Raw genomic sequence first — 122541 nt, forward strand, 5'->3', positions numbered from 1 at the left:
GTACAGACCAAAGTACCTATAAAAATTTAGGCAACACCAGGGTGTGGCTTTCTGGTGAGGGTATGTCCAAGTGTCCTACAATCTCACTATGGACCAGTTACCGTTGCTGCAAGGGAGTTGGGAATGAGAAGCCAAAGACAGAGACTTGAAGAACATGGCCTTCTCAATCACTGCCTGTTCCCATTGCCTTGCCCAACCATCATGTTATCAAATTTTTGCATAAGAGTCAATGTTGCAGTTCCCATTGTGTCTCATTGGAAATGAAGCAGATAGTATCCATGAGCATGCAGGTTCCAGCCACGGCCTTGTCTTAGGGGGCTTTCCTGCGAGCTGTGGTATAGGTCCCTGACATGGTTCAGATCCTGAGTTGCTGTGGTTGTCATGTGGGCCAGCAGCTGCAGCTCTAATCCACCCCTAGCCGGGGAAATTTCACATGCTGCAGGGGTGGCTGTTAAAAAAAAAGGTAATGTTAACTCCTACTATGAGCAAGGTTGTGCAACTTTTGTGAGCTTGAGATCCATTATTATGTTTTTTCTCTGTGAACTGAGCGTTCATATCCTCTGCCCATTGTCCTTTGAATTGTGATCTTTTTGCATTTCCATCTCTAACCCACTTCACATTTGCCCTAGTATTAGAGTTGAGATGTAGATCTGACTTAGTTTTTTCTGGATGGCTACCGTATTGACCCAACATCATATACGAAATAGGCCTCAGTTTCAGATGCCACCTTTACCACATTAAAAATTCACATTATACATGTGTGTGTGTACATATATATATACATATATATATACATGTCTATTTCTTGCTCTCTTTTTTTTTTATTTTTTAGGGCCATGGAAGTTCGTAGGTTAGGGGTGGATTCAGTGCTGCAGCTGCCAGCCGACGCCACAGCCACAGCCACACGGAATCTGAGCCTTCTCTGTGACTTACACCACAGCTCACAGCAATGTCAGATACTTAACGCATTGAGCGAGGCCAGGGATCAAAACTGCATCCTGGAGTTCCCGTCGTGGTGCAGTGGTTAACAAATCCGACTAGGAACCATGAGGTTTGATCCCTGGCCTTGCTCAGTGGGTTAAGGATCCAGTGTTGCTGTGAGCTGTGGTGTAGGTCGCAGACACAGCTTTGATCCCGCGTTACTGTGGCTCTGGCGTAGGGTGGCAGCAACAGCTCCAATTAGACCCCTAGCCTGGGAACATCCATATGCCGTGGGAGTGGCCCTAGAAAAGACCAAACCAAACCAAACAAAAAACTGCATCCTCATGGAAACTAGTCAGGTTCATTACCACTGAGCCGTGATGGGAACTCCTCAACTTCTCTTTTTATTTATTTATTTATTTTTAATATTTTTAGCATATGGAGTTTCCCAGGCTAGGGGTCAAATCGGAGCTGTAGCCGCCAGCTTATGCCACAGCTAACAGCAACACCAGATCCGAGCCACACCTTTGACCTACACCACAGCTCAGGACAACAACACCGGAATCTTAACCCACTTAACGAGGCTAGGGATCGAACCTGGGTCCTCATAGTTAGTAGTCAGATTCATTTTTGCTGAGCCATGACGGGAACTTCCTGTTTTTAAGTTCTTGATTCAACTGATTCTTTGGTATCACACCTACTCTGTGCCTGTTACTGTGTGGGTCCTGTGATCATGACCTTATCCCTGAGGTCATGTCCAAGGGGGATTTACCATGTTTTTTTTTTCTTTTTTTTTTTTTTTTTTTTTGGTCTTTTCTATGGCCGCACCCACGGCATAGGGACACTCCCAGGCTAGGGGTCGAATCAGAGCTGTAGCTGCCAGCCTACACCAGGGCCACAGCAACATGGGATCCGAGCCACGTCTGAGACTTACACCATTGTTCACGGCAACGCTGGATCCTTAACCACTGAGCAAGGCCAGGGATCAAACCTGAAACCTCATGGTTCCTAGTCGGATTTGTTAACCACTGAGCCACGATGGGAACTCCTACCATGCTCTTCTATTCCTCCTTCAGCAGTCACTCAGCCACATCCACTGCTCTTTTCCTGGGGAAGCCTGTGCACAACCGGAGAAGGTCTGTTCATGCCAAGGCTGCCAACTCCAAGTGCTCCTAAGTGTTCTGTACTCAGGCCTCAGAGGGCTGCTGGGTTCCCTGCCAGCTGGGGAGTCCAGGCCTCGCTGAATGTTTTTCATACCCCTGCAGAAGCCCTGCCTTCACCCGAATTTTTACCTGTCCTCTTGGACCGCTTCATCAGGTGCTTTTCATCGCTTGCCAGCTTTCACAACTATTTGAGGAGACTGGAGGGAGATACCATTTTGTTTTCTCTCATCTTCTCTCCCTTCTCTCTGACCCCACCCTTTCCCCCTCAATTCTTCTCTCTCCCCCCTTATCTTTTTTCCTAGTTGGAAAACAAAAGCTTTCACTTTTATCATTAGCAACAGAACTGGGTCAGCCTGTGTGACTTTGCAGTGAGGAAGGGAAATAGTTTTTCCTGGCAACGTGACCAGGGGTGTGCATGGGCCAGCAGAGTGCCGGCCTCCCCCAACCTCCATCTCGCACGTGCTCCGGATCCTGGTGCTACAACCTAGGTATTTGTGTGCTGGAGAGCAAGTTTCCTGTCAGCTAGACTAGATCTGGAAAACTAGTCAGACTCAATCAAGAACTGGGCTTTTCAAAACTTGCCCGCCATTTATGAGTGCCCACTGTGTGCCAGCAAATCCCCACATTTTCTTTTTTGGTCTTTCAAAAGCCCCAAGCAGAAGGCATCACACTCCGTAATTATGCCTGATTTCATTCATTCCAAGATGCACATCTTTTTTCACATCTTTATATCTCAGGAACCAGGATGCATCTTACAATGCAATGCCAGGAGAGCATTGCCACTGTTTACATGGCAGCATGTCCTTTTTTTTCTTTCATTCTTTCTTAGGGATAGATAAAATAATGGTGCCTCTCACGAATGATGGCATCTTAAATTCATGAATTGCTATAATAATAAAAGCCTCTATTTATTTATTTACTTTCTTTCCACAGCGGCACCTGTGGCATATGGGAGTTCCCAGGTCGAACTGGAGCTGTTGCCTATGCCACACCCACAGCAACACCAGATCCAAGCCACATCTGTGAGCTATGCCGGGCCCTTAAGCAACTGAGTAAAGCCAGGGATCAAACCCACATCTTCACAGAGATTGCTACAATGTTGGGTCCTTAACTCACTGAGCCACAGTGAGACCTCCTAAGAGCCTCTGTTTATTGAACGCTATGTGTAACGTGGATTATTTCCTTTAATCATCACACCTTTAGGATGGAGGTGTTATTACTCCTACCCTGCTGGTGAGGAAACTGATCAGAGAGCTAGAGCATCTAGATCACATTTGCACATCTAATAAATAATGCAGCAGGTGTTTCAAGAGATTTACCTGGCCCACGCTTCTAAAGATGCTTTGTTCCTTTTACAACAAAAGATTCTGGGTGTGGAATAATAACGAGCTTTATTTAAAAATGCAAATGTTAAGAGTTCCCATCATGGCTCAGCAGAAAGGAACCCGACTAGTATCCATGAGGACTCGGGTTTGATTCCTGGCCCTGCTCAGTTGGTTAAGGATCCGGGGTTGCTGTGAGCTGCGGTGCAGGCCGCAGATGTGGCTCAGATTTCGAGTTGCTATGGCTGTAGTGTAGGCCTGCAGCTGAAGTTCCAATTCTATCCCTAGCCTGGGAAACTCCATATGCCATGCCTAAAAAGCCAAAAAAAAAAAAAAAAAAAAAAAAAAAAAAAAAAAAAAAGAAAAAGAAAAAGAAAAAAAGAAAGGGAGATGAGAAGAGGGAGGGTATAGTCATGGCAGGTTTATTCTGAAAATCCCATCTCTGGCAGAAGGACTGGCCCAGAGGGTTGGCAACAGTTCCTCAAATTCAACCCAGTCCACCTCCCCCACCCTGAGCATCTCATCATCTGATTCCTGTTCTTTCTAGGGTAAGGAGAAGAGGAAGAGGGAACTCGAGAGAGGAAGAGATAGAAACAAGAACCCACTTCCTCTTTTGCCCGTTTAATTATTGAGACAGTCAAGTGTCTTTCTCTTCCTCTTATAATAGTTATTTTCCACCTAAATATTTGTAGAATCAATTTATAGGAAGATAAATGTGCTGTGAATGGAAATATCCAGTGACAAGCCTCAACTTCATTTTTTGTACCTGGAAACTCTTGCATACCTATTGTTTTGAATGACATCCCTGGGTTCCCGGAGGAGAAGGAACAAGCACCCCTTTTAAAAAGGAGGAAGAAGGGAGTTCCCGTCGTGGCGCAGTGGTTAATGAATCCGGCTAGGAACCATGAGGATTCGGGTTTGGTCCCTGGCCTTGCCCTTTCACCCCAGCTTCCAGCTGGACTCAGGTTCCGCTGCCTCTAGAAAAATTTATATCTGTGGAGAAAGGCATGCATGTGTAGGAGGTAGGCCAATAGTCTATCCAGTCTCTGCCCTTAGAGGCCTTCTTGGGCTTCCCTGGCCACTCCATCTTTTGGAGACCCAGGGAGTTCAGAACAAGTCTCCCCAGAATGTGGCACTTTATTTTTATTTTATTTTAGTTTTAGTTCTTTAGGGCTGTATTCACAGCATATAGAAGTTCCCACGGGCAAGGGGTCGAATCTGAGCTACAGCTGCCAGACTACACCATAGCAACATGGGATCCAAGCCACATCTGTGACCTACACCGCAAGTCACAGCAAAGTTGGATACCTAACCCACTGATCGAGGCCAGTGATCGAACCCACATCCTCACAGATGCTACTCGGGTTTGTTTCTGTTGAGCCACAACAGGAACTCCATGAATATGCCACTTTAGCATGGGGTTATTTGAGATGAAGGCAATGGAGGCCCAAAAGACGAAGAGCTTTTTACCTCCCCTTCAACTGCCTAAAAGATTTAGATAGGGGCTTGGCTCAGAGAGTTATTGTCAGAAATAGCCTTTATCAGGAGTTCCCGTCGTGGCGCAGTGGTTAATGAACCTGACTAGGAACCATGAGGTTGCAAGTTTGATCCCTGCCCTTGCTCAGTGGGTTAAGGATCCGGCATTGCCATGAGCTGTGGTGTAGGTCGCAGACTCGGCTCGGATCTTGCATTGCTGTGGCTGTGGTGTAGGCCGGTGGCTACAGCTCCAATTAGACCCCTAGCCTGGGAACCTCCATATGCCGTGGGTGCGGCCCTAAAAAAAACAAAACAAAAACAAACAAACAAACAAAAAAGAAATAACCTTCATCTAAGACACCAATCTGCAAAGCAGGGAAAACATCTCACTACCAAACATCTGCTCTTCCTATTGTCCTGTGAGTTACCCTCCTTCTCTTCAAAGCCCTGGGCCCTTTCTCATTCCTTAGCTCAGGATGGCATACAAGCCTTAACTGCCCTTGGGTCTCATATTCTTATGGGATCCCTGAACAAATGTAATTAAATTTGTTTTTCTCTTGTTAATCTGTCTTATGTCAATTTGACTTAAATAAATTTTTTTTGGAGTTCCCGTTGTGGCTCAGTAGAAACAACCCCGACTAGTATCCATGAGGATGTGGGTCCAACCCCTGGCCTCGCTCAGTGCGTTTAGGATCCAGTGTTGCTGTGAGCTGTGGTGTAGGTTGCAGATGCAGCTCAGATCCTGCATTGCTGTGGCTGTGGCATAGGCTGGCAGCTGTAGCTCCAATTGGACCCCTAGCCTGGGAACTTCTATATGCCACCAGTGCTGCCCTGAAAAGCAAAAAAAAAAACCAAAAACAAACAAAAAAAAAACCCCACAAAAAACAAAAAACAAACAAAAAACACAATGCTAAGATGGAAAGGTGTCTTCTACCTGCTCAGGTGAGAAGGATACTTTACAGATGTTTTTTAGGAGGCTTGGGAAGAACACCTCCCTCCTTCCCAAGCCAAGGGGGGGATCTGCCCCGTTGCCCTGGTAGTGGCCACATTGTGAGGTGGTTCTGGTTACAAGCCTTGAGGTTGAGGTGAGAGGAGACAGAGGTGGTGAGGCAGTGGCAGCCTTCTGGGTTCTGCCTGCCCCCCACCCCACGCCTGGGGCCTTCTGCCTCTCCCACCATCATGGGCAGTGCTTACCACTGGGAGGCCCGTCGCCGGCAGATGGCTTTGGACTGGAGGAGGTGGCTGATGGCCCAGCAGGAACAGCAGCAGCAAGAGCAGGTGCATGAAAGGGACCAGGTTCACCAGGGTCCTTCCAGGGGTCCACCAGGCAATGGGGAGGGAATAAAGACCCCCTAGAAAGCTGTCTATTATCTAGTGAGTGTTGTTTTGGTGGGGACTGAAGGAAAACAAGGTCCTTTGATGTTCTCTTGGGTGGACCCTGTGTTGTGTGTGTGTGTGTATCAGGGCTACTCAACTTTGCTATTGTCTTAGGCTGAGCCCTCTTGGGAGGTTGGGGGGGGGCGGGTCAGGCTTGGAAGGTGTTTTTTTTTTTTTTTTTTTTTTTTGTGTTTTTAGAGCCACACTCTCGGCATATGAAGGTTCTCAGGCTAGGGGTTCAGTTGGAGCTGTAGCTGCCAACCTACACCAATCTATGCCACAGCCACAGCAACTCAGGATCTGAGCCATGTCTGCGACCTACACCACGGCTCACGGCAACACTGGATCCTTAATTCACTAAGGCCAGGGATTGAACGCGAGTCCTCATGGATACTAGTGGGGTTCATTAACTGATGAGCCATGATGGGAACTCCAAGCTTGGGAGGTTTTAAAACTGTACTGTCCAAAAGCATGGCCTCCAGCCTGTGGCTAGTGAGACTGAGGAACTGAATTTAAAATTTTATAGGAGTTCCCTCGCGGCTCAGTGGTTAACGAATCCGACTAGGAGCAATGAGGTTGCAGGTTCGGTCCCTGGCCTTGCTCAGTGGGTTCCGGCGTTGCCGTGAGCTGTGGTGTAGGTCGCAGACACGGTTCAGATCTCGGGTTGCTGTGGCTCTGGCATAGGCTGGCAGCTACAGCTCCGATTCGACCCCTAGCCTGGGAACCTCCATATGCCATGGGAGCGGCCCAAGAAATGGAAAAAAGACATTGGATCTGAACCCTGGCCTGGGAACTCCATATGCCAAAGAGCAGCCAAAAAAGAACAAAACATTTTTATTTTATTTTATTTTATTTTATTTGTTTTTTAGGGCCACACCTTCAACATACGGAAGTTTCCAGACCAGGGGTCGAATCAGAGCTGCAGCTGCCGGCCTACACCACAGCCACAGCAACACGGGATCCTTAACCCACTGAGCGAACCTGTGTCTTCATGGATCCTAGCCTGGTTTGTTACCTCTGAGCCATGATGGGAACACAAAAAAACCTTTTTTTATATACATTTATTTAAATATAAATTTGAGGAGTTCCCATCGTGGCACAGTGGTTAACGAATCCGACTAGGAACCATGAGGTTGCGGGTTCGGTCCCTGCCCTTGCTCAGTGGGTTAACGATCCGGCGTTGCCGTGAGCTGTGGTGTAGGTTGCAGACGCGGCTCGGATCCCGCGTTGCTGTGCCTCTGGCGTAGGCCGGTGGCTACAGCTCCGATTCAACCCCTAGCCTGGGAACCTCCATATGCCGCGGGAGCGGCCCAAGAAATAGCAACAATAACAACAACAACAACAACAACAAAAAGACAAAAGACAAAATAAATAAATAAATAAATAAATAAATAAATAAATATAAATTTGAAAACAATACTGGAAACATTTTAAGTATTTTTGGAATAACTTGTGTATATGAATCTACTTTTTTGATTGTAAATTATAAGAATTCTAAATATAGATAAAATATGTATATTTGATATATATATGTAATTTGATAAAGAATATAGATAACTTTTTTGGCCATGCCTGCAGCGCACTGAAGTTCCCAAGCCAGGGATTGAAACCGAATCTCAGCTGCAACATACACTGCAGCTTTGGCAATGCCAGATCCTTAACCTGTTGCACTACAGTGGGAACACCTAGACCAAATATTTTTACTCAAAAATGTAGTGTCTAAAGTTAAGATGTGCTGGAGTTCTTTGGTGGCCCAGCAGTTAACGACTTGGCATTGTCACTGCTGCAGCTCAGGTTGGATCCCTGGCCCTGGCCTGGAAACTTCCGCATGCCACTGGTGTAGGCAAAAAAAGAAAAAAAAAAGATGTGCTGTTAATATAAAAGGCACTCCAAGTTTTGACTTAGTACAGAACCAAAGAATATAAGCTACCTCATTAATACTTTCATATTGGTTTTATGTTTTGGATGTATTGGGGTGAATAAAATATATTATTAAAATTAACTTCACCTCTTACTTTGTGATGTGGCTACAAATTGTAAATTACACATGGCCCTCATTATATTTCTGTTGGATAGTGCTGTTTCAAAGCATGTGCAAGAAATTATTCTTTACCCACTGCCACTGCAATCTGTTTTTGTGCACAGCTCTCATGCTGCTATTTCCTGGGCAGGGGTTGTGCCCAGTTCTTGGGTGCTGTGATGGGTGAGGGGAGGTGGCTCAGGATCCAGCCTCAGCCTTGGACTCCGGGGATCAGAGACCCTGCAGCCACCTCCAAGTCTGGGTTGGTTTGCCTTGCTCCCCCCAGTGTCTCTGGCAGGTGGGTGACTGGGTGGGGAGGGAGGAGGATGCCACTTGCAGGGGCTTCTTGCCAGGAAATGAAGAAACTCCAAGAGGAGGAACACAGTTGCAGCAGGGGTCGCAGCCACCCCCCATGCAATCACAGTCTCCTCCCATGCAGATGCAACAGCAGCCACAGCCGCCGCCGCCTCCTCAGCCAAAGCAACAAAACGCCCAAGACCGTCTTATTCAGGGTACCTCCCAGCACATTCTCCAGGATTCCCAAAGGCCCGGTCCCCAGCTTGGCTCAGTGGGGACCCATCAAGCTGGAGGGCAATGCAACCTCTTTAACAAGGACAAATTCTACGAAGGGGTAATGAACCCTCAAGGTCCTGGTAAGTGAGATGCCTGAGAGTGGGAGGTTGTGAAGACAGAGCCCCTTTCCCCCATCCCAGCCCTAGAGTCCAGAATCCATATCTGCCACCCTGCCCTCTGCCTCTCCTTGGCACCCTCTACCCTAGGGCTGCAGAGAAGCCTGCCAGCTTCTGCAGAAGGAAGCTCAGGTGAGGGTGACAGATGGAGCAGGGGTGGTCAGAAGGTGGGATAAGAGCTGTAGTCTTAGCAGGATATCCTGAGCCCTGCAGGGTCTGGAACAGAGTGGCTTCCTCATTGAGAATTTTCAGGGTGGGGCTGGGTCTGTGCTTGGCCCCAGGTAGGGGCCTGCCCCCAGGTACCTGGTAGAGTTCAGCTGTGCCATGGTTCATTCTCAGAAACGGCCAGATGGGTAATGTGTGCTCTGTTTCATCATCAGGTTTCAGCAAAGCATTCCAATCTAGCCCAGATAAACACACCAAGTACCCACGATTCACGGTGAGACAGAACGTAAAAGGCAGATAGATTCTGTCTGCATGTCCGAGTGTGCTTGCTGTGTGTGCAGGTGGAGTCTAGAAAGGCTTCCTTGGCAGGAGTCAAGGGAGGAGACTGAAGTTATTCAGTCACTTTTGGGTGGCCCATTCTTCCATTTCTTGTCCCCATAAAAATGTCTCAGTAGGGCCTGTTGCTCAGCCCTAAGCGTAAGTGAAGGGGCTGACAATCTAGTTGTAAAGATAAAACAGGTGCCAGAGAAGCAAAATCAAGGGGCTGTTTGAAATGCTGATTGGGGTAGAGCCAGTTGAAGGAGGAAGGAAGTCAGACCTGAAGGCAGAGGTTATGACCTCAGTCGGGATTGCCACTCCCTGGTAGCATCTTTCAACCTCGAGCCTCAGCTGCCACATCCAGAAAATGGGAATGATTTTACCTCTTTTTTTGGTTTTGTTTTTTTGTTTTGCTTTTTAGGGCTGATCTGCAGCATAGGAAAGTTCCCAGGCTAGGGGTCGAATCAGAGCTGCAGACACCAGCTTATACCACAGCCACAGCAACAAGGGATCTGAGCCGAAGTCTTCAACCTACATCACAGCTCACGGCAATGCCCGATACTTAACACACTGAGCGAAGCCAGGGATCAAACCCACATCCTTATGGACTCTAGTCGGGTTCGTTAACCGCTGAGCCACGATGGGAACTCCCCACCTCCTTGACAGAGGTGTCACAAGGACTGAATTAAAAGGAAGGGTATCCAAAGCACTTAGAGCCTGGTTTATTGTAGACCATCAAACCCTGGAAGACTCGTGACAAATATACAAAATGGTATAAGCTTTGGAAAGGTTTTTCTGATACAGGTGCAAAGGATGGGTAACCCTACCCTAGCCCTTTTATTTTTTATTTTCTTATGGCCACATCCATGGCATATAGAAGTTTCCTGGCCAGGGATTGAATCCAAGACACAGCTTCGACCTACACCACAGCTGCAGGAATGCTGGATCCTTAACCCCCTGCACCAGGCGGGCAGAGGATTAAACTCATGCTTCGGCAGCAACCCGAGCCACTGCAGTTGGATTAACCCAGTGCACCACAGCAGGGCCCTTTTAAGATGAAGTCTGGGCCACTTAATTTCACTTTGATTCCTCGGGCTTCAAAGGGCTTGATACAATGTTCCCGGGAACTGCTAACTAAGCTGTTTTGCCTCCTGTCTCCCCCTCTTCTCAGTCAACGAATTACATACAGCAGTGGTGATTCAGAGACAGATCCCAAGACCCCAGTGGCCATCAGGAAAAATCCGATGAGCAAGCCCACCTTCTCACCCCCCAGCTACATCTCCACTCCAAGAGCTAACCTTTCTCGATCCACTCTGGCAGAGGAGGCTAGCTGGGAATAAAGTGTAATCTCTTCCTGCAAAGATCAAGAGACTGGTGGGGCTCTGTGAGACTGGAGAGGGAGGGGGCAGGAAGACCCATGAAGGGGCTGGAGAGGGTTTGAGAAGACAGTAGAAGGCAGTTCCATGCTTCTCTAGGCAAAGCCAATGGGAGAACTTGGCCTTGGGGCCCTCAACTCTACGGCTCTACCACTGGCCCTTATTTAGCAATGATAGGTCTGTTGAGGTCTCAGGTTTATGACTCTCACTGGGGCCATCAGTCCCCCCACCCTCCCCGGCTGATGCTTACTGGGATACAGTTGCAGGAGGAGGGGTGGCATCATGCCACAGCAGACCTGGGGCAGCATTAGGAAGAAGTGGCAGGCAGGGACCTTCCCCAAGCCCAGTGTGGGCACTCCGCTGTTAAATGGATGTTCCAGGGATGGAGAGAGGAAAGGGGGGGCTGTAGCCTCAAGCACAGAACACCTGGTCTTGGGAAGAGAGGGCCTTAACCCCCCAAATCCACAGGCCTCTTCCTCCCTGGGTTTCAATCTTTCCATGTAGCAGAGAGAGACAAGAAGCTCCAAAGGCCCCAGGCATCCCACTCACCACTTCCTAAAACTGATGCCTGGGGTTCCCCATCCCTGCCCCCTCTTCGGCCCTTGACTGGTGAGGGGGCTGCTTGCGGTCTTTCATCATAGCATTGTCTTTGGGTGAGACTGAAGGTGCCCCTCGGTGCCTTGATTCCTGAGAGGAGCTGGCGGGAGTGAGGAGGAGGACAGAACAAGGTCATTAAAGTTGGAAGGGACCTCAGAGATACACAACGTGAGAAAGGGAGACAGCAAGCTCCTGAGAGCAAGCTCAGAAGCCAGGGAAGCAGGGCCTGTTACCAAGGGGCTCAGGCTGTGAGATGGGGAGGGTCCATCAGCTCCCTTCCCACTCACAGGAGACTTGTTCTTTTTTTTTTTAAATATCATCAAGTGTAGTTTATTGAATACAATATGAATTCTTTCCATGTGGTGAAATGGCAGAGGCTCCAGCCTGGTCTTCATGGACTCCTGTTGCTCTTGCCCCACTTATGAAAGCAGACGGACAGTACCAGCTGCTTCCTTCCCCTCATTCCCCTGGCTGGCTAATCACCAGGTTCTGTTACCACTTCCCCTCCTTCCTACTTCAAAGTCAGCTTTCCCTGCCACCTAAGCTCATCTCTCGGCCTGTCTGAGTGACAGAAACCACAGCTACCTTGAGTGAGCAAACAGCATTCCTGCTCAGCTAAAGAGTAGGAGCCTGGTGGGAACCTGGGGGCTACCTGAGGCTTAGCTTCACCTGAGGGACAGCAAAGAGGAGAGGGTCCAGACAGTCCCTACTGATATGCAGCTCCATACTGTCCAGGCCTGAAGGAGAGCAGAGACCTGGGGGAGCCTGGGTGGCCTGGGACTGAGCTGGGGGTGCAGCGAAGCCAAGCAGTTTTGCTTCACCTCTGGAGGCTTTCAGGGGCAGAACATCTGGGCCCACGGTTTGACCTGCCTTTGCTCACTCACAGGGGCTCAGGGTTATGGCCTCCTTCAATAAATACCTTTGAAAATGACTCTGGCTTTGCCTCTGTTTTTCCTGTGTAGGCCCAGGGGGTGCCAGGTGCCTCCCTCCCCTCCTACTTTGGTTCCTGCTGTGAAAAAATGAATACAATTGTTTTATGGAGAGGAGAAGCTTTAGCTGGAGAACAGCTCTTGTCTTTCTAGGAACCCAGGAAGGATGCAGAGCCGAAGAGTGTTGACCCATCTTGCTGTCAGATGGGTGGGAGACAAGCTGCCAGGAAAGACGTGGGCCATCACCATCACCTTGTCACGTGACCAAAGCAGGGCAGCATAGGAACGTATCTATGGTTCCCTAACAGGCCCTGGGGACAGCATGGCTGTCCCCCAAGTCATCTTCCCATCACTGAGTGGAGCACCCATGTAGTAAAAGCCAGAAAAAGAAAGCTTTCTTCACATTCAGGCAGGAGGAAGGCCAGCCCCAGAGGAGCTGGGCAACCAAGGTGCTCAGCACAGAAAGGGTGAGTGCCACTCCATGCCTCTAAGGCAGCTCTGAGGAAACATCAGGTCAGACTTTCCTTATGACAGATCAAGGGCAATATCTGGTGCTGGCCTCTAGAAGAACCAGGTTTCTGTTCCTATAGAAATCAGAGGGTGTGTGTGTTTGTGTGTGTGTGTGTGTGTGTGTGTGTGTGTATGACGTTAACTTCCATAGAAAGCTCCCTGTGCTGAGCGTGTATGGGGGAGGGGGTGATAAAACAGGGCTTTTCCTCTGGCAAGGTCACTATAATCCTACTGCAGCCATGGAGCTGTGGGAGATACAGACCAGGCCGGCAGGTGCCTGGAGCTTGAGGACAGCAGACAGGTCACGGTGGGTGAGGGACCAGCAAGTGAGGCACAGACGTGTTTCCCCGGCAGTCCACGTATTCATAATTCTGGAAGACCAGCTGCTCCGAATGGCTCAGGTAGGAATAGGTCAGGGTGCCCCTGGAGAGGAAGCAGCCTTTGGTGCTGGGCCTGGGAGGAAGAGGAAAGCCCTGGCCCAGCTCTGCTCTGTGCGGAGGGCTCACTTCCTCAGGCACTCGGCCCTTCCTTCTGCCCCCAACCCCACCCCCCAAGTCACCTGGGGCAGTTGCCCCACCTGTGTTCTGGGCAGCTCTATGGCTGTCGTATCAGTAGTTCAGAAGCAAGGTGGGCCCTAGAGGAGGGGCTGGACCTGCTGTTGCCAAGAGCCAACAGAGATTCACGGGGTCAGCTTGGAGGATTCTCCTCCCAACGAGGGGGAGCTGGAGTCAGGAGTGGGAGATGGGTTACCAGGGCGCTAAGCCCTACTTACTGGATGTGCAAAAGCACATGGTGGACTTTGATTTTCAACCAAGTGCAGATTTTGCTGAGAGAGACAGAGAAAGAGAGAACATGGGACTGAGTTTCACAGCGAGCAGCCTGTCAGCTCAGAGTAGACCTGCAGTCCCAGCCCCTCACCTCCTGGGCTCCCTTCTATCAGGGGCCCCAAGTGCCACTCCCGCTCCCTCTCCCTCTGCTTAAGGTGAGCACGTCACCCCTGCTGCCATCTCACTCCTCCCACCCCCAGTGGCTTGGCTCAGGCACACGCTGGTCTCTCCCTTGATAGAAAATAGGACATTCATCTTTCTCAGCATGTCTGGCCAAAGAGCTCAAGGTCGTATATTTTAAGGATTAACCACATTCTAGCCTGGTTTTCATTCCAATCCAGGTCCAAACAGGCAGAGGCTGGGGACCCTGAACCCTTGCACATTGCAGCCTTGGCCACAGGAGTGTAGGCCAAATGCTGGCCACAGGCTTTGCTAAGCAATCAGGAAATCTGGTGGGGATTCAAAGCGGGTTTCCAGCCAGGAAAGAGGCGGAGAAGACATCAAGGGCTACTCACTATGTGTTTTCTTCCTGTATCCTGTTGGCTACTGCATAAAATACCTGTCAACCAAATGGGCGTAAGGTGAGCCACCAACTCCAGCTGCCACCTTCCTACCACCACCCGCATCCACACACCTGTGGGCAGGGCTGGCCAGGGAGAAGAAGTCACCTGTTCACTGGCCAAAGGGCCGATGTGGAGGAGGAGGCTGTCGGAGACCTGCCCCACCACGAGGGACAGGTGCAGAACCTCAACAGTCAGCTGAGTCACAGTGATGGGGTAGTAGTTGTTATTGGAGATGTTCAAGATATTCTGGGGAGGGAGACGGGGAAAGGGAGGAGTGAGGATAGCCACCCTTGGAAAGAAGAAGCCAGTTTCAAAACCCCCATCCTGATTGAGCCCCACCCCCAATACGGGCCTCAGCTGCTGAGGCCCCAGTGCTGGGAGCCCCTTGGAAGGGCCCTTAATGGCAAGGGGTCCCCTGACTCAAAATCCAGTCTCACCCTGCAAGGCCCTCTCGTTCAGTCTCTCCCCCCCCCCCCCCGCCGCCGCAGGGCGTCAGGCACACCACCCCCGCTGCACCCTGTGATTTATTGCTCCGGACTTGATTCTGGCCCCTCACAGTCCCAATCCTATACCACGTGGGGGCTCATGATTACTCCTGCTGCTCCCCAGGCTTCTGACACCCTCTGGGCGCCATAAGACCCCTGGCTCCCCATGCCCAGGGTCACAACACTGGACGTGGGCCACCAAGAAGTGTTGCCAGAAAGGTGGGGTGGGAGTTCCCGTTGTGGCGCAGTGGTTAACGAATCCGACTAGGAACCATGAGGTTGGGGGTTCGATCCCTGCCCTTGCTCAGTGGGTTAACGATCCGGCGTTGCCGTGAGCTGTGGTGTAGGTTGCAGACTCGGCTCGGATCCCGCATTGCTGTGGCTCTGGCGTAGGCCAGTGGCTACAGCTCCGATTCAACCCCTAGCCTGGGAACCTCCATATGCCGCGGGAGCGGCCCAAGAAATAGCAACAACAACAACAAAAGACAAAAGACAAAAAGACAAAAATACAAAAAAAAAAAAAAAAAAAAAGAAAGAAAGGTGGGGTGGAGCCCAGGGGCACAGGCACCCACTCACTGTTATGTTGAGACAGATATCAGTCTCCTCAAAGGCCACGGTGGAGGAGTTGAGGCCTGCAGGCTGCATGGCGATAGTCCGGGGAAACAGGAAAAAGGCGATGAGGGAGGAGGTCACCAGGCAGATGAATACTGCCAGGAACACGGAGAGCTTCCTGTGGGAAAGCAGGATCCGGGGGAGGGGGGGAGAAGTCTGGTCACCAAGGAAACTTGGGCTGGGGGCCTTCAGACACGCTTTTCTCTTTCTTGAGAGAAGAGTCTTGTCCAAGGATGTCCCCCTCACAACTGCGTCCTCAGCTCCCCAGATGTGGAGGACCAGCCTAGGCTCAGATGTGGCCAAGAGTGGGTAGAAGCACACGACTGAGAGGCCAGCAGCCTGGCTTCCAGGCCCAGCTCTAGGTACCCACTTAGCCCAGTAACCGTGAAGAGCCTACTGGACCTCCCTAAGCCTCAGTTTCCTTGTCTATAAAGTGGAGACAACTGTACCTACCTCATACAATCTCTTATAGGCTGATGCATGAAAAGGCACTAATCTCTGGTCCTGGAACACAGCAAAGGCTCAGCCAATGCTAGCTATTATCAGTGGAAGAAGTCCACAGGAATTTTGAGAGTTCTGAATTTTATTTTTGCTTTTTAGGGCCGTGCCTGCAACATATGGAGGTTCCCAGGCTAGGGGTCGAATCGGAGCCACAGCTGCCAGCTTACACCACAGGCCACAGCAACGCAGGATCTGAGCTATGTCTGCGACCTACACCACAGCTCATGGCAATGCCAGATCCTTAATCCACTGAGCGAGGCCAGGGATGGAACCCACGACTTCATGTTTCCTAGTCGGATTTGTTTCCACTGTGCCATGACAGGAACTCCTGTGTCGGGTTCCTAACCTGCTAAGCCACAGCAGGAACTCCTGATCATCTAATTCAAAATTGAGGGAGTTCCAGCTGTAGCTCCTATTTGACTCCTAACCTGAGAACTTCATATGATGCAGGTGTGGCCCTAAAACAAAAACAAAAACAATTGAGATTTGTATTAAGGAGAGAGCACCTTGTTAGCATCTTATAAGGGGCACTGCCAGATTCAGATTCTGGTGCAGTGGTGGGGGAAGGATGGGTGGTGGCTCCCAGACAGAAGCTGAGGACCCTGGGAGGAAGTTTCAGGGATCCACGTCAAAAGACCCAGATGACAAATGAGGTCATGGGCCCCCAGTGACACTCAGGGCTGCTTCTGAAATTCTGAAGTGTCCCAGAACAGGGAAGAGAACAAGCAGGTCTGAATTGCCATTGCAAAGGAAGTTCCTAGGAAAAATCGCTTCCTCAAACCCACTGTAGCCAGAGCCACTCCATTTGTCCTGGAAGGACTTGCAGAGCCAAGAGGTCCCCTCTGTCTTCAAAAGGGAGCCATGCTTCTTGGAAGCAGTGAGGCTCAGGGAAAGGATACCAAGTGGCTCAGGTGGCATCTACTATGCCCAGGCTTCTAAAACTAGGAAAATCCTTGGAAACAGGGAGTTAAGACACCTGAGTTTAGTGAGATTCAGGATTTCTTTTTTTTCTTTTTTTTTTTCCCGGTATTTCTGCCTTTCCTAGGGCCGATTCCCATGGCATTTGGAGGTTCGCAGGCTAGGGGTCTAATCAGAGCTATAGCCACCGGCCTATGCCAGAGCCACAGCAACAGGGGAGCTGAGCCACGTCTGCAACCTACACCACAGCTCAAGGCAACGCTGGATTCTTGACCCACTGAGAGAGGCCAGGGATTGAACTTGCAACCTCATGGTTCCTAGTTGGATTCATTAACCACTGTGCCGTGATGGGAACTCCGGCTCAGGATTTCTCGAGGGGAGCCAATGGAGAAAAATTGTGGGGATGGGGGAGAATGGGGGAGCCAAAAAGGAGTAGCCCCCAGGGGCAATGTGTGCGGAGCTGGGGCAGAAGGAGGGGCTTACGTGTGCCTGGGCTTCAGCCTCTGGTCCCCATAGGGGATGAGGGCCACCAGCTGCTTCTCTAGCTCTGTAGAGAGAAAGAGGGTGAGAGGAAGGGCCATGAAGTTTTCATGACAAATGTTTCTTGTGCCAGCCTACCAGAAGCAACCCTCCACCCCAGAGAGCAGGGTGAGAAGCATGTCGCCTCTGCCTCAGGGCAGGACTGGGGGCACTGGTCTGCTGGCAGCTCAGCTTTGCTACCTCTAGAATGGAGGTGAGATTTTCATTAACAGGTGGGAAGAATTTCTGCAAGTCACTACAAATCAAAGAAGCCCTGTTTCTTTGGCGAGATCATTTGTAACTTCCTGAATCCTAAGGCAGTGTTGCTAAAGGACCAGAGAGGCTGGAAACTGACTGGGATTGGGCCAAGGTTGGGGCGGGGGCCCTCAGCAAGTCCAGGAAGGGTTGGCAACTTCCTGGCTAGCCTGAAACTGGGGGACTAGAAGCCAAGAGACCCAACCCTATTAAAGGAGACTCAGAGGAGCCTGGCTCTAGTCAGCTGGCTGCGAAGCGCTTTTCCTGGATCCCAGGCTACTTTCAGAGCTTTGGGCCACTCACCTCGAGGGATCTCCCCACTGCCCTGGCATGTGGGACAAATAACAAAGCTGGCACCAGTGGCCCTTTCACAAGGCACACAGGAACAAAAAACCTTGCTGCTGTTGGTGCTGGAGTAGCTGGCCGACTTCCTGCCGATGGTTGGGTCAGGGGGCAAGATGGACTTGTTCTCATCCTTCTGAGAGCCCAGCTGGGAGAATGTCTCGCCCATTGTTCAGAGGGATTCCTCACTGATGAGAAAAGAACAACGACGTTCAGTTAGCACTGATGTCGGTGTGACTCTGGTATTAGGTTCTTGAGATTGGCAAGGAGCCCCATGGCAATTTCAGCAAACTCAAGCCTAAGGGAGCGAGGGTATAGAGAACCGAGCAGTAAGCACGGCTCTTGGATCAGGAATCTCAATGCACTGCAACTCCTTTCTTTTTTCTTTTTTTCTTTTTTGTCTTTTTGCCATTTCTTGGGCCGCTCCCGCGGCATATGGAGGTTCCCAGGCTAGGGGTCGAATCGGAACTGTAGCCACCAGCCTATGGCAGAGCCACAGCAATGCGGGATCTGAGCCGCGTCTGCAACCTACACCACAGTTCAAGGCAACGCCAGATCCTTAACCCACTGAGCAAGGCCAGGGATGGAACCCACAACCTCATGGTTCTTAGTTGGATTTGTTAACCACTGAGCCACGATGGGAATTCCCACTCCTTTCATTTTTGTAGGAGAATTCAATCTGCCTACAAAAGAGGGAAAAGCAGAGCAGAAGTTATTTCACTTTAAGGGACTTTCATAAGTGAAAGGCAAAGTGCTTATTTTGTTCTGGGAAAGTTGCTGAGCTGTCATTAACTTCAAGGGAAGGAAGTTAGGGCTGGGGGGCAGCAGCCAGGACAGTCCCTCCATCCCCTGTGACAAGATGACTTTGAAGAGGTCTCTAGAGCACCTGGGCAGAAATGCCTGATGTTTCCTAGGCTGGGTTTGAAAGAAAAGCTTCCTTCCATTCCCGAGCCTGGGCAGGCGCTGGCTTAATAGGAAGGTGGGGATTCTTTGAAATAAGAGAAACGGGGCTAGACTGGTCACAGGTGTAGATGAAAACCCTAAAATGGTCCTGAGGAGTTCCTGTCGTGGCACAGTGGTTAACAAATCCGACTAGGAACCATGAGGTTGCGGGTTCGGTCCCTGCCCTTGCTCAGTGGGTTAACGATCCGGCGTTGCCTTGAGCTGTGGTGTAGGTCCCAGACGCGGCTCGGATCCCGCGTTGCTGTGGCTCTGGCGTAGGCCAGTGGCTACAGCTCCGATTCAGCCCCTAGCCTGGGAACCTCCATATGCCGCGGGAGTGGCCCAAGAAATAGCAAAAAGACAAAAAAAAAAAAAAAAAAAAAAAAGGTCCTGGGAGGGAGCATAAACCTCTTCCACTTTATTTTCTGAGGTGGGGTGGGACAGATTGTAGGAAAGTGGGTGATAGTGATGTCAGGGTCAGTCCTTCACTAGGAAGGGTCAAGACTAAAACCAGATTCTTCCCAAAAGACTGGTAGCAGATGAGTGAGCAAGCTGAGCAGCACTCAGACTTTCCAGGCTAAAAGAAATGGTGCCTCACCTGGTTTAGGTCAGAGATCCCCGGCTCATCTCAGCTGCAAGAGAGTGAGACTTCTGCAGTGCCTCTTTGGGGAGGAGGGCCTGTAGGATAGGGTGGCTCCAGGGGCCACTGGCCTCCTTCCAGCAGAGTCCTGGGGGAGCAAATGAGCGGCACTGGAGGAGGTGGAGAGCAGCGACCCTGGCCTTCTCAGGGGGTCCAGCTGCTTCACGCCCTACTCTGGGGCTCCGTCATGGGCCGGGCGATGGGAGAGGGCTGAGACTGGGACTTCGGAGGAGGATTTAAAGTCCCACCCACCCTCTGAGAGGCCGTTAGTAGAGCCTGGTACCCGCGTGTGCCTGTGTGCTGGGCTAGGAGGAGGTACACAAGGGGCCTGGCCCGTTGCCTCCCGAAGGGAGAGAAGGGAAGGAGGGTCCCGGAATGCCTTACCCCCGTGCGACGGCAGTGACACAAACGGCTGCAAAGTGGAATCGAAAGTGCGGGAACCGGGGGCTGGCCGCAAGCTTTGACTCGCAAAACCTTGAGAAGCTCCGCCCCCGCTCCTCCGAGCCGCCCCCCCTCCCTCCCCGGGCCCTCCCCCTCCCTTCCAGGGCCTCTCCTCTCCCAACACAGCCGCCAGAGAATTTCTCAGCTCTTCAAAGGCTAAGCGAGGTCCCGGTTGCTGCTTCCGCAAGGACCAGCCAGTCCAGGAAAGAGTTTCAAAGAACCTTTATTTCACCATTCTTTAACCAGTTATGCACAAATACAATGAGACAGACGACTGGACCCCAGGGCCGTCACGGACCCCTACAGTACGACTCAGATGGTCAAGACAGGTCCCATCCCAAATTAACCCTCCCGCTTCACACCCTGCCGCTCTGCCTCGACCCAGAAGCCGTAAACGGTTTAAATAATAAACAGCCTGGTTGGCTTGCAGTCTGAATCCTGACTGACTTAATAGCATTCAAGCCTTATACTGTAAATAAACATTATGGCTAATGATTAACTTAAACCACCATTCATTATAATACCAACCAGGTTAAATAATACTATTTTTTTTTTTAAACTATCCTCCTCCCTTCCGCTGGGGGTCAGGTTCTTCTTTTTCTGCAAGTAACTTTAATGAATAAAATATTTAGTGTATTTTACCGCTTTACCAACTGTACCCAAGGCCCTCTTCTGCAAACAGAGTGAGGATCTGGACCCCTTTTAGTAAACAAGCTCCTTCCCACTCACTTACCCTGGGATTAAGCCAAAACTTTTTTAGCAAGCTCACCCCCATCCAAGTTTTGTGAAACACCAGCCTCTTTTTCCTCTTCTAGGCACTCTGGGGCTAGATAACTTTGAGCAGATTTCAAACATTCAAGAAGCCATCAGGACTTCCTAGGCCTCACACATACTCATTTGCCTGCCCCTGAACTTTACTGAGAATCACACAGGAGCCTGCCTTTCACGTCTCATGTATCTATCACCCCCACCCGCCCCTACTGTAAATAAGACCTGCCCCCTGACATAAAAGGTAACTGTTAAATTTACTCTTCCTTTTAATAGAGGAGTTTTTTTTTATAGGATTAGCAAAATATTTCACACTACCTAATTTTTTTTCCCTTAAATAAAATAAAATGTATGCAAAATTACTACAATAGACACTGCTCAACAGGTGCTGGTGGGTTAATTAGCATACTCCTCCCTCCTGTCACTGAAGAGACCCAGAAGGTGGATATTCTTAAATGCCATCAGTGGGGTCTTTAAAAAACAACAGTGCCAGTTACTAAGGCTTTCAGGGAAATGACTTTCTCCTTGAGAAGGGAAGAGTAACAAAATTCCTATCACACTCTGGGTGTCATTTTAATACCACCTAGCTATGAGGCTTGGGATAGGTTTGAGAGATTATGAGAATAATTCTTGAAAACGACTTCCAAGGTTAATTTCTTTTAAAAACTGACAACAGATATCCTCATAAAAACATCCACCTTAAGCAAAGAAAAATACTCAACTTCAATACAAGCAGAAAGAAAAATGGTTCTATAGGAAGTTTAAGTTATACTCTTCAGTGTGCTAAAACGGAGAAAGGAGTTTTATCCAAATCAACTGAAAAACGCTCTTCATACAATTCATCCAATGTCTAAAGTGAAACTTTAAGTTCTGGTCTTTGATTTGCTCCAAAAAAATACTGCAGTGCAGGTTTTGTCTTGATAGTTCAATGATGGGCTCTATGTAGATTCATTAGATTAAAAATAAGCAAGGGCCTCTCCCCTACACCCCAACAACAGAATAAAGATCATCTCTGAGCAGCAGGCAAAGTAATTTAATACAAGGTCACTCCTCAGTAGCGGTGGCTGTACCAGTCGTTGTTGTTGACCTGAAGGAGTTCTGTCACAACCTGTAGGATGTTGTAGTTGTGTTTCTTCAGCAGCCTTAGGTTCAGCTGCCTGTCACAGAATCCCATTTCAAAGAGATGGGCCATCAGGGCTGCTGTCTGATCTTCAGAAACTATTGGCTGTGTAGAGTCAAGAAAAGCAGAACAACATTTTCTGTATAATTTGCGTTTATCTTATAAATTCTTATTATCTTAAGTCACACTGATCTTTCCAGAGGTGTTCAAAATACTAGGTAATTAGGTACAAGGCTATGGCACTTCTGTTCACCCGATGATAATGGGATTTCCGAGGGGATGGGAAGAACTGGGAAGTACCCAAAGTACCCCAAACTAGGTGACTAATGAACTGCCCTTTGAATGAGGCCAGATAAAGGGAAAGATGCAAACAAACTCTGGAAAAACCTGTGAAGAAAAAGGTAATCATCATGATGGGGCAAGCAGAAGCAAGAGAAGAGACTGATCCTGGAAGAAAAGGATGGGCAATTTAGTCAGATATGCAGAGGAGCTGGACAAAAAACTGTGGGAAACTATATCCTGGGCACCTTCTTGGCTTTTTTTTTTTTTTTTCTTTTAAATAATAGAATATTTATTTACCTCCTTCTTTGGGCCAAGCCCTGTGGTGAACACATAGTCTCCTTTAATCCTCCTAACACTTAAAACACCCTCTTACCATTTACTTACCAACTGTGTTGAGCACCAATTTTCTTAATGAAAATGAAGACACAGAATACTTAATTTTGCAGGGTTGTTGAGCCCATGAAGAAGAGAAAGTATGCCAATGTGTTGAGCACCGCCTCTGGTACTGCCCTCTTCCACTGTTCCCTTCTTCCCTCTTACTTCAGAATAAATTATCCATCTTCCTTTCCAAGTTAATCCTTCCACATGCACTTTCTTTTTTGTCTTTTTAGGGCCGCACCCACGACATATGGAAGTTCCCAGGCTAGGGGTCAAATCAGAGCTGTAGCTGCTGGCCTGGTTGCTGCACAGCAATAGCAACCCAGGACCGGAGCCACGACTGTGACCTACACCACAGCTCATGGCAATGCTGGATCCTTAACTCACTGAGTGAGACCAGGGACTGAACCCACATCCTCATGGATACTAGTTGGGTTCGTTACCACTGAGCCACAAAGGGCACTCCTTCCACGTGTACTTTGCTTTGTATCTCATTACCTCCCACCACCTCAGAAATATTTTCCCATTGATTATTCATAAATACTAATGTTCTATTAATTATTCCTATCTCATTCTGATTATTAACCTTCTTTGCTACTGACTGGCTCACGCATCTTTAAAAAACAGTCTCCCTCTGCCTCACATGTCTCAGTGTTTGCTCTCTTTTTCCCTTCATACAGTCCAGCTATTTAAAAGTGAGACAGGAGTTCCCGTCGTGGCGCAGTGGTTAACGAATCTGACTAGGAACCATGAGGTTGTGGGTTCGATCCCTGCCCTTGCTCAGTGGGTTAACGATCCGGTGTTGCCGTGAGCTGTGGTGTAGGTTGCAGACGCGGCTTGGATCCTGCGTTGCTGTGGCTCTGGCATAGGCTGGTGGCTACAGCTCCGATTGGACCCCTAGCCTGGGAACCTCCATATGCCGCGGGAGCGGCCCAAGAAATAGCAAAAAGACAAAAAAAAAAAAAAAAAAAAAAAAAGAAAAAAAGTGAGACAGACTTGAAGATCCTGTTGTGGCTCAGTGGTTAGTGAATCTGATTAGCATTCATAAGGATGGGGGTTCGATCCCTGGCCTTGCTCAGTGGGTTAAGGATCTGGCGTTGCCATGAGCTGTGGTGTAGGTTGCAGATGCGGCTCGGATCCTGTGTTGCTGTGGCTGTAGGCCAGTGGCTACAGCTCCAATTGGACCCCTAGCCTGGGAACTTCCATATGCCACAAGTGCAGCCCTAAAAAGACAGAAAAATAAAAATAAAAAAATAAAAATGAGACAGACTTGTACTCTCAAAGTCCTCTCTATCCCTTCACACTTCTCTGCAGGATCTCATGCTGCTGGCTATGTCCTCCTCATTAAAACTCCCTTCCCTAAGCTCCAGCACAGAACCCCCTCCTTCATTTTCCTCTAAATCCCAGTCCTCTCTGCAGGGCCCTTCTTCTTTCCATGATCTTTAGAGGCTGCTTCTAGCTTTACCCATTCTTCCTGGAAAATCATATCTAATCACATGGCTCCTGCTATAACCTGTACACACATGACTTTATTTCCAGGCCAAACCTAAGCCAGAAACTTTTATCCCTGACTTCTTTCTAGCCACTTAATCATCTCCATCCCTTTATTTCTTTGACCTACACTTGGGATTCCCAAATGGATTTCTTTTCGGCTCCTCCAGCCTCTACACTATGGTGGAGTGGAGTGATCCTACTAAGGACAAATCTGATTATGTTAATTACTTTTCTAAAACACTTCAGTGGCTTCCCACTGGCCTTAAAACATCAGGTCTTTTTTCTTTCCTCCTTTAAGTAATATAGCCAATGTCATGCAGCTGGAAGGTGGCAGAGTTGTGTGTTAACCAAAGATTAAACTTAGGAATTCCCACTGGGGCGCAGGTCACAGCTGCGGCTCAGATTCCATTCCTGGCCTGGGGAACTTCCATATGCCATGGGTGTGGCAAAAGAAAATAAATACACTTTTTAAAATTTTAGCCATAATTTTGTGTGGCCAAAAAAAAAAAAAAAAACAAAAAAACACAAAACCTTAAAGCTCATGTTTTCCGTGATGCAACACTACTCTCTCCAACACAGAGAGATGCCATCGTTTTCCCTGGTGACTTGGATTTGGTTCAGGAAAATAAAACATACACTGACCTGTGCAGTGACTGGTGGCCCAGCAAACAAGGCCTTGTATGCGGAGGCAGCAACAGACAAAGCCCCCTTCATCAGTCCTCCAGCAATGCTGTTCCCATGGTGGTGGTGCCTGTGGAGAAAAACCAAATTATCTTCCTAAGGAAACACAAACCATTATCTTCCTATAAGATAATTTGGGCTCTAACCCTGGAAAGAAAAAATTTCCTTGAGGGAAAAAAATCAGATGTAAAAAGATAATGTGGTTATTTCTGTATCAGTATTACAGCTACAAATCTGGGTTTGATATAGGGCACAGCTCTACTGCTACTAGATATGGGCACTGCAGAAAACACAGCACTCCAGTTAGCATGCCAGCTTTCAGCCCCAGCTGAGAATTAATGTGGTCAATTAATGAGGTACTGACAGTCTGTCTGCTCAATTATTTCAGAGGAAACATCGCCCAAAAGAAATGTGATCTTCTGAACATTGTAGGTAGGGAGGAGCCTGCCCTGACACTGCTCTGAGATGACTGGGAACAGAGACACAGGTTTGTCTATTAAAAAGTTACACAAATACACAGTGGGCTTGCCCTTCCCACTCTCTTCCTGGTACTAAGCATGAACTGAATCTGAGCGCAATTCTTCCTGGTCTGGAATTTGAAGACTCTCTTTTTTTGGGGGGGGGTGGGCAATGTCATGCAGAAGTTTCTGGGCCAGGGATCAAACCCATGCCACAGCTGTAATCAGAGCCAAAGCAGTGACAACTCTGGGTCTTTAACCCACTGAGCCAGGAGGGAACTCCTGGAATTTGAAGATTTTTTTTTTAAGGGCTACACCCATGGTATATGGAAGTTCCCAGGCTAGGGGTTGACCAGGAGCTGTAGCTGCTGGCCTATACCACAGCCGCAGTAATGCAGAATCTGAGCCATGTCTGTGACCCACACAACAGCTCACGGCACCACCGGATCCTTAACCCACTGAGACCAGGGATCAAACCCATGTCTTCATGGAAACTAGTCAGGTTCTTAACCTATGAGCCACAATGGGAACTCCCTGAAGACTTATTTTTTTCATTTTTATTTTTCGGTCTTTTGTCTTTTAAGGCTGCACCAGAGGCATATTGAGGTTCCCAGGCTAGGGGCTGAATGAGAGCTGTAGTTGCCGTCCTAAGCCACAGCCACAGGAATGTAGGATCCGAGCCCCATCTGCGACCTACACCACAGCTCAAGGCAATGCCGGATCCTTAACCCACTGAGCAAGGGCAGGGATTGAACCTGCATCCTCGTGGATGCTAGTCAGATTTGTTTCTGCTGAGCCATGATGGAACTCCCTCTGAAGACTCTTAAACATCACTAGCCCTCTGTTTAGTGCTGCTCACAAGCTTCAGAAGAAATAAGAACAAGAAGGAATGATGGCTGTCCTTCTCTGCTCTTGGGAGACGGCACATGCTCTGAGAAGCTCGTTTAAGCAGAAGCAATACTAGGATATCCACCTGCTTCTGAAGAAGAGGCTGCACAAGGTCCAGTTACCTTGAGTGGTCATAGCTCTTCTGTCTGCTGTTTACAAGTCCTGATGAGCCTCTGAGCTCTAAAAGCAAAAGAGCTGTTGGTTAGATGCAGCATCCATAAATGCTTGGTGTTTCCTACCTCACAGCAAGGCTATTTTTAAGGCAGGTGGCATCTGATCACAGTGTTTACAGTTTTGTTTCTTTTTTTTTTTTTTTTTAATATTTCGGAAATTTTGCAGGTGTTTAAGTGATAAGGGAAACTGTCCGGAATGCAAACTATTTATTGAATCAGCAAATGAATTCTATAATACTATCACACTGGTTTGCTAGTTCTCAAGTACTTCTGGGTTTTGTTTTCTGAGGAGGAATGGGAAATGACTCCGAGGATCTACTTGTAACTCCAAGGGGTTATTCCTCTTATTTTGTAGACAAGGAAACACCTTCAGGTGTTATAAGCCTGCTGAACTGCTGCAAGGTCACACAGTGAGAAAAGGTGGAGCTGGGGCTGGAACCTACTGCTCTGGCTCCACAGCCTGTGTCCTTTCCACTATTATAGCACAATGCCGACCTCTATGAGGTCTCGTTTGATAAATATTAAGGTAGAGGACAGAAAAAGTGAGTATGAGGAAAGAAAGAGTCAAAGGGCAAGTTTCTAAAAACTGTCAAGAATCTTAAAGATAGAAAGCCTCTTTATACCTGGTTCCAACTAGAAAGGAGCGTAGAAAAAGCAAAAGCTCAGGTTGGTCATTACCTCCTCTGATCTGGTCAGAGACTGAAGAAACTTCTGGTATGCTGACAGGTAACTCCACTCCTGGGGAACCATGAGGCTGTGCACAGGGAGGAATCCTTGCAGAAAGACACAAATTGAGAGTTAGTTGACAAGGTACCTATGGTAACGGTGGAAAAACAGTAAACACAGCACAGCAGTGCCAAATTCTTTAGAGCGGCTCCTCAGGCTCTGATCCAGGTCTCTTGTCTGAACAGGGCTCATTTCACTTCTCGTTCTCCTCTTCAGCCACTGTCAAACCATAAAGGCTAGCTTCAGTCTGGCCCACTCCCCCCTTACATCAAGTGGTGCCAAGAAAGGGAAATGCCTAGTTCCTTTGGGAGAATGGTTTAAATTATAGTCAAGGCTCCACCATTTTCCATGCTGAAAGAGAGCAATGACACAGAGAGATCCAGTAGAGAATTCAAAATAACTTCTTTCTGGTTTTGTAGTATATTTGTCTCCATAACAGACTAAACTTCCTAATTATACTTGCTTTGGGTTAATATGAGAATCAGTTTTTGCTGTCTTTGCCCCTGAGTCAATAGAACAGGGAGGAGGGTCCAGGGTTGCTTGGCTCTCAATGATCAAAACATAAGTAGATGGATTATACTTAGATAATTAAGATATACTAAGTATTTCTCTAAATCCAGAATCTACAAATACTGGGAAGTACAATTTTATTCATCTAGATTCCACTTTTACTATGGGAAATAGTCTCTTCCCCTGCTGACAAAGAAACAGGTTTTGAGATCAAGTTTATTTCTCTCTCTTTATTCCACCTCTGGAGAACAGCCCAGCAGAACAGGGTGTGGATGGTACCTGGGTAGCTGTGGTGGAGGCCCTACCACTTCTGGGGTTAGGGGCACTGTGTCCAGAGTCTGTGAGGTTGTAAGGATGTCATTGATGCTGTGCCCCTGGGGTTGGTTCTCCCCTCCAGGGGGTCTTTTCCCAGCCTCGACTGGCTCCTGCCCAGCCTCAACCCCAGGCTCGCCTTCAGCCCCTCGCTCCAGGCCTGGCTGTGAGAGTGCAGAACTGTACATGGAGTCCCCCAGGGGGCGGCTCGTGTCAAAGCACTCAGGCAGAATGATGATGTAATCCTCCGAGGAAGCAGAGGACTGACTCTGAACTTCATCTTTAAGCTCATCATTTTCCTCCTCCGCAACAGCTTCTTCCTCAGCAATATGGACGATCTCTTCCCTCTCGTCTCCAAGTGGTCCCTCTTCTGGTGAGGCAAATTTCACTAAAGGATGAAAGTAACCAATTTTAAAGGATAAGGTAAAAGCAGCCCCTGGTGCTACCCTGACTCTACCAAGCATTATGGGTCATGAGCTACAATTATGAAAGCCAGAGGAGAAGAACGAACCAGAGGGCAGGACTGCTGCTGAAACCATAGCCATAGCCATAGTGAAGTCTGAAGCCTACACAAAGCCAGAAAGAACCGCAAGGTCAGCAGAAACATCCAGGCTTCTGGGAACACTATGAATCCTAAAACAAGGAGGCCCTGTGCCCTTTCCTCTTCACCTGATGGTTATATACTGAGATGGGTTCAAATTAAAACTGATATATTTTAAGAGTTCCCATTGTGGTTCTATGGGTTAAGAATACGACTAGTATCCATGAGGATGTGGGTTTGATCCCTGGCTTCACTCAGTGGGTTAAGGATCTAGTATTCTAGCAAGCTGTGGCATAGGTCTAAAATGCAGCTTGGATCTGACGTGACTGTGGTGTAGGCTTGTGGCTGCAGCTTTGATTTAACCCCTAGCCTGGGAAATTCCATATGCTGCAGGTGTGGCCATTAAGAAAAAAAGAAAAAGGGAGTTCCCGTCGTGGTGCAGCGGAAATGAACCCGACTAGGAACCATGAGGTGGTGGGTTCGATCCCTGGCCTCGCTCAGTGGGTTAAGGATCTGGCATTGCCGTGAGTTGTGGTGTAGGTCACAGACACGGCTTGGATCTGGCTTTGCTGTGGCTGTGGTGTAGGCTGGCAGCTACAGCTCCGATTTGACCCCTAGCCTAGGAACCTCCATATGTTGCAGGTGCAGCCCTCAAAATAAAGACAAAAAAAAAAAAAAAAAAAAAAAGGAAAAGGAAAAAGCAAAAGAAAAAAAAACCTGATATATTATCTAACAATGTTATAAAAAAAGAAAATGGTGGTAAGCACTGCAGGACTATATGACCACTTTCCTCTTCTTTGCAAAAGTAATGAGTAGTCATGACAGAAAACTGGCCCAACATAGATGAGGGAAAAAAAAGAAATAAAGAAGTACCTGTAATCTTATCAGAGACAACTACTGTGAACATTTTGGTGTTAAGTCCTTCTATACTTTCTTAATATGCATTTGTACACAAGTGTGTAAAATGCATATATGTGTGTGTGTGTTTATATATTATATAATTTATATGTTTATTTTCAACAAAAGTGAGATATATCATGCTCAAAGGTATAGGTAAAATTTCATTGTAATGAACAAGAGATTTTTCCACATTATTTTCATGTAGAAGAATCTGCGTTTTTGGATAGTAAGTGTTTTTTTTTTTTCAATGCCCATGGAAGTTCCTGGGCCAGAGATCGAACCTGGGTTGCTGCAGTGACAATACCAGATTCTTAGCCCTATGCAACAGAAAAAGGGAACTCCTGGAGGCCCCGTGCCCCTTCCTCTTCACCTGATGGTTATATACTTAAATGAATGATATTGGTTCTAGCTACCTGATATCTAGAAATTTCTGCCATAAAGAAATTATAGCAGAATTTAACCTTGAGAAATTTAGTTTGGTGCTTCTGCCCACTATTTCCTGAAGAAAGGAGACAACTGAGCTCTAATGGGCATGTTGAGAAGCTCTGTCAACTTACAAGAAGACTCTTTACTGCAGAATCCAGGCAGCACAAATGCCTGCTGTTCCTCTGTGGTGTGCAGCTGGAATTCTGCCCCTGGAAAGTGCAGAAATGAGTTATGGTAGCTGCTTTGCTCCTGATGCTATAAATAATGGTCAGGTAGTATATGCAGAAATAATCACGATCTGAACTCTAACAAATATCACTACCTCCATTCTCAGTAAAGAAGAACACGTCTATCTAGCTCAGGTCTGTCGATCACAATACAGGTGCTTGGAGGGGGGAATTGAGGACACTCACTGTGCGGGGACTTCTGTCTACAAGGTGGTTTGTGATCTGGAGCAGCATCCAAGGTAAGGGACCGGATTACTGTCTCGCACACGAACTGGGTCCCACTCAGGTCGTCATCCGCTTCCTCCACTGAAGAAATGTTTTCAGCCTTCTTCTTCACTGACACCGTGGAGTCTGAAAGAGACAGAACTTTGTCTGCACTTGGTGTCTGGAGACTGGGTGAAGTCTCTAGTCATGTACTTGTGCTAAGCCGATGCCAAGGAATAACTGCCATCAGTGCCATATGAAGGTGAGGAGACTTCAAAAAATGAAATCCTACAGAAACCCCATTCACACACCAAGGTATGGTTAGTAGGGGGTATGTGTAACAGGGCGTGGTATGGAAAGGGAGGATGCAAATACTTTACAAATATTTAACCCCTTACCAGGAAGTGCTTTAAATCCCGCCCCTTCACTCTCTTCCTGTATCTGCCCCAAGCCTGGCTTCTCTATTAAAGGACTGTCATGTGGCAGAGGAGACATGCAGGGAGTCATATCTGGAGAATGAAGACAGGAGAACCATCAACCAAGAAAAGCATCACATAAACAACGGTCTGTCCAGAAGCAGCAGCTCATAGGCTTCTGCCTCCTGCAGGGCTAAAATAAACCCAGGTATGCTTCAAGGCCTGTTGTAAAGAATTTCCCTAGACCATAAGGTATACAAGGATCTCAGACAGATCAATCAATGCAGGAAGGATCATAAACAGTTGTTTGGCTTTGGAAGACCATGGCCAAGACACAGAACCATGAATGTAAAGGAACAAAGGGACACAGCTATCTAGAGATAAATGGAGAAGAGGGCCCCTTTATGGTGGGGAAGCCTTGCACCAACTTGCACTGTTGCCTCTGACTTTTGTGCTCGTTAATAAAATAAACAAGGTGGATGAGTGACATTCTTACCAACAGGTGTGTTGTGGGGCACTCTCTCCAACTCTTGGACAATGTTTATATCCAACAGCTCAAAGGACAGCAGGTCCTGGGAGGGAAAAAGAGGGGCAGTTTAGGTTACCTGAAGCACATGCTAGAGCCATGTTTTGTCTTGACGGGACCTGCAGGCCACTGCACTCCACACCATCCTACATTCAACTCTGTTCAAAGACATGCCTCATCTCAGTCAAGTGAAACAAGAAGAGTTAAATGGGAACTAGATGTTCAAATAACCAAATGGCAGGAAACAGAGGAAACACAGTGGGGAGGAAGGTGATCCCATAAGGCAGAAACGAAGAGGCAACTAAAGGGAGGTTGTGGGGAAGCGTAAGATAAGTTCTCAATTCAAAGAGGAAACATTTAGTTTAGAAACTTGCTTCCACTGGTGATCTCCTTACCATTCAGTGCATCTGGCCAGACTAAAGCGGTCATATCTCTAACTTCCTAGACACCACCCGTGGCTATACTACCTTCTCTTCAACAAGGTAAGGACTCTTTCCCCAACACTTTCTGTCCCTTGCCCCTCAAAATGCTCAATCTTCCACCTGGGCAGTCAGAAGGTCCACGGATGGGATGTAGAGCCCCCTCTCGCTGGCAACATTTTTTGCCTTCTGTGGGATGCAGGTTCCTGTTCCTTCTGTCCGCTCAGCTGTTTCACCAGGCTGGATTTCTTCTTTGGCCAGAAGAAAAGCTTCCTGTGGAGAGAAACCATCAGGACAAAGTTTAGGTCCTCAACAGAACTCAAAAGGCAGGGCAGGCTGATGGCTGCCTCCCTAAAAACAAAAGCACTGCATGTTTTAAAAAAAGATTTTTGTGGGGGGTTCTTTTTAGGGCTGCACCTACAGCTTATGGAGGTTCCCAGGCTAGGGGTAGAATTGGAGCTGTAGCCCACTGGCCTAAGCCACAGCTCATGGCAATGCTGGATCCTTAACCCACTGAGCAAGGCCAGGGATCGAACCTGCGTCCTCACGGATGCTAGTCAGATTCATTTCCATCGAGTCATGACAGGAACTCCAAAACTTTTTGTTTTGATATTAATTTTAGACTTATAGAAAGGTTCCAAAAATAGTAGCGTTCACTAATCACCCCCTCACCCTGCTTCCCCTATGGCAACAGCTTAGATTAAGCATAGTAACAATAACCAAAACCAGGACATTAACACTGGGTAAATAAATTTATGCAGAAAACACTCAAAAAAAGTGGCCCTACTAATACAGGGAAGGTGCCTAAAAAAACTGCCCAGTAACCAGGACAAGACTTCATCAGTATTTAGAAAACACATGCAAGGGATGTTGAAGAGAGACTGACTGTTAAGTGGCAGAGCCACCAGCCCAGCAGGTCCACAGACCAGATGCGCCTGCTTTCCTTCATGTGGCAAAGAGGCTGGCCATGCATCACTACGAAGAAATACAAAAGCACTGAAGGATGCCTGAACAAGATCCAAAGGACGCCTAACAAAGCCCCTGAAGACTAGGCCCAATATAAGCACACTGATGGGGAGAAGCCAGCCTTTCCAGAGCTCTGGAAGAACTACCAAATGTGAGTGGCTCTTTGGTTTTTGTCATCCCCTCCGATGCTCACCTCTTGCTGACAGGTGAGACTATCAGCTTTGCTTGAGCTGATCATGCCCTTTTCAACGTCATTAAGGCTCTCTGTGGAGGGGAAAGGATCCACTATGATACTGCACCAGACCCGAGGCCCAAACTGCTGGCCTTTGTGAGAAAGACGCCAGTGGGAAGTGTATGTTCCCTCCAAGGCTGGGGCAATGAACTCCACAGAAACAACTCCCACATGGCCGGCCTTGAGGCAGGGAACCAAAACATCCTTCTTTTCTGCAGAAGCCAAAGTCAGGTTTCCCCACATGAACTTAAGCTGAAAAGAACAGTGACAAGAGAAAGTTAGTTAGCTGAACACCCTGCCACCTCAAATCACTTCATCTTCACATACTGTGGGGGAAAATACCTTTGTGTCTGTACTCCACTTTACATTTCCTGTATTTTTCATCCTCCAGTGCTTGATGAACTTGGTTCCTGGCTGAAGGTGAGTCCCATCAGGCAAATTCTCATCCACAAATGCTGCACTGAGGGTTGGCATAACTGGGGCACAGGGCTGCAAAGGGAGCCTGAATAGAAATTCAGATAATCATTTGCTAATGGCTGTGATGGCTTCTTCTTCTTCTTCTTTTTTTTTTTTTTTTTGGCTTTTTAGGGTGACAGGTGCAGCACATGGAGGTTCCCAGGCTAGGGTGTGAATTGGAGCTGCAGCTGCCGGCCTACGCCACAGCCACAGCAACACAGGATCCAAGCCACGTCTGCAACCTACACCACAGCTGATGGCAATGATGGATCCTTAAACCATTGAGAGAGGCCAGGGATCGAACCCACAACCTCATGGTTCCTAGTCGGGTTCATAACCCGATGAGCCACAATGGGAATTCCTGTGACAGCTTCTGAATACCTAATAATGTTCAAGGGACAGACCGTGACCCTAGAGGATATACTAATGTATTTGCCTTAAAAATAATACTAAGTCAGAAAGAGAAACACCATATGCTATCACTTATATCTGAAATCTAATATACGGCACAAATGAACCTATCTACAGAAAAGAAACAAACTCATGGACTTGGAGAACAGACTTGTGGTTGCCAAGAGGGAGGGAGTGGGATGGACTGGGAGTTTGGGGTTAATACATGTAAACTATTGCATTTGGAGTGGATAAGCAATGAGATCCTGCTGTATAGCACAGGGAACTACATCTAGTCACTTGTGATGAAACATGAGGGAGGATAATGTGAGAAAAAGAACGTGTGTGTGTGTGTGTATATATATATATGCATATGTATGACTGCGTCACTTTGCAGTACAGCAGAAATTGACAGAACACTGTAAACCAACTATAGCAGAAAAAATAAAAATCTTCAAAAGAAAAGAAAAAAAAACACTAATAATTTTTTTTTTCCTGTCTTTTTGCCTTTTTCCCTTTTCTAGGGCCGAACCTGCAGCATATGGTGGTTCCCAGGCTAGGGGTCTAATCGGAGCTGTAGACGCCGGCCTACACCACAGCCACAGCAACTCGGGATCTGAGCCGCGTCTGTGACCTACACCACAGCTCACGGCCACGCCGGATCCTTAACTCACTGAGCAAGGCCAGGGATCGAACCCACAACCTCATGGTTCTTAGTCAGATTCGTTAACCACTGAGCCACGATGGGAACTCCAAAAATATTTTAAAAAGAGGATAGACCTGACTCCTGAGTTAAAAAGCCATGGTAAGGATAAGTAAAAAGGTCCATAAATAAAACAACTAGAGAGTTGGGCTCTTAAAATGTTTACTCCTTTTGCTCCAAATCCATACTGGCTCCAGTGAAGAGAGATCACACCAGCCAGTTCTGAACCTAACTGGTTTCTATCTTTCTGAAGAAGGCAACAAAGCAAGTGTAAAAGATAACTATCAAATCACTCTTTAAGAACATCAGGATCGGAAAATGCAAAGTTTTAAGGGTTTGGGTGCTACGGGCTGCCAATACATAAGACAGAAATTGGCTTTAGTTCCAGTGTGGAGGGCTGGCCCTGGGCTTACATCAGGGTGTTAGACTGCAGCAGGCTCTCAGGTCGGCCTAAAGGAGACTTGGGGCTCTGGAGCCCGTGGATCGAATTCCACAGATGAATCTTCCTGTGGAGTTTAAGCTGCTTTTTAAGTTCCTTGACCTCTGCTTTACGCTGCTTCTTCTCAGCTCGCAACCTTTGCTTTTCTGCCTTAAGAAAGTTCTTGTCAACCTGCTTCTGGAGCCTGTGAGATAACAAATGAAAGTCTTAAAAAAACAAACCTCACAAACAAATCTTGAAGCTCTTTTGAGTCACTTTCGGTCTCCATCAGCTTCTCCTTTAGCTTCTTACTTTTTTGGCAGCGCCCACAGCATGCAGAAGCTCCCAGGCCAGGGTTCGAACTCAAGTCACAGCAGTGACAATGCTAGATCCTTAACTGCTAGGCCACCACGGACCTCCTACTTTAGTTTCTTAATTTCTTTCTATAGTTTTTATTTCCATCTCATTAACTTTGGATAATTACTCCTGTCACTGCACAACAGCTGGAAAGGAGTAGGAACTAAGGAAACTATTTGTAGTTTTGTGATTCACGTGCTGTTATCAAAACCAAGAAGCTAACCAGAGAACAAGCATCCCATGTATGTATGGTTTTACCTGGCTTGTTCCAGAGCAGCAGGAAGACGAGGGGTAGAGAATGGTGAGTGAGAGAAGGGTTCAGAGGAACCCACAACAGGTCTCCTCAGCTTCAGCAGGACATGGTTGGAGTCATGGGCATATGGCCCCGATTCACAATCTTCACAGATATTGTAGGATGGGCAGAGGCTGTGAGGAAAAGAATGGCACAGTGGGAACGACCTGAGGTCAGGAGTTATGAACACAGACTTCCATATTCGCTCTATTACCAGCTAGGTGGTAACCTGAACATGTCACTCATCCATGTCATGTCTCAATCCTCATGAATAAAATGAGGATAACAACACTTAATCTACATCTATTTCTTTTCTCCTTCCTTCCTTTTCCTTCTCCCTCCCTCTTTCTCCCTCTCTTTCTCCTTTCTTCCTTTTTTGTCTTTTTAGGGTTGTGCCTATGGCACATAGAAGTTCCCAGGCTAGGGGTCAAATAGGAGCTGTAGCTGCCGGCCCACACCACAGCCACAGCAACACGGGATCCAAGCCGTGTCTGCGACCTACACCACAGCTTACAGCAACGCCAGATCCTTAATCCACTGAGTGAGGCCAGAGATTGAACCTGCATCCTCATGAGTATTAGTCAGATTCGCTTCTGCTGAGCCATGAAGGGAACTCTGACCTACAGTTATTTCAAAGGACAACCTATGGGAAGAAATAAGCTAAAAAAGCATTTGGAAGAGGGAGACAATTCTTGATGTTCCAATTTTGTTTGGCTCTGTTACTTCAAATCTATATCCAAACACAGCAATGTGAACAGTATAATAACATCAGTTATTTTTCTCTTCCAGGTGAAGACTTATTTCCATTTCAGACGTACTATGGCTGATGCTTAGAGGTAGAATACACACTTTACCTCCCAGAACACTAGAAGGCTAGCTCTAGGGACTGCTAACACTGGTTCATTGCTAAGTCACTGCTTTACCTGCACTGGTAGCGCACTCCAACGATACTCCTTTGGCAACCGCTGCAAGCAATGTGCCAGCTGAACTGGTTTTCTGGCAAAGACAATGTTTCCTCTGAAATAGGCATTGAGACTTCTGAGGGACAGGAACCCGAGGATGGATTCTGGAGGACAAGCTTCTCATGTAAAGTCTGTTCAAGCTTCTCAACAGTTTCTTTTACCACTTGCTCTCTGAACTAGAATACAGAGAAGACAGGGGAAAAACTCTCAGTTCCAAATTAGAAAAAGGCATGAAGATATCAAATGGACCTGAAATCTCACCATCTCTGGTATAACCTAAGAACATAATAGATAATAGCTACTGAATGGACAGAAACATAGCAAAATACAACTAAACTGGCTCCAGGAAAACACCAAGAAACCCTTTGATGAGTAAATTTCTAACTCTTCCTTCTCATACATAGAGATGTGTCCCTTTCCCTTATACCCTGAGAATTAAACTCCCTCTTTTTTCTAGTACATCACTGTAAAAGCTAGGGACTTTCTTTTTTACTTCTTCTTTTTTTTTTTGTCTTTTTGCCTTTCCTAGTGCCGCTCCCACGGCATGTGGAGGTTCCCAGGCTAGGGGTCGAATTGGAGCTGTATACGCTGGCCTCCGCCAGAGCCATAGCAACACGGGATCCAAGCAGCATCTGCGACCTACACTACAGCTCATGGCAACGCTGGATCCTTAATCCACTGAGCAAGGCCAGGGATTGAACCTGCAACCTCATGGTTCCTAGTCGGATTTGTTAACCACTGAGCCACGACAGGAACTCCATTAGGGACTTTCTTGATTGGTCGCTCTAGTTTGGAAATTATTAACTATCCCTCTTCATTCACCTGCACCAGAGGCAGCAGCCATCTGGGTTCAGTTCTCTATTTCTTCCACATTCTACCTGTGCCAATACTGCCGCTAAAGCCCAAGCCAGAGAGCTCACTCACTGTCTCTAGGTAGCTTGTGAACCAGTCCGGGGGCTTGTCTTGAGGCTGGTCTCCATCACATGGAGCAGGTGGAAACTGCTGCAAGGAAATACAATCCAAGATCTTAGAGGTTATTATTATTATATATATTTTTGGCCACGCCCTTGGCATATCAAAGTTCTGTGGCCAGTGGTCAAACTCATGCCACAGCTGTGACTTGAGTCATAGTAGTGACAATGCTGGATCTTAACCTGCTGCACCACCGTGGAACTCTTTTTTCCTGTTTAATTTTCATGAAATGTATTATCTTGAGCTTTATTTTTTTTTCTTTTCTTTTTAGGTTGAACCTGTGGCATATGGAAGTTCCCAGGCTAGGGGCTGAATCAGAGCTACAGCTGCTGCCTTACACTACAGCTCATGGCAATGTCAGATCCTTAACCCACTAACCCACTGAGCGGGGCCAAGGATTGAACCAGAATCCTCATGGATACCAGTCGGGTTGGTTACTGCTGAGCTGCAATGGGAACTTCCTATTTTGAGGTTTCTTTTGTCAAATAAGGAAAATACATGGTTTAAAAAAATGACCATGAAGGAGTACTAAAAAAACCCCAAAGTTTGTTGTCACCCTATTCACGTTCCTCTCCAGAAGTAACCACTATTCTTAGTTTCAAAAAGCCAGAAAGAGATGACTTTTTTTTTTGGTCTTTTGTCTTTCTAGAGCCCCTGCAGCATATGGAGATTCCCAAACTAGGAGTCTAATTGGAGCTACAGCTGCCAGCCTATGCCAGAGCCACAGCAATGCCAGATCCGAGCCTCGCCTGCGACCCACACCACAGCTCATGGCAACGCCGGATCCTTAACCCACTGAGTGAGGCCAGGGATCAAACCCTCAACCTCATGGTTCCTAGTTGGATTCGTTTCCGCTGTGCCATGATGGGAACTCCAGAGATGACTTTTCATCTTTGATGAGCAGATCACATCTTAGACCAGAGACAATGAAACACAGGTAATTGTAGAGACAGGTTCATTCTCTTCATACCTGTGCTATAGGCTCCTCTTGGGTCTTCATGTCTGATCCCAAGATTCTCACCAGTGAAGAATAATGTGCAAGTGGCTTCTTCCCTGTCCTTACAACTGGTCGTTTTTCTGCTCCAACTCGGGGTGGGGCGTCGTCAACAACAGAGTAGCCTTCGTGGACTTGCATCTGCAGCTGGTTTCCCTGCTTAACTGCCATCTGAGAGCATACATTGTGAAATAAAAACAGTGTTGTGTAATTCTCCTTTCCAAATGAAATTTCAGAGACAACTAAACAGGTGTGGTGAAATACGCTGCAAAGTATCAGGACTTGTTTTATTAAGTCAAATGAGTTAATACTCAGCCTGCTGTTTCTTTGTCAAGAATGTTAAGTAGAAGTGGTTTTATTACTAAAAAACAAAAGCAGGTTTTTGGCCACTTTATTAGGTGAGGGGTTTCATTAACTCGGTTATTACTCTTCTGTTTAAGTTTTTTTTGTTTGTTTGGTTTTTTTTTTTGGTCTTTTTGCCATTTCTTGGGCCACTCCTGCGACATATGGAGGTTCCCAGGCTAGGGGTCGAATCGGAGCTGTAGCCGCCGGCCTACGCCACAGCCACAGCAATGCGGGATCCGAGCCTCGTCTGCAACCTACACCACAGCTCACAGCAACGCCGGATCCTTAACCCACTGAGCAAGGGCAGGGACCGAACCTGCAACCTCATGGTTCCTAGTCAGATTCATTAACCACTGAGCCACGAAGGGAATTCCTCTGTTTAATTTTTAAAAATTTTAAGTGTAATTGATATTAGTTCAGATGTACATGATTGGACACTTGCATACACTGTGAAATTATCACTACACAATGTCTAGTTATCACCTATTAACTGGTATTCCTGTAGGACTCCACTTATGGATCCTAATCTCAACTTCCTTCCCCCTTTGTCTTTTTAGGGCCACACCTGTGGTACATGGAAGTTCTTGTGCTGGGGGTGAATCAGAGCTGCAGCTGCCAGCCTACACCACAGCCACAGAAACACAAGATCTGAGTTTTGTTTGTGACCTGCACTGCAATTCGCAGCAACTCGGATTGTTTACCCACTGATCAAGGTCAGAGATCAAACCCACATCCTCATGGATATTGGTTGGGTTCTTAACCTACTGAGCCACAATTAGGAACTCCCCTAATCTCACCTTTTTTTTTTTTTTTTTTTCTGTCTTTTGTTGTTGTTGCTATTTCTTGGGCTGCTCCCGTGGCATATGGAGATTCCCAGGCTAGGGGTTGAATCGGAGCTGTAGCCACCAGCCTACACCAGAGCCACAGCAACGCGGGATCCGAGCTGCATCTGCAACCTAGACCACAGCTCACGGCAACGCCGGATCGTTAACCCACTGAGCAAGGGCAGGGACCGAACCCGCAACATCATGGTTCCTAGTCGGATTCGTTAACCACTGTGCCACGACGGGAACTCCCTAATCTCACCTTTTTAACAGTCAATTCTAGAGCCCAAGAAACTTAATGTCCCATATGTAGCCACCTCTTTTAGAAGAGCATCTTCTTAAGTATCCTACTTTGAAAGCTCAACTTCAAGGAATATCTGTGGTTCAAGAAGAGATTAAGGGTCCAAGCCTATGGGGTTTTAGTTCCTCCCACTTGTTACCCAGTGGCAAGAAGAGATTGGGGTCAAGCCCATGGGGTTTTAGTTCCTCCCACTTGTTACCACTTGTTACCTTTATCTATTTTCACATACCACACTCATAAGATTCCAATTAAAAATAGCATTCCAGGTATCACCTTACACCAGCCAGAATGGCCATCATCCAAAAGTCTACAAACAATAAGTGCTGGAGAGGGTGTGGAGAAAAAGGAACACTAGTACACTGTTGGTGGGATTGTAAATTCGTGCAACCACTGTGGAAAACAGTATGGAGATTCCTCAGAAAACTAAACACAGGAGTTCCCGTCGTGGCGCAGTGGTTAATGAATCCGACTAGGAACCATGAGGTTGCGGGTTCGGTCCCTGCCCTTGCTCAGTGGGTTAACGATCCGGCGTTGCCGTGAGCTGTGGTGTAGGTTGCAGACGCAGCTCGGATCCCGCGTTGCTGTGGCTCTGGTGTAGGCCGGTGGCTACAGCTCCGATTCAACCCCTAGCCTGGGAACCTCCATATGCCGCGGAAGCGGCCCAAGAAATAGCAACAACAACAACAAAAAGACAAAAGACAAAAAAAAACAACAACAAAAAAAAAAAACAAAACAAAAAAAAACTAAACACAAAACTACCGTTTGATCCAGCAATCCCACTCCTGGGCATCTACCCAGAGAAAACCATGACTTGCAAAGACACATGTACTCCAATGTTCACTGCAGCACTATTTACAATAGCAAAAACATGGAAACAACCTAAATGTCCATCGACAGAGGAGTGGATCAAGAAGATGTGGTAACTATACACAATGGACTATTACTCAGCCATCAAAAAGAACGAAATACCTCTTGCTAGAAGAGCAAGGTAGTACTGAATAGGCTTTGTCTGAACAACACTAGCTTTGAGCAGCCTGGGCCAGAAGAATAATGAGCCTAAGAGTAAACTTACAATTCTAAAGAAAATGAAAAGAAATATCTTATCAAAAAGCACATGAAGAGGGGTTCCTTGGTGGCTCAGTAGGTTAAGGAGCCAGCATTGCCACTGCTGTGGCATAGATTCAATCCCTGGCCCAGAAACTTCTGCATGCTGCAAGCATGCCCCCCTCCCCCAAACAAACAAACAGAGACACAGGAAGAATATGAACAGGTACAAACTAAGCATGTTATTAAAAGACTAAGAATAAGGAGGAGATAAGAGAGAAACTGCTCAAAGGCTCTACAAAAAGAAGAAAATGGAAGTGCTCAAGATACTGAGCAAGAAACTAAAAAAGGCCAACCAAATGTAATTTATAAATGGAGTATCTTCTTTAAAAACAAAAACAGGGAGTTCCCGTCGTGGCGCAGTGGTTAACGAATCCGACTAGGAACCATGAGATTGCAGGTTCGATCCCTGCCCTTGCTCAGTGGGTTAACGATCCGGCGCTGCCGTGAGCTGTAGTGTAGGTTGCAGACGCAGCTCGGATCCCATGTTGTTGTGGCTCTGGCATAGGCTGGCGGCTACAGCTCTGATTGGACCCCTAGCCTGGGAACCTCCACATGCCGCAGGAGCGGCCCAAGAAGTGGCAAAAAGACAAAAAAAATTAAAAAATAAAAAACAAAACCAAAATTAAATCAGACACGTCATCCTTAATCAAGGGTGAAACTGGATTGCTACACTACACTGGAATATAAAATGACCAAATATTTTGTTTTTGTAAAAGGAAATTATCTATATATACTCTACATAATTATTTCTTTCTTTTCTTTTTTTTTTTTCCACAGTCACATCTATGGCATATGGAAGTTCCCAGGCCAGAGGTCGAATCAGAGCCACAGCGATAGCATTGGGTCCTTAACCCGTTGAGCTACCACAGAGACTCTGAATTCTCTTTCTTAAAACTAAAGTATAGGTGATTTACATTATTATTTCAGGTGTATAACATAGTGATTTGCATTTTTTAAAGATTACATTCCACTTATTATAAAATACTGGCTAAATGTCCTGTGCTGTAAATATATCCTTATAGCTTATTTTATACCTAATAGTTTGTACCTCTTCATCTACCACCTCTATCTTGTCCCACCTCCCCCAAAGTGGCAAATATTAGTTTGTTTTCTGTATCTGTGAGTTGGTTTCTATTTTATTTACTAGTTTATTTTTTAAATTCCACATACAGTATTTGATGACAACATATAGTATTTGTCGTTCTCTGATTACTTCACTAAGTTACATCCATGTTGTTGCAAATGGCAAAATTTCATTATTTTATGGCTGAGTAGTATTCCATTGTGTGTGTGTGTGTATCACATCTTCTTTACCCATTCATCTGCTTGCTGATGGACACTTAGGTTACTTCCAATCTTGTCTATGTGTAAATAATGCTGCTATGAACACTAGGGCACATGGATCTTTTCAAATTAGTTTTTTTTTTTTTTTTTTTTTTATGGCTGCAGCTGCATCTGTGGCATATGGAAGTTCCCAGGTTAGGGGTTGAATTGGAGTTGCAGCTGAGGTCTATGCCACAACCACAGCAACACCAGACTGGAGCTGCACCTATGACCTATGTCGCAGCTTGCAACAACGCTGGATCCTTAACCCACTGAGGGAGGCAAGGGATTGATCCTGCTTCCTCAAGGACACTATGTCAGGTTCTTAACCTGCTGAGCCACAAGGGGAATGCCCAAATTAGTTTTTGTTTCCTTCAGATGTATACCCAGGAGTGGAACATATGGTAATTGTGTCATATGGTAATTCTATTTTTAGTTTCTTGAAGAACCTCCAAACTGTTTTCCACAGTGGTTGCACCAATTTACATTCCCACCAACAGCATACAAATGTTCCCTTTTCTCCACATCCTGAGCAACATTTATTTATGGTCTTTTTTTTGGTCATGCCCTCAGCAGGCAGAAGTTCCCAGGCCAGGGATCAAACCCATGTCACACCAGCAACAATGCTAGATCGTTAACCCACTAGGCCACCAGAGAAGTCCTTTATGGTCTTTTAGATGATAGCCATTCTGACAGGTGTGAGGTGATTTGTTTCTTACTTATTTGCCTCTGAAGGAAGGCTGGCCTGGAGAACATAAAGAACCTTCTATTGGAGTGACAGGTTCAAATACTTTTTTAACAGGAAATTCAGATGATAATGTTTAGAAAACTTAAAAAATACACACATATATGTGTGTACAGATGTATATACATATATGTGTGTACATACACACACAGACACACACACACACAAGGCCAGCTCACCAGGCAGTTTGCCACCTTCTATTCCAGACCATAAACCAAGAAGCTTTTTATAAAATGCTTGGTAGAGTCTGTGGAAAAAACTGCTCAATAAACAACTGTAATAAAATGTATCAGAATATAAACATGGGATCTTAAGTATTATATAGCAATATATTTTAAAAAGTATAAAAATATCACTTGCTGGGGCAAGACAGACTTACATAAACTCTAGACTCCTGCAATCCAAGATTTACGACTGAATAGATAATCTAACATTGTCTGTGGGAAGGGTAGAAGAATTCTGAAAGTTTTAGAAGACTTTTTTTAGTGAGCTACTATTGCTTCTGAGAACACAGAAAAGCCAGAAGAGATGGACAAAAGTCAAGGGATGTGGGGGACAGCACCTTAGAATAGCTTAAAAGCAAAAAGGAAATAGGAAGACCACATGAAAACTGAGGCAGAGAACACTGGCTAAACTTTTAAAATAAGTGGCATCCATAACAGCAATTTTGACTAAAAACCAGAAAGGGTTAAATCTAGCTCCTAATTACAAAACAAAACAAAGCAAAACTTGCCTTTCCCTCATTAGATCAAAAGTGATTATGGAAAATGGCTTTGTCTGGATTAGAAGTTTATAAAGGATAGTCAGTGAAAGGCCAGCTTAGTACTCCTTAAATAAGTGACCTTGAGGAATCCTCTAATTCACCACTGACAAAAAGATTGTAACTGGATGGTTTATACCTTAAATTCTTCCACATTATAGTTTAACATTCTATAGGGAACAAGATGAAGGAAAGAGATGAAAAGTGTGAACCAGATAGCATCATTCCAGAGTTCTCTGTATTCTGAAATGCCAGGATGATGGCATCCAGATAGGCAATGAGATGCAATGATAACTGGCAAGAATCTTTTTATTAGGAGTACCTATCACTGTGCAGTACACCATATACCAAACTTGTTTGAGTTTTGCTGTGTTTATAGCCATTAGTTCCTCCCCATGGCTAAGAGAATTCAGGCTCAAATTTTAGCCCATAAACGTTTTTTAAGTTCTTTGAAAATAAGATAAAATAATCATTACCTTAAGGGCTTCTTCATACTCTCCTAAAGGACAAAAAATACATACTGTGATATTTTTTCACTAGACCAAAAGATTCTATTAATCACACAGTCATTTCTTACTTTTAAGACTTCTTAGCTTACAATCCTTATACATGAATAGCTACTACCTTTTTTGCTGACAAACTCTCTTCTCATCCTATCGTAAATAGAAGCTACTTACAGATTAGTTCTCCCCGTTTAATCCCTCTCTCTGTGCTACTAGAGCCTTTCAATTATAAAAACTCAATCCAGTTCCTTCACACTAGACTTAGTGAGGCCCAGGACTCAAGGGAGTTCAGGGATAGTGTTAATACTATCATTTCAGCTGGTAAAAAATAAGCTTTTGGGGCTATCCTGGGAACCTACCCTTCAAATATAACATTGTTCCTGTGGGAAGATGCACTCCATGCTCTAAACAACCAACTGTCTTATTCGAGTCAAGGACAAAAGCAATACCAGGAAAACATGTTTTCATGTGTTGAACTGGGAAGCATATTTTCAGAAGATTAGCATCTTAAGTATAAGAGAACCTCTCATTAAAGGTATCCTTTGGGTCCAATCAAGGTATCAACTTGTAGACAAAAAACTGCTATAAAATAAAGATCTGCTATGTAACTAATGCTCATGGGTGAGTGCAACGTCAATTTACTAAACATTAAATTCTACTCTAAAACCAGTACTGCAGCAAGATATGAGTGAAAATGGACATGCCAATGCACATGAACAGATTAAGGCTTTTAAATATAGCTGAACAGGTTCTCCTAGGGACTCACCTTGACTGTTGATGGATACCTGTAAAAGAAAAAAAGCGACATCAGTTGAGCATGCTCAGGTCAGGGGTTCAGCTTTTCCAGTATCATGAACTAGCTAATAATTATTAAGGAATTGTATTGCTTAACTATTCTATCCTTTATTTCAGGTCCATTATGGGACAACATAATATAGTGGTTAGGAGCCTGGGCTCTGGAGCCAGAGGGTATGAAGTGTGTATACCAGAAGGCATGAGTAATACTCTACTCTGCTACTTCTAAACTTCTGTGCTTTTGGTCGAGTTAAACTCTGTGCCTCAGTTTCCTCATGGGTAAAAGAGAGAAGATAACAGTGTGTACATACATAGTATTGTTGTTAGTCTGACATACTTTAACCACCCAGTAAAGGTTTGCCATTATTATTTATTTATTTTTCGGGTCACACCCAGGGCACATGTAAGGTCCCAGGATAGGGGTCAAATAGGAGCTGTAGCTGCAGATCTACACCACAGCCATAGCAATGCCAGATCTGAATGGTGTCTATGACCTACACTACAGCTTGCGGCAATGCTGGGTCCTTAATCCACGAGCAGGGCCAGGGATGGAGCCTGCATCCTTATAGATACTAGCTGGGTTCGTTACCACTAAGCCACAAAGGGAACTCCTGCCATTATTATTTTTATTATTACAAACTAAAGAGCAGCTTGTGATAGAGTTGAACATAAGGTCACTACAGAGTTGTGAAAGTTATCTCTGAGATTTTCTTTCCTTTTTTTTTTTTTTTTTTTTTTTTTTTTAAGCAGAGAGCAGCAAATGGAAATTCCTGGGCCGGGGACTGAACCCACAGCACCTCAGATACAACTGGATCCTTAACCCACTGCGCCATAGCAGGAACTCCTCTCAGATGTTCTTCTTTGGGTTGCTTCCCTCTTTCTCAGCTCCATTTCAGATGCCACATATTGGCTCAGAACATGAAATTATCAAATACATTTAAACCCCTACACAAATGAGATAAACACTAAACTTTTTGAGCTCCATATCCCTCCTGAGAAATAAGATTCTTATGGGAGTTTCCTTGTGGCACAGGGGATCTGGCATTGTCACTGCAGCAGCTTGGACTGCTGCTGTGGTGCAGGTTCAATCCCTGGCCAAAGAACTTCCACATGCCTCAGATGTGGCAAAAAAAAAAAAAAAAAAAAAAAAAAAGAAAAGCAATGTAATAAGATCCCTATTCTGGATACCTGGCCATGGGTACCATTATATACTTTACCTCTTCATTTTCCTCATCCAGGTATTTTATTTGGATAGTGTTCAGATCAAATGAAACTTTTACCTGCAAATGAAATGTACACATTATATGCTCAAGTTATCAAAAAGGAAGGTTGTAATAGAACACTAGAAGTCATAAAATAAAGGATGGACATATTTCACTACATAAAAATTAGTGGGCTACGGTTTAAAAAAAATACATTGTTAAAAAAACCCATAAACAAAGTCAAAAGACAAACAATAGACTGGGGAAAATATCAGCAACTCATGAGAGACAAAGGGTTAGTATCCGCAATATAAAAAAGCAACTGCTAATCATAAGATTCTAACTGGTAAAAGTGAGCCAAAATCTACAGAAATGTCATAGAAGAAGAAATCTGACATGCCTAAAAAATACATGAAAAGATGTTTAACCTTAATGGTAGTCAGAACAACCCAAATTAAAGCAATGAGACGTCATCTCAACAGAATGGCAAGATAATTTTTAAAGCTATAACATCCAGTGTTGTCATAAATTCAGGGCACTGTCACGTGTTTCTGTGGGGTGGTACAACTGTTCTGAAAAGCACATGGCAGTATCAATTAAAATTTAAAGTCACAAGCTTTGCGACCCATTAATCTCACTTTGGGAAACAAGAACAGTGAATAAGTTATACATACAGAGAGATCTCCTATAGTCTATTTTATAGTGGTAAAAGGAAAAAACCAAAAAAACCCTTTGACCTTAAGGACATTATGCTAAGTGAAATATGTCAGACAGAGAACTGCCATATAATCTCACATGTGGAATCTTAAAAACAAACAATTCATAAACGCATTGGTAGTTGCCAGAGGCAGGGAATGGGGAGTGGGTAAAATGGGTAAAGATGGTCAAAGGTACAAACTTCCAGCTATAAAATAAATAAGTCCTGGGGATATAACGTACAGCATGGTGACTAAAGTTAATAATATGTACTGTACTATATACATGAAAGTTGCTAAAAGAACAGATTTTTTTTTTCTTTTTGTCTTTTCTAGGGCTGTACCCGCAGCATAGGGAGGTTCCCAGGCTAGGGGTCGAGTCAGAGCTGTAGCACCAGCCTACACCAGAGCCACAGCAACTCGGGATCCGAGCCACGTCTGCATCCTACATCACAGCTCACGGCAACGCTGGATCCTTAACCCACTGAGCCAGGCCAGGGATCGAACCCACAACCTCATAGTTCCTAATCGGATTCGTTAACCACCACGCCACGACAGGAACTCCAGGAACAGATCTTAAAAGCTGTAATCACAGGAAAGAAAAACTGTAACTGTGTGTGGTGGTAAATGTTAACTAGACTTACTGTGGTGATCATTTTGTAATATATACAAATATAAAATCATTAGGTCGTACACCTCAAATTAAAATGTTATATGTCAATTATATCTCAATTGAAAAAAAAAACCCATAAAAACAACCTTCCAATAAGGGACAGTTAAATTGTGGTAGAACACCACCAACAGTATTGTCCGATATTGTGAACAAGATATTAACTTTAAAAAGAATGGGAGTTCCCGTCGTGGCTCAGTGGTTAACGAATCTGACTGGGAACCATGAGGTTTCGGGTTCGATCCCTGGCCTTGTTCAGTGGGTTAAGGATCTGGCGTTGCCGTGACCTGTGGTGTAGGTGGCAGATGCGGCTCAGATCCTGTCTTGCTGTGGCCCTGGTGTAGGCCAGTGGCTACAGCTCCAATTACACCCCTAGCCTGGGAATCTCCATATGCCATGGGTGCGGCCCTAGAAAAAAACAAAAACAAAAAATTTTAAAAAAATAAAAAATAAAAAATAAATAAAATAAAAAGAATGAGCTTGGGGCCTTACCTATTCCTTGAGAACGGTGTCTATAATACAGGTTGGGTAAAAAAAGCAAACTATAGCAATCCCTATTGTGGCTCAGTGGTAACAAACCTGACTAATATCCATGAGAATTTGGGTTTAATTCCTGGCCTCGCTCAGTGGGTTAAGGATCCAGTGTTGCAGTGAGCTCTGGTGTAGGTTGCAGATGTGGCTCGGATCCCTCATTGCTGTGGCTGTGGCACAGACCAGCAACTGCAGCTCCAATTCAACCCCTAGCCTGCGAACCTCCATATGCTGCATGTACAGCCTTTAAGGAAAAAAAGAAAGAAAGAAAAAAAAAGGAAGCTATAGAATGATGTTAGAGTATGAACCTGGTATGATACCTGTATGAACATGGAAAATATAGAAAGTACATATAAGGCTGTTACCACTGGTTAGAACAGTAGGTAGAGAGAGATTGTTTTCTTTATGTATGTTTGGATTGTTTCATTTCTTACAATGGGCATGTATTACACTTTTATAGTTTAAAATTTACAATGAAGAAAAAAGGCAAGCTGTTAGTTCATTGAACTAGTAGGAAAAGAAAGATAGCTGTGTTTGGTTTTCAGATCATCTGACAAACAGGACCCAACTCTCTGGATAACCATCTGTCCCAGACAGTACAGAGAAACTAAAGAAATATTTCCCGGAAGACAGAGGACTAAATCAGATCATCTTTTGACGTCTCTCCACCATTTCGTTTCCTTTTTGGTTACCATAACATATAACCAGATAAAAGTAGGTTTTTATCGAAGTTTCATTAAATAAACACAGTTACACAGGAAGTAAAACATTCACTACTGCAAATCAAACACATACAGAAGAGTACAAAGGGCAAAACCAAGAGGAGGAAAAGCACTAACAGCAGCACCAAAAGGACTAGATGAGCTGCTGTCTGAACACCTGTGGGAGTTTTTTCTGTTCAACTTTGAGATACTCAGCTTCTGACTTAGCAATAAAAGCAATCGATCGGCTCTTTCAAAACACAAATTATATCCTTGGTGGTTCAAAAACCACAATAACCTATACGCTCTGAAGCAAGAGAACACTCACCTGGGGCCTTGTTAGGGTGGGGCCCACACCAATTCATTCCTCAGACTGTTTCTAAAATTAACAGGTTTTTTAAGTCCTAACTCGCTTTAAAAATAATTTTACTTCTCCTTTCTAAACTTTGCAAAAGGAATTTACTCCCTTTGCTGGGGCACATCTCCTATTTGAATACCAAACCCCTGTCAAAAATAATTTTCCAAAGGGTCCAGAAATGGTAAATATGACTGAATTTATTACAGCTAGGAAGCACTGCTAAAAACAGCTTTGCCTTTGCCTTTGGAAAAAATATCTATGCTTACAGGATGAAGAAACAAAACAAAGTAACACTCACCATAGCTTCCACATCAGCCCAAGTTGTATTTTCTGGATCAGAAACCAGAAAGCTTTGAGTTTCATTTTTAAAAGTCACATTTAGAGTAACCTGTGGTTCCATGCTGTAAGGCTAGAGAGTCTAGGTGAGAGAGAGACAACATACTAGAAAGGATTCTAAGAATTGCATAAACATTCATTCAACAAATACTTTTGAGGAACTAATACAGGCTAGGCTAGGAGGACACAGCAGTAGCTGAGAAGATAATGTTCCTGCTCTTCTGCTATTTACAGTCTTAGTGGGTGTTTTAAAACAAATCTCACTGCTATATGTTTGCAGAGAGAATGTATGTTTTGGCCACATCACAGAAATCATCTAACATTTGTAAAATCCTTTAGGATTTTGTGACTTCATAATGACTGCTTAATTAATATTTACTGTTATATATTTACTAGAAGTAAGATACCAAGATGAATAAGATTAGGTCTCTACCCTTGGGGAATTTACATTCCTAAAATTTGAAAGCGGGATGTTCTACATTTTCTTGGAAAAACAGCCTTTTCCTCAATTGAGCAACTCAGGCTCTCTATTAGATCAATTTTAACAGTTTAGAGGCTGAAACACTAGCCAAGAAACTACACAGGGGTAGTAGCATTCAACACACTTCATCCTTCATGAACTGTGTTTCTTTTTTTTCAGTCTGCTTTTCTTCTTTTATGGAGAATTTCAAGACACATTAAAGTGGAGAATAATGAACATCTAACTACAACAATCAACTCAAAGCTACCCTCAGTCATCCATACCTTTCCATTCCCCCCCCACCCAGTCTGGATTGAATGTAGTCAACTAATGTTTAACAAAACTATAATAATCTAATTTTAAAAATCTAATCATTATGGGAAAATTCAAACCTTTACAAAAGACGAGAGACTAATACACAATGAACTCCTATGGACCCATCAACTACCTTCCATAATTATCATCAACTCAGGGCTAATCTTGTTACAGCAATGCCCTTTCTTACTGGATTATTTTGACAGCCTCATTGCATACATAAAATAATTGAGTATTTACCTCTAAAAGATAAGAAGTTTAGGGAGTTCCCATTGTGGCTCAGTGGAAACAAATCCGACTAGGAACCATGAGGTTTCGGGTTTGATCTCTGGCCTCACTCAGTGGGTTAAGGATCTGGTGTTGCTGTGAGCTGTGGTGTATGTTGCAGATGCAACTCGGATCCCGTGTGGCTGTGGCAAGGCCAGCAGCTACAGCTCGATCGGACCCCTAGCCTGGGAATCTCCATAAGCCACAGGGTGCAGCCCTAAAAAGACCAAAAAAAAGGTAAGAATTTTAAGGATTTTGTTTACTAATGGGTTGTTAGATTGGTTGTTTTTATGACTTTATGAAAAAAATCATTTGTTTAAATCTAAACATAAGAAGTTGCAGTGAAAAGGGCCAGCTTTTAAACATATTCATCAACAAAGCTTGAATAAGCATCTACAAAGAGCCAGGTTATGCTCCAGGCACAGGACATTGGAAAGGAAGAAGATTAAGTCTCAGGAGTTTATATACTGTAACGGGGTGGGATGGGAGGAGCACAGGGGTTTAGGAGAGTTGGGTTCCAGACCCAGTTCTGGCATATTACTAGCCATACAAGTGTGAGCAAGTCATTTAACCTTTGAGCTTCAGCTCTTTAATCTGTAAAATAGGTCTAAGATCTGTGTTTTGCCAACCTCACAATGTAATCACAAGGATCAAATAAAAATGTGTATGCTAGCTCTTTGAAAACGGTACGCAAACGTAAAAGTTACCATGATGATGAATCAGTCTTCAGAACTTAAAACAGTCCTGTTTTCCACAGTATAAGGAACTGCCCTGTGAAACAATACAACTGAGACTGTCATTAAAAATGACCTTGAACTCTCTGATGGATCAGAGTTTTTTTTTAAATCCAAAGACAATCTCCCCCAACCTTTTCTATTCTTTATCTCTACCTAGAGCCAAGTTCACCAACAAAATAGTTTCTAGCACCAATCCTGTTGACATATAGTATTTCATTCATATAAAATGCAATTCTTGGGGTCCTTAAGATTTGGACAGAATTCCTGCCAAGTCCCCAGAATCTTCAGCAAAAAATCAGAGCGATTAAGTGACTGATTCATTCCACCAAAAGTGAATATCCTAAAACACATTCTCACTTTTCAACTTATGAAAAACTCACTCTCACACTTTTGAGAATCCAGAAGGAAACATATTCTTCCCCTTTTCTCAAATTACACAATTGGAAATTAGTTTAGATACTTTGGTGCTCATCCAGCTGGTTGGCGGGGGATGAGGAGAAAACAGGAAGTGGGAGATTCTAGTTTAGCTGGACCACATCCAGGTCTTCATAAAGAGCTGCCTATTTTTGTTTCGCCTTGTATGTGAAAATGCTTTCAGCAAGAGCACTAATCTTGAACTTGTGGAAATATCTAGGCTATGGTTAACACCATCTGTCTCTGTAGTAGGTAAAGTCAGGTAGCTGGGGCTCAGGCCTTCAGCTTTCATTAACTGGAATTATTTCAAGTTCATGCTATTGGCTCACCTTTGCCTGGCACAAAGCTTTTCCTGTCGATTTTTCTGGGATATCAAAAATCTCTTTAATAAGGCTGACCTGGGAAGCTGAGCTTTGATTACTGTCTCCAAATGAGGCCTGTACAAGCTATCCTAGTTAAAACGTGTCACCTGAAAACTGCATGTTCAATAAAAAGATAAAACGGTGCCTTTCCACCGGAGGTCCCTGACCAAGGAGACTTCTTTATGAGTTTCCCCAAAAGTGGGGTGAGGAGGAATGAAGAGACTGTGTGGGTAGTGTCATTTTTTTTTTTTTCCTTGCAGACTTCCTCCTAGTGGTCCAGTTATCATTTCCTATCACTCCATGTCCCCCAGGCAGTGTCACCACCCCCTAAGGACTCTCTTTCCTTTTCTTTGCTTAGGCCTTCTTTGTGCTGGGGAGTCTTGGCGTCCTCCAGCAGAACCCAGGCGTTCTGAACCATGGACCCTTCAACCCTCCGGTGGTATCCGCCTCCTCGGCCCCCTCAAACGGCTCTCCCATCCGGTCACTGAAAAGATCAGCTGCCCCAGACATGGAAAAAGTCGCCCCTCTTCTTTGCAGGACTCCCTCCTTGAACTTCCCCAAGCACCCTCAGGGCGACGTGACACCACCCTAGGCAACCGCAGCTTCTTCCTTACCAGCTTTCCGCCCCCGGGGGGCGCCTGCCGGAGACCAGCGTAGGGACAGTTCACTGCCAGCTCTGCTGCTATCCCTACGGGATAAATCTAACATGGCGGAGAGAGACAGGGCCTAGTCCCCTGTTGCTCTGAGTGTCCAACAAGATGATTGGTTCTTGCCATTTGTCCCTCAAAACCACCACCCGATTGATTGGTCGAAGATGCGCTGGCGGGGGCGGGGCAGGAGCGCCCTGATCCTCACAACAATAACAAACACTGGGGCAAAGGGGCGGAACTACCAGTGCGCAGCCGTGGGCCGGAGCCTGGACACTGGCGGATTTCCTTTTCCCAGGTAAAAGCTGCGCCCGAAGTGTTCCCTTAGGTCACCGACCTTATAAGATGACTTGCTGGAGACTCGCGGGGCTGGATGGGAATTGTAGTCTTCCTAGGACTTGTAGGTTCTTTAGCCTATTCTCCGCTCTCAAGATAGCAAAACACAACGTTCCAATCCATATCTGTTGAGTGCATAAGCGCAGCAGAGCTCTTCAATTTATCAACTGGGTTGTCGTCAGAAGCCTGCCCGCTTCCTCTGTCGGAAGCTCCTCTCCTTAAGACTACAGTTTCCTAGGAACTCTGTGGCCAAGACCTTTCGATGCGCAATGCATGCTGGAAATGGTAGTTTTTTCCCTCCACAATTATTTACCTAAACTGGAGACGTCCATTGTGGAGGAAAGAGTGAGGGTACCGGCCTCTTCCTGTGACTGTTTTAAGCACTTACTCTCGCTTGTTTTCCATACTCACGCAGTGGTTCCGACTCTAGTACAGCAATCATTGTGACGTAATAAGTCGCAACTCCAAGCCTAGAGGTGAGGGGGTGGACGCCTACTGGAAAACTCCGGGAGAATTCGTTGTCTTCCGTCCCTTTCTAATTACGCAACGCGGGGAAAGAATGGATGACCAATCGGGAGCCCCGAGGGACTCGGCTCTTTCAGCTCCGCCCTTCCGTAACCTGTTTAGTTCTCGCATTCTGAAAGGCTCACGCTCCGCGATGGCGTTTCCGTGGCAACAGGAAAGCGCGGGAATTACAGATTAATTGAAACTGCGACTGCGCGGCTTGTGTTTTCAAGACCGAGGACGGTCGGGGGGCTTTTCAGAGAATTGGGCCTCTAGGCCCGGGAATCCCGGGCGCTTTGCCCTGAGTAAAGGTGAGAGAGCCCTGGGGAAGGGAGAGGAGTTTCTGGGGACAGGCGAATAAACAGGTATGGAGAGAGCTGCCGAGCAAGATGGGTGTTATCTGGCAAGGGGCAGGCGGAAGATGGAATCTGAGAAGCCTAAAACGTTGAGTCTGGGGAAATGAAGAGGAGGGGGGAACTTTGTGGGTCGCAGGATCGGGGGGGTGCGCTGAGGATAAGGGAGGGGCAGGGTGTGTTCGAGGGGGGATCTTGGTAGGAACTGGAATGGGTCTTAATGGGGACACCATGGTATAAGTAGACTGTGGGAGAAGGGGATCCTAAGGAAAAAAAGGGGGGCAGTAATTTGGGAAGAGGAGGAGACAGGATTTTATGAGAAGGAGAGCCCTTAAGAACTGGATTCATATGCGTTTCTGAGGAGGAACAAGAAGGAAGTGGAGGGGCGAGCTTCCCTAGGCACAGACGCTGCTGGAATGGATGTGCCTGAAGACGATCTTGAGATGAGTGCAGGCCAGTGGGAAACACTAGGGAAGGGGTGGGGAGCGTTGATTTTGATTTTAAGAGAGAAAAAAGAAAACATTCAGGATGATTGAAGAAGTAGGAGGCTATCACCACTCACCTCCCGGCCCCCCCCCACCCCCCGTGGCTTTCCTTTTCTTGGAGAAAGGAAAAACCGAAACTAAGTGGTTGGAGGCTAGATGTGAAAAAATGGTGAATTTAAATACTCTTATTTACAAAAAAGACAACTTAGAATTTTTTAAAGTAAGGCTTTAGTCATTATTTCAGTGGTTGGCCAGATTTTAAAGCATTCCAATCTTTATTTTTTTAATCACTGATGAACATAGATATGAATGTTGTTTTTTTATTATTTTTTAAATGACTTTTATTTTTTTTCCATTGTATATAGCTGTTTTACAGTGTTCTGTCAATTTTCTACTGTACAGCAAGGTGATCCAGTCACACATACATATATACATTCTTCTTTCTCACATTATCATGCTCCATCATAAGTGACTAGATATAGTTCCCAGTGCTAAACAGCAAGATATTCTTTTAAAATGATTTATTTAATTCATTGGAACAGGAAGAAATGGATTTATCTGTGGATCACATTGAAGAAGTACAAAATGTCCTTAATGCTATGCAGAAAATCTTAGAGTGTCCAATCTGGTAAGTTGAGAGGTTTTTTTTTATTTTTTGTTATCATATATTTTTTTGGCCAATCCCACAGCATGTGGAGGTTTTTTGGCCAAGGATCGAACCTGGACCACAGCAGTGAGCTGCTGTGGTGACAACACTATATCCTTAACCTGCTGTGCCACAAGGGAACTCCAGTCAAGAGTTTATTAATTTGAGGAGTTCCCGTCGTGGCTCAGTGGTTAATGAACCCGACTAGTATCCACTGAGGACACGCGTTCAATCCCTGGCCTTGCTCAGTGGGTTAAGGATCTGGTGTTGCCATGAGCTGTGGTGTAGGTCGCAGAAGCTGTAGCTCTGGGGTAGGTTGGCGGCTGCAGCTCCAATTAGACCCCTAGCCTGGGAACCTCCATATGCCACGGGTGTGGCCCTAGAAGAGACAAAAAGACCAAAAAAAAAAGAGTTTAATTTGAGATCTTCCTTATATAGTTATATCCTATGCAAATGATGAGAATTGACCTAAGATAGTAAGGAGAAAAAATTATAATGTCTTTTAAGATTGAGCTATTAAAGTTACTGCTTTTCTTAATTGAAGAGCTTTAGGAATATGGGAAATTACTCCTTTTTCTCCACTAGGGCTCTCCTCTTCACTCTCTGTTGCCTCAATACACACAGTCCCCTGTCTTGAATGTTCACAGTCTGTCTCAATTGGTTCTACATTGGGGCAGGGTTTTCCTTAAGCGGCATTTGGGCTTTTCCAGCTCTACAACCAGCTTAATCAACTAGAATGGACCTAGTTAATAATGGCAAAATAAAATCACAAATAATTGGTGTCAGTGAGCAGGTAGGTCTTTGAGAGAACCTTTGGCTAAAACTAGCACTGAGTATGTATGTGTGTATATATATGTATATATACATATACCGTATATCTATATATATGCCATGCCCACAGCATGTAGAAGTTAGTTCTTGGGCCAGGGATTGAACAATGCCAGATCTTTAATCTGCTGTGACACAAGGGAATTCCCTAGACCTGTTTGTTTGTTTATTTTTGCTTTTTAGGGCCGCAGGTGCAGCATATAGAAGTTCCCAGGCTAGGGGTTGAATGGGAGCTGCAGCTGCTGGCCTATGCCACAGCCACAGCAACACTGCGTCCAAGACCTACACCACAGCTCATGGCAATGCTAGATCCCTAACCCACTGAGCAAGACCAGGGATTAAACCCCATCCTTATGGACACCAGTTGGGTTTGTCACTGCTGAGCTATAACAGGAACTCCATGTATATTTAAATAAGAACACTGCAAGTCCGTAAAGCCTTTAGCAGGTTTCTCTGACCTCCTCTGTTTGTCTATTTATTTATTTTAAGTTTTTTTATTTTTTCGGAGTTCACTTGTGTTAAGGATCCAGCATTGTCACTGCAGTGGCTTGGGTTGCTGCTGTGGCATGGAATTTGATCCCTGGCCCAGGATCTCACACATACCATGAGCCCAGCCAAAAAATGATTTTTAAAAAAATTTTTTATACAATTTTTAAAGGTTATTTCCATTTTAAGTTATTACAAAACAATGGTTATATTTCCCATGTTGTATAATACATCCTTGTAGCCTAACTTACACCTAATAGTTTGTATTTCCCACCCCCCTACCCCTATATTTCCCCTCCCTGCTCTTAGACTTTTTGAGTAAGGCTTTGTTTTTCTTTATCTGCAAATAAGGAGGGGACTAGACCAAAGTTTTAAAATTTTTATTTTAATTAATTAATTATTTATTTTTAAACATTTTTTTTGGTTGCGCCCATGGCATGTGGAAGTTCCCAGGCCAGGGACTGAATCTGAGCCACAGCTGTAATCTGTGTCGCTGTGCTATTGCAATAACTCCTCAATGGTATCTCTTAAATCTACAAAATAAATTAGAAACCATACCTCTGAAATTCTTTATGAAAATCCAGCAAGGAAATTTAGAGAGATTATTGCCTACACTCTCCCCTCTCATTCTCTTTCTCCCCCCGCCTCCCCGCCAGCTTTTTAGGGCTTCATCCATGGCATATAGAGGTTCCCAGGCTAGGGGTCAAATCAGCTGCAGCTACTGGCCTACGCCAGATCCAAGCCGCATCCGTGACCTACACCACAGCTCAGGGCAACGCCAAATCCCCAACCCGCTGAGTGAGGCCAGGGATGAAACTGAACCCTCATGGATCCTAGTCCGGTTCATTAACTGCTGAGCCACGAAGGGAACTCCCCCTCTTACTCTCTTTACACTGGTCATTCTGGCGTCTTAACTGGTCTTCAGACTTTCGACATATTCTCCTGCCTCTGAACTTTTATGTTTTCTTTTTTTTTTTTTTTTTGTCTTTTTGCTGAACTTTTATGTTTTCTGCTCCCTCTGCCTGGAATGTTCTTCCCTGGTAATTGCATGGCTCACAAATCTTGATTGAAATACCATCTTTCAAAGAGGCAGACAATCCTAATTTAAATCATGGCACTTCACCCCCACCACTCCCCTTGTCCCCCTTTTCTCTATAATTCTTATTTTTTCCCATAACTCTTATTACTCTCTGACAGTCTATGTAATTTACTTATCCTTTTTCTCAACTTGCACAGAACATAAACTCCCAAGGGCAGAGGTTTTTGTTTTGTTTACTTTATATTCCCAGTAGTTAGAACAGTACATGGGACATAGTAGCCATGCAGAAAACATTTGTTGAAGGTATTAACAAACTCAATTGGCTCTTTGATAATTTAGTGGTTTTTAATATGGTGATAGTTGGTGGTATTATTCAAAAAATAAATTGGTAAGTTTCATCTTTCCTTTGTGCTTCATGAAAGTTGTTCATATTTGAACTCAAGTAAATAAGATTAAAGAAAATGCATGTTGTGTTTTCAGAGAGAAACAAGATTTGTAAGTAACCTACCTACCTCTCTCCCGCCCCTCAACATTTCAGCTAAATAAAAACCAGAGCTAAATGAGCTTTACAGCCTAATTTATGAAACATCAGAGCCAGGGAAGCAGGAGCAGGAAGTGACAACTGGAAAAAAAAATTGTTTTTGAAAAAGCATAAAACTTACTCATGATAATTACAAAGAGTGATCAAAAAGTCCTTAATAGTATGCCATTTGGGTCCATTTATTTTACATTCTGTGAGAACCAGTCATGATAATGTAATGCTCTTTCTCTTTCTAGCAGATTAAACCATCGATTAAAAAACTCAGATACATAAAAATTAAAGATGTGAGAATGAAAGTTAATGCTAAATTTTTCTTTTCGGTTAACTGTTGTGTATTTTCCAGCTCCTTATTTATTTGCTTTTTTTTTTTTTATTTGTTTTCTATTAGAAATAGACATAAGTGCCTTTTTTTTTTTTTTTTTTTTTTTTTTTAAATCTTTTTAGGGCCGTACCCACAGCATATGCAAGTTCCCAGGCTAGGGATTGACTCAGAGCTGTAGCTGCTGGCCTACACCACAATGCCAGATCCGAGCCAAGTCTGCAGCTTATACCTCAACTCAGGGCAATGCTGGATCCTTAACCCACAGAGCAAGGCCAGGGATTGAACCTGAGTCCTCATGGATACTAGTCGGGCTCATTAGCACTGAGCTACGACGGGAACACCTAGACATAGGTTTTTAAACTAAAACTGTTCATCCTGGTCATTGTTAAACCTTAAGCTCATTTAAGTAGGAAGTTCTGGGATGGAAATCATACCTGGTTCCCTTTAAAAAAGAATTTTGCCTAGAACCGCACAATTTGCAGTTGTCTTTATACATGATTCCCAATTGTGACGGGAAACAGTGTTGCTTGTGCTTCTTTCTTTCTTTATTTTTTTAAGAGACATACTTGTGGCGTATAGAAATTCCCAGGCTAGGGTGCTGCCAGACTACGCCACAGCCACAGCAATGCTGGATCCGACTGGCATCTGCGACCTACACCACAGCACACAGCAATGCCAGATCGAATCCGCATCCTTATGGATACTACTCAGTTTTGTTACCACTGAGCCACAACAAGAACTCCCATGTTGCTTATACTTAAGAGTAGGTTTCCAGCTTCTTCCAGCTTCTTTAATGTTTCTCAAGCTCAAATCCCTTCTGCTGGTCCTTAAGTCACTATTGGCATTTATTTTTGATAATTGGTAGTTCTAACTTTTTACACATGAATACATAAATTCTTTGACTTTCAGAAGAGTGTGCTAAAATGTGTGTCCCAGTGGGTGGTGGTGGTTTTTCAAACCTAACCTAGCTTCTTTCTCCAATCAGTTATCCATGTTGGAAGCTCAAAATGAAAATACGTAGTAGGCCTAAAATATTCCCTGGTTTGAAAAGTGTTTAAAAAAATTTGAGTCACTTTTTATGGTAAACATTTACTCTCATCAGGACCTAAAAGAAGAACATTTTAATTTTTTTCTTTTCGTTCCCATTCTCTCTTCAAGCTTTTCCTTCAACAGTCATTACCTTTTTACATATTAGAGTTTTCATCTGTTCAAAGTTTGTTTGCAGTATGTTTGTATAGCTTTGTTTTTAATTGCCATACTGAAATATAATTATTTCAGAATTGAGTCAGTGGTGAGAATGAAAGCCATCTGGTATAAGAGTGAAATCCAGTTTCTCTTACTGAGAATTTCTTTTGATATCTAGCCTGTCTGAGGAATATGTGGATTTAGTAACAAATCAGAGTTCTCTTTGTCCAGTTGCTTTTTGTTTTAAAATCACATTCATATACATGTAAGGATAACCTGACCCCCTTGCTGTACAGTGGGGGGAAAAAAATCACATTCAGTCCCAATAGTAATACTAATATTGGTACAGGTCATCTCAGGTTGCAAACATTTTCCCAAGTAGCATTTAATTTTATCCTCACAATAGCCTCAAAAGACTGGTGGAGTGATTGTTAAGAGAAGGAAACTGAGGTTCAAGTAGAGCAATTGGCCTGAGATCACTCTGCTAACAAAGAGAACTGTAGCAGAAACCCAGCCTTCTGACTTACTTTGGTACTTTTCTTTTCATTGCCCTGTGCTGCGTCAGAAGCCCCATGGTTGCAAGAGTTGTGTTACCAAACTTCACAAGGAGACTATTGTCCCCCAGCTTTTCTTGTGATCCTTTTCCAAAAAGTTAAACATTTAATGAATCACATTCCTGCCACACAGGTTACCTGTCTTTCGATGTCCTGCCTGAACTTTACAAAATTCAGTTTCTGAAGCTCTCATTCAGAATAAACATGGAAGACTTAACTAGCTTGTAGGTTCCTCCCTGCTTAGGCTCCCAGCTACCTCTTTGACCTCTTCAACTCGTACCCCCACCCTGATCGTTCCATCCTGGACCCTGGCCCATTCTCTATCCTTCAAAAACCCCGGGCATGGTCCTGCTCAGAGTCTGTTCTCTGCTCCCTCTGCTGGAATGTTCTTCCCCCCAACTCTTACATAGCTTGTTTCTTCACATTGCTCATCTGTTTGCCAGTGTCACCTTCTCAGTGAGGCCTTTCCTGACCACCCTTTATACACCCCTCTCCCAACACCCTCCACTCCCTATCCACTTACCCTGCTTTACTTCTTTGTTTTAGCGCTTATTCCCATATATCTTTGTTCCTCAATCAACTGTCTGCCGCAGCTAGAATGTAAGTTCTGTGAGGTCAGGTTTTGTTTTGTTCACTACTGTATTTCCATCTCCAAGAACAGTGCTAGCGCATAGTAGAGCACAGTAAATACCTGCGGTTTTTTTCTTTTTCTTTCTTTCTTTCTTTTTTTTTTTTTTTTTTTTTTTTTGCTTTTTAGGGCCACATTTGCGGCACATGGAAATTCCCAGGCTAGGGGTGGAATCAGCAACAGCTGCCGACCTACTACATAAGCCATGGCAACACCAGATCCGAGCCTTATTTGCGATCTACACCACAGTTCATGGCAATGCTGAATTCTTAACTCACTGAGTGAGGTCAAGGATTGAACCCGCATCCTTGTGGATACTAGTCGGGCTTGTTACTGCTGAGCCGCAATGGGAAATTCCAATAAATACTTATTATCTTAGTACATGAATTAATCTTGGGAGGGCCTTGAGGTTTTGTGGTTAGACGTAGGGATGGGATTTGGGGTGATGTATTTTCTAAAAATTTTAACATTTTCTAAGGTTTTTTTTGGTCCAGATTTTCTTCAGTTTGTATTTATTACATTGTTCTTACAAAGTAATCACAAACCAAACATTATGTACCTCCTGAAGTGATATAATAAAAATACACAATACCTACCATCTATGAAGTTTTTTCTTTTTTTTTTTTTTTGCGATTTCTTGGGCCACTTCTGAGGCACATGGAGGTTCCCAGGATAGGGGTCTAATTGAGCTGTAGCCACTGGCCTACGCTGCGTCTGCGACCTACCCCACAGCTCATGGCAACGCCAGATCCCTAACCCACTGAGCAAGGCCAGGGATTGAGCCCTCAACCTCATGGTTCCTAGTCAGATTCCTTAACCACTGAGCCATGATGGGAACTCCTATAAAGTTTTCTTGCAAAAAAAAAAAAAAATTGAACCTGATTTTGATTGAGGGCTGTAGGTCTAGTTTACAGGGAATGGATACTAGAGGGACCATCAAACCATATCATAGGGTTATAATCAGCAAAATCCAGAATGTGGGAAATTCTCCTGGTCAAATGACATAGTTTTTAAAATGAGAGAAAGAAGAGGAGAAATGTGTGGGTTAAAAGAGACTTGATGGGGAGTTCCCACTGTGGCTCAGCAAGCTAGTATCCATGAGAATACAGGTTCAATCCCTGGCCTTGATCAGTGGGTTAAGGATCTAGTGTTGCCATGAGCTGTGGTGTAAGTCACAGATACAGCTCAGATCCTGTGTTGCTGTGTCGTAGTCTGGCAGCTGCAGCTCCAATTCGACCCCTAGCCTGGGAACTTCCATATGCCACAGGTGCAGCCCTAAAACGCAAAAAAAGAAAAGACTTGAGACATATCAACTAAATGCAATATGTGGATCTTGTTTGGAACCTGATTTAAATGGATTTAATTATGAAGTTTTTATAGGACACTGATGGAAATTGGAACATTAGTTGTATATTAGGTGTTATTAAGGAGACTTTTTTAGGAGTAATAATGGTTTCATGGTTATACTAAAAGAGATCTTTATCTTTTAAAGATAGGTTCTGAAATGTTTATAGATGAAATATGACAGCTGGGATTTATTTTAAAATAATCTGGGCTTTGGGCGGCTTTTGGTATGGATGAAATAAGATTGGCTCTGAACTTATAATTGTTGAAGTTGTGCGATGGTACGTGGAGTTCTTTTTACTGTTTTATTTGTGTAAATGCTTGAAGCCTTCCATATTAAATTAAAAGTAAAATAGGGAGTTCCCGTCGTGGAGCAGTGGTTAACGAATCCGACTAGGGACCATGAGGTTGCGGGTTCAGTCCCTGCCCTTGCTCAGTGGGTTAATGATCTGGCGTTGCCGTGAGCTGTGGTGTAGGTTGCAGACGTGGCTCGGATCCCGCGTTGCTGTGGCTCTGGCGTAGGCCGGTGGCTACAGCTCCGATTCAACCCCTAGTCTGGGAACCTCCATATGCTGTGGGAGCGGCCCAAGAAATAGCAACAATAACAAAAGACAAAAGACAAAAAAATAAAATAAATAAAATAAAATAAAAGTAAAATAGCAGTCACATGCTAGAATGTACTGTAAGGGAATCCAAAAGAAATACAAGAAGTTTTTATCTTTGTGGAACTTAAAATTTAGTTAGTATATAGGATGTGCACCCACAATGATACCTCAAAGAAAGTATCAGTGAAAACTAATATGAAATAATACCAGCTCACTTTTTAAATGCTGAAGATAATATAGAGTATTGAAAAGAATGATATATTCTGTTTTGATGTCTGAAAGCTCAATAAGTATAAGGATCATGTTCTCTGCTGTATTTTTGGCTCCTAGTATAGCGGGCATTTAAGTTTTTTTTTTTGCTTTGTAGGGCCACACCTGCAGCATACGGAGGTTCCCAGGCTAGGGGTCTAATTGGAGCCATAGCTGCCAGCCTACGCCACAGTCACAGCAATGCCAGATCCCAGCCAATTCTGTGACCTATACCACAGCTAATGGCAACACCGGATCCTTAACTCACTGAGCAAGGCCAGGGATGGAACCCACAAACTCATGGTTCCTAGTCGGATTCTTTTCTACTACGCCATGACGGAAACTCCTTTGTTTTTTTTTGTTTTGTTTTGTTTTTAATAAATATTTATTAAATGAACTTAAAACTTCACTTTCAGTTATAGCAGCTTAAAGTTACAGTTCTTTACTAAGAATAAATTTATTTTTAAATGAATTGTTAAACCTCGTTTATTTTTTTCCCCCTCCCTGTCTAGTCTGGAGTTGATCAAAGAGCCTGTTTCCACAAAGTGTGACCACATATTTTGCAAGTAAGTTTGAATGTTTTATGTGGCTTTTGTGCTTATCCTTCATGACACAGGAAACACCTAGCTTGATTGAAGCTTTAGCTTCTTCACTTATGTGAAGAATCATAAGGTGCTTGTAGCCGTAGTTCCTGGTAAAATATTGGCATATTTATTTAGTGGGATATGAAATTACTTCGAACAACTGTTTGTTTTTTGTGTCCATGAGTGAAAGCAGATTGCAGGCAGTTGTGAAATAAGCAAATTGTGTTTCTGTCATCCCCAGTTTGTCCTTTCTGTTCCTTCTGCTTTCCCTCCTCTAAGGTTCATTGTTGGCCTGCATCATAATCCTAGTGAATATAGGCAAGAATGTCCATTTATATTTAGCCTGAAATTCATTCGTACAATGATTCAAGTTATTTTAAGGATCTTGACCTTTGAAGTGGATATGTTTCCTTCTTTTTTGCTTTTTAGGGGCATACCTGTGGCATATGGAGGTTTCCAGGTTAGGGGTTGAATAGGAGCTACAGCTGCCAGCCTATCCCACAGCTGTAGCAACTTGGGATCCGAGCTGCATCTGCAACCTACACCATAGCTCATGGCAACGCCAGATCCCCAACCCACTGAGTGAGGCCAGGCATCAAACCCGCATCCTCAACAGGGGCTTTTCTCCTTTTCCTGATGTTAAGCTATGACTGAGACTTGCTTTGAATGCCAACTAAATTGTTTTTAAATGTCTTTTCTAATTTTCTAAAAGGCAAGCCACATCCATGGCAATGAGTTTACTAGCTCAAAATGTTACACGATGCAAATTATTTCTCCCTCCTACCTCAAAACCCCTGCCTCCCCCTTCCCTCTCAGAAACAACCACAATTATCAATTTCTTACGTATTCTGTAAGGAATTTTTAAACTTAATGAGTTTGTAACTTGGGTTTTGGAAATGGTTTTCATGGATTTCCTAGAATTATATTGAATTTTAAGTTCAAATGTATTAGAAGCTGTGGGTCTGTGCACTTTTCTGGGAAGTCTCAGTTCATAATTTTCATCAGCTTAGGGTGTTTTTATAACCTAAAAAATGTAAAGAGCCTCTGCATTAAGGATAATGAAGACTGGCTGAAGCTGGAGGGAACCTGTTCCCTTGGGAGGGATAGCCTCAGGGCACAAATCTGCCAGCCGGCCAGACCCTTCCCTCTTCTGAACTTTCCCTTCTTGCCTTTCATCTGTCCCAACAAGGATCCAGGACCCATTTTCACTGTCCATCACCACACTGGCCTAGATCTATTCCCAGAAATTTCCTTCTCATTCCTCAGGCCTTCTCCCTGGTCAGGTGCACAAGCAGCACAGCTTTATGTCTGCTTCGAGAAGTTTTAGTTTTGTGGCCTCTCAAGGAAAGCTTCTCAAACGCTCTGTGATATAGGACCAGTTTCTTCATAAATCAGTACTTTTGTAAAACAAAAATTTTAAGTCCTAGTATTAAAAAAGTTACAGATGGCCAAATAGAATCTTACTGAAATGTACTGTATGCTTTCCTGTCACCTTGAATAATGAATGTACAGTGTTGCAGTGAGTAAAGAGGAGATTAAATTGCGAACATTCAATACTTTGAGAGCTGTGGAAGAAGACAATTACAGGCAGTGGAAATAATATGAGCAAAAGTAAGACAAGGAGAAAGCATATGTTTAGGAAAAGGAAACTAACTTTTCATATTTGTGGAGGAGTTGTATTAGAAGAGGAAGGAGTCCTCAGCGGGGAGATGATATTTGCAAGAGAGAGAATATCCAGGAAGAGGTAAAAGAGATTGGAGATAGAAAATGGATGCAAGAAAGAGAAAGAGTTATTTATAAGCATTAGTGAAGGGGAGTTCTCTTGTGGTGTAGTGGGTTAAGGTTGGGGTATTGTCATGGCAGCCGCTTGGGTTGCTGATGTGGTGCTGTTTTAACCCCTGGCCTAGGAACTTACACATGCTACAGACAAGGCCAAAAAAAAAAAAAATTTTTTTTGGAGTTCCCGTCGTGGTGCAGTGGCTGATGAATCCGACTAGGAACCATAAGGTTTCGGGTTTGATCCCTGGCCTCACTCAGTGGGTTAAGGATCTGGCGTTGCCATGAGCTGTGGTATAGGTTGCAGAGGCGGCTCAGATCCCGAGTTGCTGTGGCTGTGGTGTAGGTTGGCGGCTACAGCTCCGATTTGACCCCTAGCCTGGGAACCTCCATATGCCTCGGGAGCGGCCCTGGAAAAGCCAAAAAGCCAAAAATAAAAATAAAATAAAAAATAAAAAAATTAAACAGTAGCGAAGGAAAAGGAGAGTGGTTTTACAGACAGATTTTTAGGCAGGGAGGGGATAGTTGAGGTAGCCTGAGCTCTGTGACACTGGGGGTGAAGACATTTATTGACATTGAAAGGGTTAAAGTTGGCAACTGGAGGAAAGTAAGAAAAGGCCACAGCAACACCAGATCTGAGCTGAGTCTGTGACCTACACCACAGCTCACAGCAACGCCAAATCCTTAACCCACTGATCGAAGCCAGGAATTGAACCTATGTCCTCACGGATGCTAGTTGGGTTCATTACCACTGAGCCACAACGGGAACTCCAGGGTTTGTTTTTTGTTTTTGTTTTTGTTTTTTAATATATTTAGGAGTTCCTGCTGTGGCACAGTGGGTTAAGGACCTGGCACTACTGCAGCTATGGTACAAGTTGCAGCTGCAGCTCTGTTTTGATCCCTGGCCTGGGAACTTCCATATGCCTTGGGTGCAGCCAAAAAAGTAAGGAAAAAAAAGAAAAAAATTATATTTAGAGCTGTATAATCATCATTGCAATCTAAGTTTAGAACATTTTCATCAACCCAAAAAGAAACCCTCTTCCCATTACTCCCCATTCTCACTTCCTCTTAGGCAATCACAGATCTGCTTTCTGTCTCTATGGACTTTTCTATTCTGGACTTTTCATATAAATGGAGTCGTAGGGAATGTGGCCTTTTATATCTGGCTTCTTTCACTTAGCATAATGTGTTCAAGCTTTTTCCGTGTTGTAGCTTATTTCAATATTTCATTATGGCTGAATAATATTCTGTTGTGTGAATATACCACATTTTGTCTCTTCAGTCATCAGCTGATAGACATTTGGATTACTTCTGCCTTTTGGCTATTATGAATAATCTGCTATGAACATTTGTGTACAGGTTTTATGTGGACTTATGTTTTCATTTCTCCTGAAAAGAATCCTATGAAGTAGAATTACAGACGTATGTGGTAACTTTTGGTTTAACATTTTGAGAAACTACCACTTTTCCAAAGAGACTGCATTTGTTTTGTATTTCCACCAGCAATGAATGAGGATTTCAGTTTTTCTACATCTTCTCCAATACTTATTATTATGTCTTATTTATTTATTTAGCCTTGCCTGTGGCACATCAAAGTTCCTTTACTAGGGATTGAACCCACACCACAGCAGCAACCCACTCTGCTGCAATGACAATGCTGGATCCTTAACCCTCTGTGCCACAAGAGAATGCCAATGTCGTCTTTTTTTGTTTTTTTTGTTTTGTTTTGTTTTGTTTTTTTGTCTTCTTAGGGCAGCATCTGCAGCATATGGAGGTTCCCAGGCTAGGGGTCTAACTGGAGCTGTGGCTGCCGGCCTAGGCCACAGCCACATCAGATCTGAGCCACGTATGTGACCTACACCACAGCTCACGGCAATGCCAGATCCTTAACCCACTGAGCGAGGCCAGGGGTCAAACCCGCAACCTCATGGTTCCTAGTCGGACTCATTAACCACTGCGCCATGATGGGAATGCCTGGCAATGTTGTTTTGATTAAAGCCATTATAGTGGGCATAGAGGAGCATCTCGTTGTGGCTTTGATTTCCATTTTTCTAATGACATTTTTCCTGTGTTTATTGACCATTTGTATAACTCTATTGGAGAAAATGGCTATTCAAATCTTTTGCCCATTTTTTAATTGGGTTATTTCTGTTTTTTATTGAAGTTTAAATGTTTTTCATGTATTCTGGATGCAAGTCCCTAAGATAAATGATTTGCAAATATTTTCTCTCATTCTGTGAATTGTCCTTTCACTTTCTTCTTTTGTCTTTTTCCTTTTCTAGGGCCGCTTCCCACGGCATATGGAGGTTCCCAGGCTAGGGGTCGAATCAGAGCTGTAGCCGCCGGCCTACGCCAGAGCCACAGCAACGCGGGATCCGAGCCGAGTCTGCAACCTACACCACAGCTCACGGCAACGCCGGTTCCTCAACCCACTGAGCAAGGCCAGGGATCGAAACCGCAACCTCATGGTTCCTAGTTGGATTTATTAACCACTAAACCACGAAGGGAACTCCTAGTTGCTTTGCTTTTGCTGTTTATTTATTTAAGAAATCATTGTTTAACCCATGGGCACAAAGATGTGTAGTTTTATTTCTTACATTTAGTTCTGCGATCCATTTTCAGTTCACTTTTCTGTATTGTGTGAGGTAGGATTCTATCTTCTTTTTTTTTTTGGCTGCGCCTTGGCATATGGAAATCCCCAGGTCAGGGATCAAACCCGTGCCACCGCAGCAACCCAAACCATTGCATTGACAAGGCTGGATCCCTAACTTGCTATAGCACAGGGGAATTCCTCCTTTTTTTTTTTGCATGTGGATGTCTAGCTGGCCCAGCACTATTTGTTGATAAGATTATTCTTTTTCCATTTAGTTGTCTTGGTGCTATTGTTGAAAATCAACTGATCTTAGATGTATGAGTTTGTGTCTGTACTCTCATTATATTCCATCTATGTATATGTCTGTCCTTCTGCTAGTATCACACTGTCTTGATTACTGTAGCTTTTGTGTTGAAGTGCTAAGTTTTTAAACTAATTATAATCATTTTACTTGAACTACTTACCATTTATGTCTAGTTATACAGCATGAAATAATTACGAGTATATCATTAAATATGCCATATTAACTTTTAATACGTTTTATTTGATCATAACAGTAAGCCATATGCATGTAAGTTCAGTTGCCACAGGTCATTGCTTGTGTAGTTTGGTTTTCTGCTTATGCAGCATCTAAGAACAATTAAAGAAAGCCACTGGTTGTAATTTACCTGCCATTACCTTTAAAATGGCTCTTAAGGGCAGTTGTGAGATTATCTTTTCATGGCTATTTGCCTGTTGAACATTCTCTCTGCAAAAGAAAGAAAGTAACTTGAATTGTTCTTTTCATTCTTTATAATTCATAGATTTTGTATGCTGAAACTTCTCAACCAGAAGAAAGGGCCTTCACAGTGTCCTTTGTGTAAGAATGATATAACCAAAAGGTATACAATTTGGGTAGTTGATGGGAGGTTGGAAGTGACAACAGCAGGAAAAGTAGACATTCCTTAATAACATAGCTGGTGTTCCTATCAAACCACTCATTAGTAGAAAAGTATATAAAAGTGTGTTTAACTGACAGAGTAAATTATTTCTAAAGTAATTTTCCCGAAAGTTTTATAGTACGTTTGCCTCATCCAAGTATTAACAATTCATTGTCTTTTTCTAAACCTTCTGAACGGTGCAAGAACTTGCAATCTTACCTAACATAGGACTGCACACCCTGCCCCACTGTCCAAATCCTGCTTTTTTCTTCCTTGCACTTATTTCTACTTAATTATTTATATACACACAAGCACACACAACATATTTACAATTGTGTGTCCCTCTGGCCAGGATGTAAGTTCTGTTAGGGCACTGACTTGGTCTCAGTCAACACTGTTTTTCCAATGTTTGGCACATGGTAGTCACTCAGATATTTGAAGGAATAAATAAGTTATATTGCCCTACAACTTTCCTAAACCAAAATCTCTCTTTGGACACTGTTATCTCTCTGCGATTTTGAAATAAATAATAATTATCATTTAATTATCATTTGGCAGAAATCTCAGAGCTAGAAGTAGGAGGTTGGGTGGATGGGGTTTAGATGTTAAGAATCGTAAGTTCTCTATGCAGTGGATTTGTATGTACTATGGATTCAAAGTGCTATTATGTTAGTTATAGATTTTGGTAGGCTTAATGACAAAAAGTATGGAAACGATCTATACATATTTTATTCTACTGTCAATGATTTTTTTTTTTTTAAACTGGGGACCCTGCTCTCTTTCAAGTTTTTTAATTTATTTTTTTGCTTGTTTAAGGCCACACCCACAGCACATGGAGGTTCCCAGGCTAGGGGTCTAATCAGAGCTACAGCTGCTGGCCTACACCACAGCCACAGCAATTCAGGATCCGAGCTGTGTTTGCAACCTACACCACAGCTCACGGCATCGCCAGATCCTCAATCCACTGAGCAAGGCCAGGGATTGAAACCTCGTCCTCACTGATACTAGTTGGGTTCATTAACCGATGAGCCACCACGGGAACGCCCCTCTGTTCTTTTAATATAGTTTTTTTCTTAACTGTTGCTCTATCTTTTTTTAGGTTACATATCTTTCCTTATTTTAGTATCCTTAAAAAGTTGATAATCACTTGCTAAGTGTGTCTTTCAAACAATTTGCTTTCAGAAGCCTACAAGAAAGTACAAGATTTAGTCAGCTCGTTGAAGAGCTCTTGAAGATCATTCATGCTTTTGAGCTTGACACAGGATTGCAGTGTAAGTGTTGTGTAACCCCAGGGGCCAATGCTCAAGTGGCCATCTATTAAAACAGAAGTGTGTGCAATTATTTTTTATGAAGAGGTGATAAGACATTTTGGTCTAGGTTAACTTTAGTTCTTTATCTGTAATCTGTTTTTTATATCATCCTCACTGGTCTCACACCTTCTTCATCCTAAGATGTACATTTTTCACAGCTTCACTTCTCAAAAATTGGGAGCAATTTACCATCAATAGTGTATCACACAATTTCATCAATAGTGTGTACACTACATCGATAGTGTACCGTCAATGGTACATCAATTTAGTGTGGTTTCTTTCTTAGTGGTACAGAAAATAATGGTGCATTTTACACTGTTGGTATCTTAGTTTCACCAAAATGTGGTATTAATAGGCAAATTTTTTAGTATTGAGATGGGAAAAAAGGAGTGGAAATAATTTTCACAGTCTGTGTGTTTGTTTCCTAGGAGTAGAACTTCCAAAGTTGATTTTTAAAAAAATTATTGGCAACCTTTAGTAGATTGTTTTATTTTATTTTATTCCTATTTTTTTGGCCACACCTGTGGCATGTGAAAGTTCCCAGGCCAGAGATTGAACCCATGCCACCACAGTGATAGCACTGGAAACTTAACTGCTAGGCCACCAGAGAACTCCTAATGCGTTTGGTTTTTTGTTTTTGTTTTTTTCCCTGGCTGCATCCATGGCTTATGGACGTTCCTGGGCCAGGGACTGAATCTGAGCTGCAGCTGCAGCTTACATCACAGCTGCAGCTTACATCACAGCTGCAGCAATGCCAGATTCTAAACCTGCTGCACCACAGCTGGAATGCCTAATACATTGTTTTATTACAACAAAGAACATACACAGGATTTCTCTTGGTTCTTTGATTAAAATTAATACATTTTTTCCCTAACTGCGAAAATAATGTTTTCCCTTGTAATTCGCAGTTGCAAACAATTATAACTTTTCAAAAAAAACGGAAAATAACTCTCCTGAGCATCTAAAGGAAGAAGTTTCTATCATCCAAAGTATGGGGTATCGAAACCGGGCCAAAAGACTTCGACAGAGTGACCCTGAAGATCCTACGTTGGTAAGACTTTTTTTGTGAGTTCTGGTTCACATCTCTTTATTGAGCATTGTGAATTAGTATATGTGCTAGATGCTTATGGATTTATATTAAAAAGTCAGTGAAGGAGGGAAGGTGGTAAATTAAGTGGCTGATCAAGAGTTAGAGGAGATGAGAGAAGGTGCCAGTTTTAATGCTTTATCCATTCCAATCCTTGTCTAAGATAGCAGCAAGGACACTTCAGCTTGCTAGCTTTTGTATTTGTTTCGGTGTGTTATTTTGCCCATTGCATGCAGAAGTTCAGGGATTGAACGTATGCCACAATGCTGAATCCTTAACCGCTAGGCAACCAGAAAACTCCAGCTTGCTAGTATGTATGTATGTATGTATTTTTTTGGCTGCGTCTGTAGCATATGGAAGTTCCTGGGCTAGGGATTGACCTGCATCATAGCAGTGACAATGCTGGATTCTTAACTGCTATACCACCAGGGAACTCACAGTTTGCTAGTTTTGTTGTTGTTTTCGTTTTTGTTTTTTTGGCAGCCCTGAAACATTTGGAGTTCCAAGGCCAGAGATCAGATCCAAGCCACAGTTGCTATCTACACTGCAACTGCGGCAACTCGGGATCTTTTTAACCCACTGTGCTGGGTCAGGATCAAACCTGCATCCCAGTGCAGCAGAGATGCTGCCGATCCTGTTGTGCCACAGCAGGAACCCCTGCTAGTTTTTAAAATAACCATTTTATGGCAATTCTCCAGGCATGAGAAAGTATCTTCTATTTCATTTCCTTTGAAAAGTTGTCTGAAAAAAAATCAGTTTTTAGTATTTGAAAATTGCTTCAACTTAAAAGTGTAATTGTCTGGAGTTCCCATCATGGCTCAATGGTTAACAAATCCGACCAGGAACTATGAGGTTGCGGGTTCGATCCCTGGCCTCGCTAAATGGGTTAAGGATCCGGCGTTGCTGTGAGCTGTGGTGTGGGTCGCAGACACGGCTCGGATCTAGCGTTGCTATGGCTGTGGTGTTAGCTGGCGGCTACATCTCTGTTTCAACTCCTAGCCTGGAAATGTCCATATGCTGCAGGTGTGGCCCAGAAAAGACAAAAAGACAAAAAAATAAATAAATAAATAAAAGTGTAATTGTCAAAGAAAGTGCAGGAAATTGCTGTTTTTATTCATATATGAATGAATAATTAAGATCTTAAAAATAATAGTTCTCATAGTACCAGCATTCATTTTTCAGTAAATGTTGAAGGGCTCAAAAAGAAGAAAAGCTTCATTATTAATATTGGGGTTTTAAATATTCTTTCCTGTACTGAATATTCTTAGGATTGCTGGGTTTTTATTGTTTTCATTTATCCTTTTTAAAATTTACTTTATCCTAGTTACCATACCTGATACCAGATGTGATTGGAAATGTGTAGTAAAGCTATCTCATTCCCTTTCTATTCTGTAATGTAAGTTATTAGCTTCAGGTATGCACCTTGTGGTGCAGCGGGTTAAGGATCTGGCATTGTCACTGCTGTGGTGCAGGTTCAGTCCCCGGCCAAGGAACTTCCACATGCCGTGAGCATGGCCAGAAAAATAAATAAATAAATAAGGTATTTAGCTTCAAAATATGCTTTCCTTGTACAACAAAAAAAGAAAAAGCAAGAAAAGAGAAAGAAAAAATATACTTTCCTTATCCTTAAAATTATGTAGATAATATATAGTTAGTTTAGAAAAATTCAGAATAGAGCGGGGAAAATATTCAAACCACATATAATTCATCAATTTTGGTGTGTAGTTTGCCAAGAGTTTTTTCAAGGTGTCATAAATATTAGCTAATTGAGTGTGGTCTATTTTGTCCATGCCTTGAGTTTCTCTTAAGGAAAAAAAAAAAAAAGCTCAGAACTGGCCAACAATTAATTGATCATTGTTTAATGCTTAGCAGGAAACCAGTCTTAGTGCTCAACTCTCTAACCTTGGCATTGTGAAACCTCTGAGGACACAGCAGCAAATACAACCTCAAAATAAGTCTGTCTACATTGAATTGGGTAAGAGTCTCAGATTTTGTAAGTTTAGAGTAATAGTTCCTGGATTCCTTGTCTAAGAGTTTTACCAAAAACCTTGGTCATAATTTATACAATGACAGGGAGCTCTGGGAAATGAAAATAAAATAATCCTACCAGCCTTATGGAGTGTTATAAATAATGTAAAAAATGCAGGTCTCACCTTGAAGAACCTTACTGGTTATAAGTAAGTGTAAATATACTTTGGAAGGATGGAATGTAGAAAGGATGTAAGAGTGTAAGAAACGAATGTGGTGGATGGGCTACAGCATTTAGAGGGATCTAAGATAATTGTGCTAGACTAGAAAGACTTTTAAGAACAGCTGAGCTCAATTCAGAGAGTTCTCTCTCTGTCTTAGCCTTTAGAATATGTTTATAATTAGAAAGAGTAGCCCTCCTTTGGGCTCCCAAGCACCACCTTATGTTTGCCTTAGCACTTACCAGATTTTTTTGAAATTACTAGTATGTCTTTTCTCCCTTTAAGATTTTAAGTTCCAAGACAACAGCTGTTGCCTCATAAAAATAATCAAAATAATTGTAATAGAGAATGTTTAGGAGCGCTTACTGTGATCCGAGCACTATTTATTGTATTTTACTTGTGTAACTCAGTTAAGATGCATGACAAACCGGGAGTTCCCATTGTGGCTCAGTGGATTAAGAACCCAACATAGTGTCTGTGAGGATGTGAGTTTGATCCCTGGCCTTGCTCAGTGGATTAAGAATCCGGCATTTCTACAAGCTGTAGCACAGCTTGCAGATGTGGCTTGGATCCATTGTTGCCGTGGCTGTGGTGTATCCATCAGCCCAAGCTTCTATTTGACCCCTAGCCCAGGAACTTCCATATGCTGCAGGTGCAGCCTTAATAAGAAAAAAAAAAAAATGCATGACAAACCTGAGGTGGTTGCTATTACTGTATTTTTTTTACAGATAAAAGAATAAGGCACAGAGAGGTTAAGAAATTTTGTCAACATCATCTATAATAAATGTTTTTGAAAATTAAAAAAAATAATAAAAAGAATAATCAATAGGACTTGTTGGAAAGAAAGAAAGAAAAAGAAATTTTGTCATGGTTTTAAAGCCGTAGCTGGCAGAGCCATGATTCAAACCTGAGAATTCCAGCTTCAGAGCCTCTGCTTGTAACTACTTCCCTATATTGCCTGACATGCATCATTTTGCCTGCCATGTAATAGATGCTCTGTAAATATTTCTTGAATGAATATCTGTTTTTCAAATATATTTTTAAAATTTAACCCTTCAATAAAAATCCTATTGATTTGTTATGTGGGGGTATTTGGGGAATTTTTTTTAGGATCTGATTCTTCTGAAGATACAGTTAATAAGGCAAATTATTGCAGGTGAGTCAAAGAGGGTCTTTTCTATGAAGCTTGCAGTTTTGTATTTAATATTAGGATTTTTTGTGTGTTTTGTTTGTTTTTTTAGGGTTGCACCTGTGCATATGGAGGTTCCCAGGCTAGGGGTTGAATGGGAGCCATAGCTGTTGGCCTTTGCCATAGCCACAGCAACACCAGATCCTTTAAGGCACCGAGCGAGGCTAGGGATCCAACCCACATCCTCATGAATACCTTTCAGGTTCTTAATCCACTGAGCCACAGCAGGTATTTCTTTAGGTTAGAATCGTGGTGTTGGAATGAACTTTAAAGATCATCTGCTTTAATCTTTTCTTTTTCTTTTTCTTTTCTTTCTTTCTTTTTCTTTTTTTTTTTTGTCTTCTTGCCATTTCTTGGGTCATTTCCTCGGCATATGGAGGTTCCCAGGCTAGGGGTCCAGTAGGAGCTGTGGTTGCCAGCCTACACCAGAGCCACAGCAACTCGGGATCTGAGCCACATCTGCCACCTGCATCACAGCTCATGGCAACACTGGATTCTTAACCCACTGAGTAAGGCCCGGGATCGAACTCGCAGCCTCATGGTTCCTAGTCGGATTCCTTAACCACAGAGCCACGACGGGAACTCCTAATCTTTTCATTTTATAAGCTGAGAAAATACCCTTTTTTGTTTAGTTTGTTACTTAGCAAAGAGTTTGAAAGAGTTTAAAGTCACAGTAGAACTCTAAACAGACTTGATTCCAGCAGATGGTTGTGCTCTAGCTTAGATCCTTGTGTGTGGTTGTATTGACACAGCAGTAAAGTATGGCTATTGAAAATATTAGAGCACTCAGTTTTCAATTCCTTCCTCTGTTCCTTAATTCTGTCTGTTCTTCCAGCTTTGTCTACATAAATTAAACCATAATCTACAAGTAGATCCCTACTGGGTTACCTGCCAAGTTGCCTTCCTTAGGAATTACTGTATGACCTAAGGGCTGTGATGGCTTGTCTGAATTATAATAGTGTCATTGCCAATCAGATTTCTTTGCAAATGACTTTTTCCTGATCTCTCAATTGAGAGAAAACAATTTTTAGCCTAAAAAGAAGCACAGAAGACAGTGTTGCATAGTGGTACATTCTTTGCATTTTATTGGGATTTTTTTTTCATCGTAGTGCTCCCTTTGTTTAGATATTTTTGCTCTTGTGTTCTCATTAAGATATACTTTAAGTTTTGTTGGTTTTTTCTTTATTATCTCTTAGCTATTGCTTGACTGTCATTTGAATTTTTTTTTTTTTTTTTTTTGTCTTTTGTTGTTATTGTTGTTGCTATTTCTTGGGCCGCTCCCGCAGCATATGGAGGTTCCCAGGCTAGGGGTTGAATCGGAGCTGTAGCCACCGGCCTACACCAGAGCCACAGCAACGCGGGATCCGAGCCGTGTCTGCAACCTACACCACAGCTCACGGATCGTTAACCCACTGAGCAACGCCGGATTGTTAACCCACTGAGCAAGGGCAGGGACTGAACCCGCAACCTCATGGTTCCTCGTCCTATTCGTTAACCACTGCGCCACGACGGGAACTCCTGTCATTTGAATTTTAGTTCTCATTTGTATGTCTATAAAGCAGTATTCTTTACTACTGCTCTGGTTTTTGTGACTGTATGTTGTCAGTCTTTGACCATTTCATTTTGACTAGAGGTTACTAATGGATAGCATGGATTTATTTCATAAAGTGAATCAAATTGATCAGCTTATTGCAACTCTACCTGGAGGGCTAAAATACTTATTTGACAACTGTATGAGCATGTAACTAGCATTTCTCACTAAGGCTTCTATCTTTTCCCTGTAGTGGGGGAGACCATGGATTGTTAGAAACCACCCCTCAAGGAGCCAAGGCTGAAGCAAAAAAGGGTAATGACAAGTCTTCCAGCTTAATGGGTACTGAAGAGAGAATGGGTAGATAAAGAACTGTAATTAGATTATTCTGAAGACCATTCGGGACATTTATAATTCATACCATCTCTTGGCAGAGTTAGAATATGGTTCTATCTCAGATACCATGGTGCAGCCTAATCTACTTCAAAGGCAGTAGACGGTGCGGTTATTATAGTACCCTGTGTAATCGGTTGTTGCCTTTTACCTTTAATTGCTTTGTTTATATTTCATATTTTGCATACTGGCATTTCGATATAGGAAGTCTGAATCTGAGGATAGAACAGAGCACTATATCTCTGATGCCCAAACTGTGCTTTTAATTCACTGTTAAGAGGTCAGGGAAATAGGAGGTATGGTTTATGAGTAGGGAGAATTCTGAAATTAAAATTTTAATTATCTGAGTGGAAATAATGAGAATCCAGATAAATAGGAACTAAACAAAGAGTGTGACCTACATCTTCATTTTTCTTTTCTATTTTTTTTTTTAGGAACATACGGAAGTTCCTAGAGCGAGGGGTTGAATCAAAGCTGTCGCTGCCAGCCTATGCCACAGCCATAGCAATGCCAGATCCTTAACCCACATCCTCATAGATACTATGTCAGGTTCTTAACCTGCTGAGCCACAATGGGAACTCCTGAGCTACATCTTCATTATACTTCGTAGTTTGAGGTTAGTTTTTCTAAGAATAGCCAATTTCTTCATTCCTCTTGCCCAAGTTGTATTAAGTACATATTTTTTTCCATAATAATTCAGCTTTAAGTATTTTTTTTTCTTTTTTCTTTTTTTTCTTTTCTAGATGCTTGTCAGTTTTCTGAGAAGGACATAACAAATACTGAACATCATCATTCCAGTAATAAAGATTTGACCGCTACTGAGAAGCATGCAACTGAGAAGCATCCAGAAAAATATGAGGGTATTTCTGTTTCAAACTTGCATGTGGAGCCATGTGGCACAGATACTCATGCCAGCTCGTTACAGCATGAGAACAGCAGTTTATTACTCACTAAAGACAGAATGAATGTAGAAAAGGCTGAATTTTGTAATAAAAGCAAGCAGCCTGTCTTAGCAAAGAGCCAACAGAGCAGATGGGCTGAAAGTAAGGGCACATGTAATGATAGGCAGACTCCTAACACAGAGAAAAAGGTAGTTCTGAATACTGATCTCCTGTATGGGAGAAACGAACTGAATAAGCAGAAACCTGCGTGCTCTGACAGTCCTAGAGATTCCCAAGATGTTCCTTGGATAACATTGAATAGTAGCATACAGAAAGTTAATGAGTGGTTTTCTAGAAGCGATGAAATGTTAACTTCTGACGACTCACAGGACAGGAGGTCTGAATCAAATACTGGGGTAGCTGGTGCAGCAGAGGTTCCAAATGAAGCAGATGGACATTTGGGTTCTTCAGAGAAAATAGACTTAATGGCCAGTGACCCTCATGGTGCTTTAATACGTGAACGTGAAAGAGGGCACTCCAAACCAGCAGAGAGTAATATTGAAGATAAAATATTTGGGAAAACCTATCGGAGGAAGGCAAGCCTCCCTAACTTGAGCCACGTAATTGAAGATCTAATTTTAGGAGCATCTGCTGTAGAGCCTCAAATAACACAAGAGCGCCCCCTCACAAATAAACTAAAGCGGAAAAGGAGAGGTACATCAGGCCTTGATCCCGAGGATTTTATCAAGAGAGCCGATTCGGCAGTTGTTCCAAAAACTCCTGAAAAGACAATTGAGGGAACTGATGAGACAGAGCAGAATGGTCAGGGGATGAATATTACCAGTAAAGGTCATGAGAATGAAACAAAAAGTGGTAATGTTCAGAAAGAGAAAAATGTTAACCCAACTGCATCGTTGGGAAAAGAACCTGCTTTCAGAGCTAGGGCTGAACCTATAAGCAGCAGTATAAGCAATATGGAACTAGAATTGAATATCCATGGTTCGAAAGCACCAAAGAACAGGCTGAGGAGGAAGTCCTCTACCAGGCAGATCCATGCACTTGAACTAGTAGTCAATAGAAACCCAAGCCCACCTAGTCATACTGAGTTACAAATTGATAGTTGTTCTAGCAGTGAAGAGATGAAGAAGAGAAATTCCGACCAAGTGCCAGTCAGGCACAGCAAAAAGCTTCACCTCAGGGGAGATAAAGAACCTACAACTGGAGCCAAGAAGAATAATAGGCCACATGAACAAGTAAATAAAAGACCTATCAGTGATGCTTTTCCAGAACTAAATTTAACAAATGTACCTGTTTCTATTACTAACTGTTCAAATTCTAATAAGCTTCAAGAATCTGTCAGTCCTAACCTTCAAAGAGAAGAGAACCTAGGGACAATTCAAGTGTCGAATAGTAACAAAGACCCCAAAGATGTGATGTTAAGTGGAGGAAAAGGTTTTCAAATTGAAAGATCTGTAGAGAATACCAGTATTTCCCTGGTACCTGATACTGATTATGGCACTCAGGACAGTATCTCATTACTGGAAACTGACACCCTAGGAAAGGCAAAAACAACACCCAATCAACATGTGAGGCTGTGTGCAGCAACTGAAAACCCCAAAGAACTTAGCCTTGGTTGTTCTAAAGGTGTTAGAAACGACACAGGGGACTTTAAGGATCCCCTGGCTCATGATGTTAACCACACTCAGGAAGCAAGCATAGAAGTGGAAGAGAATGAACTTGATACACAGTATTTGCAGAGTATGTTCAAGGTTTCAAAGCGTCAGACATTTGCTCTGTTTTCAAATCCAGCAAATCCAGAAAAGGAATGTACAACCGTCCATGCCCACTCCAAGTCCTTAAGAGAACAAAGTCCAAAAGTCACTCATGAAGGTGGACAAAAAGATGAAAATCAGGGAAAGAGTGAGTCTAAAGTCAAGCATGGGCAGTCAGTTCATACAACTGTGGACTTTCTAGTGGTTGGTCAAAAGGATAAGAAGCCGAGTGATTTTGCCAAATGTGGTGCAAAAGGAGTAACTGGGCTTTATCAGACATCACAGTTCAGAGGCCACAAAACTGAGTTCATTAATGCAAATAAACCTGGGATTTCACAAAACCCATATGTCATACCATCCCTTTCTCCCATCAGGTCGTCTGTTAAAACTATATGTAAGAAAAACCTGTCAGAGGAAAAGTTTGAGGAACCTAAAATGTCACCCGAAAGAACAATGGGAAACGAGAGCATCATTCCAAATACAGAGAGCACAGTTAGCCAAAATAACATTCAAGAGAGAACTTTTAAAGAAGGCAGCTCAGGCAGTCCTAATGAAGTCGGGTCCAGTACCAACGAAGTAGGCTCTAGTATTAATGAAGTAGGTTCCAGCGGTGAAAACGTTCGAGCAGAACCAGGTAGAAACAGAGGACCTAAATTAAGTGCAATGCTCAGATTAGGTCTCATGCAACCCGAAGTTTATAAGCAAAGTCTTCCTGTAAGTAATTGTAACCACACAGAAATAAAAAGGCAAGGAGAAAATGAAGGCATATTTCAGGCTGTTAATGCAGATTTCTCCCCATATCTAATTTCAGATAACCCCGAACAACCTATGGGAAGTAGTCATGCTTCTCAGATTTGTTCTGAGACACCTGATGACCTGTTAAATGATGACAAAATAAAGGAAAATCTCAACTTTGCTGAAAGTGACGTTAAGGAAAGATCTGCTGTTTTTAGCAAAAGTGCCCAAGAAGGGGAATTTAAAAGGAGCCCTAGCCCTTTAGCCCACAGACGTTTGGCTCAGGGTCACCAAAGATGGGCTAGGAAATTAGAGTCTTCAGAAGAGAGTGGGTCTAGTGAGGATGAAGAGCTTCCTTGCTTCCAACACTTATTATTTGGTAAAGTGACCAATACGCCTTCTCCATCTACCAGACATAATGCTGTTGCCGCAGAGGGTCTATCTAAGGAGGCAGGGGAGAGCCTAGTGTCACTGAAGAATAGCTTAAATGACTGCAGTGACCAGGTAACTTCGGCAAAGGCATCCCAGGAGCATCACCTTAGCGAGGACGTGAGATGTTCTGGTAGCTTATTTTCTTCACAGTGCAGCGCGTTGGAAGACTCGGCCGCCAATACAAACAGCCAAGATCCTTTCTTGATGTTTGATCCTCCTTCCAAACAAGTGGAGCATCAGTCTGAAAACCAGGAAGTTCTGAGTGACAAGGAATTGGTTTCAGAGGATGACGAAAGGGAGACTGGCCTGGAAGAGGATAATTGCCAAGAAGAGCAGATTGTGGACTCAGACTTAGGTATTGGAACCAGGTTTTTGTGTTTGCCCCTGTCTGTTTTATAGAAAATAGCTAAATGCTTATTGCCTTTGGGGGAAGCACATTTTACGAGCTTCCAAGTACAAAAAGTATCTGCTGCTTAAACTTTAAACATGTTCCTCCCAAGGTGCTTTTCCTTAAAAGTCCTTCACCCGGTTAGAACATCCTTTCTGCTTGAATGAGGTTTCATGCCCTAATTATTGGTGGACTTGCTTCTGGTTTTCATTCTTACGGTTTCTTTGTCCCCAAAGAGTGTAATCGTTTTTGTGTGACATGAAAGTGAAGTTTGTCCTGCCAGTGGAAAGAAACAGATACAGCAAGTTAGAGCGTTGGCTGTCTGTTATTACCTCTGAATCTCTATTTTTACAATCCTTTAAGGTGAAACAGCATTCGAGTATGAGAGCGAAACAAGCTTCTCTGAAGACTGCTCGGGGCTGTCCTCTCAGAGCGCTATCTTAACCACTCAGGTAAAAAGCACGTGTGGATATGTGTGGGGTGTTCTGTACAATGAGTGGTACGAAGCCCACATTCTTACATTTGCTTATCTCATGCCTTAGAATTAATGGTCTAACAGTTGTGTGGGGGACCTTGACTCCTCCAATTAGATTGTAAGCACCCAGGTGGAACAGGTGGAACACATGCTGCATTCTGTTTCATACACACACGCACACGCACATACCAGCTCACTTATTGCAGAACGCGAAATCATGAATTTAATGAATAAGCTAAACCTTCAAAATCCATTTGCCCTGTAGCAAAAACATATATGAAAGCGCCACTGTATCAAACAGAAGGGTATGTTTCTTCTCAGTAACATTAACATCTACAGAGTTCCTTTCCTGTTAGATACTATCTTGCCTCTCAGTGTTTGGCAGGTATTTCTTTCTGTCTCCCCCCCCCCTTTTTTTTTTGTCTTTTTTGGGCCGCATCCACCACACATGGAGGTTCCCAGGCTGGGCGTCGAATCGGAGCTGTAGCTGCCTGCCTCTGCCACAGCCACAGCAATGCCAGATCCAAGCCACGTCTGCCATCTACACCACAGCTCACAGCAATGCCAGATCCTTAACCCACTGAGTGAGGCCAGGGATCAAACCTGCATTCTCATGGATCCTAGTTGGGTTCGTTAACTGCTGAGCCATGACGGAACTCCAAAAAAATTACACAGTTTTAGTTCTTCTACCTAGTGGTCAATATCCAGTACTTTGGTTTACTTTTAAGGGGGTCAATGGCTTTGTGATAACTACAACATTTGAGAACGTGAATAATGTTAATAGTGTTTGGTAATATTTCAGTCCTCCAGCAGAACAGCCTCCTAGAAAAGGTATTCTCTATCACAGCATCCAAAAAGTAACATCTTCCTTACAGAACCTGGCTCTGTCTCCTAATCTTTAAAATGTAGTAGAAGTGGTGCCAAAATCTTCTAAGTTCTCATATCCAAAAATACAGGCTCGGAGTTCCCGTCATGGCAAAGTGGTTAGTGAATCCTACTAGAAACCATGAGGTTGCGGGTTCTATCCCTGGCCTTCTCTCAGTGGGTTAAGGATCTGGCGTTGCTGTGAGCTGTGGTGTAGGTTGCAGATGTGGCTCGGATTCAGAGTTGCTGTGGCTCTGGCGTAGGCCGGTGGCTTCAGCTCCGATTAGACCCCTTGCCTGGGAACCTCCAAATGCCACAGGAAGCAGCCCTAAGAAAGGCAAAAAGACAAAAAAAAAAAAAAAAAAAAAAAAAAAAAAAAAAACAGGCTCATTTCAGCTTATTTTTTCAGCATATGAACATAATGGTTGCTAGTGGTAATACTGATGAGAGTTCTATACCTGGCTGTGTTACTCTAGGCAATTTACTTACCATCTTTGAACTATAATATGCACATTCCTCAAATGGAGGTATCTGGACTACTTTGTCTCATCCTTCTATGGCTTCTTTTTCTCACCTAAATCTTAAATACACCTTCAATTGCTAGCAAGTGAATGATATTTTTTTACGAACTTCTTGAAATGCCAACCTGAGAAAAGCTGATAGCCCTATAAAGTTATACATATGCATCCTAGAAAACTTAGAGAATACAGGTAAATAAAAATCATCCAGGGGAGTTCCTGTCGTGGCTCAGTGGAAACGAATCTAACTAGCATCCATGAGGACACAGGTTCGAACCTTGGCCTTGCTCGATGGGATAAGGATCCAGTGTTGCCATGAGCTATGGTGTAGGTCACAGATGCGGCTTCGATCCCACATTGCTGTGGCTGTGGTATAGGCCAGCAGCTACAGCTCCGATTCGACCCCTAGACTGGGAACCTCCATATGCCGTGGGTGTGGCGCTAAAAAGACAAAAAAGATCAGAGTTCAGAAGCCCTTTTGAATGCTGTGCTCAGGAATTTGGAATTTATCATGAGAGCAATGGTGAGTAATAATTACACAGTATTCAGAAAGCATTAACTTATTATCTGAGCAGTGGTATGCTACTAGGATCCTAATGGGAAAAAGACATGATAAACATGGCTTTCAGAGAACTTTAGCTATATTAAAAGTAGAGATCAGAGTAGTACAGAATCACTGCTGTGGCGTCGGTTCCATCCCTGGCCCAGGAACTTCTGCATGCCTCAGGTGCTGCCAAAAAACAAGAGATCAGAGTAGCACAGTGGGAATTAAAAAGAAAAGTAGGGCTGGAATTCCCATGGCGCAGCAGAAACGAATTTGACCAGGAACCATAAGGTTGGGGGTTCGCTCCCTGGCCTCGCTCAGTGGGTTAAAGATCTGGTGTTGCCGTGAGCTGTGTTGTAGGTCACAGACACAGCTTGGATCTGGCTTGCTGTGGCTGTGGTGCAGGCCAGCAGCTGTAGCTCCGATTAGACCCCTAGCGTGGGAACCTCCACGTGCTGTGGGTGCGGCCCTAAAAAGCAAAAAAAATAAAAGTAGGGCTAATTCAAGAAACACTGAAAAATTAGAATCAAGAAAACCTGGAAACCAATTTGAGTTTAGTCTCCCAAATGTATCTGGCCAGTTGCCTACAGGGGAATTTATCTAAGTAATAAAGTAATTGCTTTGGAAAAATCCAAAGGAAAGTCATCTAAGTATAATCCTCCCATTATTTTTTCTGATTTTTTTTAACCTATTTAATGGCCACATAGAATTTAGATGTGATGTGATGGTCATGACAGGAATGATTAAAACAGCTTCCGAACCTTATCAGATATCTGTGTGTGATTTCATTCTACATTTGCTGAGGCGAGCCTTTGGCCAGGGTTTGATCAATGATGAAACTACTCACGAGCACCACGTGGTGGCAATGGCGCTGCTGTGGACATTGGCAGAATAGCAGTCACTGGGTAGCAGTGGAAGCCTTTGTGAAGCAGGGAATGCACTTCCTGGTCATTAAAGCTGTGAACTCAGTGTAGCAGGAGAAAGTAGATGGCTTGTTTTTCGTAGAGGGAAAAGTCATTTGCCAGGATCAGAAGAAAAAGAAACAGAGGGTAAAACAATCTGTTTCCCCTGGGTTTGCTGGCAATCATGGATGCTCCTTCTAAAAGTAATGAAGAAGTATATATTTTGGAGAACTTCTTACCAAAAACTCTATCAAAAACCTTAGACTTAACAGAATTCTTCTCCAAATGGAGAAATAAACATCAGGAGCCCCATAAGCAAACCCCATTACCTTAGATTGAAAACAATAAGCAGGAGTTCCCTCGTGGCTCAGCAGGTTAAGGATCTAGAGCATTGTCACGGCAGCAGCTCGGTTCACTGCTTTGGCGTGGGTTCAGTCCCTGGCCCAGGAACTTCTACATGCTTTGGATGTGGCCAAAGAAAACAAAACAAAACAGTAACTAGCCTTACAGACCTCCTGAGGGCTCTTTCTGCTGGACCCTTCCTTCTAGCAGATCCTTCTCTGTGATGATCCCTAGGTACCCTGTCTTCACCTAGAATGGCAGCACCGTGAGGGCTGTATCCCCAGCGCTAGGACAGTGCCTGGCACATAAAAGATGGTCAACAAATAGTTGTTGAATGAACAAATAGATAAATTAATGAATTAACTCTGCTTTTTCTGTTTACAAGCTAATGTTCAAAGAACCTCAGAAGAGGAAGAGAGACTCACAAGCCAAAAATTAGGCACTTTTATATGGACTAACTCAAATCTCTATTAATAGAGTCCCACACTGGCAAAAGCTTGAAATGCGGTCTGTGGAAGATGTTAGCAGAAGCATGCTAATTTAAAATATCAAAAGTGTTTAAGTACCTTAATTATTTTTTTCACTTCCTAGCTTTAAAAGAAAATTGCCAACTTCAAAAGGATATCAAAATAAATCAAGCCTCTTTGGAGGAGTTTGAGGAATTGTTTCCCCCACCCCCCAACATCATTCTGAAATAATTTCATGGGCACTAATTCCATGAATATGGTCAGATTAAAAGGTGTTCAGCCAGAACCCATAATTCCATACAAGGTGTTTTTAATTCCCATGCTAAAATTAATTGGTGTGACACATTCTTGCTTCCTGGCAAGTTTACGAAAGAGTGTAACTTTCTCTGTGTTGTTCTTCCTGTCTGCAGCAGAGGGATACCATGCAAGATAACCTGCTAAAGCTCCAGCAGGAAATGGCCGAACTGGAAGCTGTGTTAGAGCAGCATGGGAGCCAGCCTTCTCATAGCTCCCCTTCCCTCATAGCCGATTCCTGTGCCCCTGAGGACTTGCTAAATCCGGAACAAAACACATCAGAAAAAGGTTTGTAATACTGGCCAAACTCTGTTATCTTAAGCAAAATTCGTTCCCTCCCTAAGCCTTTATCTCCTTGCCAAAAGCTCCAACATTTTATGATCTTTGCTCAGCATATTTGCTGAGTCACTCTGTGGGTAATCTTAGAGCCTTGGTTCTAGGCCCTGCTCACAATGAATTTACCATTCCAAGGGACTAAGACAGGAGGTGGTGTCATTCAGCTGAGTTACTTGCAATGAGGAGATGCTATGGGGAGGGACAGTAGGAAGCTGAGTATTGTGGGGGAAATTGGAAATAGGAAACTCCATCATTTCAGAAAGTTTATTAAAAAAAAGAAAACCCACTCAGACATGGTTCTGGTTTTTGGTTTTTTGGCCATAGTATGCAACAGCTTGATGTGGGATCTCAGTTCCCAGATCAGGGATTGAACCTGGGCTGCAACGGTGAAAGCACTGAGTCCTACCCACTGGACCACCAGGAATCTCCCTAGACATGTTTCTTATATCACTGGTGTCGGATCACAGTCCTATTTAATGTGCTTTCTGTTCTGTAGAGAGAGAGGTCCGGTACTTCAGGAATTGCACCTTATCCACAGAAAGCCCACCTATGCAGCAGACAGGTACTTTATAAGAACATTATAGTTATCCACAAGGCCAGATGGACCTCTGAGAGGAGGCATTTGGAGTAACCTGGCAGGTGGAATTGATCTGAGCTGACTGCCTACATGAAGTGACCACCAAGCTAAAGAATAACCTGGCATAAATGAAGGAAAATGAGATGAAGATTTGAGTTTTAATTGGAAAAAGGCTTGTGAAAGACAACATGAGGCAGGTTTTTAAATAGGGGCAAATACATTGACATGCAGATGAGAGGCGCTAAGCACTGGCCTGGGTTTCAGAGCCGGGCTGGCACTTAGGAACTGCAGGTGTGTGAGCCCTCCCGCAGTATTCTTCTCCGCTATCTCAGTGATAGCTACCCAGCTGACTTAGTGTCCAAGTTCCTTCTTCTTGGCTCCCTTCCTCAGTCCTATACGGGGCCAAAGGGCTTTTGACTCTTTCTGGGAACTCTAGTCTTAATTATTCAATAGAATGGCCTCGGTCCCAGAGTGTTTTATGTTCAGAGAGAAACTAGCTCATGCATAAGAAGCTAGGAGCTCTGTTGCTATGGCAGTGGTTCAAACTATATTTCCTTAAATGCTTTCTTTGTAACTTTATTCTCACTTAGTTCATCTCCCAGATAATGAAGCCCCAAATCTCATTCCCATTCTTTGGTACTTCCACCATCTTCCATCTAAAAACAGACTAGACTTTACTTTTTTTTTTTTTTTTTTTTTTGCTTTTTTTTTGCTTCACCTGCAGCATGTGGACGTTCCCCAGCCAGGAATCGAATCCACGCCACAACAGTGATGCCAGATCCTTAACCTGCTGCATCACAAGGGAACTCCTAGACTTTCAGTTTTAATACACCAGATATAAAATGTGATTGTCTGGTTTTGAATATGTGTGTAAATCTACTGTGTAATCTTTTGGGGGTGTTTATTTTTTCATGAAGATTTTGTGCTTTTTTCCCCCCATAAATGCTATGGGTTGTTTGTTCATTTGTTTGCTTTTGGCGGGGAGGGGGGGTTGTGTGTGTGAGGCTGGCCACACTGGCAGCATGTGGAAGTTCCTGGGCTAGGGATCGAATCCAAACTGTAGCTGCAACCTATGGCAATGTCAGGCCCTTAACCTGCTATACCACAGTGGGAACTCTCCATAAATGCTGCATTTTTATATATTCTATTTTACTGTGAATTTGAAATTTTCTTCTGGATCTCTATATAAAACATTTTGTTAAGAAAGAATTTTTAGGAGTTCCCGTAGTGGCTCAGTGGTTAACGAATCCGACTAGGAACCATGAGGTTGCGGGTTCATTCGATCCCTGGCCTTGCTCAGTGGGTTAAGGATCCAGTGTTGCCGTGAGCTGTGGTGTAGGTTGCAGACACGGCTTGGATCCCACGTTGCTGTGGCTCTGGTGTAGGCTGGCAGCTACAGCTCCAATTCGACCCCTAGCCTGGGAATCTCCATATGCTGCGGGTGCGGGAGCGGCCAAGAAATGGTATAAAGACAAAAAAAAAAAAAAAAAAAAGAAAGAATTTTTAGGAGTTCCCTAGTGGCCTATTGGGTTAAGGATCTGGTATTGTTACTGCTATGGCACAGGTTTCAATACCTGGCCTGGGAATATCTGTATACTGAGGGTGCAGCCAAAAAAAAAAAAAAAAAAAAGAAAAGAAAAGCTTTGGTGTTCCTTTTGTGGCTGAGCAAGTCAAGAACCTGACATTGTATCCCATGAGGATGCAGGTTTGATCCCTGGCCTTGCTCAGTGGGTTAAGGATCCAGCATTGTCACAAGAGGTGCTCGGATCCTGCTTTGCTGTGGCTGTGGCATAGGCCTGCAACTACAGCTCCGATGTGACCCCCAGCCTGGGAACTTCCATATGACATAGATGCGGCCTTAAAAAGAAAAAAAGGAAAAAAAAAAAAGCTCTTCTTCTCTATCCTTTGTAATAAATGTATTCATTCCTTTACTTTCCCATGAAATTACAATATCCTCAGACTTCCGAGGTAGGTGGGTACATGTTGAGAGGAGGGAGGAGAGACTTGTGAGAATGTCCCTGTTTAAAAAAATGTCCACTCTCCCATCTCCATGGAGAGTGTCTGCCCTGACCACTTACATTTGCATAACTTGAACACGTTGTTAAAATTGCTCAAATACTACTTCACAAGGAGATCTCCCATAAGCAGGTTATGTTTTATTGTAACTTTGACTTCTCTTACTTTTCCAGCCCCTACTTTATCCTGTTGCGCTGTTATTTTTTCCCCAGCCCTTCCTAACTTTTAACAATATCATATTGCCTTTGTCTTGCATACTGTTTGGAGTTCCTCCTTACTTCCCACTGGAACATAGGTTCCCTGTGGGCAGAGAACCTTTTCACTTGTGCCTGGAACACAGTAGATGCTCAGTAATTTAATTCACATAATTAAAATGCTGAAACCCATTCTAGAGTTACTGAAAGAAAATTTCTGGGAAGTTCCCATCATGGCTCAGCGGAAACGAATCTGACTAGGAACCATGAGCTTGCGGGTTTCATCCCTGTTCTTGCTCAGTGGGTAAGGACCCAGCGTTGCCATGAGCTGTGGTGTAGGTTGCAGACACGGATCAGATCCCGAGTTGCTGTGGCTGTAGCATGGGTCAGTCTCTATAGGTCAGTTTCGATTCGACCCATAGCCTGGGAACCTCCGTATGCCAAGAGTGCGGCCTTTAAAAAAAAAAAAAGAAAAATTCCGGGTATGGATTCTGGAATTATGTTGCATCATTTCTGAAATATTTTGAACATAAGCTTAATACCAGCTCACCTTCAACTGTTATGCCTTTTTCCCCTCTTAAATCTGTGTGAGCCTAACTGGAACTCAAGCAAGCTCTTTTTGAATAACTTTAGATTTACAGAAAAGTAGCTGTGATAGTACAGAGAAATCCTACAAGAACTCTACCTCTTACCTAGTTTCACTTTCCCCTAATGTCACCTTGCATTACTATGGTGCTTTTGTCAAAACTAAGAAACCACCATACATTACCAGTAATGAGTGAAATTAATCAGATTTCACCAGTTTTTAAGAGTCTATTCTTTTCTAAAAAAATTTTTTCCTAGACCAGCTATAATGGAAAAAATAAAACTCATTTAAAATTTAAAAAATAAATAAAATAAATAAAAATAATTTTTTTTTCTTTGGCGATACCTATAGTAGTATGTGGAAGTTCCTGGGCCAGGGATAGAACCTGCCCCACAGTAGCAACCTGAGCTGCTGCAGTGACAGTGCTGGATCCTTAACCTGCACGCAAAAGAGCTCCTAAGAGTCAGTATTCTTAAAAATGAGTTGGGGAGTTCCCATTGTGGCTCAGCAGTGACAAACGCAACTAGTATCCATGAGGACACCAGTTCGATCCCTGGCCCTGCTCAGTGGGTTAAAGATCTGGCATTGCCGTGAGCTGTGGTGTAAGTTGCAGACCACGCTCAGATCTTGTGTTGCTGTGGCTGTGACGTAGGCCAGCAGTTGTAGCTCTGATATAATCCCTAGCCTGGGAACCTCCTTATGCCTTGGATGTGGCCCTAAAAGGCGAAATAATAATAATAATAGTATATGACATTGGTGTCTCACTGTCTAACTTCACTTAGCATGATAACTTCTAGGTCCATCCATGTTGCTGCAAATGCCATTATTTCATTCCTTTTTATGGCTGAGTAATATTTCATTGTGTATATTACCACATCTTCTTTATCTACTCCTCTGTTGATGGACATCGTTTAGGTTGCTTCCACGTCTTGGCTATTGTATATAGTGCTGTAATGAACACTGGATTACATGTATCTTTTTTTTTTTTTGGCTTTTTGGCTTTTTGCTATTTCTTGGGCCGCTCCTGCGGCATATGGAGATTCCCAGGCTAGGGGTCCAATCGGAGCTGCAGCCACCGGCCTACGCCAGAGCCACAGCAACGCTGGATCCAAGCCGCGTCTGCAACCTACACCACAGCTCACAGCAACAGCTCACAGCAACACCAGATCGTTAACCCACTGAGCAAGGCCAGGGACCGAACCCGCAACCTCATGGTTCCTAGTCAGATTCGTTAACCACTGCGCCACGACGGGAACTCCTACATGTATCTTTTTAGTCATGGTTTTCTCTGGATAGACGCCCAGGAGTGGGATTATTGGATCAAATGGTAATTCTATTTTTAGTTTTTTGAGAAATCTCCATACTGTTTTCCATAGTGGTTGCACCAATTTATATTCCCACCAACAGCGTAATAGGGTTGCCTTTTCTCCACACCCTCTCCAGCATTGTCTGTAGACTTTTTGTTTTTTGTTGTTGTTGTTTTATTTTTTATTTTTGTCTTTTTGCCATTTCTTGGGCTGCTACCGCGCCATATGGAGGTTCCTAGGCTAGGGGTCTAACCAGAGCTGTAGCCGTCAGCCTACGCCAGAGCCACAGCAGCTCAGGATCCGAGCTGTGTCTGTGACCTACACCACAGCTCAGGGCAATGCCGGATCCTTAACCCACTGAGCAAGGCCAGGGATCGAACCCGCAACCTCATAGTTCCTAGTGAGATTCGTTAACCACTGAGCCAGACGGGAACTCCAGTTTGTAGACTTTTTGATGATGACCATTCTGGCTGATGTAAGGCAGTACCTCATAGTAGTTTTGATTTGCATACCTTTAATTAGTGATGTCTGCTCAATATTCTGTAATAACCTATGTGGGAAAAGAATCTGAAAAGGTTGGATATATGTAACTATACTCCAGAATAAAATAAAAATTAAATTAAAAAAAATGATGAAAGCACCTTCTCCAGGGTCTTTACGTCATATGTCCTGCCCTCAGCCTAGATCTGCCCTCCTGTTTATCTGAGGGTTATTCCCAAGCCTGCATAATATTTTTGTGCAAATGTGTGTACTTATCCGTTGTGAATTATGAATCCCTCTCTCTGCAGGTAAAGCTGTTTCATATCAGGGACTTTGTTAATTTGTTTGTTTTGTTTTTTCTTCCTGGATTACCTGTCATTATATAGCAATTTGTAATAATCATAGTCCATTATAGCTGAAATGATTTTCAGACACATCTGAGCTTTTCTGTCCCAAAGTACGTTTATTCTTAGAAGCTTGTAGTTTATCGTTTCTCAATATCTTTCTTCCTTCTTCAGTCTTTTCCTTTGATTCTTCCCAATACTTTGCAACAATGCTTATTAACATATAGTAGGCAGCAAATTCATTAAATATGAATTTGGTCTGGCCCATATTCCCTACCCATGAAGAATATGACCTAAGACCCACAGATGAAGGAATGATTTCAGGAAGGACTGCCGTACTATTCCAGTATTTGGATTTTTAGATCCCTGCATTTATGAAATAAGGAATAAGGAAAAAGAAGAGCAGAAAAGTTTTCACTATAGTTTTTAGGTACTATTGAGTTTTTGAATCCTAACTCAGGTTAGCTTATTTTCTTTGTAGCTTGGGCCCCGTTGTAGTGAGAAGAGGAACTCATGTTAAATGCTCAGGTGGTGGAACGACTGGATTTTTGGTGTGGGGGGGGGGGTCATGCCACGCCCAAGGCATATGGAAGTTCTCAGGCCAGGGGTCAAACCTCCGCCACAGCAGTGACCTAAGCTGAGGCAATGACAACACCAGATCTTTAACCTGCTGTGCCACAAGGGAACTCCTGAGCAACTTTTTTTATTTCATTTTTGGCCACCCCACAGCATATGGAGTTCCTAGGCCGGGGATCAGATCTGAGCTACAGAGATACTGCTGATCTGCTCTCACCACAGCAAGAACTCCTAGAATGACTTTTTAATATCTGTTTTTGTGTCTGAGGCCTTTCCCTCCCACCTTTCACTTTTTTTTTTTTTTTTTTTTTTTTTTTTTTTTTTTTCCGCTTTCCAATGGTTAATTCTATTCGGTGAGATTCCTTAGAGATTGCACATTATCTTTTATCAATGATCACCCTATATTTAGGGGGGAAATGATGCCTATATTGAAAAATGTTATACTCCAGCTGAAAGAAAAACCTACTGGTTCATGGTTAGACCCTCCTTCATTTCAGCACCTTACAGTAGCTCCAGGCAGGTTCTTAGGTTCCTAGAAACTCACAGGTCCCAAGAAGAGGAGTATGAAGGAAGCTATAAATAATGTATTTGGGGATTAATTCAGGAAGTCAATGATTATTTTCCCCCTGGCTACCTGGTGTCTTAAAAAATAGTTTAATTAATACTGTCCTTGTTTAAACTTTTCTGCTTCAGTTTTTGGATTTTGGCTTTTCTAATAAAAGCTCAAAATACAGTTGTCAGTGACTTTGTAATGGATAGAAGACATTTATAATGTTTAAGTATTTGTTTTTGCTTTTTAAATATTTCTGCCTTTAAGCCACTTCCTAGAAAGCAGTGACACAGTAATACATTTGGAAGAATTAATAAATAAAAAGGATATACTAACATGCCAGAACTTTGCCTTGGGTCTGTTCTGTGTTTTTTCCTTTCTTGTGCTATTTCACCATTAGTTCCATGTATTACTTCCAGGTTCCTTATCAGTCAGCACCTTGGTTTTTTTTTGTTTGTATTGGTTTTTTTCAGTTTATTTTTTTTATGGTGATTGAAAATGTGAAGCAAAATGTCACCTGTTTTTTCTTTCTCATCTGACCCCTCCCCTCTTGTTTCCACACACCTATAAAAGCTCAAACCCCCATCTATGCAGTCTTTGATATGGAGGCAATTAGGGATAGAAAAAGGAAGTGTGCTTTCTGCTTCTAGTACTTTCTCGTCCCTGTTATCTGAGAGGATTTGAGTATAATTTCGTTTGCTGCAGAGATAAAAATTCATTTCCTATCCTTATTTCCTTATCACTCAGGGCCAAAAAAATATCAACATATGACTTATTTTTCAGCTTTGTCTCACTGAGTATCTTTATTTACCCAGTTTGAAAGTTTTCCCCCTTTTTTTTTTGGCATTATTTTTTAGTTATTTAGTTCCATTTGGTGCAGGATCACCTAATGATTTTTTAAAATTAAAGCATAGTTGATTTACAGTGTGCCTGCCAGTTTCTGCTATACAGCAAAGTGTGTGTATACATACACGTTTTTAATGTTATTTTCCCTCGTGGTCTATCCCGGGACATTGGATATAGTTCCCTGTGCTATACAGTAGGACCTTATTGTTTATCCATTCTAAATGTAATAGTTTGCATCTAATAACCCCAAACTCCTAGTCCAGGACCACTCCCTGTCCCCTCACCCTTGGCAACTACAAGTCTGTTCTCTCTGTCTGTGAGTCTGTTTCTGTTTTGTAGATAGGTTCATTTGTGCTGTGTTTTAGATTCCACATATGAATGACGTGTGATATTTGGTTTTCTCTACTTATGTTTATAGAAATCTGTTCTATATACTTGTTTAAAAAACAATTCAAGGAGTTCCCCTCATGGTGCAGTGGAAGTAAATCTGACTAGTATCCATGAGGATGTGGGTTCTATCCCTGGCCTCCCTCAGTGGGTCATGGATCCGGTGGTATAAGTTGAAGACTTGGCTCGTGTCCCATGTTACTGTGGCTGTGGTGTAGGCCAGCAGCTATAGCTCGGATTTGACCCCCAGCCTCAGAACTTCCATATGCCATGGGTGCAGCCCTTAAAAGCAAACAAAACAAAATGAAACAAAAAACCCAAACAAACAAAAAACAATTTCATTGCTGCTTTTGAAAAAAATCGATGTTCTCACTTGAATTATCACCGTCAGAACAAAGCAGTAACATAGATTTCTTTGTTCTCTCATTCCATTTAAAGCAGTATTAACTTCAGAAAAAAGTAGTGACTATCCTATAACCCAGAATCCAGAAAGCCTTTCTGCTGACAAGTTTCAAGTATCTCTGGATCGTTCCACCAGTAAAAATAAAGAATCAGGAATGGAAAGGTAAGAAGTAATAAATGTCAAGTTTGGTAGTTAAGTAACGTCTGTACTTATGTTAAACCCTTAGTGTTAATTTTTTTCACCATACTTTAGTTTTTTGTATGCAGACATTTCTAACCCTCTCATTGCTCTAAGACACTTCTTTCGTTTGCTTGCATATAGGTTTTTATTTATTTGTGTATTATTAAATTATAGTTGATTTACAGTGTTGTGTCAATTTCTGCTGTCCATACTTGCAACAACACTGGATCCTTACACCACTGAGTGAGGCCAGGGATTGAACCTGCATCATAGAGAAAACATCGATTCCTTAACCCTTTCTTTTTCTTTTTCTTTTTTTTTTTTGGCTTTTTAGGACCACACCCATGGCATTTGGAGGTTCCATCCTAGGGGTCAAATCGAAGCTGTAGCTGCTGGCTTATGCCACAGCCACAGCAAACACAGGATCCGAGCCTCATCTGCAACCTACACTACAGCTCACGGCAACGCCAGATCCTTAACCCATCGAGTAAGGGCAAGGATTGAAACCTGCATCCTCATGGATACTAGTCAGATTCATTAACCGCTGAGCCACAACAGGAACTCCTGAGGATATAGTTTTGAATCTGGGATAGTGACCTGGTGGCTGTGACAGAGAATGAAAAGATCTGGCCTCTCTAGGCACTAAGCCCGTATTTAGAGGTAATGACCTTATTGCCGTGCTTTAAGCAGTTGAGTTTACCACCCACTTAATATTTCAGACTAAATATTCCTCTTCCTCCTCCTCCTCTCCAGCGTACCCTGCAGAGACTTCTATTAAAGAACTTACACCCATCATGGCACAGTGGAAATGAATCCAACTAGGAACCATGAGGTTTTGGGTTTGATCCCTGGTCTCGCTCAGTGGGTTGAGGATCCGGCATTGCTGTGAGCTGTGGTGTAGGTCACAGACACAGATTGGATCTGCCATTGATTGATATGGCTGTGGCGTAGGCTGGCAGCTCCAGCTCCGATTAGACCCCTAGCCTGGAAACCTCCATATGCCACAGGTGTGGCCCTAAAAGGACAAAAAAAAAGACAAAAAATTAAAGTAAAAAAAAAAACTTACACACTGATTGAATTTCTCCCTCTACTAGACTGCTTGAGCAACAATTCTAGTCTTGCTCGACTTTTTTTTTTTTGCTGCACCTGTGGCATATAGAAGTTCCCAGGCCAGGGACTGAATCTGAGCTGAAGCTGTGACCTACACCACAGCTCTACTTTACCCACTGTGCTGGGCCAGGGATAGAACTGATGCCTCTACAGAAACAAGCAGTGGAGTCATTAACCCACTTCGTTGTAGCAGGAGCTCTAGATCTTGCTCATCTTTACTCCATGGACCCTAGAGCTTTACCGTCTGACTCAGTAAATACCCAATAATTGTTTGAATTAATTATCTGATTTCTGAGGACCTTTAAAATGATCTTATTCAGCAAAGTTCTAAACACCTGAAAGAGTAGAGGAATTACTGATTGCATATGCTCTTCTTTTTTTCTTTGTCTTTTTTTTTTTTTTTTTTCCTTTTCTAGGGCCGCACCCGAGGCATATGGAGGTTCCCAGACTAGGGGTCTAATCGGAGTTGTAGCTGCCGGCCTACGCCAGAGCCATAGCAACTCGGAATCCGAGCCTCGTCTGCGACCTACACCACAGCTCACGGCAACGCTGAATCCTTAACCCACTGAGCAAGGCCAGGGATCGAACCTGCAACCTCATGGTTCCTAGTCGGATTTGTTAACCACTGTGCCAAGACAGGAACTCCCCTGCATATGCTCTTCTATCAGTATTTTATAGCTGGCTTTTGTTTTTGGAATGACTTTGGACATTTTTGAAAAAGCATGAGGTGGTCTGAATTTTGCTAAAATTTAGGTAGAAAGAATGAATGTAGCAATGTCAAAATTAATCAACTTTCTCTTTTCATGAGAGAGCTGGTTCTCACACATGCATTTGGAACAGTGTATAGAAAATGAGTGGCAGTGGATAATTTGGTGAAATTTGCTGACATGTTTTTAACAGCTAGGAGATATACTGCCTCAGATCAGACCCAAAGGGGACATGTTATATGTCAGCTCTGACATGTTGGCGGACATCATGAATCCAGACTCCTAGGCTACCTCTTGTATTCTTTTCTGCTAATCGTTCCCAATTTCTCTGGCAGTGAGCTGTTCTACTTATGCCTTGGCTGCCTGGAAAGTGTGATCAGTCCTTTCACAAGCTGCGATGATGTGTTGTGTTTTTTTTTTTTTTTTCTCCTTTCATCCTTATTTCTAGATCTTCCACTTCTAAATCCCAGTTGTCAGATAGTAGGTGGTATATGCACAGCCCCTCTAGAAGTCTTCAGAACAGAAGCTGCCCATCTCAGGAGGAGCTCATTCCCGTTATTGATTTGGAGGAGCAACAGCTGACTACATCTGAGGCCCAAGATTCAGTGAAGCAGTCTTATTTGCCAAGACAAGATCTAGGTAATATTTTATCTTCTCTGATGGAGCAAACACTTTTATCTTACTCTGACTCTTACCTAAAGATACTCTGGTGAATCAGCTTTAAAACATAGTAGTCTGTCATGAATGCGTCCGTTATACTTAAATCCATGAGGAAAATAGATTAAATGTTGATCCAAATTGAAAACTATTACCGCTGTTCATCTGTCTATCTTGGTTTAACTCCAGCAGTTTTGAGGATGGGAGAGTCTTGGTGCTCTCCAAATATTTTACTTCAACTGTTAGATAAGAGTTCTAGGGCCTAAGGTAAAGTTTTCGGCCTGTCCTTTATTGAAAATGAGTCAGCTCTGTAAAGTAAGCTCTTGTTTCATGAATTAATGAATATAAATTGCCATGTATTTTGTGCCTTATAAATCACTGCAACTGGATGGTGTGTTTTACAGCTTGTAAATCAAAGTTTTAATCACTAAAGAAAGTTTAAAATTAATCCTCAAAAACACATTATCATAAAAGGTGCTCTTTTTGGCATCTAAATGTGGCATTTGGCCATGCTCACTAGGGTCATTTTAGGAATCTCATGCATTTTACTTAGCTGTGCATACTTGCTGATTTTCTGAAATGCTTCAGGAATGGTCTGTATTTAATTTGGTAATGATATCTGATGATTTATTAAGTGAGAAAGTTAACGACATCCTTAAGATGAAGAAACTAAAATCAAGTATTTGTCTCCTTTTCAACCTTTTTTCCTTCCTTATAAAAGTACTGTATGTTCAGTACCAAACAGTTGGAGAATATAGGTAATAAGAAATATATCTCAAACTTTATTCTTGTCATTAGTAATAAAATATTGCTATATATCTTTAGTCAGTGTACTTGAACTTTAATTTTTTATTTTTATTTTATTTTTTGTCTTTTTAGGGCCACACCAATGGCATATGAAAGTTCTCAGGGCAGGGGCTGAATCGGAACTGTAGCTGCTGGCCTATACCACAGCCAGATCCGAGCTGTGTCTGCTACCTACACCACAGCTCATGGCAACACTGGATCCTTAACCCCCTGAGTGAGTCCAGGGTTTGAATCCACATCCTCATGGATACCAGTCAGGTTTGTTAACCAGAAAGCCACGATGGGAACGCCCCTAGAGCTATTTAGCTTTTTAAAAACTATTGTTTGTGTGTGTGTGTGTGTGTGTGTGTCTATATATCTCACATTTTCTTTATCCATTCATCCACTAATAGACATCTGGATTGCTTCCACCTCTTCACTGTCGTGAATAATGCTACAGCAGACATGGGTGTGTGCATTTCTCCATTTCATTTTATTATTTTTTTGGCCATGCCCTGGGCACGTGCAAGTTCCCGGGCCAGGGATGGAACCCTCCCCACAGCAGCAATCTGCATTGCAACAGTGATAATGCCGGATCCTTAACCCACTGCACTACAGAACTCCTCTCCATTTTGTTATAATTAAATGTAATAGGTAAAGAGTATTCCATTGGAATGGATGTGGCATAATTTATTTATTTAATCTCATTATTGGACATTTAGTTTTTGTTTCTAAAACTGTGCTGTTAGAAACAATGTTGCAGTGAACATTTCTATGACTACACTTTAGCATACCACTTTCCTGTCCTTAGGACACATCTCTAAAACTAGAGTTATTGACCACAAGTATAAACTCACAAGCCTTTTGCTGTGTAACGACAAAATGGGGAGTTCACATAGTGGCTCAGTGGTGTGGAACCTGACTATTATCCATGAGGACTCGGGTTCGATCCTTGGCCTTGCTCAGTTAGTTAAGGACCTGGCAGTGCCATGAGCTATGGTGTAGGTCACAGATGCGGCACAGATCCAGCATTGCTGTGGCTGTGCCATAGGCCAGCAGCTACAGCTCTGATTCAACTCCTGGCCTGGGAACTTCCATATGCCGTGAATGCAGCCCTAGAAAGACCCCCCCCCCAAAAAAAAGCTAAATTATCCTTTAGAAAATTTAAGCTGCTTCTACCAACAGTGTTATTAGTGTACTCATTTTTCTCTTAACACAACTTAATCTTTTTTTTAATTCTTAGCAGAGAGTAGATGTTTTAATTCAAGATTCATGTCATATATATTAATCATCTTTCCTCATTCCTTTCAGAGGGAACCCCTTACCTAAAATCTGGAATCAGCCTCTTCTCTGACGACCCTGAGTCTGATCCCTCTGAAAACAGAGCCCCAGAGTCAGCTCACGTTTTCAGCACGCCACTCTCAACTTCTGCTCTGAAATTACCCCAATTTCAAGTTAAAGAATCTGCCAAGAGTCCAGCTGCTGCTCATACTACTAATACTGCAGGGTATAATGTGAGGCAAGAAAGTATGAGCAGGAAGAAGCCAGAAGTGATATCTTCAACAAAAACAAACAGCAGAAGAATATCTATTGTGGCATCAGGCTTGACTCCAAAAGAATATGTGAGTGTATCGATACCTATCTCCCTAATGACCAAGCCTTCAGTAACGTACTGCATGGTTCCTAGTCAGGTTTGTTTCTGCTGCACCGCAACAGGAACTCCTGCAAATGTTTTTAAATGGTAACTATAGGAAGAAAACTAGCAAAACAGTTCATTTCTATGTAGCTTAATTTCTCTTTCTGATTTCTGAAAATTTATACCTAGATAAAGCCGTAGCATGGATTATTTTGTGTGTTTTTACTAAAGGAAATAATTATTAAATATTAGCAGAAAGGTTATAGCTTTGATAATGATATGGAGCTTTTTAATTTTGATTTTCTTTCTATCTAAAAAGCAAGTAGGAGAGTTCCCTTGTAGTTAAGTAAGTTAAGGATCTGGCATTGTCACTGCTGGGGTGGGGTCACTGCTGTGGTACAGGTTTGATTCCTGGCCTGGGAACTTCCACGTGCCACAGGTGTGGTGCAGCCAAAAAGAAAAAATAAATAAATAATAATAGGAGTTCCCGTCGTGGCGCAGTGGTTAACGAATCCGACTAGGAACCATGAGGTTGCGGGTTCGGTCCGTGCCCTTGCTCAGTGGGTTAACGATCCGGCATTGCTGTGAGCTGTGGTGTAGGTTGCAGACGCGGCTCGGATCCCGCCTTGCTGTGGCTCTGGCGTAGGCCGGTGGCTACAGCTCTGATTGGACCCCTAGCCTGGGAACCTCCATATGCCGCGGGAGTGGCCCAAGAAATAGCAAAAAGACAAAAAAAAAAAAAAATAATAATAATAATATATAAAAAAGCAAGTAAGTATGTATAGCTCTACTCTCTAGAAGGCATCTTTTCTCCAACTTTGTTCACATTTGAGTGAACTTACCAACATGATTAGCTAAATTTAAACTGGTTCTAAGTACAGTGCCAGGTAGTGGCATTTCTCCAATGTTTGTTTATCCTTATCCTGGCTTTTAACACTGTTATCCAGTAGCTTGCCCTGTCATTTCTACCCTACAGTAACCCCTCCCTATTAGGATTTTGACATCTCCTTGGGCCCTTCCTGCAGGCATTGTTTTGCATTGTGGAAAAATCCTATTCAAATAATAAGACCACTGAAACTTTGTTTCTACTTAGATTGAGTGTACATTTCAGACATCCTAGGAAATTTACCTTCCCTGTAATTAATCACCATTAATTAATCAATCATTTCATAATAAAATTGAGTGAAAATGTCTTTAAAACTATGGTAACACACCAGAGTATCAGATAGACTCAATAGTGGATTACACACTGGGAAATGCCTGTTATTCTTAAGTATCTTCCTTAATATACCTTTCCTAGGACAAACCATTTTTCATCCTAGCTCCTCCATAGGTTAGTAGCCCAGCATAAACTCTGTGGCCAGATGTGTGCTACTACTAAAAGGGCAAAGTAAGCTGTCTGCTATAGCAGATACAATGAATAAGTTCTCATCAATAATGCCAGAATTCACATCTCACAACCATGTGCCCAGAACAGCTATTTGCTCTAAAAATTCCTGCCTGTCTTTTTATATTGTTCTTGATCTTTTGCCAACACATCTGGAATTCCCATTTACTCATTGAAAACTAGCATTCCTGGAGTTCCTGTCATGGCTGAGCAGTAACAAACCTGACTAGGATCCATGAGGTTGTGGGTTCAATCCCTGCCCTCGCTTAGTGGATTAAGGATCCATCATTGCCATGAGCTGTGGTGTAGGTCGAAGATGCGGCTTGAATCTTGGTGTTGCTATGACGGTGGCATAGCTCCAATTTGTCCCCTAGTCTGGGAACTTCCATATGCCACGGGTGCAGCCCTAAAAAGCAAAAAAAAGAAAAAGAAAAGAAAAGAAAATTAGCATTCCTGGAGTTCACTGGTGGCTTAGTGGTTAAAGATTTGGCATTGTCACTGCCGTGGCTCTGATTCGATCCCTGACCTAGGAAATTCCCCATGCCATGGGGCATGGCCAAAAAAAAAGAAAATTAGCATTCCTTATTCCTTTGTTTTGTGAGCTCAGCTTTTCAGAGAAGGTTAATATGATCTCATCTTTCTTTCCATGGGCAATCTTGAACTGCCGATGAGACCGTAAGTGGCCTGGGTATGTGTTTTCTTTAAACAGCAAAGAAGAAAACTTTTCAGCTCTATTCAGACTTGCTGAAGTGTGGTAAATTTATTATGAAAGCTGCTGACTGTGTTACACATGATTAATTCTGAAGTCCATATTAAGATGATCTTTTTAGCAGTTGCTCTTCTAACTGAACACTGTTTCCAGGCTGGGATTTCAGCAATTAATCAGTTCGGAATTGCTAATGATCCTGGCAGAGGGCAGTGGCAAAAGGGGGAGGATGTCATTAGTTTCTCCAGCTTGCCTTCTTCAGTGCCCTGTGGCAGTGTGGAATGAGGCAGCATGAAAGAAAGATGGCCCAATCTCTACTGCATCTTGTGCAGCACATAAATACTGGTGTGGGGGGCGATGGCTGGTAAATGATGGCCCTTGGTAAACAAAGTCATTTACCAAGCAGTAGCTACTAATTATGTCAACTGTGTCCATAATAGATCTGGTTAATTTCTTTTACTGCCCACTGATTTTTATTTGGTTGATAGATAATAGCTGGAAGGCTCTAGATTTCTTTTGAAAAGACTATGAGTCTCTTCCAATCCTTCTTAAAAGGAATTGATAGTTTTTGCACTGACCTTTAGAAGCATCTTTTTGTTTGGTTGGTTTGTTTTGGTTTTTTTGGCCACACCCATGGCATATAGTTCCTGGGCCAGGAATCAAACCTGTGCCACAGCAGTGACCCAAGCTACTCTAGTGACAATACTGGATCCTTAACCTACTGCGCTGCAAGAGAACTCCAGAAGCATCTTGACTCAAATGTTTCGAAACTGTCAGCAGGTTCTATTTCTTAAGCCACATATCTGAGCAAAACACTCCGTATAGGCTAGTTACCTCTCAGTTTATAAAGTTTAGGCAAATAAATCTAAATTATAGTATAATAGCATCACTCTGCAAAGAAACTGTCTTAAGGAATCAATTGATATCTGTTATTAAAGGGAAAATTAATATTTTGAATCCCTGATTATAATTCCATGTCTGCTAGCAGACTACTTTAGAATTTCTTCCTCTGATTTGTACATTATTTTTATTAAATTACTATCTATTTTGAAACTAGAGTCATTTTAGAATTTTTTTTTTTTTTTTTTTTTTTTTTTTTTTGTATTTCTTCCCTCTGCATATGAGTTCCAGCTATCTAATCGAGCTGTGGCAGCTACGCAAGACAGCACGCAGATCGAGCCGCGTCTGCAACTACACACAGCTCACGGCAACGCGATCGTTAACCACTGACAAGGTAGACGAACCGCAACCTCATGGTCTAGTCATTCGTTAACCACTGCGCCACGATGGAACTCCCCGAGTCATTTTAGAATTAAAAAGGAGGAGTTTCCATCATGGCGCAGCAGAAACGAATCCGACTAGGAACCATGAGAATTTGGAGTTCCACCCCTGGCCTTGCTCAGTGGGTTGAGGATCCCGCATTGCCGTGAGCTGTGGTATAGGTCGCTGACGAGGCTCGGATCTGGCGTTGCTGTGGCTGTGGTGTAGGCTGGCAGCTGTAGCTCCAATTAGACCCCTAGCCTGGGACCCTCCATGTGTCGCAGGTGCGGCCCTAAAAAGCAAAAAAAAAAAAAAGAATAAAAAAGATGTACCTTTTGTGAGAAAAACGGAGATAATTAATACTCAAGCTGTGTACCAGAGGTAATTTATTATAATGTAATATCTGATTTGATTTCAGACGCTGGTACAGAAGTTTGCCAGAAAACATTACATCACTTTAACTAATCTAATTACTGAAGAGACTACTCATGTCATTATGAAAACAGGTATACCAAGGGCCTTTACCTATGTTGCATCTATTATGTAAAACTGTATGAAGAAATGAGAGTGTTAAGCATAGCATGGATGATAACCTTCCAATAGTCAGTCAGTTATTACATAATTAAAATAATAGTTTTGCTACTTCCTGACCCCTTTTTATTTTGGGTTAGGGTTCGGGGAGTGGTGAGCCAGAACGATGAATACTTCTCCTAGTCCACCCAGCCTGGGTTGCACTGTGTGTGAGTTTTCTGGTAGGGCAGAGCCCAAGTCCTGGGGGGAACAAATAGGGCAAAGAAGAGAATGAGCAGAAGTGATCCTTCACGTTAAATCACGGCAGTTGGGGAAGTTCCCTTGTGGCACAGAAGGTTAAGAAGGCCCAGATTGTCAGAGTTCCCGTCGTGGCGCAGTGGTTAACGAATCTGACTAGGAACCGAGAGGTTGCAGGTTTGGTCCCTGGCCTTGCTCAGTGGGTTAAGGATCCGGCGTTGCTGAGAGCTGTGGTGTAGGTCACAGATGTGGCTCGGATCCCACATTGCTGTGGCTCTGGCGTAGGCTGGCAGCTACAGCTCTGATTAGACCCCTAGCCTGGGAAATTCCATATGCTGCAGGAATGGCCCAAAAAATGGCAAAAAGACAAAAAAAAAAAAGAAGGCCCAGGTCATGGTGTGGGTTCCATCCCTGGCCCAGGAATGTCCACATGCCAAGGGAGCAGCCCCCTCAAGAAACATCTGGGCAATTGGAATCCCTTGCTCCAAGTCCTCACTCCACCCAAACACCTAGTTTGAGTGTAGTTGAGAGTTTTTCAGGAAGCAAGTCCAGTTATCAGCTCTGAGATGGCCTAGCATATGCAAAAGGAAAAAAAGAAGGGAAAAATTCTTTTGTCCAACACCTTCTTTTTAAATCTTAAACACGACCTATGTGTTGATTAAAGAGACCTCAGAAGCTTTTAGTTGACTATAAATAAATCTGAGTAAACATTTCAGGGCTGCTAACAAAGCTTCTTTGAAATTGGGCCTTATTGATACAAGCCTAATGTCCAGAGCAAGTGAGGTGATGCTCTCGACCCCTTACCCCACCTCCAGCGGGACTAGAGCAACCACCTGGGAGGTGTGGAAACCTAAGATCTTAGAAGTTCTGAGGCTCTGTTTTGAGCACCATGCCTTCTTTTCAAGCTGGTCATTTGTCCAGAGGTAGATGATGAGAATGGGGAAAAGGAATTCACAGCAATGTCATTTGAGGAACAAATGAAGGAATGAAAAGGCTTAAGGAGCAAGAAAGATGCAAGCTGTTGCATTTGGAGTGGATAAGCAATGAGATCCTGCTGTATAGCCCAGAGAACTCTATCCAGTCACTTGTGATGGAACATGATGGAGGATAATGTGAGCAAAAGAATGTATATGACTGGGTCGCTCTGCTGAATTACAGTAGAAATTGACAGAACACTGTAAATCAACTATAATGGAAGAAATTAAAATCCTAAAAAAGGGGAGGCGAGCCAACAACTGTCTTCAAAAGTCTGAAGAGTTGTCATCTGGAAGAGGAGTTGGACTCATTCACGAGCTCCCAAAAGCAAAGACTGCTACCTGTAGCACACAGAAGATGCAGACTGTAGCTCAACTGTTAAAACCTCCCTTGGAGTCCCGTCGTGGCACAGCAGAAATGAATCCGACTAGGAACCATGAGGTTGCAGGTTCGATCCCTGGCCTTGCTCAGTGGGATAAGGATCCAGTGTTGTCATGGGCTGTGGTGTAGGTCACAGACATGGCTTGGCTCTGGCATTGCTGTGGCTCTGGTGTAGGCCGGCAGCTGTAGCTCCGGTTAGACCCCTAGCCTGGGAGCCTCTATATGCCTTGGGTGCGACCCAAAAAGACAAAAGACAAAAAAAAAAACCTCCCTAACAAAATGGGCTCTCTGGAAATGCAGTGGTCTTCTCAAGGATGTTTCTGTTCTTACAGCTGTGGGTGCTTAAGCATAGGGTCCAGACCTCTTGGCAGGGACACATTGCCTTAGAACTTCTAAGATCTTAGGTTTCTACTGTAAAAAGATCATACCACAGGGTCAGAGGATAATGCTTGTGAGAACCAGATGACATAACAAGGTACCAGTACTGTGAACTAAGTACTGTTTTAGAGGGGAATGTAATCAAACTTTAATGTATCTTAAGCTATGGGTTTGGATCCGGCTGCTGAAAGATAAAAGAAAACTTTAAAATGCAAATTAAAGTAGTCAATCTTTAAACTCAAAGGCTCTACATGTGCTACTTTTAAGCTAAAAGTGAGCTAAAATTTCTGAGTTTGAAGCATGTTATTAAATCAACCTTTCCCAGCAGTTAAACAAAAAGCTTTAAAAATTGTGAACAAAGAAAAAGGATTTTTTAAAATTTGTGAAGAATTCTGTTAGGGAAAATAGATGCTACTGGCAGATGGCCTGCTGTGTTTAGGATTTAGTTAAATCCATTTCTCCTGTTTAAAACTAAGTGTTCTTTCCTGAGTTTGCTTAGTCTTTCAAAGGGGCCTTTGAAACACTAAGAAATAAACAGAAGTGATTCTTCAGCTACTGCTTTCTGAAATACCTATATCAAAAAGAGGAAAGCTGTGGAAATACGATAATTCTCTGTCCCTTGCAGAAGAATTAGGAATTGGGGGTTAGAATTCCCCAAGAAAAGTTCTAGGGGTGAAAATTCACATCTTACGTTGACATTTCAAATTTAGGATTTCAGCAGTTCCCTTCATGGCTCAGCGGTTAACGATCCCAACTAGGCTCCATGGGGATTTGGGTTCGATCCGTGGCCTCACTCAGTGGGTTAGGGTCTGGCGTTGCTGTGAGCTGTGGTATAGGCCAGCAGCTGCGGCTCTGATTCCACCCTTAGCCTGGGAACCTCCACATGCTGCAGGTGTGGGCACCCCCCCCCCGAAAAAAATTAGGATTTCGGCAACACTGGTGTCTTTTCCTTTCACGTGTTGTCATCCAGTAAAATCAGTCTTCCATACACACACATCGATACTGCCGGCATAGCACAGTGACAGACATCTTTGGCCAGCCTTGGCAGAAGCAGCCGTTTACTGTGATCTTAACTTCGTATTGGCCTTCTTCAGGCTTCCAAAGAAGCTGGTTGTAATTAGGGATGTTTCCAGCCTCTGAGTCTATCACCAGGGATGCTGGAATCATCCATCCAGATTGATCCCAATTAGCATAAGGAGCTGGGGCTCTCTAGCTTCTAATAGCAGCCCTTCCTGATTTGTTTTCAATTTCTAATCCTTCGGATGTTTTCCGTTCTGCAGATGCTGAGTTTGTGTGTGAACGGACACTGAAATATTTTCTGGGAATTGCAGGAGGAAAATGGGTAGTTAGCTATTTTTGTAAGTACTGGATAATTTCTCCCCTCCTCCCTTTAACACCTCAGAATTGCATTTTGACACCTAACATTCTAACACCTCAGGTTTTTTTGCTGATGTTGAATCTGAATTACCAAAAGGTCTTTAATGGTAACACTGAACTAGCTTTATCTTTAATGCATATCTCTTGGTTCAGATAAGCTGGTGATGTTAGGAAAAATGGATTTCTTTTTATAACTACCAGGACCTAATCTGCTCCTAGCAATGTTAGCAGATGAACTAGGGATATATTTAATCGTAGGCAGAAATCCATGTACAGCAGGCACTTTTATAATGTTTAAATTAAGTGTCAACGGTGTCTCCAGAAGGAAATCTATTAAGAAGCTATGGCTTTATAGAGAAAGAACTTCGTATTCAGTGTTATTTTTTCCACACTCTTCTGTGAATCACCCCATCATCCATCTCCGTGAAAGGAGGTCTTTTGCTCTTGTGTGACCTGTCTTTTCTTTGATCTCTCTAGGGGTGACCCAGTCTATTAAAGAAGGAAAGATGCTGGATGAGGTAGGTACTTGATGTTACAAGCTAATCAAAAAGTCTTGGTCCCTTGAGTCACATGGTCACTGAAAATTTATCTGCTTCCTTCCTTGCACTACTTTCTAAAATTTTTCCTTGACCATGTGAATCAAGAATTATGTATTAGTTCCCGTCGTGGTGCAGCGGAAACGAATCCGACTAGGAACCATGAGGTTGTGGGTTCGATCCCTGGCCTTGCTCAGTGAGTTAAGGACCCGGCGTTGCCGTGAGCGGTGGTGTAGGCTGCAGATGCGGCTCAGCAGCTGTAGTTCTGATTTGATCCCTAGCCTGGGAACCTGCATATGCCTTGGGTTGCAGCCCTAAAAAGCAAAAAAAAAAAAAAAAAGGAGTTATGCAGAGCAAACTATTAAATTCTGTGTTTTCTGTGCTCTTACTCATTTGTTGAAATTTCAATAGAAACAAATCTTTTCTCAGAGGAAGGAAAAGGAATTTATAAAGTTTCGAGAGAAGATTCAGAAGCACAAGAAACAGGCCCACCTAAATCTTAGAGGCATATACCTTTGTAGAAAACTCCTTGTTCACAGTTGAAGAAAAATCCTTCCTATTAATATGCAAATATATCTGTTTAGAAATTGATTCCTTCAAAGAGATGTGACTCTATGATACTGAGAACAGTGAGGTAAATAAGATAAGAGTGTAGGAAGAGGAATAATTTTAGAACAGCCACCTAAGAGCTGCTGTCAACAACAGATCAAGCAAAAATAAAATTAGCAAAAGCAGTTTTAAACTATTATGTGCTATTCAGCATATTCATAATTAATTCAATGATGTTTTTCTTGGTTTTCATTCAGTGACTTGTATCATTGGGACCCTACTATGTGCTGGGCACCAGGGATATAACAGTAAACAAGACTGATAGGTCCCTGCTCTGGTGGGATTCATGTTCTTTTGAGGGATGATACATAGTAAATAAAGACATGTTTAAGGAGTTCCTTGGTGGCTCAGCACATTAAGGATCCATCGTTATCACTGTTGTGGCTTTGTTTACTGCTATGGCATGGATTCAGTCCGTGGCCCAGGAACTTCCACATGCATGGCCAAAAAAGAAAAAGAGGAGTTCCCACTGTGCCACAGTGGATTAAGAGCCCCACTGCAGCAGCTCAGGTCACTGCAGAGGTGCAGATTTGATCCCCCAAACTGCATAATGGATTAAAGGATCTGGCATTGCTGCAGCTGTGGCAGGTCACAGCTGCAGCTGGAATTCAATCCCTGACCCTGGAACTTCCACATGCCATGGGTGTGGCTATTTAAAAAAAAAAAAAAAAAAGTGGAGGGCAATTCCTATTGTGGCTTATCGCGTTATGAACCTGACTAGTATCCATGATAATACAGGTTCAATCCCTGACCCACTCAGTGGGTTAAGGATCCAGCGCTGCCATGAGCCATGGTGTAGCTCGCAGAAGCAGCTTGGATCCTGCATTGCTGTTGCTGTGGCATAGGCTGGCAGTTGCAGCTCTGATTCAACCCCTAGCCTGGTAACTTCCATGTGCCGCAGATGCGGCCTGAAAAGCAAAAAATAAAAAAAAAAATTTTTTAAAAGAATGAAAAAAAAAAAAAAAAACCAGGCTAATGTAGCTGGGCGGTAGTAATTCGTGAACCACCTGTAAAGGAGTAGATGCTAGACAAGGAGTTGGAGAAGGTCATAGACAAGGATTTGGTGTAAGTTGTGGGAAGGAATTTGGATTTTATCTGTAGGGTAAGGAGGCCTGGAGATGGTAAGAGTCTGGTTCGAGGTTTGTTTGGAGATAGGATTTGCTAATGGGTTAAATCGGAGGATAAGGTGAAGACGGAGGAAAAGGTGAAGACGGGAGTTGAGGGAGTAACTCAGATTTTTGGCCTGAACAATGGAGTGGATGTTAGTGATGCTAATTAGAAAGGAAAACATGGGGGAGGAGCTTCCTGGGAGGGGAAAGAGCCAGAGGCTGGAGTAGAATCTAGAGCTCTCTTTCAGATACATGGATATTCGGGTAGAGAGGTTACTAGCAGGTACAATCAGGATTAAATTTGAGGGTTGTTTTCAAATATATGACATGTTTATCACTAGACTCTTCTCACTCACATGACCAGAAAATGTTAGTAGTTCTTTCCCCTGATAACAGCCTGTGATTATATTCATGACTCTATTTTTCTTCACAATACTCTTGGTAGCAGATGTGATCTCCCCTACAATCTGAGTTTCAATAAGAATTGTTTCTAAGCGCTCTTCCCCCCCAAACCCTAATCTCCCCAGTCCTGTTATTTTTTACTCCTTCATCTTTGACCAGTCAAAATAGTGATTATGAAAAGCCTCTTATTTTTTTAGTGTATTAAATGTGTATGTGTCATATTGGTTTCATTAACTGTAAATCTATCAATGGAAACCTGAGAAGCCCTTATTTCTTTAGATGGTAATACGCATTGATTTAAGAGATCGTGAATTCTCCAGTTACCTTTATAACAGCACAATATTAGTGGTTTAATCTAAATGTTAAGTGAATGTTTGGAGAGGAGATAGCTGTTGAAAATTAAAATGCATTAAATCCCAGTGAGGTGAAAAGCCAATTGTGATGTGCTTCAGTGAATTGATTTCAGCAGCGGAAATGCTGGTCATTTCATGCAATTCACCAAAAAAGGATGATTTTTTTTAGAGGGGTAGGGGTTTCAAAACTGCCTGGTAATTCTTGACTCCTTAAATATGACATGTCTCCTGTTTCCACTGAAGGAAGCTTCTCTTTCTCTGACCTCTGTGGTTTGGGCTTGGTTTCTTTCAGCATGATTTTGAAGTCAGAGGAGATGTTGTCAATGGAAGGAACCACCGAGGTCCAAAGCGAGCAAGAGAATCCCAGGACAGAAAGGTAAAGCCCTCCTCCCCCAAGTTGACCAGAAACCCACCCACCCGGTGCATTCCTGCCCTCTTGTGGAGATGGTCTCCTTCTCCTTGTAAGGAGCCTGACATTCTCACTGCTGGAACACCAGCTGGGTGCTTTCATTAGGGGCTGCTTTAGTTCTCCTGGCCCAATGAGGTAAATACGTAGTCATTCCTCAGTACTCTTGGGGGGTTCGTAGCAGGACCCCCTGCGGATACCAAAATCCAAGGATACGCAAGTCTCTTTTATAAAATGGTAGAGCATTTGCATATAAAATCCCCCCATGTATTTTAAAATCAACTCTAGATTACTTATAATACCTAATACAGACAGTGTAAATGCTATATAAAAAATAGGTGCCAAAGAGAATTTCAAGGTGTTCCCAGGTGGCACAGTGTGGTAAGGATCCTGCGTTGTCACTGCAGTGGTACGAGTTCAGTCCCTTACCCAGGAACTTCTGCATGCCATGTACATAGCCACCCCACCCCCACCCCCGCCACCAAAAAAAGCAAATTCAAGTTGTGCTTTGGGAAATTTCTGAATTTTTTTCCCCCAAATATTTTCCATCAGCTGTCTGTTGAATCTGTGGACATGAAACTTATTGGATACAGTGGCCAACTCTATTTTTCCATTTATGAATGAGGGAGCTTAGAGGTTTAGAGAGGTTGTATAATTTGGATTTCATTCTAGGGTGCAAATCTCAGCTGATAAGTGGCAGAGCTGGGATTTGAGATGTGAATCTAAAAGCTTTGCTCTTTCTGCTTCACGGTGGTGTTTTTCTCAAAGCACTGAGGTGAGTGCCGTGAAGTGGTTGCACCCACTGTTCTCTGTGGAAGCACAGAAGGGAAGTTAATTGATGATCAATAGCTGGCATCTATGTAATGGTCAGTGTATGCTAGAGACTGCTCCAAACACTCGACCCTATTTTAACTAATTAACAATTTTACAGCAACACTATGAGGTGTGTACTATAATTATGCCTATTTTATAGGCAAGAAAATTAAGGCTCAAAGAGGTTGAGTAGGCGTTCTCTTGTGGCACAGTGGGTTAAGGATCCAGTGCAGTGGCTCAAGTCCCTGTTGTGGCACGGGTTTGATCCCTGGCCCAGGATACTCTACGTGCCACAGGTATGGCCAAAAAAATTTTTTTAAATAAAAAAATAGGAGTGCCTGCTGTGGCGCAACAGGATCAGTGGCATCTCTGCAATGCCAGGATATAGGTTCGATCCCTGGCCCAGCACAATGGGTTAAAGGATCCAGCATGGCTGCAGCTTCTGCCTAAGTCATAACTGGGGCTCGGATCTGATCCCTGGCCTCAGAGCAACCAAAAATGAAAAAAAAAAAAAAATAGATAAATAAATTAAGAAATAAGATATAGAGGAGTTCCCGTTGTGGCTCAGCAGGTTAAGAACCCAACTGGTCTCTATAAGGATGCAGGTTCGATCCCTGGCCTCGCTCAGTGGGTTAAGGATGTGGCGTTGCTGCAAGCTGCGACATAGGTCACAGATGTGTCTTGGATCTGTCTTGGCTGCGGCTGTGTCGGAGGCCAGCATTTCCAGCTCCAATTCAACCCTTGGCCTGGGAACGTCCATATGCCACAGGTGCAGCCCTAAAAAATAAATAAAGTATCTTGCCCAGGCTCACACAGCTAGTAATGAATCCACAGCTAGAGAAGCTGAACCCAGGCACTCTACCTCCAGAATCTGAGCTCTTAATGATAGTACATAATTTCCTGCAAAGTTATAGGTTGCACAAAGAAGAAAAACCTATTATTCTAACAACTTTACAAATGAAGGACTAGAGGCCCAGGAAGATTCAGTGACTTCTTCCTCAGATCATACTATAGCAGATGATGCAGCCAAACGCTCTCTCGGGAAGAAGTCTAGGCAGGATTTCACACCTGCCTGTCAGGCCTGAGCTGGCGGCTCTCTCGGGTCACTGACTGGGTGCTTATGCTCCTGGTCTGTATTGCTTCCTTTTTCAAGGGTGCACCACTGGGCATTTCAGATCGTCCCCATATGGAGCACTTCCTGTCCCTTTATAGAACTTGGGAGAGAACCAACAGAAGTGATTTTCTAAGGAAAACTGCTTTGGGAAATGATCACAAATCAAGCCTTGGAGCACTGAACCCTTGAGGTCAGCCCACCCTCACCCTCTGAGCCTATCAAGTAACTTCCGGATGCCAGGAAGCACTGCCGGCCCTGTTTCTGCCTCTGCCTGCACCCCCAGGGGAACTCTGTGTGAGCCAGCCATTTGTTTTTATTCCCCTGGATGCAAGACAGAATCAGCACCAGATTCTTCCCTCCTTGAAAGGAAATTGCAGCATTTGGGTTTTTTTTTTCCTACATTGGATGTGGCAATGATAGAAAGTGCCTGGTCAGAGTCAAATTCTGAAGACACCAAGTGTCACCATAGTGTTTTCCCGTGAAAGAGAAATGTGTTTATAGAGGTGAACTTTCAGATTTCTCATCTTGTAACTAGTCATCCTCATCAGTGAGTGTCAACCTGGATGTAAAAATTCCTAATCTTATATACTTTTCTCCACCACATTTGGCTCCAGCTGGCCACCTGGGGAAAACTTTGAGCTTTACGAACATCTGGGTCCTGTCGTCAGGTAGGGGTACAGTTTATTCATACAGATGCTGAGAATGACACAGATGGCGGCTGTCACAACAGAAGTAGGCTTGTCCTGCTGTCCGTCCTCATTCCTCTGGCTGAGGTTGAAATGGAGGGCAGTGGGCATTTCCTAAAAGGCCACCATGTGTTTTTAGTTTCCTAAATGCTATGTATCCAGTCAACTGACATAAATTTCGATTTCTTCTTTTAAAATGATACCCAAGTCTTTCCCTCAGGACCTGTGCCAAAGCAGCAGAGTAGCCACCAAGCCACACAAGGCTGTTCACATTTGAATTAACTAAAATTAAATAAAATGGGAAGTTTAGTTCCTCACTCACCCTAACCACATTTCAGGTGCTCAGTAGTTACATGTTACCACCTAAATATAGAAGAAAGTTCTTTTGGACAGTCTATCAAGCATTGTAAGTGGAAGAAGTGCCAGCAAGGTGCAGTATGATCTGTGTCCTCTGGAAATGAGGCAGTCAGCTCAGTGAGGAGAGGCAGAATTAGACTTCCCTTGTAGATGAAAAACGACTTAGGTTGCCTGAAAGAACAGTGGCCATTCAATCACAGAGCAGTGTGAAGGCAGGAATAAATGTTCAGGGACCAGAAGAAAAGGCATATGTATATATAATAAACATACACCTCTCTGCCAATTAGAGTCAGGGTTAGCAATGATGTGTCAAATCTAGATAAACATCAAACTTCAGCTAATGGCTTGAATCTCTTTCCATCTAAGCCTTTTATTAAACATAGAGAGGGACCAAATTTTTTTCTTTTCATCTCTAATAAGAAGTAAAGTCACCTGCAAAGGTTATCAGAGAAGAGCCTGGAGCCTGGGCCTGATTGGTGGCAAGATGGGATGCTCAGCCCTTGAATGACAAAGAATGGCTGTATACCTACACACCTGAAAAAAGTCTTCTAGCTAAGCAATGAGATCCTGCTGTACAGCACTGGGAACTATATCTAGTCACTTATGATGGAGGATAATGTGAGAAAAAGAATGTATATATGTATGTATGACTGCGTTACCTTGCTGTACAGTAGAAAATTGACAGAACACTGTAAATCAGATATAATGGAAAAAGTAAAAATCATTTAAAATAAAGGAAAAAAAGGAAAAAAAAAAGTCTTCTAAAATCCATCAGTGTTTTGGACATGGGTTCATTGTCTCTGGGAAGTAGCAGCAGAAATTTTCAGGTGGCAAAGGGAAAGTTCTGCATTTTCAAGAGTCTCTGGAGTTCCCTGGTGGCTCAGGAGGTTAAAGATCCAGCATTGTCACTGCTCTGGCTCAGGTCTCTGTTGTGTGGTTTCAATCCCTGGCCTAGGAATTTCTATGTGCCATAGGGGGTGGCCAAAAAAAAAACCAAAAAAAAAATTTGAGAGTCTCTTGGGAGTTCCCATTGTGGCTCAGTGGTAACAAACCCAACTAGTATCCATGAGAATGTGGGTTCGATTCCTGGCCTCACTCAGTGAGTTAAGGATCCAGTGTTGCTGTGGCTGTGGTATAGATCTGGCAGCTGCAGCTCCGATTCAACCCCTAGCCCAGGAACCAGGAACTTCCATATGCTGCAGGTAGGGCCCTTGAAAAAAAAAATTGAGAGTCTCTATACTACTTTATATATATTCCCTATTTTTTCTAACTAGTTTCTTTCTGTCTATCCTTCTGTCCCTTTCTTCTCCCAGATCTTCAAGGGCCTAGAAATTTGTTGCTGTGGACCCTTTACCAACATGCCCACAGGTAAGAACTGCCTGGTCCAGCACCAGCCTTTCCCTTCCATCATAGGGCATTATAGGAGACAGCATCTTGGGGCGGGTTCCCTCAGATGGATGAGATATTCTAGAGGTTATTCTATTTCTCTGTCACCCAACAGATGAAACTGTACCTCAGTATTACCCTATGGCAAAAAAACTAGCCCTGCGCCCCTTCTTAGGAGCTGGAAGGCAGTGGAGAGTTAGGATCTAGGACGCAGTGTTCTGTGCTCCGTGGGGTAGAGCTGCTTTTACTACCCTTTTGATCTAAGAAAGAGGGGAAATAATAAGTTGGAGAGAAGAAAGAAGATACCTTTGGGTTTGTAATTGTCAAGAAAGGATTCTGCTCCTCCTAAACCATCTTCATTTGATACAGAGACAAAAGCCCAGCAGCTGCATAAGCCCTGTGGGCCTGGAGCCTCACACAGGCCCAGAGCAGAGGAAGACTCTTGATGAACATTTTCTAATTAAATTTGACACTGAATGTGATGTTATGTTTAGGTGTGCCCTGGGGCCTAACTCCAGAGTTGTGTGGCGCTGAGGCCCTGGCATGTGTATAGATTTGGTTCATTCTTTTCCAAACAAAAACTACCTGCCTTTGCCTCTGTGCCCACTTCTGCCCCGACGATCAGGTCCTCTTACTCCCCCACAGACGGCCTTGGCGTCTGGTCAGGGACAGATGAGCGGCAGCAGGAGAGCCTGGCAAAGTAATTTTGCTTCGGTCTTCTTTATTGGTTATCGATTGGATTTTTATGAAGTTTCCAAGTGCCACTCAGAGCTTCCCCAGTGTTTTTGTACTTTGGTATAATGAAAACCAGAGTCTCTAGCAGCTGTCATTTTGGATCTGAGTCAATTGACCTCACTTCACTCAGTCAAACAGGAGCCCCTCAGCAATCGGCTGATGGAAGGGAGCACCCAGAGGGGCCCAGAAGCCACCCAGTGGTCAATTCTGCTCATTTTCCAGGTGCAGGTGGAACAGCTCTAGTCTCTTCTGATTTCTCTTCCCCCAAGCGATTTGATTCCAGCTCAGCATATGGCCTTTCCCTGCTGATGTGCTGAGTCTCTGTCCAGGATGACTTGTTTTTTTTTTTTGACTGAATGAATTATCTTCCCGTCTCTTGACATTTACAGTAATTACCACCAAGTATGGTGCTCTCAGTGGCCGTGATTATCCATTACCAACACAGAATTAGGCAGGGAAAGAGGGATGGCGGGTGGGTATTTTTTCACTGTATCTTAGCCAGCAATTTAGAAAATTAATGGAAATTAGATCTTAGTGTTTTTTTTTTTCTTTTAAAGTGTTTCATCTGAGAGATTTTCAAACCTTATCTACCAAGTGGCCTTATGGGGACCAATAACCAGAATAGATAGCATATCAGTGGCAAATTGACTTAGAATGTGTAGTTTTAAGACCTTCCTGTCCCTTTGGAGCAGAGAGACAGGGAGTCTTCCACTGGGAAGTCTTGCTGTAAGCCTTCATCCAGAGCAGTGTCGGGCAGAGAGCCTGGTTAAACATGTGGATTAGTGTGCTGATTTTAGGTCTAAATGTCCTATTTAGATCAACTAGAGTGGATGGTGCTCCTCTGTGGGGCTTCTGTGGTGAAGGACCCCTCATCATTCACCTTCCGCCAGGTAAGTGGTACCCTGTCGGGGGAGGGGACACAACGTTCTGTCCTGCGGTTGAGCAGGTAGCATCCATCCGTCCCTACAAACCCCCCAGTGTAGCCTCAGAAGCCTCTCTTTGCCTTAACCCTTCTCTGACCACGCTCCTGTGTCAGAAGACTCCATCTGTAAGGGATGCTCAGGGACTTGAGAGCTACAAGTATTTAACAGACCAGGTCTCTTTCCCCCGACCCTGCCTTTCTGCCATGTGCCCTCCCCGCCTCCTTTGTGTGGTTGCCCCCAGAGCAGTGTGTGTCAGCAAACCGTCAAGAAATGGTGACATGACTGTCGCAGAAGTTCTGCTCTGATACCCTAAATGCTGTTTCCTTCCTCGGGGTGCAGGGTACTCGCCCAGTCGTGGTCGTGCAGCCGGACGCCTGGCCAGAGGACAGTGGCTTCCATGGTGAGTCTTGCTGTAAGCGCTCATGCAGAGGAGTGTGAGGTCGAGGGCCCAGATTACTGTGGTAATTTGAAGTCTAAAGGGCCTGTTTAGATCAACTGGAGTGAATGGTGCACTTGGTGGGGCCTCAGAAGGCCACAGGTATGTACCTGTGTCCTATGGGATGGGATGAGTTTGATTCATCACAGGTTACCCTGTGCTTGATTCCCAGTTTTCGGCACATTCTACATGCTCGATAAGTGTTTGTTAAATGAATGAGTGGCTGAAATGTCCTTTTAAAATGTTTTTGTTGTTTGTTTATTTTGCATTATAAAAGTAGTGAGGGGCGTTCCCGTCGTGGCGCAGTGGTTAACGAATCCGATTAGGAACCATGAGATTGTGGGTTCCATCCCTGGCCTCACTCAGTGGGTTAAGGATCTGGCGGTGCCGTGAGCTATGGTGTAGATTGCAGATGCAGCTCCAATCTGATGTTGCTGTGGCTGTGGTGTAGGCCGGCAGCTGTAGCTCGATTGGACCCCTAGCCTGGGAACCTCCATATGCCCAGGGTGTGGCCCTAAAAAGCCAAAAAAAAAAAAGAAAAAAAAAGTAGTGCCTGAACTCTTTCCATAGAGGTGGGTTAATATGAATATTCATCACATAAAATATAAATGAGCACAAACAAAAATAAAAGAATCCCAGCAATCCCACCACTTGCAGATGATGACCAGAAATTCTTCTGGGCATATGTGTGTACATATGTATGTGCACGCATATATTCTACACAAATGCGATCATGCTCATCACTGCTGTTTTTGCTTTTTCACTTAAGATCTTACAAACATGTCTCCACATCAGTAAATTGCAGTGCTGTTCTGCTCTCTGTGGGTGACTTCTCCCTTAACAGATTGGAGCTCATGTTGATAAACTTGCCAGAGGCTGTAGGCTTTCAGCAACCGTCATTCCTCAGGCTTTTAAGGTTCTATGTCCTAAAGCATTGCTTAAGATCAACAGTGTTGCTGCTACCGGAGTAACACTTAAACCCCACGAACTCGTCCAACCAGGTCCCCCGAGTAGACTGACTAGAATCTGATCTGGGGAAATGTGAATTGACACTAATCTCTGCTTTGTGTTCTCTGTCCCCAGTGATCGGGCAGATGTGTGAAGCACCTGTGGTGACTCGAGAGTGGGTGTTGGACAGCGTAGCCCTCTACCAGTGCCAGGAGCTGGACACCTACCTGATACCCCAGGTCCCCCAGAGCTGCTGCCGGCCATGTACCTAGCAGATAGGGCCTGTCTCCACAGGGCCCCAAGAATAAGCTTAAGAAGTGGCCTTTTTCCGGGCCCTGGGAGCTCTTCCATCCTTCCACAGCCCCGATTGCTAAATATTTTATGTACATTAGCCTGAAAAGAACTTCTGGCCATGCAAAGGTCCCTTAAAGATTTTCTGCTTCAAGTCTCCCTTTGAAATCTGCCGTGAGCACAAAATTGTGGTAATTTTTCACTTGAAAGGAATTTAAAACCATTTAAACCCCACCAACTGTACAAGATGCTGATTCATTATTTATCAGCCCTATTCCTCGTACTGGGGCTGTTGGCTTTAAGCTGGAGGCTCAGAGTGGCTGGCCGCAGGATAACAGCCACTATCCTGTTCAGTTTCCCCAAATTTGTTTCTCAAAACCCTGGTATCCTTAAAGGCCAAGAGTCAGATCCGAGCTATAGGGTCTGAAACAGCAGCCTCTTCTACTTCTCTTTTTTTTAAGTGTTACAGCTACTCCCATATCACATGAAAATTCCCAGGCCAGGGATTGAATCTGAGCCACAGCTGTAACCTACGCCATGGCCGTGGCAACGCCGAATCCTTTAACCCACTGCGCCAAGCTGGGGATCGACCCACACTTGCGCAGTGACTCAAGCTGCTGCGGTCAGATTCTTAACCTGCTGTGCCACAGCGAGAATTCCTGCAGAATCTTCTCAAGAACTGGTAGTGTTTAAAGAGAGTCTTCTAATTCCCCATTAGTAATAAATAAAATGTATATTGTTGTAGCTCTGATATGTAAGCCATTCCTTTTGAAATATAAGATCCCTGATACATGATATTTCATGTCTGTAAGATGACAGATCCCACCAGGAAAGGAGCTGTTTGTTTTTCTTGAGGTAATTTTTTTCCCTTTGCTCCCTATTGCTGAACTCTACAGCTTCATAAATAATTTTGTTTGCTGAAGGAAGAGAAAGTGTTTTTCATAAACATTATCCAGGACTGTTTATAGCTGTTGGAAGGACTAGGTCTCCCTTAGCCTCCCAGTGTGTAAGGGCAGTAAAGACTTGATTGTACAAAATAGGTTTTGTAAATGTGCTCTTCCCCTGCAAATAAACTTCGTAGCAAATACTTCCGCCAAGTATAACTGTTCTGAAGGCTCACACCTGCAGGCTCTCTCGGAGCCTTTTCACTGTATTTTGATGTCTTCATCTGTAAAATGGGGGTAATAATGGTACCTGCCTCCAAGAGTTATTAAGGGGACTTCAAAACCTTATAGTTTTGTGGGTTCCTGTCGTGGCTCAGTAGAAACGAATCTGACTAGTATCCATGAGGACACAGGCTCTATCCCTGGCCTCGCTCAGTGGGTTAAGGATCCAGCATTGCCGTGAGCTGTGGTGTCGGCTGGCAGCTACAGCTCTGATTGGACCCCTCGTCTGGGAACCTTCATATGCCAAGGGTATGGCCCTAAAAAGACCAAAAACAAAACAAAACAAAACCTTATAGTATTTGTTTTCTAATGCTGTCTAATGGATCGTCACAAATCTAGCAGCTTAAACCACACCCGTTTATTATCTCACAGTTCCGTAGGTCAAAAGTCCCGGTGGGCTCAACTGGTTTCTTTGTTTCTGGTTTCACAAGACCAAAATCAGGGTGCCAGCAGGGCTGTGTTCCTTCCCAGAGGCTCAGGGGATGAGTCAGTTTCTACGCTCATTTCATGTTGTCTGATTGTTCCTTGCAGTCATAGGACTGAGACCTCTGTTTCCTTGCTCTCTGTCTGCCGGAGGTCATCCTTAGCTTCTAGAGGCCACCCACATTCCATGACTCATACCCCCTACCCCATCTTCAAAGCCAGCAATGGCCTGTCTCACATTTGGAATCTCTCTCACCTCCCCACCTGCTTCATCTCTCTAACTCCTGCCAGAGAAATTTCTGTTTTTTAAGGGCTCAAGTGATGAGATTATGCCCACCAGGTGATCTCCCTATCTTAAGGCCCATAACCATAATGACATTGCAAAGTCCCTTCATAGCAGTACCTAGCTTTGTGTTTGATTGAACTGCAAGGCAGAGATCCGGGGAAGACATCTTCAGAATTCTGTCAACCCTTCCTATTTAACATGCCTAATCCACAGGTAACAGCCTCTGTCATCTTTTCTTGGTCTTTACTCTGTTCAGAGATTGGAATCCTCTTGGAGGCAAAGAAGATGAAATCCTTGCACAATTCATTGCTGCCTTATTGTCAGGAGGGTGGGTGAGGGAAGAAGTTGAGAAAATGAAACTGTCGTTATTACATTTTTATCTCGTTTAGTCTTCATCACAGCTCAGTGGAAGGGGTATTTCACTTGAAGAATAGGATTTTCATTTGAAGAATAGGAACTGGAAGTAATATAAGATTTTGCTCAGTTTGCACAGGCAGTAAATGACAGCACGGAGATCTGAACTCATGCCCTTTTATCCTGTCATCCAGCTTTCCACCTGCATCAGTCACCTGACCCCAGGTCAGCAGGCACAAGCCTCAAGGGAATTTTGGGAGAGGAGCAGATTGTGAGGGGTTCTAGCGCTCTCTGGCTTCTCTTGTGGGTTTTGGTGGGAGGCAGCAGAAAGTTTTCTGCCTCCAAGTGGCCGCTCTGCCTGGGAAAGCAACCCTATAGGCAAAGGGTATATAGGACTGGATCATAGCTACTTGTATTTCCGCTTCCATTCAGCTTCCCAGCTTACAGTTGCTTATCTCTCCATTGTCAAGACCTACCAGTTGAGCCTGGCCCACAGCGTGGCTTCTCTTGAGTTCACGCCAGCTTCCTATCTACCTGGCAGGGCGTCCATAAAGGCAGGTGGGAAGCAAGCACTCCTGGCCCAGTCTTCAGTCAAAAATGTCTCATTTCCAGTGACAAGCCATGGCCTACTGGACCCCAGGGTAAGCTCGGCCTCATCCTGCTGCTCCCATCGCTGATGGGTTAATAGAAAAAGCATCTATGCCTTCCCAGGAATTCTAGGTGAAAGCAGAGATGACTAAGACACATTAATAAGTTTTTCTGTAATTATCTCTCAAGGTCTCCCAACAAATGTCCACCCGATCTGTTCGTCCAGCTCTGCATAACCTCTCCCCAGAAGTCAGCTTCTGGCCCTGGCCTCATGATGCTTGGCAGAGCTTAAGAGTCTTATCTGATGATGGAGTAAATCTTGCCTTTTTGACCTCTGGCGTTAAGACATCCTCCCACTTTTCCATCCCACAATCTTCAGCCCACTCTGGGCACAGCAGCGTTTTGGGAAGTAGTTCCTATGCTGTCTTTATCTCATTTCACAAAATGAACTTCTGCAAAGAAGCTGGAAAGGAAGGAGAAGAGGAGGGATTATCATGCAGGCGCAGGGAAGGGGGGCCGAGAGAAGAGCTCATAGATTATCTTCCTCCTAAAAAATGCAACCAGAATCATCCACAAAGTATCAGCGCAAAAACACACAGGGGAAAAAGAAAGGAATCAGTGTTGGGTTGGTTGGAGCGGAAGGAGCCAGGCTGCCCAGAATGTATCCTGTGGAGGCTGCAAGGAGCAGATAAGGGCAGCCCCAGAGGCAGGCAGTGCAGAGAGCAGAGCAGGGTGAAGGGGAACTGCAGATCTACCTATAGGAACCCCGAGAGAGAGTGGGGCCGGCTGGCCAGGGACTGGGGGCTTGCGTATCAAAGGCTATAAGTTGGCTGAGCCAGAGGCCCCTGAACTGTTCTTCAGGGATGCCTGGCTCCCTCCAACAGCCTGTAAATCTGCCCACAACAAGGAGAAAATTAAAGAAATGAATCTGGGCAAGTAGAAAATTGAGAACTGGAGAGAGCCAGTTCCTGTGGAGAGCGGGGATTGGGAGGTGCAGAGGAAGTGGATCCTGAAATGTTGAGACTCAATGATCACAAAAATCTAACAGTTTGAGGAGCTGGAAGAAAGAGAACATGAGGCTCCCCACACGGGTCGTTACAGGGGCCAGCAAACAAGAGACCTCGTTGCAGGGAGGAAAGAATGATAAGGCAGCTAACGTGCAAATTTGGACAGTGATTCTCAAACCATGGCAGGGGAGGGTGGGTAATAAAACTTTCGGATTCCAGGCCTCATTCCTGCAGGAGTTCCCTGGTAGCTTAGTGGGTTAGGGGTCCAGCATTGTCACTGTTGTGGTACGGATTCGATCTCTGGCCCAGAAGCTGCATGCAACAGGCATCATTCCAGACCTACTGAATCAGACACTGGGGGAAGAGCCTGGCAATCTGATTCTGAAGCCAGCTCAGGTTTGGGAACCGCTGGTTTAGTGTAAGGGGCTGCTAATTGGTATAAAATATTAGGTCTAGCCTTTGTCTCCAGGAGAGGTAGATCTTGGGCCCAGGGTGGTGGGCTGGTGAGTGGTTCTTATCTACAGAGTTGCAGTAGCTGGCTCCAGTTGACTCCAGAATGGCTCTTTAAACAAATACAAAGCAAAGGACAAAGATTAAATTATATTAGCAACCTAGGAGCAGAAGAGCCAGACTGCTTGAAACAACAGCTAGAGGTTTAAGAGGTTTTATTAATATTTAAATTGCAGTGAAACCACAGCTGCAGCCTTTGACTCCAGCATAGAGATATGCAAATGTGGCTTTCCAAAGAAAGGCAATTTCAGACAGCCCTCCAGGTAACGAGAACAAGTAAAACAAATGATTTTGTAATTTATCTTTATTGACTGATGGAGATCAAGGCACTCACAACCCTTACCCAGTGAGAGTCAGACACTAGCGGGGCTCTCTGAAGGAGGAAGAGAAAACTGGCCTGAAGGGAGAAAGGCAGGGAGCCCCACAGAGTGGGGATAGAAAAGACTCAAAGAGAGCAAAACTGAAGGAGACAGATGGGAGGAAATGACTCAATTAAAAAGAAAGAAGTGGAAACCCAGCCCTGGGTTCTTCGGACCATCTGATCTTGCCAGCTTTCAGGAACAACAACCACAATACTAATCATAAATGACTGTCATTTGTCACACTCCTACTAAGTGCCATGCACTATTCCGAGCTTACAAATGAGGAAAATGGCACTTTGCAAACAACTTGCCCAAGGTCACACCATAAAAGGAGGTGGCAAAACCTTTTTTTGGGGGTCTTTTTAGGGCCGCACCCTTAGCATATGGAAATTCCCAGACTAGGGTCAAATCGGAGCTGCAGTTGCCTGCCTAATCCACAGCCACAGCAACATGGGCTCTGAGCGACATCTGTGACCTACACCGCAGCTCACGGCAACACCAGATCCTTAACCCAGGAAGCTGGGCCAGGGGTTGAACCTGCATCCTCATGGATACTAGTCGGGTTTGTTATTGCTGAGCCACAACGAGAACTCTACAAAACCTCAATTCAAACAAAGATTTGTGGAGTTCCCGTCTTGGTGCAGTGGTTAACGAATCCAACTAGGAACCATGAGGTTGCAGGTTCCATCCCTGTCCTTGCTCAGTGGGTTAAGAATCCAGCATCGCTGTGAGCTATGGTGTAGATTGCAGATGCGGCTTGGATCCCGCATTGCTGTGGCTGTGGTGTAGGCCTGCAGCTACATCTCCGATTGGACCCCTACCCTGGGAACCTCCATATGCCGTGGGAGTGGCCCTAAAAAGACAAAAAGGCAAAAAAAAAAAAAAAAAAAAAAATAGTCCAAGAACAACTCTTCCTCTTCTAAGCCCACACCTACAGATTTCCTCCTTGATTCTCTTTGGCCCATCATGAAGCTTATTGCTTTGTGATGAACCCAACCAACACCCACCCAGATGAAGACTCACAGTTTCCTCTCTCCACGTGT

General features: G+C 43.6%; 3 protein-coding genes across 52 annotated transcripts; 1 reads left to right on the top strand and 2 right to left on the bottom strand.

Annotated features, from left to right (window-relative positions):
- TMEM106A (transmembrane protein 106A) lies at positions 11725-19965 on the bottom strand. 2 transcript variants are annotated; one of them, NM_001244554.1, is given in 9 exon segments: positions 11731-13286; positions 13636-13689; positions 14206-14249; positions 14359-14499; positions 15315-15468; positions 17253-17316; positions 17847-18073; positions 19426-19555; positions 19852-19901. In NM_001244554.1, coding segments are annotated over 7 exon segments (786 nt in total). In that variant the 5' UTR covers positions 18055-18073; positions 19426-19555; positions 19852-19901; the 3' UTR covers positions 11731-13165.
- NBR1 (NBR1, autophagy cargo receptor) lies at positions 20112-53393 on the bottom strand. 32 transcript variants are annotated; one of them, XM_005656952.3, is made up of 23 exons: positions 52465-52653; positions 51045-51108; positions 49258-49377; positions 46020-46082; positions 44774-44792; positions 43981-44003; positions 38076-38270; positions 37058-37135; positions 36095-36309; positions 35138-35305; positions 34518-34727; positions 32898-33057; positions 32517-32807; positions 31481-31630; positions 30909-30984; positions 30395-30505; positions 29979-30143; positions 29697-29774; positions 27666-28086; positions 26829-26923; positions 26100-26157; positions 24593-24701; positions 20114-21901 (listed from the first exon to the last, which is right to left on the bottom strand). In XM_005656952.3, the coding sequence occupies exons 3-23, from the start codon at positions 49357-49359 to the stop codon at positions 21728-21730; spliced, it is 2961 nt and encodes a 986-aa protein (XP_005657009.1). In that variant the 5' UTR covers positions 49360-49377; positions 51045-51108; positions 52465-52653; the 3' UTR covers positions 20114-21727. The 32 variants fall into 32 exon arrangements, with proteins under 32 accessions (XP_005657007.1, XP_005657008.1, XP_020922596.1 ...); XM_005656950.3 differs by lacking the exon at positions 51045-51108 and having other exon boundaries at positions 20112-21901; positions 52465-53387; XM_005656951.3 differs by lacking the exons at positions 51045-51108; positions 52465-52653 and adding an exon at positions 52835-53383 and having other exon boundaries at positions 20112-21901.
- On the top strand, positions 52466-118894 carry BRCA1 (BRCA1, DNA repair associated). 18 transcript variants are annotated; one of them, XM_021066930.1, is made up of 25 exons: positions 53421-53648; positions 54718-54803; positions 63115-63168; positions 68359-68436; positions 69658-69746; positions 70694-70836; positions 72742-72847; positions 74172-74217; positions 76035-76096; positions 76918-77034; positions 79639-80349; positions 80746-80834; positions 84905-85076; positions 85621-85686; positions 93429-93552; positions 95836-96026; positions 98142-98452; positions 102238-102325; positions 105602-105679; positions 106176-106216; positions 109000-109083; positions 113397-113451; positions 115021-115094; positions 115467-115527; positions 116647-118894. In XM_021066930.1, exons 2-25 carry the CDS (start codon positions 54724-54726, stop codon positions 116781-116783), a joined length of 3057 nt encoding a protein of 1018 aa, XP_020922589.1. In that variant the 5' UTR covers positions 53421-53648; positions 54718-54723; the 3' UTR covers positions 116784-118894. The 18 variants fall into 18 exon arrangements, with proteins under 18 accessions (XP_020922590.1, XP_020922585.1, XP_020922583.1 ...); XM_021066931.1 differs by lacking the exon at positions 85621-85686 and having other exon boundaries at positions 52466-53648; XM_021066924.1 differs by lacking the exon at positions 53421-53648 and adding an exon at positions 52711-52795 and having other exon boundaries at positions 76918-80349.

This window comes from Sus scrofa, chromosome 12 (genome assembly GCF_000003025.6).
Source record: "Sus scrofa isolate TJ Tabasco breed Duroc chromosome 12, Sscrofa11.1, whole genome shotgun sequence".
NCBI lineage: Eukaryota > Metazoa > Chordata > Mammalia > Artiodactyla > Suidae > Sus > Sus scrofa.

Coding starts and splice junctions, on each gene's coding strand:
- TMEM106A (XM_005656948.3), bottom strand. CDS start 18,054: ATGGGCGAGACATTCTCCCAGCTGGGCTCTCAGAAGGATGAGAACAAG. Junction 15,469..17,252: donor AGGCTGAAGCCCAGGCACAC/GTAAGCCCCTCC, acceptor GCTTTCCCACAG/GAAGCTCTCCGTGTTCCTGG. Junction 13,287..13,635: donor CATGTGCTTTTGCACATCCA/GTAAGTAGGGCT, acceptor CTTCCTCTCCAG/GGGCACCCTGACCTATTCCT.
- NBR1 (XM_021066937.1), bottom strand. CDS start 52,558: ATGTTAGATTTATCCCGTAGGGATAGCAGCAGAGCTGGCAGTGAACTG. Junction 32,808..32,897: donor AGTGGAGTACAGACACAAAG/GTATTTTCCCCC, acceptor TGTTCTTTTCAG/CTTAAGTTCATGTGGGGAAA. Junction 24,702..26,099: donor AAGAGCTATGACCACTCAAG/GTAACTGGACCT, acceptor TTTTCTCCACAG/GCACCACCACCATGGGAACA.
- BRCA1 (XM_021066924.1), top strand. CDS start 54,724: ATGGATTTATCTGTGGATCACATTGAAGAAGTACAAAATGTCCTTAAT. Junction 76,097..76,917: donor CAAGGCTGAAGCAAAAAAGG/GTAATGACAAGT, acceptor TTTCTTTTCTAG/ATGCTTGTCAGTTTTCTGAG. Junction 85,077..85,620: donor ACAAAACACATCAGAAAAAG/GTTTGTAATACT, acceptor TCTGTTCTGTAG/AGAGAGAGGTCCGGTACTTC.